General features: G+C 35.3%; 2 protein-coding genes across 3 annotated transcripts; one reads left to right on the top strand and one right to left on the bottom strand.

Moving 5' to 3' along the window:
- Positions 1-3,415: 3,415 nt before the first annotated feature.
- Positions 3,416-4,610, bottom strand: LOC131144093 (uncharacterized). The gene is made up of 2 exons (XM_058092479.1): positions 3,922-4,610; positions 3,416-3,812 (listed from the first exon to the last, which is right to left on the bottom strand). The coding sequence occupies exons 1-2, from the start codon at positions 4,390-4,392 to the stop codon at positions 3,663-3,665; spliced, it is 621 nt and encodes a 206-aa protein (XP_057948462.1). The 5' UTR covers positions 4,393-4,610; the 3' UTR covers positions 3,416-3,662.
- A 49,913-nt stretch (positions 4,611-54,523) lies between these two features.
- LOC131144092 (alpha,alpha-trehalose-phosphate synthase [UDP-forming] 1-like) lies at positions 54,524-133,877 on the top strand. Of its 2 annotated transcripts, none has more exons than XM_058092478.1 (18): positions 54,524-54,569; positions 55,831-56,233; positions 56,503-56,600; positions 57,011-57,399; positions 74,388-74,502; positions 74,642-74,743; positions 76,894-77,044; positions 82,519-82,607; positions 85,291-85,339; positions 91,122-91,222; positions 110,345-110,532; positions 111,826-111,943; positions 124,317-124,493; positions 124,567-124,689; positions 124,768-124,855; positions 124,963-125,093; positions 125,199-125,297; positions 133,170-133,877. In XM_058092478.1, exons 2-18 carry the CDS (start codon positions 55,846-55,848, stop codon positions 133,557-133,559), a joined length of 2,796 nt encoding a protein of 931 aa, XP_057948461.1. In that variant the 5' UTR covers positions 54,524-54,569; positions 55,831-55,845; the 3' UTR covers positions 133,560-133,877. The 2 variants fall into 2 exon arrangements, with proteins under 2 accessions (XP_057948461.1, XP_057948460.1); XM_058092477.1 differs by having other exon boundaries at positions 54,524-54,920.
- The last annotated feature ends 10,302 nt before the right edge of the window (positions 133,878-144,179 follow it).

Below are 144,179 nucleotides of genomic sequence, written 5' to 3'. Positions count from 1 at the left end.
AAATTTATTTTATGGTTCTAATTTTGATATTTCTCAAAAATAAATTTGACTTTTTAAAAATATTAGCTTCCCATCATACTCTTTTTCTAATATCAATATAAGCTCTAACTATTGGAGCTTTGCATCATTTTACAAATATGGCTAGTAGGATGTCTCACACATCCTTGGGTGTTTTTACATTCTTGATATGCTCTAACAGCTCCTCTTCTAACAAAAAATAACTCTATTTATCTATGGAAATAAATTAGGCATCCAATGCCTTTAACTTGGACTTGCAACAACACACTCACATCTAAACTCAACAAAACGAGTTAATACATAATAGGTAATTTGTGACTCGTTAATTTAAATTGGGTTTGAACTTAAAATATAGTATCTCATTTATATTTTGGTCAATTTGACTCAACCCATTTACTTAAATGCATTATACAAATTTGGTTCAAAATACTCGACAAATTACTTAACCCCCAATTTATATTTTTATTAAAAAAATTAACTGATATTTATTTCAAATATTAAAAGGAAAAAATAAATTTAAAATAGCCAAAATCAATGCTATTTTTGCAAATTTTAACTTTTTTTTTTTTTTTAAATCCACTTTTCTTTCATTTTTACTCTCATCATCTCTATTTTTCGTTTTTGCAGTTTCAAATGGAAGGTATTGTTACAATGAGCTTAAAGCTCTCCTAATCATCAAATCTTTGGATCCCCATAAAGTAAACCCCTACGTCCCAATTTTCTATTTTTTTTTTTTTTTTCTGATCTTTTAAAGGTTTTTTAGTGAATTTTTCTAGTGAGTTTTCTCGTGAACCAAACAAGGGACTGAGACTGACTAGGGTTGGACTATGGTTGGGTTAGATTAAGAGTCCAATTGGGCTTGGGTTTAAGCTTGAGTGAATCTGGGCCTTAGGATTTGATTTAATTCAGTTAGGCTAAGGCTATGTCACAGGCTTGGGCTAGGCCAAGCTGGGCCCTGGGTAATTTGAACCTAGGTGGATCACGTCTTATGGGCATAATTATGCTTTGGGCTGGTCTGATTTGGGCTGATGTAAAGGGTCAGTTAGGACTTGGGCTTTAGATTGGGTTGAGCCCAATTGAGCTTTGGATATTAGTCTTAGGTTTTAGGTCTATGTGGGTGTGGGTTTGGGTCAGGGTCTAAGGTTAAAGGACTCAGCTCAAAGTTGACCTAGGACTTGGGTAAATGGATCAGTTGACTTGGACATGGGTCAGTTGACCCAATCAAGTTGACTGGATCCCTGGGTTGGGTTTGGGGTATTCAAATTTGGGTTATCAGACCCGAATTTGGATATGGATACTCGAGTTTTGGATTAAAATTTCGAATCTGGATCAAGTACACAGTTCATCGTGTTAAGGATTTCTACAAAATTTTCATTCAAAATTTCAAAAATTCAGTTTGAATTTTTAATGTTTGAATCCATTCTTGATTTATTCTTGAACAATTTAATGGCAAACTTAAAACAAACACGAGGGTACTAACATTTTTACTCCTCTGTTTCTGAATCGTTAATACTCTACTATCATGGTGATGCATCAATATAGGGAAGGTAATAGTGCGACTAATTTTCTTATTAAAGAAGGAGAAATAGGAAACAATATAATATATAAAGAACAACACCTTCTACCACGTTATCTGAAAGGTATTCTTCGGATGGATAGGTGAGGTTTTGTTTCCGTTCGTCATTAGTTCAACTCTAAAGTTTCGTTTGATATATTTTATTTTGATTTTGATTGTATTTATGTTTTTATCTTCTTTGTTAGTTATGTTTAATTTTATTACCCTAATTTGGTTGGTTGTTGGTGTTGATTTTTTTTTTTTTTTAGGATTTTCTGTATTCTCCCTTTTATTTTATCTTATAATCACGGTATTCCTCCACCAAAAATAAGGATATATTAATAAATAAATGGAGGTGCCACCCTTTTTAATTATATTTAGAAGAGAAAAAAAACAACAACAACAACAACCTTTGCAACCTCAGTAATTTGAGCATTCTAATCTTCAACCTTTCTCAAACCTTTCACTATTTAGGCCTAAAGGAAAGCAACTCAATTAATTTGATTGATGAATCAAATTTAAATAGATTGTTTCATTTTTTTTTGTTTTAATTTTAACTATGATTTGCAATTACCAATCTGGCACACCAAACTTTCTTTTATTATTTTTTTTATTTTTCATATATTTTATTTGAAATTATACAAATAAATTTTTACAAGATAATAAAATAACAAGTCTAATTTTTGCTATACATACCTCCGGGACAAAATGGGGCGCCTACATTAATAAAACATAATTCAATTCTGAAATGAAAAAAGCGAACCATCTATTAATTTACATTAATATTAAAAATTAAAAAAAATAATTTAATTAAAAATATTATTTTAACATAAATTAATATAATACTCATATATTATAAGAACAAGATTAGTATTAATAAAAAAATAATATTATATTATTTTTACTTAAAAATATTTTAATATTAATTAAAATTAACAGTTAACATAATTATTAATTTAAACTTAACTATATACTATTTTATTATACATTATAACCTATTAATTATTAATAAAATATAATTAAATTTTGAAATGAATAAAAAAGACCATTTATAAATATAATTAACACTAAATGATAAAAATTTTAATTTAGTTATAAATACTTTTTTTAACATAACTCAATGTTGTAATCATATGTTATATATATACATTAATAGTAAGATTATTTTTAATTAATAAATAATATTATATTATTTCAGCCAATACAAAATATTAAATTTTAATTATAAACAACAAAACTAATTATTAATGAAATCATCAATTGAAAAATATTAATATTTTAATTTAAAACTATTTTAAAATCATATAATACCCTATAATAAAAATAAGTATCCAAATACCATTTATTTTATACACAACCAAATACCAATTATAACTTTCAATACTTTTCTAATTCAGCACTTAATATCAGTACTTGTTAAATTCAATATATTCAATACTTTTTTTCTGAAAAAATATTTTTAAATAAGTAATTCCAAACAATTCCTAAATATATTTGAAATAGATCTCCCTCTTTATAAATGTACAATATCAAAAAATTTTGTTAGAATCCCTAAAATTCAAATTCTTGATTCGAAATTCAAAAAATGACCCTGACAATTTAGAAACCAAAGAATAAAACTAGAAGGCATATAAAATTAGGCAATACAACAATTTAGAAATTATAAAATCACTTCAAAGGATTATGTTTACACATTTATGAGAACTTAAGTTTTTTCTAAAATTCTAAAATCAAACAATTGTAAGACCATAAAAAAGAAAAAAGTTCATTTAAAAGTAACATTACGAAAATTAAATAATGAAATTTAACTATATTATAAAAGTGATCTAGTGATAAAGTAAATTAATTCCAAATATTTAGATATTTAGAGATTCTTTGTATTGAATTAAAGTTAGAAAAATGAAAAAATAGTTCATGAATTTTTACTGTAACTCCCAAAAAAGCAAAAAAGACATCTACAAACAGGGTATCGAGAAATCAAAGAAAGAACAAAAAGAAGTAATAATCATGATCAATCAATCATATGTGCCTATTTTTTATATTAAAAAAAATCAATGTATCACCGTCCAATTTTGTTGTGTTTTTCTTCTCAAAGATCACGTTCATCGGCGGACATCTGGGACGCCAAATCCTTCAGCACTTGAATCAAACCCCTCAGGTCACTGCTCCCCAATTCAAGGCAGTCCCTCAGCAATCCACCCTCCACCACCTCCCTCTCCACCATCTCCCTCAGCGGCCCCTGCGCAAAACCGCCGCCGCCGCCGCCGCCATTAGCACACCCTCAAAGGAAAAAAAAAATCCGAAATATCCAAAGATCAATGCAAAATTTTTTTTCAAAAAGACATTACCGATTGCCGAAACGTGTTGAGGGATCTGCGAACCAGCGAATTCGAAACCCTAAGCACGGCTCGATAATTTCGCTGCAGCCACGCGGCTCGATCCACGTCCGAGTCTAGCTGAGTCAGCTCATTCAGAAACCTCAGCAACGCGTTTATGTCGTTGACGGTGCCGAACAGGTCCGTGGAGGCGACGTCTCGCCACGCGTAGTTCCTCAAGTAGTTCGAGCCCATGGACCACGCCACCTTCCAGAACCCTAACCCTAGCCCTCGCTCGAGCTTATCCGCCAGGAGCCTGGCCCTCTCCGACCCGGCCGAGTCGCCTCGCGAGGCTCGGAGGTTGGCGACGCGAGTCAGGAGTGAGTGGGCGAGTGAGAAGACGGTCCGCCATTGAAGAATGGAGATGGAGCGAGTGGGTGATGGTGTGGAGACGAGGAGGATGAGGAAGATGAGGGTTCCCACTGATCGGGTGTTTCTATTCATCGATTTGAGGCGTGAGGGGTTGGTAGGGTTATCGGACGACTGTGTGTGGGGGAGAATTTGGTAAGTTTGGGTTTGGGGCTGTGGTATGAAAAGCCCCGTTAAGGACTGCAATTTTGGAGTCTTTTCGAAAGTTTGTAATTAATTTATAACAATATATTAAATAATAATCAAGAAAATTATTTCCAACTTATAAATCTTTTTCTCTCTCTCTCACTGTAGCCCTACCTTCCTTCAACCTTTTGTGAGAGGAGAAGAAAATGTTTTAACTGAGCCTAATTGCTTACATGAGAAAGGAGGAGTAGGGTGAGCATTTCTAATTAAATAATGTAGTATCAGTCATCATAAACTAATTAATGCAGCTCTCTTATCATTTCAATGTCAACTCATATTTAATGTATCACCACTGCTTTCGCCGAGAAAGGAAAAAACTCAAATGCAAATGACAGTTGATGTTCGAATCAAATTTCCATACAAATCTCGCTAGTTAGGCTAGTGAATATTAATTAATTTGTCTTATATTTACGATAAGACATGAATATATGGTAACGATTTTTGAACATGTCTAAGCTTCAATGAACACGTCTAAGCTTCAATGAACACATGTATATAATGAATGAAAGTATAAACAAAATTCGATTTTTTTTATTTCTATCCAACAGAAGATACCAGCTCATAGCTACCCCAGTTAGACGATCCTGGAAGCAATGGTCATCGTGAGAATAAGTGGTCACTTTTCAACAATACATCTTCAAATGAGTATTTGGACGCTTTGATCAAAACATAAAGTTTAAATTTTTCATTATATTTTATTATTTAGAGTTGGTAATGAATCGCAGCAGCATCATCTAATCCAACAAGTCAACATTTTTCCACCGTAACAAGATAATCCCTCTATGGCATCTAGATACCTCAATTCCCAAATACTTCAATCCTAAATCTTTAGTCTAGAACTTTGTCAACAAAACTGCTTTAAATGGTGTATATATTATCACTATCTTTATATATGACTACACAATATCATCAACTTACATGACCAGTGAGAAATTACCAAATAGAATACTAAGTGATCTATCCATAATGTCTTAAAGTTCGAAAAAATTTACTCTAATTCAGGTGAGTTCAAAAGGAATTCAGGATTCAATTTCCCTATTGAAAATTTTGCCCCATGTCTTGGATGAATTGGCTAAAATTTTGGAAATTCAAAAGAATAATTGGAAAAAAGAGAAATTTTTGACATTTTAAGCTTTGCTTCTAAAAATGATTGCAATCATCGATTTTAATGTTTCAAAAAGTTTCATCTTATGATTTTAATGATTTGTTATAACTTTTTCATGTTCCTTTAGATTGAAATCAAAATTTCTATTGAAATTAAACTTGCAGTTTCTAGTTTTACTACACATCTTTGAAGAAAAAGCTCTATCTGTAACGCCTCAAACCTGAAAGTGGGATCCGGAGGGTTATTCTAAATAAATCTATGATACCATAATATAAAACAGTGGAATATCTCCATAATAAATTACCAGAGTAGTAGTTTATCCCAATACATTACAATATCCATCTCAATATGAACAATAAAGATTTAAACTCATCAAAACACAAATAGATAATAACAATAACAATTTTAGACAAGATCTTCTATCTCACCTAAGCTTCCACTGCGCACTTGGATTACTGCTATACTTCTCATGGCATCTAAAAAATGATATGATAATGATGGGGTGAGACACTTCTCAGTTATGATGGAATAAATTATCATCGTTCTGTGGCCAATGAGTTTAGTGTATACAAAATATAGCCATTTGTTAATCAACAACAACAATTGTTAATACATTTATAGACTAAACTCACATATAAATCATTATTTATAAGCAAGAGTTCCTGAGAATTGGGGAGATTACTAGTCCATAACATGTAACGCACCTTTGCTCTGATACCTTATGTAGTCTTACCTATTTAGTTTGGGCGTGGCTACAACTGATACCTATCAAAACACTCGCCTTACTTAGTAAACCCTTGGGCAGAGAGTTTACTTCGCCCTAATCACACGAAATGCCATAGTATAAAATACGTATAATACTTTACTAAAAATAACTTTCACCTGCAAATTACAACTCACACCTATATAAATACTATAAACTGTAAGCTATTAATACTTTTGCAACTATAAGTTGTATACTGTAAATACTATACTCTATGAATTGTAATCTCTACAATACTCTACTCTTTTATACTATGTTAAATATGCTCTGTTTTCATATACTCTACTCTGTTATACTTTGGTTAAATCTACAAATATGAATATAAAAACTCACCCTCTAAAGGATAAACGACATGCTTCCCTCTATGATGGGTTGCACGGCCCGTAGGCTGCACTTAGCCCTGGTTGGCCTACCACCAGGCTAAGTCAATTATACTGTATATCTGCTAGTACGAATGGTAATCCCATAGCTGGTCTAGACTCCAAGTGGGAACTCTACACTTCACTAGCCCACTCGACTATTCAATACCAACACTTTCCCCGAGATGTGTGGTTGCACTAAGCTCTTCATTATTGTAGCTGCGGTACCGAGCAATCTATGGTACATCAGAGTTCTTAAACCATACATTACAATTTAACAATACTCGTGGTCTATACGCCACCATAATTATTTACTATACATGCATTCTTTTCAACCATTCCAAAAAATAATATATTATCAACATATTTTTAGAATATCATTATATCAAACCATAAACTCATAACTTTAATTAAGCAATAAATTTTTTTCTCATGCCATACAATTTGAGTGTCTGTCATAATTATATGAACTACTTGAAATAGGTCATTTTATACCCAATATATAGCTGTGTCACTGAAAATATAGGTTTAATTATCTCCACCATTTATTTAACTCAAAATATGTATTTAAAGGAAAAATGTAGATAACTAACCCTACTCACTTTAATTCTTTACAAAATACGTATAATAAATCAAACCAATAATTTTAACCAGTCAAATCATTTAGAAAATCTTCTACAATAATCCAGAAATTAAATACTTTAATTCAATCGATTCAACTTTAAAATAACAATTATTATAAAATCTCTAGGCTCACAAACACCAATTTAATTAACTCATAATAATAATAATAATAATAATAATAATAATAATAATAATAATAATAATAATAATAATAATAATAATAATTATCCAAAATCCAATTTTCATATGCCAGAATATTCAGACAAACGTATATGCAATTCTTGTAATTTCATATTACAATTTAATCGATTAAATTATAAAAATTCTTAACAAAATTTATTTCCCTTACCTTAGCCTTGGAGTGGTGTTATTGACCTGATTGGTCATATCTCGTTTGATAATGACAAATACACTTGGTACTGATATTTGTACTAAGCTTGCATGCAAGTTCACTCTACGCATTGAATTGAAAAGAATGTTATATCATGATGGCGTATGATGACCTCACAGAAGATTGAATAATATTGTGCTTTACTTGTACTTTTATTTGTATATTCTTCATTCTCGATTGTAATTCATAATTAGACTGTAACGCTATATGGTCTGTAATAATCTGCATCATGCATGATAGGACTTTATGCTCAAATGACCTTAGTTTGACCTTAGGTTCCTACACCTAGTGCACAAGACCCCACTATAACTCATATGTTATTAGGGTTAAAATGAAAATTAAGTAATGAACCTTCGGTAAAAATCATAAGGACTTCGGGCGATCGAACCTGGCAAGTCAAATTGCCTCGGTCGACCGAACCGTTAACCGGTCAAAATGTTAAATTGGATTTTGGTGACCAAACTCAAATGACTTGAGTGTCCACGGTCGACTGAACTTGTACTCGGTACTTTTTCATCATCCCTGGGTGCCCGAACTTATAGTTCATTTTATCCTCAGGCGACCGAACTTGGAAGTTCGGTAAGTTGAACTCTGGTTTAGACGACCGAATGTCGGATAGAATGAAAAATCATTTTGGTCAGCAAACCAAACCCTCATACAAGCAGCCGAACTTCAAAAATTACTTTTTATGTTATGTTTGTTCAGGCGACCGAACCCATGGCTCAATCGACCGAAACTCTTGGGTTGGCCAAATTTTTACCACAATTAATTAGGGTAAAACAAGATTAATTTCTTAAACACATTTAAAATATTTTTAATAATTCCCTCTAAGTCCCAAACGGTTATAATTTTGGCCTCCTTTATATATATGGGTTCATTTGCATAAATTAGGGGAGATTAGCAATATCATTAAGCAAAAAATCCTCTCAATTTTCTAAGAGCATATTTTTCATACAAAGCCCAAACACTCTTTACTTATTATTCCTTTGAGAAATCCAACTTCCTAAGAGTGTTATTGAGTGATTCAAATTGCTAAAACTCTCCTTGTTATATATTGATTGTTGTTTTTATTAAGAGTTGTTAGCTAGGGTTTTTCCCCCGATTTAATCAATAAAACTTTGTGTGGAAAAACCCTTGTAGCTAGTGAGTCTTTGCATCTTTCTTGCAAGACTCATCAAGCTTGTGGTTTTTGATTTTCAAAATATTTTTCACAAGCTTACATATTTTTCAAATATCTCTTGAGTTATTATTTTGAGAAAATATTATTTGAGATATTTTGAATATTCTTCTTGGAACACTTTGAAACTTGCTATGATTGATTTACGTTGATACTTTGTTTCAAAGGTCATTTGGAAATACACTTTAGGACTTGATTACATATCTACATCATATTGAGTGTTTAGCACACGTGATTGGCACTGAGCATATTTACTATCATCTGTACTTGCATATTATCTGAATTGTATTGTGGTACATATTTGTTTGATTAGAAGCACTTCACTTGTACGCAAAAATATATTGATTATTGTATTCCAGGCGTGGGCCTGAAGAGGGAGACTTGCCCTGGTAAAAGTTTCGAACTTACTTTGACCCAGTTAGGAATATTAGGTGCATCATCTTGGTAAGTTGTAGTTGTAGGTTGAGGTCAACCCCGTTAATTGACGTGATTGTAATCGGTGCCGCTCCACCCGTGAAGTGAGCCTTAGTGGAATCTTTGTACTTGTGAGCTAAGGCGGGGACGTAGGCACTTTGGCCAAACCCCAATAATATATCGTGTGTGCAATTTACATTTCCGCAATTTATTTATCGCACATGTATGTTTTATCCTGAATGATTGGATTTATAATTACATAGACAAACCCTAGGTTGCGTAATACTATTGTTAGACTAGTTGACCTAGGAAGGAATTTTTAAATCTCCAATTCACCCCCCCTCTTGGGATTGCACGAAAGTCAACAATTGGTATTAGAGCCTTGTTACCTATACTTAACCATTAGTTTGTAAAAAGATCATGATGGCTCGTGTTGGTGCATCCCCTTCATGTGAGGGAAGGTTAGTCACGAACCCTCCAGTATTTTGCGGTGAGAATTTCGCTGTATGGAAATTTAGGATGACCGTATTTGTTAAGGCTTTAAATTGGAGGTTATGGAGAGTTATTGATCAAGGAGATACTATACTAGTAAAAGTCATTGATTGTGTTGATGTTCCTCAATCTGAATTTGAGCTGAATGAAAATGATAGGAACTTAATGCAAATAAATTTTAATGCCATGAATACCTTACTGCATGCTTTAGATTCTAACATTCTCTGTTAGGTTATGGCTTGCAATAGTGCTAAAAAGATATGAGAGGAAATTGAAAAGAAATATGGAGCAACTATACAAGAAAAGGTGATCACTCCTTCTGACTCAAGCTCTACGGATCTTGAAAGAGGTCAACGGTGCTTTATAGCTCTAACCGGCGATGAGGTAAAGTCGTGTCCTTCTACTTTATTAGATAAACTTGGTAATGATTCATGTGATAATTCTAATGATGCATTTAATACTGAATCGTGTGATAGTTATGGTAGTGAAAGCATGCCTACTTATGAAGAATTGCAAATTGAATATGTTAGAATTCATAAGTCACTTGTTAAAGCTAATAAAAGATATACTGCTTTGAAAAACAAGTATAAGGCATCTTTGAAAGAATGTGAGTCAAAAGTTATCATTGAAAGGGAAAATCATTTCAAAATTAAAAGTTAGTAAACAAGAATGAAAAATTAGAAAAAGAGTTGAATGCAGTAAGATCTCAAACTTCAAATAATAATAATAAACATCTTCTTATTGTAGAACTTGAATGTAAAGCAAACAACATGAAGAAACAATTCGTCAAATTACAGGATGTTTGCATAGGTCTAAAGAACTTAAAAAATGCAAAATGTGGAAAAGAAAGTAGAAGACCAAGCTAAGATCATCTATACGTTCACTAGAGGCAAAGACAACTTTAATAAGTTGTTAGGTTCACAAAAGATGACTTTAGATAAGGAAGGGATAGGATATAATGGAGTTGGAAATAGAAAGAGGAAGAATCTGTACATAGGGTACTTCGTGAGAGAGTTCGATCATTATGCTAGTACCTCCTCCAGTCCTTATACCCATACTGTATTGACTTGAAGGATAATGGTATTTAAATAATAATTAAGAGAGAAAAATATGGGAATAGAAAAAACAAAGGTGCAGCAAACTTCGTCGACGACGCAGTAATTGGGCTCGTCGACGAGGGTATGTCTTGTTGACAAGAAAATACCGAGGAGGGTTTTGGAAATTCTGAATTTCGTTGACGAGGGGTGAAGGTTCATCAACAAAACTCTTCAGGGACTCGACGAGGTGACGTGTCTCGTCGATAAATTCAGCTCTATAAATAGCTTAAAACTCATATTTAAACGCAGAAAAATCAGGAAAATTTCTCTCTCTCTCCTCCCTGCGGTTTCTCTCTCCTTTCTCTTCGATTTTGCCTCCGTCGTTTGCCAGATCAACGATCTGAGGCCACCACGACGCTTTTGGGGAAGTTCTCTCCAAATATGCCAGAGCGAATTGTTGGTGGAAGCGAGTTGAAATTCGTCCCTACTTTCAGGTAAAGCTTTTTAAGAGAAATTTGGTCTTTCCGTAGTTATAGGAAAGGTTATTCACGGAGAAATACTGAAGTTTCGTTATGGGAGTTGTTGGTTTTAGGGTGTTGCTCGAAGAACCTTGCGAGTGCAAGACCGGCATATTTTAGGGGGTTCTTTCCAGTAGTCAGGTAAAGGAATAAATTAAAGAAGTTATTTTCCACGCATATTATTATTATTTAACAACAATTAATTTTCAGGAAAGTGTGTATTATATTTGAATATTATTGAGAAAATGCATATTTGGGAAGATATTGCTGTTATACAGAAAATGTGATTTTAGAATGAAATGTACGAATTTTCTCAGTTTTGTGTGGCATGAATATTATTTTTCATGAAAAGTATTCTGATATGGCAATTTTATGAGTAAAGCATGTTTTCAGGGATTATGAAATAATATAATAGATTATGATTTTGAAAATACATGATAATTGATTTATTTATTCAAAATTATATGTATGAGATATTCGGTGCAAGGCCGTGATTGATAGTTAGCGCAAGGCCGTGTATGTTATATGCTTCCAACATAAGGCCATGTTTATGAAATGTTTGGCGCAAGGCCGTATTTACGAAATGTTTGACGCAAGGTCGTATTTATGATAGTATAGAAATGCTATCAATCCAAATATGTTAAATGTTATATTATCATGTACTATATATTATCAAAACCCAGATTTTAGTTTAATTCAATTTCAAGAGCACAGAACTGTAGCTATATAGATCAGATATCTATGTTCAGACTAGTGCTAACCACCCCACAAGGGGGTGGGAGATGAATAGTCGATGTAACTTTCAGTATAGAGTTGTAGATATCCACCTCGCAGTTCAGACCTGGCTGTGGCGGGCCTATCGTACTTACATTTTTGACTCGGGCTGCACAACCCGTTATGGGGGGTAATACATGACACCAGCTAGCTATTCATTCTGAGTATGTTTTCAGTATTATCAGCTATAACAGACATTTTATGAACGGTATGATTTATTAGAAAATACGAAAAAATATATGATTATTCAGTATGTTATAATGAATGTTTACAGATATATGAAATGTACTGTATATGTATAATTGCATTAAATGTTCATATTGTCACACAACTATATTTAGTTTATTTTCTCTTACTGAGAAGTGTCTCACCCCCGAACTTAAATAACTTTTCAAGAAACCCAGAAAGACCGGTGAATCGAGGCCGCTGTTGAGTCTGTTGAGTTACCCCACTAGGAGGGTAAGTTTGGACTAGGATCTGAAGTTTTTGGATGTGAGATCCTAAAGATATTTTTGCATTATTTTTTGAAAACACAGTGTTTTGGTTTATAGTTAACTCTGGGATTATTGATTTTGTGGTTATCAGAATGACGATTTATATTTACTACTGCCTAGGTTTCGCTGCGTATGACAGGTGCCCCAGTTACCCACGGGTTCGGGTTGACTATTTTATTTATTTTGATTTTATTATGTGAATATTTAAATAGGTCATTACAATTTGGTATCAGAGCCTAGGATACTAGGTTTTGTAGACTCTAGAATGCAGCAGTAATAATACCAAAGTATAGGATAAGAGAATTTGAGGTCAGGTTTTGTAGTCTAGACGCAGGACTTCCGTGGTGGTTTGTGTGATTTTCCTGGGGTGACGATTTCAAGAAAGTCATGGTAAACTATCGTCGGGTTGGGTATCTAAATTGCAGAATTGAACCTTGAATTAAGATTAGGAGAGATGAATTAATTGGGAGTATATACTATATTGGTTGGGTGATATGTATAGTGAAGGGGTTCTAAGTTAAGTTATATGTTTTTCAGGATGGACCCCGGTGGCAATAGTGCCCAAACCAGTGGAAATGAGGGTGTTGGACCCTTAGGCGCTGTGGGTGGTAATTCAAATGCAGTCTTACGCAGCGTAGCACAGCAAGTCATGGCCGAAATTGCCAAGAGCTCGAGGGAACAGGGTGGTCCATCGGTAGGCCATGGTAGCTCGTTCGAGAAATTCATTAAGATGAATCCTCTGGCTTTCTCAGGAAAAACTGATCTTGTAGTCACTAAAAACTGGGTGCAAGAGATAGAGAAAGTATTTGCAGTGCTGCAATGTACAGAGGAACAAAGGGTACTGTTTGCTACCTATAGACTAACTAGAGAGGCCGAGAGATGGTGGTTGGCGGTGAAACTTTTGAAGCAGCAGAAGATAGTACCTGTGGAGATGACATGGGAGTGGTTTAAGGAGACATTCTTCGACAGGTATTTTCCAGCCTTGTCTATGGAAGCTAAGATAGAGGATTTCCTGAATCTGAAGTAGGGACAGCTGACCGTACAGCAGTCTCCAACGAGGTTCATCGAATTATCTCACCTCGTCCCGCACATTATACCAGATGAAGCAAAGAAGGTGTGACAGTTTGAGAGAGGTCTGAGGAGATAAATATATAAGCAGGTGTCGATTCTGAAGTTGCAAGATTTTACTGAGCTGGTGGATAGAGCCACTATAGCGGAGATTGGGGAGTGGTTGGAGGCTGAGGAGCAGAGAAAGAAGAAAAGGTCCACACCTTCTGGTTTCCAGCAGGGAGTTGGACATAATTCGTGGAAGAGAGGTGGCTACTATAGAGATCAGAGGTAGGAGACAGGGACTATCATACGAAGACTGATCCTGAAGTGGATGTTCATGAAGATGGTAGGCAAGAGGATCATTCTACCATACGGAGGCATCCTAACTAAGATTTTTGTCAGAGAGATAGTCATCAGGACTCTGTATGCTGTGTTGAAGAAGATTAAGAGCACAGACACCTTCTCCTCCACTACCCTAAAATTGATGGGTTCCGAGCTGATTGGCAACATGTGGTTGCCTACCATACCCAAGAGAGGACCAGGGCCTCAGGAGGTTCCTCAGGAGCAGCCCCATATGCCGTCAAATGCTGAGATTATGGCTGCTATTACTGGTCTCACTGCGTATTTTGAGGAGTTTAAGACTTCCATCTAGAGCGAGATCAGGGAGCAGGCTTCCTCATCCCAGGTCAAGCATTTTGAGTTTTATGCCAAGTTCGCAGAGTTTCAGTCTATTGTGAAGGTGAACTTCCACATCCTCGATGAGCGCTTAAGGGAGATGAATAAGGAGGATGATGGCGAGGAGCAGATGGAGGTGAGCGGCGATGAGGACGAGCATGATGATGAGAAGACCTATAGGTGACCTTGGAAATCAGCCGCTCTTATATTTTATCTATCCTATCTTTTACTACATACATTTGGGGTTTATAATAACTAAACAGTTTTTACTTTTGCTTTTTGGTTATGCACTCTCATCACACACACACACAAAGATACTTATAGTTACTATTATGTGGTGATTGACTTTTTCTTATACTTATATATATGATGGTTTGATGACTTGCATGCTTTTATGTATACATATATATATATATATATATATATATATGTTTGCCTGATTGATGCCTCCTGCATGGCGGATGCAGTTGATGTGTATTGCCTGCTGGTAGATATGCTAGGTTCTCGCATGCTTAAAACTGGATGATATACTCTCTGCTTGAGTACCTTTTATGTAGGTTTATATGGGAAATGTCCTCTTTACAAATGACATGCTGCTGGATTTTCGCTTGACATTTTCCCAAAATTCTCAAAAGTTTTCTAAATGTTGATGGTTGTGCATGTGTTTAAATGTTTTGCAATAGGCAGGTATTCATGGGAAAAGTTGTATTTTTAGACGAAATTCTGCCAAAATTTTTCCAAATTCACTATACACACATCATATTTTTTTATAAAAACTGAATATTTTTTAACTTAGGTTGTGTTTCTAGAACATCATCATTTGTGCATTATGAATATTTTCAATATGATCTGTTCTAGTTTACTTAAATCTTTTGTTGGACTTAACTTCAATATTTTATGGCAAATTGTATCCCCAAAACAATAATTGGTATCAGATTTTTAAAAGGGGATTTCTTTTAAAGTCATATATGCATGAGCTAATTTTAAAAGGATAATCTTGTGTCATGCTGTGTATGTTTAAAACATTTGTGTCATATGCTCAAACTGTAAGATTAAAAAGAATGTACAATATGAGGGGGAGCCACTCCACTTAGAAATATATAGCTCTGAAATATTAAATGTATCTCACTTCAGTCATGACTAGAATTTATATCTTGTCAAATACATAAATCTCAACAATTGGTATCCTTCAATCATTTTGTACTGCATGATCATATTATCTCTTTGACTTGATGATTTGAGTGGATCAATACTGAACTGTTTGAGTTTATTATATGTAAATTGTTGTATATGATTGTTAAACTCAAAACAGGTCACTTAGGTACAGATTTATTTTGGGAAATGCTTTATTTTCAAACGGCATGCTGCCGAAATTTCCAAAATATTCCCAAATTATACCTTCTATCTAAATGATTATTTGCCCATATGCTATAATTCTTTATTCTTGGCCCTTTTTGTTGTTGCCAACAGGGGGAGAAGAGGCAAAATTAGGTACATTGGGTACATTAGTTGATTTAATTGAGTTTTTAATCATCGTTATGCATATAGTCAAGGGGAGTCTTTCTTGGTTATACCCACATTTGCATAAAGTATTTGTCATCATCAAAAAGGGGAAGATTGTTGACCTAATTGGTTATATCTCGTTTTGATAATGACAAATACATTTGGTACTGATGTTTATACTAAACTTGCATGCAGGTTCACTATACGCATTGAATTGAAAAGAATGCTATATCATGATGGCGTATGATGACCTCACAAAAGATTGAAGAATATTGTACTTTACTTGTACTTTTATTTGTATATTCTTCATTCTGGGTTGTAATTCATATTGAACTGTGACGCTATATGGTCTGTAATAATTTACATCATGCATGATAGGACTGTATGCTCAGATGGCCTTAGTTTGACCTTAGGTTCCTACACGTAGTGCACAAGACCCCACTATAATTCACATGTTTTCAGGGTTAAAATAAAAATTAAGTAATGGACCTTAGGTAAAAATCATAAGGACTTCAGGCGATCGAACTTGGCAAGTCAAATTACCTCGGTCGACCGAACCATTGACCGATCAAAAAGTTGACCTGGATTCGGGCGACCAAACCCAAATGACTTGAGTGTCCACGGTCAACCGAACTTGTACTCTGTACTTTTCCATTGTCCCCAAGCACCTGAACTTATAGTTCATTTTATCCTCGGGCGACCAAACTTGGAAGTTCGGCAAGTTGAACTCTGGTTTAGACAATCGAACCTCGAACAAAATGGAAAATCGTTTTGGTCAGCAAACCGAACCCTCATACAGGCACCCGAACTTCAAAAATTACTTTTTCTGTTGTTTCTATTCGGGCGATCAAACCCATGGCTCAGTCAACCGAAACTCTCGGGTTGGCCAAATTTTTACCATAGTTAATTAGGGTAAAATAGGGTTAATTTCTTAAACACATTTAAAACATTTTTAATAATTCCTTGTATGTCACAAACGGTTATAATTTTGGCCTCCTCTGTATATATGAGTTCATTTGCAAAAATTAGAGGAGATTAGCAATATCATTAAGCAAAAAATCCTCTCAATTTTCAAAGAGCATATTTTTCATACAAAGAGCTCAAACACTCTTTTCTTGTTATTCCTTTGAGAAATCCAACTTCCTAAGAGTGTTATTGAGTGATTCAAATTGCTAAAACTCTCATTGTTATATATTGATTGTTGTTTTTATTGAGAGTTGTTAGCTAGGGTTTTTCCTCCGATTCAATCGACAAATCTTTGTGTGGGAAAACCTTTGTAGCAAGTGAGTGTTTACATCTTTGTTGCAAGACTCATCAAGCTTGTGATTTTTGATTTTCAAAATATTTTTCACAAGCTTACATACTTTTTAAATATCTCTTGAGCTATTATTTTGAGAAAATCTCATTTGAGATATTTTGAATATTTTTGTTGGAACACTTTGAAACTTGCTATGATTGATTTATATTGATACTTTGTTTTAAAGGTTGTTTGGAAATACACTCTAGGACTTGATTGCATATCTATATCAGATTGAGTGTTTAGCACACGTGATTGACACCGAACATATTTACTATCATATGTGCTTGCATAATATCTGGACTATATTATGGTACATATCTGCTTGATTAGAAGCACTTCACTTGTACGCAAAAATATATTGATTATTGTATTCTAGGCGTGGGCCTAAAGAGGGAGATTTGCCCTGGTAAAAGTCCTGAACTGGCTTTGACCCGATTAGGAAAGTTAGATGCACCATCCTGGAAAGGTGTAATTGTAGGTTGAGGTCAGCCTCATTAATTGACCCCATTGTAATAGGTGCCGCTCCACCCGTGAAGTGAGCCTTAGTGAAATCCTTGAACTTGTGAGCCAAGGCAGGGACGTAGGCACTTTGGCCGAACCCCGATAACATATCATGTGTGCAATTTATATTTTTGTAATTTATTTACCGCACATGCATGTTTTATCATGAATGATTGGATTTATAATTGCATAGACATACCCTAGGTTGCCTAATAGTATTGTTAGACTGGTTGACCTAGGAAGGAATTTCTAAATCTCCAATTCACCTGCTCTTGGGATTGCACTGAAGTGAACAAGTGCTTAGGAAGCCCAAACCTAAAATATGCTCCGATTAACTTGCTAAGGATCGAAACCGGGACCTCGTGTTGGTGTTCATTTTTTTATTCGACTTACGTATGGAGAAAAAATGAAGAGAGAGAGTGGGAGAGCGTGAGGAGAGAGACAGCGTTGCATGAGAATGGGGGGGTCTTAGCTTCTTTATTACGAAATTAACATCTTCAAGGAAGCTTCCGTGTTAAGCTTTCATATATATATATATATATATATATATATATATATATATCTTTATGTATATAACTATATTATATTATATTATTCCTTTTACTTTTATCCTTATATATGAATACTTATATATCCATCATATTAATTATTTAATTTAATAATATTTAATTAATTAATTAATTAATAATTAATTATTATTATTTTTTTTGAGTTACTACATTCTCCTTTCCTTAAAAAATTTCGTCCTCGAAATTCGCTAACTGATCCTTTTACATAACCCTAAAATCACTTGACCATCATCATACCACAAATTCAATATACTCCACAGATATGCATAAATACGTTACTTAACATTCAAATCCTAAATTAAAAAAACATCAAACACTCAACTTGACTACAAACCATCAAATCACAACACCTAAATTACCAAGATTCTCTTTCAATGACTTTTCTCCACAAATCAACCAACCTATCCTTCAAGTTCAAATTTCAAGTTCCACTCTCTCTACTCGAAAACATCACCGTCGATTGATTTATCATGATTTTTTGAAACTCGCGACTAATTCAAAAATTCACATAAGACCATTAATGGGTTTCTACCTCCAGGCTGCAAAACAAAACTCAAAATTCCTACCAGTATCCTAGTCTACCATTTCCTATCCTCATCACCATTCATACCTATACCCTGATAATAATCCTACTAAAGTCTGCAGAATCTATTTCCTAAACTCTAATACCACTTGTAACACCCTGAACCCAAAAGTAGGGTCTAGAGGGTTATTCTAAATAAATCTTTGATACTATAATATAAAACAGCAGAAGATCTCCATAATAAATTACCAGAGTACTAGTTTATCCCAATGCATTACAATATCCATCTCAATATGAACAATAAAGATCTAAACTTGTCAAAACACAAATAGATAATAACAATAACAATTCTAGACAAGATCTTCTATCTCACACACGCTTCCACTGCGCACTCTGATTACTGCTATGCTTCTCATGGTATCTGAAAAATGATATGAAAATGATGGGGTGAGACACTTTTTAGTAAGGATGGAATAAATTATCATTAGTGTGTGGCCAATGAGTTTAGTGTATACAAAATATAACCATTTGTTAATCAATAACAACAACTGTTAATACATTTATAGACTATACTCACACATACATCATTATTATAAGCGAGCGTTGTAACGATCCCAAAAAATAATATGCATATAAGTGTAAAAAAATAAATTAAATTGAAAATTAAGAATTATTAATTAATTAATTAACTAGGTGATTAATTAAATAAGATATAAAATAAATAATATAATTCATATATGAGAATTAGAAGATATGAAATATATATATATATATAATACTAATATAAAAATATAATAATCATTATATGAAATGGATGCATTAAATGTAATGCAATTGAAATCCCATTTTGCAATTCTCCTTCTGGAATTTGCCCCAATTTCTCGGCAAATATTCGGTCTATCAAAAATTAAAAAATACCATTGGGCTCCATTTTCTGCCATCGATATTTTTACCAGAGCCGATTTGTCGTAGGAGCAACGTAGGCATATCCCTTGAGGTAAGGTAAATTCTCACTCTTACCTCAATTTTTCTTAAATCCTAAGTCAAATGGATTATTAGGAACCACCACAGGGTTCCTCGGAATATTCTCTACAACGTGGGCAAAGTAGAATTTTAGTTTGGGATTCCGGGGCACCATCCCAAAACTGAGGTAAGGGTGTTAAATATTGGTTTTTATGATTTATTTGGAGTATTTAGAGCCTAGAAAATACAGAATAATAATATTCTGGAGATTGAGTTGATTAATTTGGGGAAAAACATAATTTTATGGATTTGAATTTTGGATGCCGCAAGGGCGTAGATTTAGCATTTTTACGGGCTTCTTAGGAAACAGGTAAGGGAATAAATTAAGTCAGGTTTTTTAGGAAATTAAATGTTTATTTTTATTCAGTATATGTTTCAGAAATGATGTGTATGATATAATTAGTTTTGAGAAATACTGATGTTAAATTGAGAAAATCATGATTTTATAATTAATAATATTTTATTAGTAAATTATGTTTTCCAGGCCAGATAATATTATGTAGAATTACACACTCGTGTGGCATGAGTTTAAATTAAATGTATATACAATATGTCAGGGAATGATTATATTTCATGGAACAAACATGATTTTACAGTGATTTTAGAAAAATGATAATCAGTACAGAAACTCAGACATTTTTCAGTCTATTATGATATGATAGCCAGTGTAGATGTCAAGATATGATAACCGGCGCAGACGCCGAGATATGATAGTCGGCGCAGATGCTGAGATATAATAGCCGGCGCAGATGCCGTGAAAAGTATTATTATTATGATGATATGATTTAGAAAATATGAAATGACAAATTTTATTCAGAAATATGTAAAAGTTAGGTTCAATTATCGGAATATGAAAATGTTGTTTATGAACAGAAATATATATTATGTGAAATGTATTATATAGTATTAGAACTCAGTTGGTTACTTACATTAAGAGCACGGTACCGTAGCTAGCTAGTCAGGTCGGTGTAGTAGTATACCCACTGAGTGCCGATCCCAGTGGTTTTGACGATGTAGTAGGTTGGGCGGACCAGATTAGGTATAGCCGATAGTGCAACCACACTAGTAAGGAAGTGTGGGTCGGTGGCCGATTAGCCAAGAAGTGTGTCGGTGTAGTTGAATACCCACTGTGTTACTGACCCGCTAGAAGTGCGTAACAGTGTAGTAGGATGGGCAGACCAGGTTGGGTTGGCGATCGTGCATAGTATGTTAGGTTTGATTTAACCTTGTAGGCCAACCAGGTTAGGTCCAGCCTTTAGGCCGCACAACCCAGATCATGAGGGGAGTTATGATACACAGACCTCAAGGGTATAGTTTTAGTATTATACAAATTTAGCAGATGATTTAAATGTTACGTAAATACATTATGATTATATTACAAGTACAGATTTCCATACATTATTAGCTACAACTTAAGTTACTCTTCAGTTAAAATTATTTGCAGTATATATTTATTATATGACAAACTCATGTTGCCACACACTGATATTAGTCTATTTCCCTTATTGAGAGGTGTCTCACCCTAGCATTGCAAATATTTCAGGAAATCCCGATAGACGAGTGGAGCTTCCGTGACTGAGGAGTTCGTTGGTTTTACCCAGTAGTAGGGTAAGTAGATGAGTCGGGAACATGATGGATGTTCAGGATTTATATGTTTATATGTAGAAATAGAGTAACTGTAGTGATTGTATATAAGTTAAGTGTATTTTGGTTCCGTTGCTTAGGTAATATGTATGTATAAATGGGTAAATCCCTGGTACCCATGGGTCCGGGTTGACTTTGACTATAGATTATGATTTCAAAGTATAATCAGAGTAATATTATAATATGGAAAAAAATGATTCAAAAATCAAGGCGTTGCAAAAGTTCTCAAGAATTGGGGAGATTATAAGCCCATAACATGTAACACCCCTTTGCTCTGGTACCTTATGTAACCTTGCCCATTTAGCTTAGGCGTGGCTACAACTGATACCTATTAGGGCACTCACCTTACTCAACAAGCCCTCAGGTGGAGAGTTTACTTCGCCCCAATCACACGTAATGCCATAGAATAAAATACGTATAATACTTTACTAAAAAACCTCTCACATGCAAACTATAACTCACACCTATATAAATACTATAAACTATAAACTATTAATACTTTTGCAACTATAAGCTGTATAGTGTAAATATTTTGCGACTATACTTTGTGAATTGTAATCTCTGGAATACTTTACTATTTTATACTCTGTTAAATATGTTCTGTTTTCATACACTCTACTCTGTTATACTTTGGTTAAATTTATAAATATGAATATAAGAACTCACCCTTGAATGGATAAACGACATGCTTCCCCCCATGATGGGTTGTGCGGCTTGTAGGCTGGACTTAACCCTGGCTGACCTGCCACCAGGTTAAGTCAACTATATTGTATGTCTGCTAGTATGAATGGCCATCCCATAGCTAGTCTAGACTCCAAGTGGGAATTCTACACTTCACTGGCCCACTTGACTATTCAATACCAACACTCTTCTCTAGATGTGTGGTTGCACTCAGCTCTTTATTACTGTAGTTGCAGTACCGAGAAATCTATGGTCCATCGGAGTTCTTAAACCATACAGTGCAATTTAACAATACTCGTGGTCTATTCGCCACCATAATTATTTACTATACATGCATTCTTTTCAACCATTCCAGAAAATAATATGTTATCAACACATTTCTAAAATATCATTATATCAAACCATAAACTCATAACTTTAATTAAGCAATAATATTTTTTCTCATGTCACATGATTTGAGTGTTTCTCATAATTATATAAACTACTGGAAAATAGGTCACTTTATACTCAATATCTGTTTTACTGAAAATACAAGCTTAATAATCTCCACCATTTATTTAACTCAAAATATGTATTTAAAAGAAAAACAAAGACAACCAACCCTACTCACCTTAATTCTTTACAAAATACGTATAATAAATCAAACCAATAATTTTAATCGGTCAAACCATTCAGAAAATCTTCTACAATAATCCAAAAATCAATTACTTTAATTCAATCGGTTCAACTTTAAAATAACAATTATTATAAAATCCCTAGGCTCACAAACACCAATTTAATTAACTTCTAATAATAATAATAATCCAAAATCCAATTTCCATAAGAAAGAATATTCAGAAAAACATGTATACAATTCCTATAATCTCATATTACAATTTAATCGTGTTAATTATAAAAATTCCTAACGTAATTTATTCTCCTTACCTTAGCTTTGGAGTGATGGCGATCAACATGCCTTATGTATCCCTTTTACTGATATGATGACACATGGACGACCTCCCAATGTCCACTCCTTTGCTGACATGGTGACACGTGGACGACCTCTAGATGTCCACTATTGTTTATATCTATTTTGTAGGAACACATGAGATCAATTGAGGATCTTCTACTTCTTTGATGGAAGACTTTTTTTATGTGAAGACTTTGTTATTGTGTTAATTTATATTTTTCATGGATATGTTATTTCAAGATGATTAGGTGCTTGAAAACCATGCTTGAAGACCCAAGTGAAGTGTTGAAGCAAAGTCCAACTCAAAACCCATGTGGGCCCCACATGGCTTCTGGGCCCTACGTGGCTCTAATGGGTCCCACACAATTTTGGTCTTGCTTTTGGAATATGTTTGAATTTCAAATTTGAATTATAATAATGTAAGCCAACTAAGCTCGAGTTGTGTGCCTATGAGTTGGAATTCCTTGTTTTTTAGTAGTATTAATTGTGTTTGGTTGAGAGTTGTTGAAAGTTGTTAAGAGTTATTGGTAAAAGTTGTTGAAAGTTGTTGAGTGTTTAATGCTTTCTCCCAGGCTATGCCTATAAATGGTCTTCTCATTGTAAGAACAAAAATATGAAGTTGAAGCTAAATATTGAAGAAGCATTTCTTTACTTGAGCTTGTAAAACTTGTTCCTTTCCTTGTGAGTCAGTAGTGTGAGGCTACGGCATTCTCTTCGGAGATCAAGTGATAAAAGACCACTATCTATCCAACGACTCCATTTCCATCTCCTCCATCTCACAGCCTCCATCAACACCACACGACCACCACCAACATACACCCCACAACCACATTACCTACACTCCATAGCTACGTTTACGTTGGTGTTTCAAAGCTTGTAGGAAGGACCTACAGTGTGATCTAACTATGTGCGGAACAACGTCAAGTCATCCAAACCAATCTCTTGGTAACTTCAATACTTGTGTTTGAATCCTTTGCTAAATATTGTGAACCCTTGTTAGTAGATTAAAATCGCATTTTGAATAACCCATTTGATCCATCGATTGCAATATTTGTACTTACTAGTTAAAATCAACTGTAGGAATATTAGTTTGCTAACATAGAACTTATATTCTTGAATCTTTGAAATAACAACTTTTTAGCATATAATTTAATTCCTTTGTGAAAGAACCAATTAGAACTTAATTTCTGGACAAGTCATACACCTTTTCAAAATCCTTGATGTCAACACCCCAATTTTAACCAAGAGTTTGACTTTAAGTAATGCGTGATCCTGAATTTTAAAATTAAGACCCTAGGCCCCCGTAATGTCTAAATTTGAGTCATTTTGATGTCAACATGTGTTCTATAGTTTTCATTTGAGTCCTTGATAAAGTCTATTAAGTTGTTATATTTTTCAGAAAATTGAGTCTTCTTGAACCTTGGTTTCGTTATCCTAGTGTGAGTCCTTTTAGTTGCAAAATTAGTCTATGTCCTTAGTTAAGTCCTTGTAAATTCAAAGTTAATCTCCCTTAGGACTAGGTATTGTGGTTCAAGTCTTAAAAAAAACCAAAAAAAATAAAGTCCTTTTGAATTAGGGTTCTTCGACTATGTTTAATTTCAAAATTAGTTTTCAAAGTCAATTTTCTTTTATTAGGTTTTCCAATTGAACCCCCCATAATAATCGGTCTTTGTTAGAATAGGTTTCCTTAGTTAAATTCCAATTTAAATTCCATTTTATTTTCCTTATTAGGTTTTTAGATTTTAAGTCATGTAATCAAGTTTTTTTTTAGAACTCGAAGTTAGACTTTTTAGTTTTTCTAAAAGTTTTGTGGAGTCTAGTCAGGTAAAACCTCTAAATTAAGCTGGGGTTTTCAAAATTCTCAAGTCTTAAGTTTCGGGTTTTAATTTTTGAAATTGGGAATTTCAACAAGATTTGAAATCAATTTAGCAAAATCAAGAACTGTCCAAGCCACTAGGTCAACTCGTTAGTCAAAATTAAAATGCATCACAAATTTTATTCAATGACATGCACGTGCACAGTGAGGTGCGCACTACGGGATGTTACTTACAGAGGTATACAATAGGAAGGGTACAAAAGTAAATGACAGAATACAAAGAATGTACAAAGTAATGTTGCATAAAAGAAACCTAGGGGGTACATGCATAGAAACTATTACAAAGACAAAAAATAAAGCACAAGGAAAACTCTAAAAGCCTCCAATCCCTACCAACCATCTAGGAGTATCCCTCGAAACCCTCCAATCTCTTACCACCGACTGGTATGTTTGAGAGCTCCCACAAGCTTACCTGCGCACAGAAGAGAAGAATAGAGAGAGTTAGTTAACTAAAAATCAAAAATAAAATAAAATGCATTCACATGTGTGCACAAAGGGAATTGAAACCAGTTAAAAAAATATTCCCTGCCAGCACAGGGAATAAGTTGGAGAAATCTGTTATTAGTGGGAAAATTGGTGCAAGAGGCCACCCCAGCCCCCTATAAATAGGGTATTCCTGCACTGTAGCAAGGCACATAAAAAAAAATATAGAAGCACTCTGTAAAAAATGAGAAGGGAAAAGAAAAATGGAGAGCTAAAGAAACTCTACAAGAATTAAGAGAGATTCTGCCCAATTGCAGAACCTCAGAGAGGAACAGAGATTATAGACAAGCACAGTAGTAGACTAGTAGAGAAGCAGGACTCGTCTGTTCACCCAGCACAGACATACCAGACCAAATGTCTAGAACAGACACAGAAAGACAGGATGAGAGAGAGGAAGAGGGTAAAATTCGAAACCATCACTCATGTAATCATTCAATTCATTTGAATAGTGGTGTGTGAATGTGAGAGCAGGAATTATTTCTATTAGGTTTCATGCTCGTGTTTGAATTTGAACTCTAGGTCAGACCCGTACCCACTTCCCCATACCCAAATTTAAGTTCGGGTTCAAGCCCCTCAAACCAGAACCATAGATCCGTTTTGAAGTCACCCCCAAGCCCATTTTGTTTTAAAGATAACCGAGTCGAATCCTTTTCTTAAAATACCCCAGCCCAAGTTTTCTTTAAACACCCCTAGCCTTGTTCTCACTTTTAAACCTAAGCTCATTTGAAAACTCACCCTAGCCCATTTTTTTTAAGGATTTAACCGAGCCGAACCCTCTTTAACTAACCTAGCCCATGTGTTTTAAAATCTCCCCAGCCCAACTTCATTTTTTTTAAAACCCCTAAACCCATTTGAAAACTTGACCCTGGGCCATACTTGTTTTTAAAATCTAACCCGGGGTTGTATTTTTAACTAACCTAGCCCATCTATTTTAAAATCTCCCTGGCCCAACTTCATTTTTTTAAAAAAACCCCTAAACCCATTTGAAAATCTGACCCTGGGCTAGCCTTGTTTTTAAAATCTAACCCGAGGTTGTATTTTTATCTACCTCGACCCATCGATTTTAAACTAACCCCCCAAAGCCCATTCTTTTTAAACACTCAAGACCGTTTAACCAACAACCCAAAAAAAAAAAAAACCCCGCACGCGACAAAACCCACATATGACACCTACGTGACAAAGCCCACGTGGGTCACTCGAGTTCATTCAAGCTCACATAACCCAGCTGGGTTGACTTGCGCGAGTCAACCCTAGTTTGAATCACCCCAACTCGCTAAGCCAAACATGAGTTCACTCGTCTTCAACCCTAACCTTGTAACTAGATACCAAATTAGAGGCTTCGAATTTGAAGCCTTAACAAGCAGCCAATGTAGTGAACCAATGAATAATAATATTTTAATAATAAAAGGGAGAGAAAATAATACGAGGAAGGCCTTAAGGATTTCGTTGACGACCACAGGGCTTCGTCAACGAGAAAATACCGAGAGAGGGTCTAGGGCGGTCTGAATTTCGTCAACGAATACAGGGCTTTGTTGACGAAATTACTAAAGATTCGTCGACGAAGTGACGTGGCTCGTCGACGAATCTAACAATATAAAAGGAGGAAAATCGGGATTTTTATCAGTTCTCTCGCCGCTCTCTCTCTCTCCTCTCTCTCTCTCTCCTAAGACTCTCTCTCCCTTCTCTCTTCATTTTCGGCTCCACCAGTCGTCGGATCGATGATCCGAAACTACCACGATGCTCTTGGCGGAGTTCTCTACGCATCTACCAGAGCGGATCGTCGGGAAATCGGAGTTGGAAATCATCCCAAATTCAGGGTAAGACCTTTTAGTCTCCTTTTGGCCTTGTGGTAGTTATAGGAAATGATACAGGCAGAAAAATACTGATGTTTAGTTCTGGCAAATATTAGTTTCAGGGTGTTTTGTAGGAGGCCCTACGGGTATCGGGTTAGAGTGCAGTAGGGGTTTTTCAGAGATAAGGTAAGGGATATATGCTATGCTAGGAAATTTCTAAATATTATGCAGTGTATTTATTTATGAAAATTATGTACTCAAGTATGGTGTGGCTTGAGAATATGTATGTAGTATGGGAGTATGTTTTATGAATTGTAGTTTCATGATTTTATGTATTTCAGTGCTATGATTATGTGAATTATAGTACCATGATTTTGCGGATTTTAACACCATGATTATATGAATTACGGATACAGTATTATGATTGCGTAGTTCCAGTATTATGATTTACAGAGTTTAAAGCATGCCATGTTTTCTATTACCATAACATTCAAAGTATACAGACAGAGCATTTACAGAATATATAGACAGTTATACAGAGATAGCATCGAGATGCTACAGTTATAGTATGTACAGAACAGAAAGATAGCATTATGGTAATTTTGAAAACATGATGAAAACAGTGAAAGAGTATATATATAAATATGTATATAGTATCAGACCCTGTTGGACCATACAGTTTACAAAGCATGGTATCGTAGCTACATGCAGTATACAGTTTACAGAGTGCAACCGCCTATTCAGATAATAGGCTGTAGGTCGATCGTATAGTGTCCTTGACGTGGACAGGCTCCCCATTAGATATGGGTAGAGGTGGGCAGATCGATCGAGGGAGTATAGTGATTTACCTGGTTGGCCAGCCAGTGTAGATCCTGCCTACGGGCCGCACAACCCTGTCATGAGGGGTTAAATCATGACATACAGATATCCACAGGGGAAAGTTTACAGTTATTATTATGTATGTTCTACTTTACAGAGACAAGGGACTTACTTATGTATGTTAGAAGTATTTTGAATAGTAACTTAAATACAGATGTGTTAAATGACATGAAAATGGTAATGAATATTATGATTTGTACTCTATTTATAGATCCAGATATACATGATTATATGGAAACGAATTTTTATGATATGATGACTTATTTACCACACACTAGTAATAGCATATATCGTCTTACTGAGCGTTGGCTCATCCCAGTGTTGAAACCTTTTTCAGGTGATCCAAGTAGGCGAGCACATCAGGCTCACAGGTAGAGGGGCATTTGTAGTGCCCTGACAGCAAAGTGAGTACAGTGGAGGGTTTTTGTATTTGCCCTAGCTTGCTGAGGGCAATTTTGGGGATTTAGTAACACATGTATATATTCTTTTGGGAAACATGATAGCACTCCGGTATTGTACAGTATGGTATATCATTATGTATTAAAAAATCATGTTAATTAAGCAGGTCGTTACAGCCACACACCCCATCATCAACACACAAATCAATGCAGTACACATCACACACATCACCATTATGTTTCACAACAAAAATAAAAAACAAAAAAAATTGCAAGTAAAAGGAAGAGGGTGAAAAACTTATTTATTGAGCACCATAGTCTCTGAGGGTTCAGGTCTTTCGAGACTTGAAAGACCTTGGATCTCCTGGTTCATTCTTGGCCTAGAAAAGGGATTAGAGACTATCTTAAAGGATGGTCAAGGACTTTGGTTTTGTTTTGACATCAGGGATGATCATATATTGCTTCGGGCGTAGGCAAACAAAGGGAAGAGTTTGGGATTTCAGAAAAGAGTTTTGAATCACAAAGGAAAGAGATGGTTTCAGATAAATTAAGGCTTCAAAAGGAAGAATAGGAGAGCTAGGGCTTTTCGTTTGAGGAGGTCGCAGAGAAGGTCTAGACTAGGGTTTCACAAAGTGAAGGGGGGGGGGAAGAAGGAGAGCTTAGAGAGAGAGAGAGAGAGAGTTCTAAAGGGGAGAAAGTGAAAATGAAAAAGAAAAAAGGAAAAATTTTTGTTTAAATATGATAAGCCTCTGGTTCGCAGGATTGAAACACATGGCGTGTTTCGGTCCATTCGATTAAGCACTGAGCGAGGTGCCTCCTTAGCCGTTGGGTCTTGGATCAACATCAACGGCTAAGATGGCTCGTGTCAGCTACAATGATGTGCGTCTGCTCCTTCGTTCATGGCACGATACCTGGCTTCTTCTCATCCGTTGGATCAAAAGGATTGAAGTGGCCATATCTGGACCACTCATAATGCATCTCCCTAAACAGCCAGGATTTCCCCATGTCAAGCACCCCTTCGAGTCTCATGCCCCTCTTGTGTGCTTTGCGACACATGTTTGCCTTGTTCCCTGGGAAATCATTGCTAGGAGGCGCTTTTTTTCTCGGTTATTGGATCTGGCACCCCATCAATGACTGAGATCCCTTTGTATCAACAATAATGACAACACCTGCTGCTTCACTCGCCACGTGGCACCAGCGTCCCCTCTCCGTTAATGCCTGCTGCAGACCACTCCTTAGCCCTTGGATCCGCGCCCCTCATGGACAATCAGGATCATGCCACGTGATCAATCTAAACACTCCCCCCCGAGTGCCATTCGCCGAGCAACACGTGGATGTCATTCCCAGGCGCACGAGAGTCGTTCGATTGCTTCTCCAAATCAACGGCCATGGTTCGTCCACTCGTCGGATTCTAGTCAGATGCCTCCACTCGTCCGGTTGCTGCCACGTGTCTTGATCTTGACCAAAACCTAAAACTAGTTGACCCCCCCCTCCTTTGGACTAGTTCTTCTCAAACCGGTTCGGGTCTTTTGAGCTGATATGGAATCGGTTTAATTTTGTATTTTTATTTAAACTTAATAATTCACCTAAAATTCAACAAAAATCACATAAAATTACAAAAAAAAAATGTAAAAAAAATCCAAAAAATATTTTAAGAGTTAGAAAATCATTTTGGCACTTGAAAAATCACAAAAATTAGAAATGACCACCAAAAATTCAAAAAAAAATCTTTAGGTTGGAAAATCGCTTTTTGAACTTGGAAAAATCCTAAATTTTTCTATAAAAAATCATAAAATTTTATAAAAAACACAAGAAAAAGTTTTGGAGATAATTGATTTTCCCGCATTTTTCTTAATTGTATTTGCGTTATTTAAAATTTGGGAAAAATTACAAAAAAATCATAAAAATGAATTTTGAGGCTTGAAAAAATGTTTTGTACTTATAAAAATCACCAAAAATCCAGAAAAATCAGAAAAAATATTTTTGAGGTCTAGAAAATCGTTTTCATCCTGAATGAATCCAAAAACCTCCCAAAATTAGTATTTTCATACTTAGAAAAATCTTATGAGATTTCCAAAATTTGGGAGTGTATTTTGTAAATTATTTTCTTGATTTTCCAATCTCGATGATTGCAGATGGGAGGCATTGAGATCTTCGGAGTATGGTATGCCTTGGCTCTGAGGGAATACTTATATAGTATTTTATTTTGTGCATTTCTTTATAGTTTTTGATAAGGAGTAGTTTTCTAAGGCTTATTAAATTTATTTTGGGATAATTTTTGATTAATTAGGTACCGTTTGTAAGAACGAGCATGTAGTGGGTGCTAATACATTCCCCTCGCATAACCAAACTCCTGAACCAGACTCTGGTAATGCAGACCAATTATACCCTTAATTGGGTAGTAATCAAGTGTTCTAACCACACTTCAAAAGGTTAGTAGTGACTCCATACACATTTTTTTCCACGAAAATCACATTTTCAAAACCCACACACCTCAATTCATTTTTTAGTCGTCCCAAGTTTGAGTCTGAGAACGTCGTGACAGTTTGGCAACTCCGTTGGGAAGATTGAGAGTTGAGCCAATGATTAATTGTTAATTATCCCAAAATTCAAAATTAATGATTCCTCTGAATTACTCCCTTTCATTTTGTGAATAATTTAGTAAAGCATGTGATTAAAAATTCGTTTGAATAAGCATGAGATCAATTGTGAATACTTTGCTGTGAATATGTTGTTTGAATAAATAATACATGGATGAATGTGGGGTAAATGGTTTAGACAGGAAAGATGATTTCATACACTCTCATGCTCTATACCCGGGCCTTTCCCTGCTATGATTAGAAAGGAGTGTAATAGTGTCAGTCCCTATGTGGCAGAGCTTATAGGGACCCGCGAACCACTCTGCTCAGTACGAGCTTTGTCCAGACCTCTGTGAGGGAGGATGGAGTCTCAATCTGGGGACCTTTTGTCGCTAGGGATTAGAGCCTAACCACACATGTTGGATCCCAAATCCTTTAATAGGGCCTCAGAGAATCTTGTACATACCTCCCCCGGGGTCAGGATAGAAGCCACATCCTTCTCCTCATGTTGTAATCCATGTCTGTTGTATATACGTCTTGAAATGCATTGTGTTGTGTTGTATGTGTTGCATCCATTTAGGCATCCATATCACTTGGCCAATATTTCGAAAAGAGCCCAATCCATTTTTGAAAAAGTCATATTTTATTTCCCAAAGTACCCTGCAAAGGGGGAAATGGATCATTCCTGAGATTGTTAACAGATAGAGTTTCTCCTGAAACTATGGCCAAATGATTATTTAGGCTGCATTACATGCATCTATGCATAATCCATGCAAGAGATTCCTCCTCCAATAGGCCGGTAATCTCATTCCATCCTCCTATAAAATTAGGCCAAACTAAAGCCTAAAATTCCAACATTGAGCCCACCTCTACCCACCCTTACAACACCAGAAGAAAACGCAGATCATGTGGAATCAGTTGGAAAGCCGTATAAAGCTCTTGAGTAGAGTTAGGAGAAGATCTATCAAGAAATTCAAGAGATTAAGGATTAAATGATCAAATTAACGACCTCTTCGTACAAGACTGTGCAACCCCCAAGACAGGCTGTTGAAAGCAAGCCCGTGCTCCCACCACAATCTATACCTATTAGAGAAAGCCTTTTATCACAGTCGGCGGAGTTGCTAGCTGGCTTGGGCCCTAGCTTGCACAATTTGTCCTGATGACCCAAGACTTGGGTTCCTAACCAAAGAGAAATGTCCATGCGCTGCCAATCACTAATGTTGACACCATAGAAGAAAAAGTAGTTGAAGAAGCAAGCAAAAGACAAACCCCCATCTCAGGAATAAGTCATGAAAATGGAACACAGAGAGAGAGAGAGAGAGAGAGAGAGAGAGAGAGATAGATAGATAGAGAGAGAGAGAGAGAGAGAGAGAGAGAGCAGCTGCTAGCTTTGGAGGGAGCGAACTTTTTTGATCCATCAGACACTGGTAACCTTGGTTTGGTGCCAGAGTTGATTCTTCCCCTGAAGATTAACATCCCGGACTTTGAGAAGTTTAGTGGGTCCGAATGCCCCTTAGCTCACCTAGGGATGTATTTCTAGAAGATGGCGGCACATGCTGACAACGATGATTTGCTCACCTATTGTTTCAAATATAGTTTGATTGAGGATGCTTTAAGCTGGTATAGCCGAGTAAAAATTCACACATGGAAGGATTTAGCTCGCACTTTTATTGCTCATTACAGCCATAATACAACTTTAACTCCAAAGAACATGGAGGAGAAGACAAGCAAGTGCTCTTGTCAAAGTAAAGACATGACCATGCCAGCCCATTCAAATCTACAAGTGCGCGCAGGGAACATCCCCAAAAACTTCCGAAGGATGGATCCTATACCTATAACCTATGCCGAGTTGTTGGAAAGAGGAATGATATATGCTATTCCTGAGATTCCTGTCACTAACCCTCCCCGTGGTGGTATGATCCATAGGCCCATTGTGAGTACCACGCTAACTCTCTCGGTCACACCATCGACTGGTGTTGGGCCTTCAAGTATAAAGTACAAACACTAAGGGATGCAGGGTGGTTGCATTTTGATGATAAACAATTTGGAATTCAAAATGATCCTCTACCCTAATCATGGGGAAGGAAGTGGTTAACATGCTGTGAGAAGGTCTGGAAGTCGAGAATGGGCAGAGAAGCATGCCGATGACGGAGATTCCACCAATAGCCTGAACAAATAGACTTGCCTTTTGACTGCAAGGGTGGAGATACCAAAAATGGCAAACTTTTGGCTATTCAACTTCATGTGATGCTTTGGTTATCTTTATTTTTCTTGTGATCCTTGGACATTTTCGTTCAATGAAATTATGCATTTTCATCATGAGTTCAAGTGCCAAGAATTTGTTAGCTCGTGTTTCATGCGGGAATAGAGAAAACAACAATATCAGTATTCATGAGCCAAAAAATGATATTAACTTTTGAAAATTCAAGTCAGGAAAGGGAGGATAAAAAAGATGAAACAACTTTCCTCATCCTATGAATTCAAGCGTCAAAAAGCATGAAATGGTATGGTTTGTTCCATAAGTTTATGTTGCTCATCACTTTTGATCAAATGACAGATGACCATCCTTGGCCAACTAGTTTTCCCACAAGAAGAACCAAACACTGATTTATCACTTGTTACACCATTCGAGCATGAATGTTAAACCATTTCTTCTAAAATGTTATTTTCCAAAATTAAGCTGGGTTCAGAATTTCACGGGTCTAACAAATTATATGAGACAACAATTGGTTATCTAAAATGATGGCATGACATTTTTGTCCTACCAAGAAAAAAGATCAAGAAATAAAAACCTCCTGTTAACCCCATTGAGCTTAAAATATTCAATTCTTGGGTTACCCCGTTAAAGGATCACACCCCACTCTGGGGCAATTTTAAAAGGATCTGGTCGCAAATGAAGTTCAAGCTAAATAGGGCTAAACATTCTTCCATAAAAGATGATGAAAGGTGCAATAAAAAAAGAAGATGCAAAAGAGAGAGAAAAAGAAAGAAAGATAAAGAAAAATCGAGGGCATACATCACATATGATCCTTAACCAATGACTACCCCTGATAACATCAACAAAATTTGCGCCTTATTATGTCTCTTTCTTCTTTGACCTTTATCCCTTGAGCCTACATTACGGTCCTATCAAAAGACCAAACCAAATTGGTATGCCTATATATATCACAACTCAACTCAATATTTTCATTTTACTCATGCCACACCATTTCAGTAATACGCATAATTATATCATTTGAAATAACAAAAGCCAACTTATGTTCATCATCCGTTTTACTGAAGGTACACATCAAATTATCCCCACAATTTTCAGAAAATACATTACTTTAATCATTCCATTTTCACAAATAATAACTATAGTCGTAGGCTCAAAAACCATAGTTCAAACGATTATCTTTTCTTTTAAAACTCACATGTTAATCATATATATTTATAAACACATAAAATTTCCATTTTAATCGGTGAATTCACAAAAACTACTGGCTTAATCTATTCCCCTTACCTAATTTCCTGAATTACGGTCGTAGGGACCCCGAAACAATGCCTACGATGCTTAGCCTAACCTTGATTCAATAACCCTAGTTCAATCAAATCAACCCTAAATAAAATACTATTTTAACATTTTCTACGCCCATAAATTCCAAAAAAACAATTAAACTCTCAAAAATAACCAATTTTCTTAATTTCCTAAATCTCACCCTCGCTTTGAAGTGGTGCCTCGGACCCCCAAATTGAAAATTTGCTCCAGCCAAAATGACGACGATTGAGACTAAGACCCCATGGTGGTGCCCGATCATTAATTTAACTGAATATTTAAGGAGAAATTGAGGAAAGAGAGGGAGTATACCTTACCTTAGGAGTGGTGCTTATGTCGCTCCTGCAACAAATCCACTTTGGTAGAAATGTCGGTGGCGGAGATAGGAACCCAGTGATATATTCTGTTTTCCGATCGACCGAATATTTGCCGAGAACATGAGGAGAGAGAGAGAAAAAGAGAGAGAGAGAGAGAGAGAGAGAGAGAGAGAGAGAGAGAGAGAGAGAGAGAAAGAAAGAGAGAAGGTGGAGGAGAGAGACGGAGAGTGTGAATGGGGTGTGAGCTCTCTAGTTGCATATTTCAATTGTAATTGCAACTAAATGTTTCCAAGTGATTATATATATATATATACATATATATATATGTATATATATGTATGTATACTTGTATATCCATCATGTTATTTATTTAATAAATTCAATTTAATAATAATTAATTAATTAATAATTTAATTTTTTTTCGGGTTACTACAATAATTACTCCTCTCTGGACCAAAGAATTGGTCGCATTGAACAACATATAGCCGGATCTTCATGTGGCAAGGCTCTATTGGAGATCAGTTCTAATGATGCTGGCAATAATAAAGAAGAAACTGGAGAAGATGAAAAAGAAGAAAGGGAAGATAAAGAAGAAGCAACAAATGAAGATGACACTACAGATGTTTAATTACTTGATTTTGATTCCAAAAAACTTTAGTTGAAATTTGTACCTCAGATTTTTTTTAATGTTTCTCATGCTATTTTTGGAATTCTTGCTTAAAGCATGATGACTATATTTATTTGTTTTGTGTTGCTCCATGCCTCAGATTGTGTTTGTGTTTATTGTTAACCCTCTCTTTTTGATTGATGTTAAAAGGGGGAGAAATTTTTTTGGGCAAAACTGAGCATGCATGACACATAAAAGCATGAACAATGAATATTGCTTAACTATGAATGAATTGCTGAATATTGGCTCAACTAGAATTTAAAAATTTGAGCATGATATTGAAATTGATCTTTGAATTCTGACATGATGTGATATTGAGCATGATATTGAAATTAATCTTTGAAATGGACATTGAGTTAGTATGCATTCATGATATAAAGTGGTATCAGAGAGCCAGTCGCTGATATTCAGAGTAAAATCCAGGCGAAAAGATCAACATGGCAGATATGTTTGCCCAAGGTCAATCCGTGAACCGCCCTCCCAAGTTTTGTGGGATTAACTACCCAACATGGAAGGATCGAATGTCCATCTTCATCTAGGCCTATGACTACCGTATGTGGAATGTCATCACTGAAGGAGACTACACCTTCAAAAATGAAGACGGCGATGACATACCCATTGGGAAACTTCCCGAGGCAGATGCAAGGCTGGCACAGCTCAACTTTTAAACCAAGAATTTCCTATACTGCCCCGTAAGTGATGAAGAATTCAACCAGATATGTGGTTGCAACACGGCCAAGGAAATGTGGGAAAAACTTCAGGTAACATATGAGGGAACTACTCAGGTAAAGAGATCTAAAATTTATATGCTTGTAAAAGAATATGAAATATTCAAAATGGAAGAAGGCGAAACAATCACAGCTATGTTCACACGATTCACACACATCACTAATGGACTAAAAGCTCTCGGTAGAGAGTACTCTGTTGACCTTATAGGTCACACCCTGGTTTTGATAATGACAAATACAATTGTATTTAATAAATATCTAGTTCATGTGCAGGTTTATACTAGCATATATTCAAGGGCACGTGAAAGCTTGAAGACAATTTCATATTTCAAATTGTAATATCTCTAAGTGAATTTTGTCTGTAATAGTAACTAGGCTGTCTGTAATAGTAATTAGGGTTTTTGTTTGTAATAAGCACACACATCACATGCATGATTTATTTTGTAAGCTCGAACCAAACCCTGAATGAAAGAGTACTGTAGAGAGACCTTAGGATACACCTTCGGTCGACCAACACCGAACTTTTTCGGTATTTCCAAAACTGGACCTTAAGTGACCTTAGGACACACACATATGCACATATGTTTATTAGACACTTGAAATAAACCTTTCTGGGTCAATTCGGGACCGAAATGCACACTTGGTGCACTTTCGGTCGACCGGCCAATTCAGTTCAAATTGGCCCGGTCGACCGAAACCGGTCCGAGTCAACTATTTGACCCAGTCCCGGTCGACCGACCCCTTACAGGTCATTTGACCTCGATCGACCGAACCCCCTGAGAGTCAACAGTTTGACCCCCCGGTCGATCGACCAAAATTGTACTGCAACTACCTGGTCGACCGAAGGGTTTTGGGAGGATTCCCAAAGGTCCGGTCGACCGAGCCACGCAGTTCAAAAAGGTCTCGGTCGACCGAACCGCGGTATTTTTGAGAATCGCCCTTGTCCGGTCGACCGACCACTCAGTTCAAAATGTTCCCGGTCGACCGAGCTACTTGAGTCCTGGTCGACCGAACCACTTTTGGTCGACCGGACCTCTCGGGTTGCTCTTATTTTTTACCGAGGTTAAATTTTTTAAACAGGGTTAAAGTTTCTTAAGTGTCATTAATCTTTTCTGAAAATCCCTAATAAGTCCCCAACGGTCAAAATTTTTAGTATGTCTATATATACTCCTTCATTTGGTGATTTAAGCATTGATTAGCAAAAAGGATTAGGAAAATCTCTCTCAAGCAAAAATACCTCCTTGTGATTCCTACTTGCTCAAATCTTTCCCAAAAGCACTTTAGCTCATTTATTCAAATCATTTGTAAGTGCTTTGAGTGTATATTCAAACAGGTTTTGCTCTCATTGTTTAAGAGTGTTTAAATAGATTTTTCTCTCGAGAGCATAACCTAAGTTTTCTTAGGAGGCTTTGCTAATAAGCCTATTCTAAGAAAACTTGTGGTAAACTTCTGAGTGTTGCATTATCATTGCAACATCTTTGGAAGTGTGTATTTGTTTTGATTTGCAAAAACATATTTCAAGCTTACTCAAATATCTTGTGGAACTTATTGAACAATTTGTGAAAAGGTATTTGTGCTTGTTACACTAATCTTTGTGGTATTATTTATACAAGTAATATAGCATTTACCGAAAACAATGATTATCTATTTTGCCATTCAAGCATATACATATTCGTATGATTGACTCATTCTATTGATTGATTATGTTGAGGCTTGTTTGATACTCTGTGTGAATACGCTTGATTGAATATTTTAAAGTACACGGATTATTATTGACACTCTCACGTACGTACTACACTGATAGAAAACATAGTTGAGAGTTGACATATTCAGACCACACAGAGCTTACATTTTAAATCACTTGTGGTGTTTGTGTTTGTGCGCATTTGTGGTACAAATCTGCTTTACGTGAAAGCACTCCTGCATTGTACCTTGTGATTGTATATCTGAGAGATTCCAGGCGTGGCCTGAGGGGGCGGTAATCCAGCCCGGTAAGGATTGGTGTAAAGGTTGAGGTCAGCCCTATGGTAATTTGACCTGGTTTGTATAGGTGCCGCTCCACCCGTTTAAGTGAGCAAGGTATTGTGATAATCCTTGTGCTGGTTAGCCAAGGCGGGGACGTAGGCAGTTGGCCGAACCTCGATAACATATCTGCGTGTCATCTTTCCTTTACTGCTTTCTGACGCTTATATGATTGTTTAAACTGCTTTATTTAATTTCTGGTATATTTACATTATTTGCACTAGATTGACCCTAGGATTGTGAACATACTGCTGCTAGGAGAAATACCTAGAAGATAAAATTTAAAAATACCAATTCACCCCCCCTCTTGGGATCACGGTAAAGCTAACATACTCTATGGAATATAATACGCAGAAGGTTCTTCGTTCTCTACCAACATCTTGGCACACAAAGTCCACAGCTATTGAAGAAGCCAAGGACCTCTCAAAGGTCACACTTGACGAACTAATTGGATCTCTTATGACCTACGAAATCAAGAAGAAAAATGTTGTTACTGAAGCTTAAGCACCCAAGAAAGCTACCGGAATTGCTCTGAAAGCTGGAAAGCAGAAAGAGATCATAGAAGAAGAGGAGAATGATGATGACGACGAAGTTGCCTTACTAACTAGAAGATTCAGAAACTTTCTAATAAACAAACGAAATGCCAAACCAAAGGAGAAAGGAGAATCAAGCATCAGATGCTACAATTGCAAAAAGATCGGGCACCGCATGGCCGATTGCCTCCTCTTCAAAAACAAAAACAACAATCAACAAGGAGACAAGAAGAGATTCAAAGCAATGAACGCAACTGAATGGGATGAACTAGATGGAACCTCAACCGACGAAGAAGTCGAAGAAGAAGTCGCTCATTTCTGCCTCATGGCGGGTGAACTAAGTGAGGTAAGTTCCGATGATGAATATCTCCCTTCATATGAGGAATTAGAAGAAAACTGTAGAAAACTTTATGTTGAACTAAGAGCATCTAAAAGGAAAATCAAACTTTTAGAAGAAAACTATTCAAAATGCAAACAAAAACAGATTTGCTCATGTGATACCTTGAAAACTGAAAATGCATCTTCTAATCTTGAAAAAGAAAAGCTTTCTAAAAAATACTCAAAATACAAAAAGTCCTCTCAAAGAGAAATTGAAAGCTTGAAAAGTCAAGTAATTGAATTTCTTCAAGAAAACTCTTTATTGAAAAAGAAAGTGGAGGATCAAAGCAATACCATAAATAAATTTACAAATGGAAAGGAAAATTTCGATAGATTACTTGGAGCCCAAAGATTTGGAATTTTCAAAGAAGGTTTAGGATACGACCTATCATCTTCCGAGTCAATAGGATTTGCAAACCTCTATGCTAAAAGGAGCTCCGTATTAAAGAAAGGTTTTGCACCTAAACTAAATCCCTCACACACAAATAAAGTCTGTTTATATTGTCAAAAAAAGGGACATGTTCGATTTACTTGCCCCTTCAGGGGAAATAAAGGAAAAAATATGAACTACAAATGGGTGATTAAGAACACTAACCCAATAGGACCCAAGAAAATATGGGTACCAAAACAAGTTACTTGATGTTATGTGCAGGTGTGCTTAAAGAGCAACTCCGTAAAGAACAAATGGTTCTAGACAATGGATGCTCAAGACACATGACGGGAGACGCAAGCAAATTCCTCTCCCTCTCATACAAAAAGGAAGGCTAGTCACATTTGGAGATAACGCCAAAGGAAGAATCATTGGTAAAGGTAAAATAGGTAATTCTTCCCTAGCTATTGAAAATGTTGCTCTAGTTGATACTCTCAAACATAATCTGCTAAGTGTTAGTCAACTTTGTGATAAAGGGTTGAATATCATTTTCCAATCCACAAAGTGCTTAATAAATTATTTAAATGGAAATACAATTCTCATAGGAAAACGTGAGTCCAACATATATACAATTGAATTTGAAGAAATCACAAGTTGTAACATTAAATGCCTAACAGTCACAAATGAAAATTGTTGGCTATGGCATAGGAGACTAGGTCATGCAAGCATGGATCTTCTTCATAATCTTTCATCCAAGGTTCTAGTAAACGGTCTACCAAAAGACAACTATGTGAAAGACAAAATATGTGATGCACATATGGAAAACAAGTTAAGTCCTCCTTCAAAATTAAGAAAGTAATCTCTACATCAAGACCCCTAGAGTTAATCCATCTTGATCTATTTGGACCTAATGACATTGCTAGCATTAGTGGAAAATTGTATGCATTTGTTATTGTTGATGACTTTTCTAGATTTGCATGGGTAATTTTTCTTGCCAATAAAAGTGATACATGTAATGCATTTATTCATTTTTGCGGAAAAATCCAAAATGAGAAGGGGATGTCAATTGTACATATTAGAAGCGATAGAGGAAGAGAGTTTAGAAATAAAGAACTTGAGGACTTTTGCAACGAAAATGGATATTCACATAACTTCTTTGAACCAAAAACCCCCACAACAAAAAGGAGTAATTGAAAGAAATAATCGAACACTCCAAGAAATGGCTAGAACAATGCTCAACGAACATAATTTGCCAAAAGACTTCTGGGCAGAAGCCGTTAGCACAACATGCTATATTAGTAACCAAGTCACTATTAGATCCAAAATAGGAAAAACCCGATATGAAATATGGAAGGGTAGAAAACCTAACATATCACATTTTAAGGTTTTTGGATGCAAGTGCTTCATATTAAACGATAGAGATCATTTAGCTAAATTTGATTCAAAGTCCGATGAGGGGATCTTCATAGGATACGCCATGAATAGTAAAGCATACAGGGTATTCAACAAGAGGATTCAAACTGTTCAAGAGTCAACCCATGACGTTTTTGATGAAGCAAATCCTTACACATCCAAAACCCCTGTTGAGATAAATGAAGAAAACCAAGTCACTACCTTTAGAATTGAAAGAGAATTAGAACAACTCAAGATAAATAATGATCAAGACACAAATTATCAAGATACAAATGTAGATCATCTAGGATCTTCTCCTCAAGAACCTAACCAACCAGAAGAGAAAGAAGATCATGAATTACCCAAAGCATGGAAGTTTGTAAAAAATCATCCAACTAATCTCATCATAGGAAGTCCCTCTCAAGGAGTCAACACCCGATCTCACCTTTGAAGTGGATGTAATCATATTGCCTTTATATTTCACCTAGAACCTAAAAACTTTGAAGAAGCTGAAAATGATGCAGATTGGATAAATGCCATGCAAGAAGAATTAGATCAATTCGAAAGAAACAAAGTATGGCACTTAGTTCCTAAACCCAAAAATACCATAATAATTGGCACTAAATGGGTATTTAGGAATAAGAAAGATGAAGATGGAAACATTGTCAGAAATAAAGCTAGACTTGTAGCCCAAGGATACAACCAACAAGAGGGTATTGACTATGATGAAACTTATGCTCTTGTAGCTAGACTGGAGGCTATCAGAATGCTCCTTGCCTTTGCTTGTTACAAAAACTTCAAATTGTTTCAAATGGATGTTAAAAGCGCCTTTTTAAATGGATACATAAATGAAGAAATTTTTGTCAAACAACCTCTTGGCTTTGAGAGCCACTCACATCCCGATCACGTATATAAACTCTCAAAAGCTCTTTACGGACTTAAGCAAGCACCAAAAGCTTGGTATGAACGCTTAAGCAAATTTCTTCTTGAAAATGGATTCACAAGAGGAAAATTCGATACCACTCTTTTCTTAAAACATAAAGAGAATGATATGCTAGTTATACAAATCTATGTAGACGATATTATCTTCGGGGCCACAAATGAGACCTTATGTCAAGACTTTGCTCAAACTATGCAGGAAACATTTGAGATGAGCATGATGGGTGAGCTAACCTTTTTCTAAGGATTACAAATCAAGCAAATGAAGCACGGAATCTTCATAAATTAGGCCAAATACGTTAGGGACATGTTAAAGAAATTTAACCTTGAAATGGGAAAATCTAAGGCAACTCCTATAAGTATCACAACTAAGCTTGACGTAGATGAAAAAGGAAAAAACATTGACCAAAAACTCTATCGTGGTATGATAGGTAGCTTACTATATCTCACCTCCAGCAGGCCTGACATAATGTTCAGCGTTTTTCTTTGTGCTAGATTTCAATCTTGTCCTAAAGAATCTCATCTTCATGCGGTTAAACGAATCTTTAGATACTTAGCAGGCACTCTTGACTTAGGACTCTTCTTTCCTAAAAATGCTCCCTTTAACCTCACATGCTTCTCTGATGCTGACTACGGTGGTTGTAAAACCAATAGAAAAAGCACTAGTGGAACATGTCACTTCCTTGGACACTCCCTTGTTTCTTGGTTTTTCAAAAAACAAACCTCCGTAGCTCTTTCCACCACTAACGCTGAGTACATAGCAGCTAGCAGCTGCTGTGCTCAAGCATTATACATGAAACAACAACTTGATGATTTTCGAATCTTAGTTAAAAGTACTCCAATTCATTGTGACAATACTAGTACCATCAACATTTCAAAAAATCCGTGTCTCCACTCTAGAACCAAGAACATTGAAATTAGGCACCACTTCATTCGAGACCATGTCCAAAAAGGAGACGTTGAGTTGGTTTATGTTCCCACCGAAAACCAACTTGCCGACATTCTCACTAAGCCTCTCAATGAAGAAAGATTTCACAAAATTCGGCACGCCCTAGGAATGTGCACTCCTTCAGACATACTATAGGATCCTACCCCCACTCTTACTTTCCCTACTCTTCCACTTTAATGTTTATTTCTTTTCTCCAGGTTCTCGTCGACGAACATAGGGTCTTCGTCGCTGAGAAACCCTCATACTTCGTCGACGAATACAGGGCGTTCGTCGCCAAAAAATTTGATATTTCGTCGACGAACACCGGGTTCTCGTCGACGAAATTTCCGGGGTACTTATTTCTTCAAGTTAAAACAACACAAACCCTAGCCCTTTTCCGCACCTCTCCCTCTCTCGACTCTGTGCTGTTCCTTCGCCCACCTTGCGCCACCACCTCCCTCCCCCATCTTCACCCTCAACTTGTATCCTCCCCCACGCTACCAGCTGCTCCTCCCTCAACTGTCTTCTCCCTCAAGCCCCCAGCTCTTCCATCTCGGCCATGCTTTTCTCCCCGTCCCTTTATGGCTCCTCGCCCCAAATGCAGGCATATTCAAACTGAAGCCGGCGAGGGATCCTCTCGCCCTGCCTCTGGTCCCCCTACCCCTGCTCTGAGTAACCTCGACCCCCGCTTCATCTCCTCTGAAGCCGCCCACCGCTAGCAAATCGACATTGTCAAGCAACATGTCGTATATGGCAAAATAGTACCCTCTAAATTTTTACAGCTTCATTTTCCTGCTCTTCTCAGCAAGATTCAAGCCCTTGGATGGGATGCTCTTTTCAATCTCGATGACCTAGTTTATGAAGATCTTGTTTGCGAATTTTACGCGAATTTTGTCCCTTCCTATCGCGGCATTGCCGCTTACTCCACCGTTCGAGGCACCGTCATTCAACTTTTCGACGCTACATTCTCCGCGGTGCTGGGTTGCAATTCTTATCCTCTTCGTGGCATCCCCAATTCCTCCTGGCCGACCCTCTTCGACTGCTTCGACTCCCACACGGCACTCAAGCTTATTACCGGTAACCCTCATATCTCCGCACTCGCTCACCCAAAATCCAAGGACCTCACTGTGGAATTTCGGGTCCTCCATCACATCATCACATATAACTTATGTCCTCGAACTGGTGGCCGAGATTGGGTTACCCTCGGTGACATTTTTTGCATGTATTGTATATAGGTTGGCTGGGGTATATATCTCCCCTCCATCATCGTTCAAAACATGGAAGAAGACCTCAAGCGGCAATGCGGCTGTCTTCCATACGCTCGTCTCCTCACAACCTTCTTCGATCACTTCGACCTCATTCGCGCCAGCCTTCCTTGTATTCGTCCTACGCCCGAAGATATTTACACTGAGGCGACTCTTCGTCGCATGCACTTCAAAAAGGACGAAGCCACTAACACGTGGGTCAAAGCCCATGAGCAGGGCCCTATTCCTGTCGATGAGGTTGAGGCTGCCCTGGAAGTCGAAGCCGAAGAAGGCGAGCATGAGGACCCCGTTTATGGTCAGATACTGACACGCTTGGACGAGCTTCAGATACTATAACGCAGTCCGAGCTTCGACACCGCCATCGATTTAACTCTATTGATGCATCTCTTGCTCGGCTAGAAAGTGCTAACCGCGCTCGTTTCGACACTCTCGACGCATCTTTTGCTGCCCTGTTTGATCGACTGGGTCGCCCTCCCGAGTAGCATGTTGTCTCGCTAACCCCCCAATTTTGATTATGGCAAAGGGGGAGAAGTAGTTTTAGATTCATTTTTCAGATGTATGCAGATGTAATTAGAAAACAATTCTAGTTGATACTATTAGCTTTAAAACACTCGTTGTAAGCACGGCATATAATTAGTAATGGAATAATCATTGCATCCTTTTAAGTGTAAATGCTCTATTTGCGTACTTGATTGATTGATATACTGAACTGTCATGGTTTATGCAGGATTAAATGGAAACGATCACATTCATAAACAACATGCTGCCAAAATTTAAATAAAATACTCTTTTATAAAATGCAAACATTAAGGGGGAGAATTTTATTTAAACTCTAAACCATTCTATTTAGTAAGGGGGAGCACTTATTATTTTAAGATACACTAATGGATTGCCATCATCAAAAAAGGGGAGAATGTTAGACCAAATAGTTAAAGGTCTTTTATTCCTACTATGTTTTGATGTTATCAACCCGTTAGCTGCTCTTAAGGTCACTAACGTTTCTCTAAGATATGTTTTAGGTATAAAGAATGGCATCTGAACCAACAAACAGTCAAAGCAACTCATGTCATGACCAGAAGCACAAGTCTCTCAAAGCATTCATGAACAATACAAAAAATGTACAAAGTCATCTGAAAAATGAGTGTGTAAAATAAGAGAGATATCATCTTGTAAATATCTTGTACATAGAGTGAAACTCAATACTAAGAGCAAGAAAGGGGCGTATCACACACACACACTAGTAAAGTCATTTAAAAGTGTATAAAGAAACCCCCAAACTGACAAGAACCTTCTTAGAAACTTAAAGGGACAAAAATTTAAGAAGGAGGATCTCGTCGACGAACACAGGACTTCGTTGACGAGTTTAGCACAAACTTCGTCGACAAACACAGGGTTCTCATCGACAAAAAGATACCGAGGGCATCTGAATTCAGAGACACAACTCGTCGATGAATACAGGGCGTTGTCGACGAATTACATGAAGGACTCGTTGACAAACACAGGTTCTCGTTGACGAAAATATACCGAGAGGTACCTGAATTCAGAACCAGCAACTCGTCGATGAACACAGGGCTTCATCGACGAAGTTACTGAAGAGCTCGTCGACGAACACAAGGCTTTGTCAACGAACGTCGGGCAGCAGCGAACATTAAATGCTGCGAACGACTATTTTGGAATTTTGTCTTACATTTATAAATGCCCAACGGCTCTCCAGTGTTACACTCGCCTATTTAATGTATAAATAGGAGTAAATAGCATTTACTTCCTACCTAGAGAAATCATATTGTAAGAAGATCATTCATTGGTGTTGTCATCTCTAGGGTTTGCTCACAAACTCACTTGCTCTCTTCTTGCTACTCTTAGTCATGCATTTACTCTATTGACAGAGGATATTGAGTAAGGAGTTTATTGGTTTAACTAGCTCAATTGAGTATTCTAGCTTACATTTAATTTTCATCTACCTTTTGTAAACAAGGGCTTTTTGTGAGCTGTTTTTGGGTGTCTCTAAGTGAGCACCTTGTTGAAGCTCTTTGTGAGCTGGTGTGTATTGGCTTCTCCGCCCGAAGGAGGATTTTAGTGGATTTTGGGAATCCTTGAGTTGCTTTCAAGGCATGGACGTAGGCGGGGTGCCGAACCATGTAAATATCAATGTGTTAAGCTTTTCCTCTCTTTTATCTCGTTTATATTATTATCATGATTTTCTACATTTCCTTTTACACGACAATTTTATGCACTTGCTCTTGGTAAGATTTTTGTGTTTGTAGAAAGTGAGCACATCACGGAATAAAGTCTATTCACCCCCCCTTTAGACATACTACTAGGCCAACAATGTTTATATGAATACTAACATACCTTTCAAATATTGTTAAGTTGATACTTATTATAAGGGGAAACCTTATTATCGCTTACTCATTTTTACTCATTATTTGTCATCATCAAAAAGTGAAAGATTGTTGGCCTAACAAGTTTTAAAATCTTATTTTAATGATAACAAATTAAAGGAACTTAACATATTTGGTTAAGTGAAGTTTCAGGATTTAAGTGTGTTGATAAAAGATCAAGATTAAGTGATTGAAAAGTCTATTGAAAGCTTGTACTTAAAATTAGAAGATCTGATGAAGTTAAAGACTATTGAAGCAAGAAGTCAAGTCAAGCATAAAGAATGGAAGCAAAATGAAGACTTAGTGATTAGAAAGTCATAATCCTTAAGAAGTCTCATGTAAGTACTTCACGATTTCAATATAAATGTTTGAAACTTTTAGGAACTATTATTGACTTAGAGACTTATTTTTGAAAACTATGGAAAATACTTTTTAAAAGTCTCATTTCAATATTCCAAGTTTAAAAACTAAAGAGTTTTGGAAACAAATTTCTTAAAAGCATATGAGTTGCAAGGACTGGTGACTGATAAAACACCATCAGGTAACTAACATAATTATGCTGATAAAATTGAGTAAACATAATCGAGATAGAATCTAGATAGGTGACTGACCCCATTCTATGTTTGAAAAATATGCTGAACTTAAAAGGCACAGGTGACTGACCTTAGTGTCACAGGTGACTAATATTCATATTTTCAAATTTAAAACAGCTAAGAAAAGTTTCCAAAATTGATTGCTTGGCCCCCAAACTTTAAGAAAACTTGAGAAACAATGTAAGTAACTTGGGGAATATGAAAATATACTTTTTAACTCTATAAATACAAGTTAATTTCAAGAATTACATACACTAACAACAATTAGCAATCAAGCCTACTCACACGTTCAAAGCTCTATTGTTGAAAAACCTTTTGCTGAAGTTTTTGCTGTATTCTTGCTAATCAAAACTCACGGTTCTCTGATCTTTCTACAGAGATTTTCAAATCAAGATAGAACCACGATGATATAATTCTGAGTTTCAATCTTTATATGTTTATATTGCTGAAGTATCTTGTTCTTAATTTGTACAAATCTGCTTTAACAGAAAGATTATCTTGTATGACACAAAGTTTGTTTATTTTTGTTGTTTGACAATTCAGGGGTATTGGATTGTTGCCTAGAAAGAATGGGTATTCTTGTTAGAGAGGGATCTCCACCTAAGAAGGAAAGAGGTTGTAACTTAGCCTATTAAAGAAAGTTGGAAAGGAAAATCCTCAAAGTGGTTGCTTGGGGTAAGGATGTAGGCTGCTGGTTGAACCCAATAAAAAATCTGGTTCTCAGCTTTTCTCTTTATTCTCTTTAATTTTATGCAAGAATATAATATGCGTGTATGATCTTTAACACTTGCTGAATTTTGGGAATTGCTGGAATTTTGATTTTGAATATCACAACTGAAAAGTATTTTGCTAAAGTTGCAAGTTTTATCAAATCTCTGAAATTATATTATTCATTGTCAAGGAATAAAACCTGAGTTTTTAATTTTAAAAGATTGTGAGATTTGTCTCTAACAATCCTAAATTGAAACTTAGAATTTATCAGCTGAGCTTTAACATCGAAGACTTAAACTTAGATAGAATATTGACTATACTTGGTTGGTTATCAATATTATATTTGAGTGATTGTTGAAAATTGACTGATTACTGAAAGAAAAATTTTGCTGAAGTTAAAAACTCAACTAAGGAATTTGTATTACAACGAAGCAAAGAAATTTTAAAATTCCAATTCACCCCCCCCTCTTGGGAGTATATTTAGATTCTCACTTCTCACTTAAAGTTGCTCTATATATTTAAAATTCAAATTTCTTGATTTCAATTTTAATGTCATGTTTGAATAAAAAATTCAAGCTTCAAATTTTTAAGGATATGTTACTTTGTACAAAACACAATATACATTATACTACATCAATTTGTACAAATTCACACAATTTTAAACTTATGTTCAATCTATATATTCCTAAACTCAACTCAATATACATTGTGATTAATCTCAATTTGCTTCTGATGATCTAATGATTTCTTACCTATTAATAGATAGATTTCTAAGGGGCCATTTAATCTGCGGTATTAAAAATATTTGTTGACTTTGGTGTGATCCTAAGAAGGGGGGGGGGTGAATTGGGTTTTAAAAACTTTTCGGCTAATTAAGCATTTTGTCGATTCACCACTAATCATATCTCATTCATAACGCAAACGTGTATGTAAAATAATAGAACTATGAGTGCAGACATACACGTGTGCAGCATATCTCATTTAAAATAAAGGTGTGCATGCAACTAATATATCAGTAAATAAATAAGCATACACATACTGAATTTAAAGTGCAGGAATTAAAAGAGATAGGGAGAGAGTAACACAAGATATTTGTTATCGAATTTTGGTCAAATCAACCTACGTCCCCGCCTTGGGCATACCACCTAAGGATTCCACTAAACCTGCTCATTTAACCAGACGGAGTAGAAGCCGTTTACATCCTCTCCTTACGAGATGAGGAAAACCCCAGCTCAATTATTAGGTTGAGCCGAACTTGTCTCACTTACGGGGTTGAGACTTCCCAGTTCAATTTTTGAATTGAACCGAACCGGTTTCACTTATGGGGTTGAGATTCCCTAGTTCAATTAATGGGCTGAACCCAACCAATACATGAAAAATATTTTTGCACATGAAAATGCTCTTAAAACATATGAGTAGAAATGTACACAACAAAGCTCAAATATACATACTCCAATGATATGAAATATGCGGAGTAAGGGTCTATAAATATTTTTAAACCTTAATAAGAAATTTTCTCCAAAAAATATTTTTCAAGAATAAACCGAAGAACCTAGGATTTTGGTTTCAAATGATTTTGCACAAGACAAAAATATATGCATTTGAAAATCTATGTGCAAATAAAAACAAGTAAAAGCCCAAATAAAATATATGCTCTCTTCCTAAATAAAAAATAGTTAAGATTGATGTTAACTACTATTTTTAATTATCATTTTAATATTTTCTTGTTAAAATTTTAATTATTCCCTAATTGATAATTAATTAATTTTTAATTATAACTTTATAATTAATATTTTAATGTATATTGTAATTAAAATGGTTAATATGTATGCTAATTTAAAATTTTTACTTTTAGTTTATCAGTAATTTATTACTTAAAATCTAATAATATAGTATGATTATATTATAGGGGTATTAATGCCCAAAACACAAAATAATACGAAATTTTCATAAAACATACCCATAGAAAAGGTGGGAATAAAATAACCTTACATTTATCAATATATCCATCACCCAAATTTTTATTCTCAAACAAACATGGAAATGAGATGTGATACTCATCTCATTCTCAAGAATCTCAATAGGAGTGTGAATAAACCGTTATTATATATATATATATATATATATATATAAGGTATGTATCACTGAGACAGCCACTCACCACCGGCAATTCCAAATTTCGCCTTGGAAAAACTTCAGTCCCGATCTTCAATCTCCTTTGGGAGTCGAAAGATGAACCACTGAAGCCAAATTTGGGTTCTCAAGAAGTAAAAATTCTTACTTTTGAACTCAAATTTTGTATTTCCTTAGGACCTGTTTGGTATCATTATTGAAAAAAAATTATAGGAATAAAAATTGTAAATGAAAATTAAAAATTAAAAATAAAATTTAAAAATTAGAAACTAACAACCTATTTTGTTTATATATATTTATAACTAAAACAAAATTTAAAAATAATTAATTAATACTCATTTTTGCTTTTAAATAAAATGATAATATAAAAATATAATTAAAATAATAAAATTGCCGAATAAAACACATTAAAAAAATAAATTATTATAATTATTTTACTTAATTGTTATGCTTTCAAAATTTACTTTACAATAAAAGTTTTATTGGGCATACAATTGAAAAATATTCAACATATTTTGTAATTGTCTTTATTATTTTTTTAAAAATTATTTATGTTTTAATTTTAATTATATTTAAATTTATATGATCATTAATTTTAATTTTAATTTAAAATCTAAAACAATTAAAAATTGTAAAGTATAATTTTTCAGTTTTTTCACAAACTAATGAAAACTGATAATAGAAATAGAAAAGTGACAATATAAATAAATACATTTTTATAATCTATTTTTTCGATATGCAGAAATAGAAATAGAAAATGGAAAACAATAATAATACCAAATAGTCCCTTAATTTTTTTTCTTTTTGTGGTCAAGAAGACACACGTAGACAAAGGTATTATTATATATAATATTTTCTAATTTGTATTCTTTCCTATTTTTGTTCTTCTAATCATACTTTTAATTATTATTTGTTGTTAGGAAAAAAAATGTATTTAATCAGTTTTAAAATTTTGTAAACATTAATTAAAAATATATATATATATTTTCATTGTAATAATTAATTCTCATTGTTATTTTCATATAATTTATAATAACGGTAACAAAATTAAAAGGTACGAATTAAAAGATGAGAAAATATGTCATACTGGAAGTACACACTTAGTTGGCACACCGTTGGCATGCTCATTATCATATGACGAACAGTAGAGCCAAATTACAAATTTGTCATTTTGTTCTTTTTTAAACTTACAAAGGAAACGTTTGCAGAGTAAAGAGACTAAAGCGGGTTTTTCTAAGAAAAAAATAAACATGTCTTTCGTTAGTTTTAAAATTTTGTAAACATTAATTATATATATATTTCATTGTAATAATTAATTCTCATTGTTATTTTCATATAATTTATAATAACGGTAACAAAATTAGAAGGTATGAATTAAAAGTTGAGAAAATATGTCATACAGGAAGTACACACTTAGTTAGTTGGCACACTATTGGCATGCACATTGTCGGATGAATAACAATAGAGCCAAATTACAAATTTGTCGTTTTGTTTTTTGTTTTTATACTTACAAAAGAAACGTCTACAGAACAAAGAGATTAAAGCGGGTTTTTATAAGAAAAAAGTAAACATGTCTTTCGTTAGTTTTTAAATTTTTTAAATATTAATAAAAGCTTATATTTTCATTTTAATAATTAATTCTAATTATTACTTTCATATAATTTATAATAACAATAAAAAACATTAGAAGGTGTGAATTAAAAGTTGAGAAAATATGCCATATAGGAAGTACGCACTTAGCCAGTTGGCACACTGTTAGCATGCACATTGTCAGATGAAGAACAGTAGAGCCAACTTACAAATTTGTGGTTTTGTTCTTTTTTAAACTTACAAAAGAAACGTCTGCAAAGCAAAGAGATTAAAGCGGGGTTTTCTAAGAAAAAAGTAAACATGTCTTTTGTTAGTTTTTAAATTTTGTAAATATTGATAAAAGCTTATATTTTCATTTTTAATAATTAATTCTAATTATTACTTTCATAATAATAACAATAAAAAATATTAGAAGGTGTGAATTAAAAGTTGAGAAAATATGTCATACAGGAAGTACACACTTAACCAGTTGGCACACTGTTGGCATGCGCATTGTTAGATGAAGAACAATAGAGCCAAATTACAAATTTGTCATTTTGTTTTTTTTATGCTTACAAAAGAAACGTCTGCAGAACAAAGAGACTAAAGCGGGTTTATTAATAAAAGCTTATATTTTCATTTTAATAATTAATTCTAATTATTACTTTCATATAATTTATAATAACAGTAAAAAATATGTCATACAAGAAGTACGCACTTAGCCAATTGGCACACTGTTGGCATGCACATTGTCAGATGAAGAACAGTAGAACCAAATTGCAAATTTGTGGTTTTGTTCTTTTTTAAACTTACAAAAGAAATGTCTGCAGAGCAAAGAGACTAAAGCGGGGTTTTCTAAGAAAAAAGTAAACATGTCTTTTGTTAGTTTTTAAATTTTGTAAATATTAATAAAGTTTATATTTTCATTTTTAATAATTAATTCAAATTATTACTTCCATATAATTTATAGTAACAGTAAAAAATATTAGAAGGTATGAATTAAAAGTTGAGAAAATATGCCATACAGGAAGTACACACTTAGCCAGTTGGCACAGTGTTGGCATGCGCATTATCAGATGAAGAACAGTAAAGCCAAATTAAAAATTTGTTGTTTTGTTCTTTTTTAAACTTACAAAAGAAACGTCTGCAGTGCAAAGAGACTAAAGTGAGTTTTTCTGAGAAAAAAGTAAACATGTTTTTTGTTAGTTTTTAAATTTTGTAAATATTAATAAAAGCTTATATTTTCATTTTAATAATTAATTATAATTATTACTTTTATAAAAGCTTATATTTTCATTTTAATAATTAATTCTAATTATTATTTTCATATAATTTATAATAACAGTAAAAAACATTAAAAGATATGAATTAAAAGTTGAGAAAATATGTCACACAGGAAGTACGCACTTAGCTTGTTGGCACACCGTTGGCATGCACATTGTTAGATGAAGAACAGTAGAGCCAAATTATAAATTTGTCATTTTGCTCTTTTTTAAACTTACAAAAGAATCGTCTGCAGAGCCAAGAGACTAAAACGGGTTTTTCTAAGAAAAAAGTAAACATGCCTTTTGTTAGTTTTTAAATTTTGTACATATTAATAAAAGCTTATATTTTCATTTTAATAATTAATTCTGATTATTACTTTCATATAATTTATAATAATAGTAAAAAACATTAGAAGATATGAATTAAAAGTTTAGAAAATATGCCATACAAAAAATATACACTTAGTCAGTTGATACACAGTTGATAAGCACATTGTCAGACAAGGGAGTAGTAGAGTCAAATTAAGATTTTGTCGTTTTGTTCAAACTTTAAACTTATAAATGAAACGTTTGTAGAGCACAGAGATTAAAGAGGGTTTTTGTAAATATTAATTAAATTTCATTTTTAGAATTAATTCTAATTATTACTTTCGTACAATTTTTAATAATGGTAAAAAAACATAAAAAGATATGAATTAAAAATTGAGGAAACATGTCATACAGGAAACATGCACTCAGTTAGTTGGCACACTATTTTCATGCGCATTGTTAGAGGAACAAAAGATCCAAATTATGAATTTGTCGTTTTCTTTAACTTCAAACCTGACAAAAGAAACGTGTGCATAATAAAGAGATTAAAGAGGGTTTCCCTTCTATTTATATAACAAGAAAATAAAAAGAGAAAACTTTTACTTCAAATGAATATTAGAAAACAAAAGACTTTAATCACTTTTGAGTGTTAGTAAATAAATGCGTTTTATAATTTGAAAAATCTTATAAATTATCGTTAACATTTAATGTCCGTAATAGTCGCATTTCTTTCAGGAAATTTTAGAATTGTAAGAAGAAGATCACATCTTTTTTCAAATTTTGAGATTGGTAGCCAAAAAATACAAAAGAAAGGCAAGAGGTTTGTATGTGATACATATTATAGGTATAATGTTACAATTATTGTAAAATATTACAATTAAATAATATTTTATTGATATTAGAAAATCTCCATTTAACATTACAACATTTTTAAACTTATTAATATGTTCACACCATTTATTTTTCATAAGGTTGAATGACTTGTTATGTGACTTACAACTAATATGATGATTTGAGTATTTGAAAGTAAAATGATTAATTAAGGACTTTATTAATATTTTGCCTATTATTGTCAATGGTTTAGTATAAAAAGGATTCATGTCAATTACTAATGTAATTAATTTTATTTATGAACTATTATCATATTATTCATAATAAATTTATTGACAACATTTAATTTTTATTCGGTCCGTCAAAGAATCGAGTCCTTGAAAACCGACTTTAAAGTTTTTTTTTTTTAAATTAAAACACTTTATATCTACAAAAGGGTCTTTCCATGCATATATATATATATATATATATTCTAATCCCATGGAATCCTCTTTGAAAGTATAAGAAAGCTAAATTATATTAATTATTAACAAAGGGGGATTGCTTATGTTGATTAATGGTGATCAAAAAGAAGGAAGGTGGGGGAGGGGTATGAACGTCTAATGGTGGCAGTCTGGCATGGCTAGGTGGGTTGCGCAGTAATAAATGCATATTTTGAATTTAGCCTTGGTGTCGCCTGCATGGCTCAAAGCTGTGCCCTGTGCTCTCTGCAAACCTTCCCACAAGGATTTCCTCCTCTTGCCATATTGGATTTGGATGGATAATCTTCTTCTCTGTTGAGATTTTTCGTTTTTCTCTTTCCCTCCTGACCACAGCCCCCAAAAAATATCGCTTCTGCCAACTTGGTCTTCGTCTCTATATGGACAGTCCCTCGTTTCTTCTTGAAAGCTTGTTCGGGAGCAGTATAAATAGTCGTGTCACGATTGGGGATGAACCTAAAATCATCTGAGTAGATCTACATTTTGCAAAATCATTTGGTGAGACCCCTTTCCTCGCCCTGCTTTTCTTTTCCCTTCTTTTTTTTTTTTTTTTAAAAAATCTTCGACAATTCTTCTTGCTTCATTCTTGGCACGAGGTTCTGTGGTTGTTCTTGATTTTTTATTTTTATATTTTCATCTGGGCTTTTGATACAACTGTCTTCTTGGTTGAATTTTTATTATTATTATTATTATTATTATTATTATTATTGGGTTTTAATGATGCCTACGATTCCCAGTTTTAGTTTTATATTTACTTTTAGCTTTTTCATGAACGCGTGCCATTGATATGTTAATGGTCATTTTTATACCCGATTCTTTTATTTCCCATTTTTAATTTTCTTTGTTTTTTCTGTTTTGGGTAAAGATGTGTTATTGTGTTAATGGTCATCTTATGTTAGTTTTCTTTGCCTTCTGGTTGAATTTTGATGTACCATACAAGAATGAGACCCAGATATTTATTTCCACTTTCAAAACTGGATCAGAGTTTTATCCCCTCAATTATTTCTTTGATTCTGAGCTTTCTTTTTGACTTTAGTTTTTTTCTTTTCCCATGCCATTCTTTTTTCCCTTTCTATTCATGCCTTTCTTTGGTTAAAATGATAAAAAGTGAATGCCTTTTCATTTCCAAGTTCTTTACATTTTTTTTTATTGCAATTGAAACGGTAATGATTCGATTACATGATAAGTTTATGGAAGTGTTGGAGTCGGGGCATGTACAGCGAAAGAGCTTCGGTCTATTACAATTGGTCTGCTGGTTCTTAGAATTTTGAGGTCTTAAATGTATGAGGAATTCATTCAGAGTTTTTGTAAAAAGACAGTCAGTTTGCCATCTGGATGAGTGCCTGTATCTTCTTTTTATGAGCTTGAGTGATGTGCTTATTACTTAATTGTGCTCTGCAAATTGCAGGCTGAGGTACAATCCATGCGTATGCCTGGGAACAAGTATAACTTCCCTGCCACCACCCCAAGTAGATTGGAAAGGCTCTTGAGGGAAAGAGAGCTACGAAAATTCAACAGGTCTCTCCAGCCAAATGAGGATTTCAGAAATGGTAACACAGAGGTTGAGCTCTCTGGGAATGATCTGTTTTTAACCGAGGGTGATGGTCGGGGGCTTACCAATGAAGAAGAATTTTTGGAAGGGTTTGCAGTGGCAAGAGTGCTTGGTGATGCACGTGAAAGGAAAGATGGCTGGCCTCCAAAACAACGTTTGTTAGTTGTAGCTAACAGGCTGCCGGTTTCTGCAGTTAGGAAGGGCGAGAACTCATGGCAACTGGAGATAAGTGTAGGGGGGCTAGTCAGTGCACTATTGGGTAAGCGCTTCTTAAAATTTTATTTGAAGTTTGAAGTTTGAACTAATGATTTTGAATTCCTCTTGGCTGTTGTATTTTCCATTTTATGCTTTTTTTGTTTATGTATCTTGATTTTCTTTATGTTTATATGTTCATGTGTATTTATATGTTCTATTTTTTTTTTTCCACAATTTTTGTGCTCATAATATTACCAATACTTTGTCTTATGCATGTTAAGATTTTTCCTTCTCCAAAATTAATGCTAATTATTCTGACTTGCATCCTTAAAGGTGTGAAGGAGTTTGAGGCACGATGGATTGGGTGGGCTGGAGTAAATGTGCCTGATGAAATTGGAAAGGAAGCACTCACTAAAGCTCTCGCTGAAAAGGTTAGAAAATGTTGGCTCCTTTCACTGAAATTTACATTGGTCTAACATCTTATAAATTCATCTCCTTTAATCATTAGTTATGGTAATCTTGCTCTGCAACTGAACTACAGTATTTATGAAACCAATCTTCTCGTGAAGCACAGAAATGTTAGTGTTCAGATTTTGACTTTGATTGCAATATTGATTGTTAATCTTTACTTTGAGATGTTATAATCTCTCCCTGTGTGTGGGAGCTCACACGTGGTTCCATTTGTAGTTCCCATTGATACTGAGTGCAATTTGTCATCTACAATATCAAAATACAATATTGATGCTTAATTTTGCTTCATGTCTACCTTGCCACTCTCTTCACTAGCATTTCTGCTTGCATTTTATTTCCTCTCCTTCTTAAGTTTGCTTTTGGACTGCAGAGGTGCATACCGGTTTTCCTTGATGAAGAGATAGTTCATCAATATTATAATGGCTATTGTAACAACATATTGTGGCCTCTTTTCCATTATCTTGGTCTTCCACAAGAAGACCGCCTTGCAACTACTCGCAGCTTCCAATCTCAATTTGATGCATATAAGAAGGCAAATCAAATGTTTGCTGATGTGGTAAACAAGCATTATGAGGAGGGTGATGTCGTTTGGTGCCATGATTACCACTTAATGTTTCTTCCAAAATGCTTAAAAGAACATAACAGCAAGATGAAAGTTGGTTGGTTTCTCCATACACCTTTTCCTTCTTCAGAAATACATAGAACACTCCCATCCCGATCAGAGCTCCTCAGATCCGTTCTTGCTGCTGATTTAGTTGGGTATGTCTTTTATTTTACATCATTGAGTTGTTAATTACACCATTTTTTTTGTGTCTCATATATTTTACATGCTAGAAGGATTTTAATTGCGGTGGGAACATAACAACAGCAAAAAAATCAAGTGAATTGTTTGAAGGAGGAAACTATTAAGGTATATAGATGTCATAAGCTCATGTTAGTAAAATAGTCTAGTTGATCCTACAAATTTTATGTAGCGGCAGTTGTGAAAAGGATATAATGGACATAATTTGAACAACAAAGTGATAAAAAATGTTTTTATTGTCATAAGAACATGGAATGAAAAAATACTTAACATAGTGAAATTTTTGTTTAATTTTAATACAAGCAAGGATTTGCAAACACATATTCAAGTTTTTTCTCTATAGAAGAAGTTGCATCCCATTCAACATGTACGTCACTGCAGCTTGTGGTGTCCCATCCAAGGTTTATCCTCCATCTTCTGTTATCTGCCTTGTGAGTTTGGATTCTATTTTCATCAACCATGCAAATATTTTTGATAGACTTGGTTGAAAAATCAAATTGTGAAAACATTTCAAATAAATGTCTTCTATGAAAATTTGAAAAATCAGATGGTTAAATATTTGAATAATGGTGTTTGGTGTTGCCATGCAGAACATCGAATGAAAGCTTGTATGCAATTCAAAAAAGTGATGTCCGCAATTGGACATTGCTGAATATTGCTCCTTAGCTTAAAAAATAAATGGTTAATAATGACATCTTAGGACTTTTTATGGAGTTAGATATTTACCTTGTCTATAATTGCTCCCTTTTTTTTTGGATTGCCAATTGTTGCTCTGTTCTCAGGAATCAGTAACAACAGCAGCAATGGTGATAAAAGAATGGCATTGACATGATGCTAAGCGAGTAATTATCACAATCCATTGAAGTCTTCTAATGTTTATAGGGAATGGGGATTGGGTTCTATTGCCCTAATCATTTCAGTCTTTAGTCCACACCATTTCCTTTTTCTTGAGCATGAGATTAAGGTAGGTGAGTGAAGGGACTCAGATTATCAGCATTTGCTGTAGCGACTAAATGGGAATTGACTCGAGTTATTTGAACTCTTGGAACAAGGATTGATTTTATTTTTCTGTCTGGGTGACTTCATAATAGAATGGCCCTACCCAAAGTGATATCGTGCCTGTCTATGGCTTTACGTTTGACTATTGCTAAACTATGAAAGGGTCTCATAAATAGATAATGATGGGTTTGAGATTGAAAGACTTGCAAAATGGTTGATCAATGGTCTGATTTTTGAAGCATGTGCATGCAACACTCTTGGGATTAGTATGGCCCCCTTCTGGTTAATGAAAAGGAACTCTTGAAAAGGAATTATGAAAAAGAGCTAAATCAGGTTGTCATAAAAGTTGATTGGCGCCCCATGTGAAAAAGGAGCTGTTTGAAAGAAAAATATGATCCTAAGAGTTTAGTAGAAGAGTTGTGAGGTGCTTGAAATATTTAAAATGAACAAAATGTATATGTTGTTTTAGGAAAAACATAATTAATACATAGACAATTTTGTAAAATTTGAGGAAAACTATACATAGACAATTTTGTAATATTTGAGGAAAACTAAGTACACTCTTGGAATAGTATAATCTGTTTGAAAAAAAAAGAAGCTAGCTTTTAGCTTTTAAAAGATCCAACTTCGTGATTTTTATAAGTTCCCCAAAATGCTAAAAACTAGCTTTTTAAAAGTTGGCAAGGTGGAGAGAGTGAGCAGAAGGTTAGAGGGGTGGAAGTGGGCTTATTTATACTTAGGGGGCCATTCTATGCTCACTATTGCTGTCCTTTCTAATCTCTCTATTTATTTTCTTTCTTTTTTTAGAGTCTTTGTGAGTGTGGTGGCTGTTTTCGAGAGTTTATGCGAAACTTTTTGTGGTTCGGTGTGGGTGATAAGAAGAGAGATCACCTTGTTAGTTTGGACATGATTAGGAGACCTAAATCTGAAGGGGGCCGGGCCTTGGTAATGTGGTGTCTGAAAAAAAAGGGACCCTCATTAGTTGGGAAATGGTTATGGAGATGGCGGTTCCCCTTGGAGATTAACACTTTGTGGCACAAGGTTATTAGAAGTAAGAATGGGATGCATTAAAGTGGTTGGGATACTAGAGAAAATTGATTGTTTCTCAAGCAAGCCTAAGAACTTTTTTTCTCATCTTGCTAGTTTCTTCCATCCTCTAACTTGATTCAGAGTTTGTAATGAGAATCTCTTTTGGTTTTGGGAGGATATTTGAATGGATGTGGCTTCGTTGGAGTGGTTGAATCCTTGTCATTTTAGAGCATCTTTCATGCATAATGCCTCAATTAATTCCTTTTATTCTTGGGGGGGTGGGGAGAAGGGCTCTCTTTCTTGAGATTTTCATTTTTTTTTTTCAAGATCTCTATGAAAGAGAGGTTGTTGAGCTTACTATTTTGTTGAGAGCTTTGATTTCTTTTGTTTCTCAAACGAGGGATGATTTGGGGATTTGGATCGGGGATGCTTTTGGTTCTTTTACTAGAAAATCTTTTTTCAATCATATGTTGAAATGTTCTTGCCCCCATTCTTTCCTTTGATTAATATATGTTACGTGGAATGCTAAGAATCTTTTTTTTTTGTATTTTTTTTTTCGGACAACAAAAATAGATTCATTAATAAAGGAATAAAGAAAAATTACAGTATAAAGAGGATAAAGCATCTTTTAAAAAAATGAAAAAAAATTACATCAAAGCTGCCAATCTCAGAAAGTGAAAGACCCCCCAAAACCTCAAAAGAATGCTAGGCTCTTTTAAGCCACAACTTCCATATGGACTCTGGCTCTCAATAGGATTATTACTAATGATTTGTTGCAGGCTCTATGAGGTTTTATTTTTTATTTTTTTATTTTTAGGCTCTATGAGGTTGCAAGCCTGGATATTTGCATTATTTATTCTGAATCTGGTTTCACCCATAAGCATCTTTTCTCCATCATAGGGTGGCTAAGCAGCTCTAGGACAACTTTTTTTTCTATTTTTGGTGAGGTGAGGGCTTTTTTCATATATTTTCGGAGCTTTTTTTTACAATATGGTTATGGGATTGTGGAGGATTAAGAAAGATATTGTGTAATGGAATTGTGCATTTTTTGCTCTTTTTTGGATTTTGTGGCTTGAGAGAAATGCTAGGACTTTAGTGGCAAATTAATAACTTCACATTTACTATGGGATAGGGTTGTCTTCCTTGCTTCTTTTTGGGCGCATTTTTTAAAAGGAATTTTGTTGATTGACCAAGAGAGATTGGAGGGGGGCTTTATTATAATTGGTTGTCTGGTTGCTTTTAGGAGGATGTTTTTTAGTCTGTGATATTTGTATTCTATTCCTTTGTTCCTATCCAAAAAAAAGTTGAAAAAGTGGTTTGCCACATGTGTTATACCATGCTTTTACTTTTTTAAAAGGAGAAGTTTGTCCAAAAAGAGAGGCCAAACTCATCCATGGTACCCATCCAACCAGTGTCTCCCCCTTTGGATGATGATGTTTAGCTTCAACTTCTCTTCTCTTTATGTGGGTTCCTCCTTCTATGCAGTTGCTCCCTTTTCATGATACTTCTATGCTATGGTCTCACATTTGTAGACTGCACTCTCATTTAAGGTGGGCAGATCCTAGAGAGAGGTCTGCATTCCCTAAAATTACTGCCAATCCCCTTCTAAATTGGCTATAGCAATTGCAAATTGCCATTGGTATGTTTTCACTGTCCCCATGATAAGTTTGTCATGTTAACCCCAAGTAAAGTGCTTTAATTAGGCTTGGATGAAAGCTTTTAATCGATAATTGTTCTATATGGTTCAATATCTGTATATATATAATAGCTTCCCTGTTTTGTTGTGTTTCTTTGACTGGTTTATGAAGATTGGATGACAATGGTTTATCATTTTTTCCCTCTTGTTGGGGGCAACTTGTCCTTTTGACTTTACACTTTCATCTTTTTTGTTGATATAATTCTTTTCACCATCTAAAAAAAATTCAGTTTGTATTATAAGAGTATAATTTGAAACTACAAGGTTCAACAATACATCAAAAAATAATTCCAGTGTACTGAGATAAATGGCATAAGTGCCAATTGCCAAATGCCTAAATTTTGTTTAGATGCTTCACATCTTGGCATATGGAGTTTGAAGCTGGAGGCCATATCTGAACTAAGTTACTAATGCGCTTAATAACAGAAACAACAACAAGAACCAAGCCTTAAGTCCCATTAGGTGGACTTCATGAATCAACTTCTGCCATTCCTGAAAGTCGGAGCACTGCTAAATCCTGACTTGCTATCTCAGTCCAAGTTATTCTAGGTTTACCTGTCCCTCTCCAATTGCTACTAACATAAACTAATTCACTCTTCACTGGTGCATCATTTCTTCTACATTGCAAGTGCCCAAATCATAATTATTGTCCTTATCTTCTGCAGATACTACCCTTAATTTACCACATATGTGTTCATATCTTAATCTATCTTTTAGAGTATACTCATTATCTAACCTCGCGTGCTCATTTCAACTACTTTTAGTTTTTGGGTTTGCTGCTTCTTAGCTGTTGTATATTTTGATCCATAGCATAGCTGGTCTTATAGCCATTCTATAGAACTTTCCTTTCAACGTTAACAATTTTCTATGATCACATAAGATGCCCAAAATCTACTCTACCCTACTTGCCTTAACTCTACGTATTACATCTTCTTCAATCTATCCTGCAACTTGCCTTGGTATTGAAGTCTACTAGTACAAATTTCTTAACCATCAAATTTAATATTTTCTCCAATATTTCTCCTAAAACAACTAAAACTACATTTTGTGTATTCTATCTAATTTCTACTTAAAAACCTTTAGATTCTAAAGCTTCTCCCTATTATCCAAGTTACATTTTACCACACCTTTAGTTCATCCGGGATATCATGTGCAAGAAACACACACAATGGAGACTTATTTTGGATATTCCTAGTAAGTTCATTTGTAAAGCCAAAAATGTACACATACTGTGATTGAGATGTACTCCTATTGTGATTGGAAACTCCCTAGATTCTCCACCTGTAGTCCTAAATTTACTCATTAATCCATTGTATATGTCCTTAATGACATCTATATACCTATTTTGTACTCCCTTTTTCGTTTTTAACCTAGAATTCATCATAGAACTTCCCTAGGTACCCTATTATAGGCTTTCTGTATGTCGCTGAAACCTTGTGTAAGCCCCTCTTCTTTCATTCTATTGATCTTCTTAATAAACATATAACTTCTGTAGTTGATACCCCAAGCATAGCCACATCTTTTGAAAGCCTTGTTTCTAACATTAGTTGCTATTCAATCATCCTTTTCCAACATTCCAATGCCTAAATCATAAGTTTAATTTCACGATAATTATTACAATTTTAAATATCTCCTTTATTTTTGTATAAATGTATTGAAATGCTTTTCCTTCATTCATCTGACATTTTTTTTTAGTCCTTATAATTTTGTTAAACAAGCTAGTACACTATATTATTGTGTTATCTTCAAAGAATTTTTTGAGTTCAATTGAGGTATCATTGGTCCTACAACTATTCCATTTTCATCTTCTTTAATGCATGCTTAATTTAATTGACTCCAAGTTTAAAGAGAAATTTCAAATTTTTAGCCTTTCTCATTTGTTAATAAAGTTTTAAATCCTTCTATTTGGTTTTCATTAAATAGTTTATTATTTGCCATTTTCTTTTGTCTCTTCTTCCTTAACTAAAACACTATTATATATGCCTCTTTCTTTCTCTAGCTCTAGCAAGCAAGTAGTTTATGTTGAGAATTCCACTTATGAGTTTGTCCCACATTGGAAAAATTGAGTGGATGATGGGTGCTTACATACATGGTTGGACCCAAGACCCAATAGCTTTAAGCTTTTGGGTCAAGTTGGTGCTCACCCATGTGTATCAAGCCCACCTATGGACTCCTCCGGTGCCAACAAGTGGTATCAGAGCCAACGGTTCATAACCCTGGACATCGTAAAAGTCAAGACGTGAAGCTAATTCTCTTGACATGCTAATAGTTGGAGGACCAAGTGTGTGACCGAGGCCAATAAGGATCATCTAGGCCTGGGATGGATCCAAATAGGGTCAAGATGTGGGAGGTAAGATTGGTTTGGAGGCACGTGGAATGCAATTCGAGGCACGTAAGGTGTCAGTGGTAAGGCCTACTTGAGCAACTGTTGGGGAATTGGGCTTACTCCCATAAGGGAGATGGTTTTCGTTTAAGGGGGAGCAATTGGAACTCACAAGTGAGGGGGAGATTATTGAGACTTCCACTTGTGAGTTTGTCCTACATTGGAAAAATTGAGTAGATGATGGGTGCTTATATACATGGTTGGGCCTGAGATCCAATAGATTTAAGCTTTTGGGTCAAGTTGGTGCTCACCCATGTGTATCAAGTCCACCCATGAACTCCTCCGGTGCTAACAGTCTAGATATAAATCACTGTATGATCTACATTAGCTTCACAAACAGATATATTTTTTTTTTTGCATTTTTTTTTGCTCCAATGGTAAGGTTGCTCCTTTTTTTTTTTTCTTCTTGCATTTTTCTAATTTTGAAAATTTTAGTTTAATATTTTTATTATTCTTATTTTTTACATTTTTAGCATGTCTTAAACTACATTTTTTTTGTCTCAACTACTTTTTGGATATCTTGTTCCCGCCACTAACTTTCTTCACTAGTCATGCATCTTCCCTTTGATTCACCTAAAACTTTCATTGGTATCTCTTTAATAGGACCAACCATCCTATTCCGAAGAATGCTTATGTCTATGTTAACTCCTATTCTGCTGTTGCTTTATTTTATTCATTTTACCTTTAACTTTTTGTTGTGTTTTCTTAGATCAAGTTCCATGATCAAAGTCTCTTACATTGATCCATGTTTCCTCTTCTTTTCCATTTTTATTGAAAATATCTAATGCTAATGCTCTATGTTGTGTTATTAAGCACTTAACATTCCCATGACTTTAGATTCCTCACACGATAAATGATCTACCCTCTTTGTCAAGAAAGAATCTATTTGACTTTGCTTTTGTCTACTCGTGAAAGTTCTTAATTGCTCTTTGTTTTTAATGGGAAGAAGGCCTCATGGTTTTTAGTTTGGGATAATATTTGATATCTGGCTTTTTGATGGACTATTGCTGTAAGTTGTTTCAAGGGGGGCAGTGTTTTGAGGATGTTCAGCATGATTGATTGGCTGTTTTTATTGACTGTGACCTTTTTAGTTTTTTCTGTTTTTTCTTAATGGGATTCCTTATTCTGCTTCTTTGTACATTCTTTCTTTCCTGATAATATTTCTTCCTTTTCAATAAAAATAAAAATAAAAATTTAGGCTTCAAACCAGCAAGACTTTGGAACAACTAGCTGCCCTCGTTTTTGCATCTCCTTCACATCAGCAGAAACAGGAAGCACTTTGCACAAAAGCAAAGCAAAATGCTCGATGTCAGTTTTATCATCTTGTTGCAACTGAGTATTGAAGAGATAAATCATGCGTTCAAATCAAATTACTTGAATACAGCAGCCTAACATGTTTCTAAACAACTGGACATGTATCAATATGCATAGTTTGCATACACATATAAGCTACATAGGGTTCTACAGATTTGAACAAGAAAATAAGCATTTGGGCATTTTCTTGTGTGTACTCAACAAGCATATTGTCAGCATCTGCAGGAGCACCACAAGTAGGGCGATGTTGACCTTGACCAGCCAAATAAACTTTCACTGCCTTAGACATCTGCACATAATTACCACTATTTAGCTTACTGGTAGTAATTTGTGGAGGCTACAAAGGATACAATTGTTTAGATATGCACCAAACAGAAAAATTATCTACAAAATATTATCAGCTACTGGAGGAACAGAAAATTATAGCTGCCTGCTGCTAGACAGTTGCACAGACAGTTACAATGAACTACAACCATCTACCAAAAAGATCAATCTGTCCAGAATCCAGATAATTAAACAACCAAACAATTGTACAGACAGACCACCAACTGCTTAAAAACCACACAAGTAAAAAGGGAACTCATCAAACATTGCAGATGATTAACAGAAACAGTATAGAAGTCTACCTTTTACTGATAAAACACAACAAATATGAACCATTTAAATTGTCACTTGATTAAGCTATTTGGTTGTGGACTAACATTCTTTATCAAGCCTTACCATTCCCCTCGCACATGCACCCTAATTGCATGTGGTAGGTAAACTAGAACGATGGATAACACCCATGATGGGGAATAAGAAATTTTATTAAGCTAGTGATTTTTTTTTTGATAGAAGAAATTCATTGATAGATTAAGAATGTTAAAACATGAGGATAAGACATCTCCATACCAACCTCTAGTTAACCCCAGAAAAAGCAAAAAGGAAAAACTAAAGAGCACGAGATTAGAGCCCTGTCTACAAATAGGAGTGGCTAGTAGGATTGAGAGAATCATGAGAGATTTCTTTTGGTCAAGGATGAGGGGTGTTAGGGATCATTTGATGAGGTGGGAGGTGGTCTGTAGGTCGAATGGGAGGGTGGCTTGGGTCTTGGTAATTTGGTGTCTAAAAATATGACTGTCTTGCTCACATGGCTTTCGCGGTTCCCTTCCGAGGCTTTTTCCCTGTGGCATAAAGTTATAAAAAGAAAATTTGGACTTGATGGGAATGGGTGGAATATTAATTTGGGTCTTAGAGATGTTCTTCAGAATGTCTGTGGAAACCCATCTCTTTGATTTATTCCCTCTTCATTCCCTATACTAAATTTTTTTTGCGTAGGGGCTGCAATATTCGCTTTTGGAAAGACATTTGGTTGGGGAATGTTGTTTTGCCCACCTCTTTTTCTTGCCTATTTAATTTGAGCTCAGGACAGGATGAATCTATTTATTCTTTTATTATGGAGCCAGGTGGTCCTTTACCTTCTTGGGATTTTCACTTTACGAGACCCTTGAATGATAAGGAGATGGAGGAGTTATCCTCCTTGTTAGTCTTGTTGATGTTGTGCCGGGCACCCCACTTGTGCCAAACACCAATACTACAACTAATGCTATTGAATATATAAAAATCAAAGCTGTAGAAACTAATAATAAAAGACAGTAAAAAGAATAAGACAAGAATTTAACAAGGTTCAGTAAAAAATTACCTACGTCTTCGGGTGCCGATGATCAATCCACAACTTCTTGACAATGTACAACTTTGAGGCGTGATTTACAAGTGGAGAGGTGAGCTCTTTATATAGCTTTAACCTCAAGTCCAAAAAACACTTCCACCAATGTGGGACAAACAAAAAAAGTTCAACACAACTTTTCTACCAATGTGGGATAAACAAAAACCAACAAATCTCCACCTTGACGATAAATTTAACAAATTTTTCAGTCACCAACATTTTCTAGAGTTCCACATCATCGGCACCTTCCATAAATATTCAGACTTGCAGGATATTGATCAAGTCCAAACAATGTTTGAACTTGATTGTTGTTACAATCTTGGTTAACATATCTGCGGGATTCTCAGCTGTAGCAATCTTCTAAAGAAGCATCTTGCCTCCATCAATAATATCCCGCATAAAATGAAACCAAATTTCAATGTGCTTTGTTTGTGCAAGGTAGATTTGGTTCTTTGCCAAATGAATAACACTCTAGCTATCATAGAACACAACAATGTGCTTCTGAACAACTCCCAAATTTTCAAGTAAACCTTGCAATCAACTAGCTTCCTTAACAGCCTCTGAAGCTGCCATGTACTATGCTTCTGTTGTAGACAAGGCAATGGTAGACTGTAAGGTAGACCTCAAACTCACTGGATCATTAGCAAATGTAAAAACATATCCAGTAGTTAATCGACGTTTATCCAGATCACCCGCAAAATCAAAATCCACAAATCCAACAACACGTTGATTAATAGTATTATTTTTCTCAAATACTATACCAACATCAATCGTATTCATTATATATCTCAAAATCCATTTCACAGTCTGCCAATGTTCTTTACCCGGATCATGCATATACCTGCTCACCAAACTAACAACTTGTGAAATATCAGGTGTAGTACAAACTATCTGCCAACAACACTTGCATAAGGAACCTTTGACATATACTTACGTTCCTCATCTGATTTAGGAGATAAAGCTGCACTAAGTTTGAAGTGAGGAGCAAGAGGAGTGCTGACTGGTTTTGACTGTTTAGACATGCCAAAACTTTTAATTACCTTCCTAAAATACTGTTTTTGAGTTAAACTGACTCTTCCTCTCATTCTGTCTTTGCATATCTTCATGCCAAGTATCTTCTTTGCTTCACCAAGATCTTTCATCTCAAACTCTTGATTTAATTGACTTCTCAGCTTGTTGATTTCTTCCCTGTTCTTTGAAGCTATCAATATATCGTCAACATACAAGAGTAAATATATAAAAGATCAATTTTGTAGTTTGCGAAAATAAACACAACGATCATGTATATTTTTGATGTGCTTGTGACCCATCATAAATTGATGAAAGCTTTTGTACCACTGTCTTGGAGACTGTTTTAAACCATACAACGATTTACCCGGTTCACGTACCCAATTTTATTTTCTAGCAACCTGAAATCCATCTGGCTGAGTCATATAGATTTCCTCTTCCAAATCACCATGTAAAAATGGAGGTGAACTAGTTCAAGATCAAATTGTGCCACCAAAGCCAACAAAATTCGAATGGAAGAATGTTTAACAACTCGAGAAAATACCTCATTATAATCAATGCCTTCCTTTTGTGCGTAGACCTTAGCTATCAATCTAGCTTTGAAGCGAACATTATTTGCATATGGAAATCCTTCTTTCTTTAGATAAACCCATTTGCAACCAATTGCTTTCTTACCCTTGGGCAGCTGGGCTAGCTCCCAAGTTTGATTCTGATGAAGAGACAGCATTTCTTCATTCATCGCTCTTTTCTACTTGTCTGATTTAGAGTTCCTCATTGCTTCTTTGAGAGTACAAGGAACATCATCTTATACAACTGGAAGTGTATAGGCCACCATATTAGTATACCGAGTAGGTTTTCTAATTTCTCGTCTTGGCCTCTGAGAAACAATTGATTCTTGTTGCTGTGAAGATTCTCGGATTGAAATCTCCTCTTCTTGTACACTATTCACCACCGTAACTGGAGAGTTACATTGTGTAGTCTCATTTCTCATTGGGTTTCCCAAAATTGTCTCAACCTCCACCTGTTGTTGAGTACCACTGGTCTTTTCTTCAATTGGCGACTCCTTGCATATTATTTTTTTCATCATCGCAAGTTCATAAAAAGTCACATCCTTCCTTAAATCATTTTTTTCGTCTCTAGACACCAAAGACGGTATCCTTTGAATTCTGCACTAATCCCCAAGAATATTGCTTTCTTAGCTCTTGGATCCAACTTAGATTCTTTAACATGATAATAAGCCATAGTACCAAATACATGTAAAGAATCATAATCACTAGCATGCTTTCTAGACCATACCTCATAGGGTGTTTTCCCCCTATTGCAGATGATGGTAGACGGTTGATGAGATGACACGCAAATCTAACAACCTCAGGCCAATACCTTTTGTCCAACCCAACATTAGACAACATACATTGAACTTTCTCCAGCAAAGTCCGATTCATGCGCTCTGCCACCCCATTCTGCTGTGGTGTATCTCTAACTGTGAAGTGTCAAGCAATACCTTCATCCTGACATACCTTCATAAACGTGTCACTCGTGTATTCACCACCACTATCTAATCTAAGCCGTTTAATCTTTTTGCTAGTTTGAGTTTCAACTAATTTTTTCCACTTAAGGAAAATATCACACACTTCATTTTTATGCTTCATAAAATACACCCAAATTCTTTTGGAAAAATCATCAACGAAAGTGACAAAATAATGCATACCACCCAATGAAGTAGTTTTAGTAGGTCCCCATACATCTGTATGGACGTAGTCTAAAAATACCTTCAATTTGGTGGATTACAGTGCCAAATTTCACTCTAGTATGTTTTCCCAGAATACAATGCTCACAAAATTCAAGTTTGCACACCTTTGCACCCTTCAACAAACCTCGCTTAGCCAATTGTTGCAAAGATTTTTCTCCTGCATGTGCCAATTGCATATGCCATGACCTGGTTGTATCTGAACCTGCATTTTTTTTAGAAACAACAGCTGCTGAGCCAATAACTGTACTACCTTGTAAATAATACAAGTTATTTTTCCTTATTCCTTTCATCACCACCAGCGCACCTGATTTAATATTTAAGGTTCCATCTTTCATAGTGATAGTAAACACTTTAGATTCTAAGGCACCCAATGAAATCAGATTTTTCTTTAGGCTTGGAACATACCTAACATTAGTCAAGGTTTTAATAGTTCTATTTTGATATTTCAACTATATTGATCCTATTCCAGTTGTTTTACAGGTAGTATCATTTCCCATAAAAACAATCCCACCATCTAATTCTTCAAAATTAGAAAACCATTTCCTATTGGGACACATGTGATAGGAACAACCAGAATCCAAAATCCACTCACCAAAACAATGTGGCGAAGATGTTCCAACAAGGGAAAATCTGACTCACTTCCATCATCATTGGCTATATTGGCATTAGAATGTGCTTTGCCCTTATTCTTTTGCTACAATTTAGGGCAATCTTTCTTTCAATATCCTTTCTCATGATAAAAGGCACATTCATCTTTAGCAGGTCTCCCATGAGATTTACTCCTCCTTTCAGGTTTACGACTCTGAGAACGTCCTCTTATTGTTAGTGCTTCTGCTGTTTTCTTATGGACCCTTTGATCCTTCTTTCTACATTCAGTACTAATCAAAGCGGTACAAACAACTTCAAAAGTAACTTTATCTTTCCCATACAATAAAGTGGTGGTCAAATGTTCATACTCATCAGGGAGAGAATTCAATAACAAAAAGGCTTTATCCTCATCTTTCACCATTTCATCCAAATTTAACAAATCAGCCAAAATTTTTTTGAAAACATTTATGTGGTTATTAATCGAAATACCTAGTTGATACTGGAAGCGAAACAATTTCTTTTTCAAATAGAGCCGATTTTCCAGACTCTTGGTCATAAATGTATCTTCCAATGTCTTTCAAATTTTTTTTTGCAAATGTCTCCCTCACAACACAATATTTATGATTTTTAGCGAGACACAGACGAATTGTACCACATGCCCGATGATTGATCTTTTCCCAATCTCTGTCATCCATATCCACTGGTTTATCATCCAAAGCAATATCTAATTCTTGCTAATATAGGATGTCCATCACCTCACATTGCCACATACCAAAATTATTAGTACTATCAAATTTCTCCACCTCAAACTGAGCATTAGCTATTGTCTTTGACGATGATGTCGAAGTCGTTGGGGTTGGAGTTCGTGTGGACAAAATTTCTCTTACTACTGCACTAGTTTTTGCCATCTTCTATATATTCAATAGCAACCAACAAAGCAAAAGGCCTAAGATGAATAGTACGCACTAATTGTGTCTACTATGTTTATCCTATGAAATTCTACTTTGACTAGGCCGACCTCCAAGGAGCAACTGAGCCGCTATGGTCTCTGAGCACTCGCTAAGATAAGGTCTTTCTTATGCATCAAACGTGGAATCAAGGATCCTAACAGAGGAACACTTTCGTATCATCACTATTCAACCTAGCTTTGATACCAATTGTTGTGCCGGGCACCCCACTTGTGCTAAACACCAATACTACAACTAATGCTATTGAATATATAAAAACTAAAGTAATGTAGAAATTAATAATAAAAGAAAGTAAAAAGAACAAGATAAGAATTTAATGAGGTTCGGTACAAAATTACCTACGTCCTCGGGCGCCGACGATCAATCCACTACTTTTTGACAAAGTACAACTTTGGCGAGTTCTTGACTAGCTCTGGTTTTTCTTTTCTTCTCTATAAAATTATTTGGAAGGCCAAAGTCCCTCCTGAAATTGAAGCTTTTCTTTGGCTTGTTGTGCTTAATAGGATCAACTCCAATAACTTGTTACAGATTAGAAGAATGTTAAAGACTCTCTGTCCAGATGGATATGTGCTTCATTTTAATTGCTCTGAAACTGCTCCCCATCTTTTCTTACATTGTGACTTGGCTTGGATGATTTGGAACAAGCTATTTAATTATTTTGGGAAATGTTGGGTTTGTCCAAAGACATACGAGGAGTTTTTGACAATTCATTCTGTCAGTTTTGGCAGGAAAAAAGGAGGTAAATAGTTATGGAATTGTGTTCTATTTGCTGTATTTTGGTGTTTGTGGATGGAACAAACTGCACATATTTTTTCAGAGAACAAGTTGTCATTTTTGTTGGTTTGTGAGAAGATTCATTATTTGGCTTCTCATTGGTTTGTGGGTAGTGGGAACTAAAGGGGGATGCACTTTTCGGATATTCAGCATGATTGGCTTTCCTTGTTGATTTGACAAGGCAAGCTGATTATTTTGGGTTGTTTGACTTGTTTCTAGTGTTTTTTTTTTTTTTTTGGTTTTCCCTTTTTACCTATTCTGGGGTAGCCCAGCGTTTTGAAAGGAAATGTCTTATTCTCCTGATTGTACCTTCCTACTCGATCAATGAATTTCATTTGCTATAAAAAAAAAAAAAGAAAAAAAATAGAGCCCAGGCAACTAGTTAATGAGAAACACAAGCAACAATATTAGAGCCCAGAATGTCCTTGCAACCATAGCCTTGGTACCATGTTACTTGGCAGAAAAAAGGAAGGGAGGGGGGGGGGGGGGAGAAAGTTCTACATAAAAGAGAGTGAGAAAGAACCAGCACAGCACATTAGGGTCGACTCTTTGTTTTTTTATTATAAACTATAAGTATTCAAATGACTAGTATACAAAGACATCACTTAACATTCATAAAAGAAAGTCTAAAAATACACGCATCACAGATTTTCAGTATTTGTGCTGCATTTTGGGTTGATTATGAGAATTTGTCCACACTGTACATACTATTAGTTTTATTTTTTGAAGTTTGAGTGGGATGACATTGCTGCATTACGGAGAATGTTGTGTCAAAGTATTTAAGTGTTTGATATTTCTATAACGGGAAGCATATTGAGAGGTGAGCATCTACTTTATTCATTTCCAGTGGCTAGGCAGCTTTGGAGTAAGCTTTTCTCCTTTGCTGGTGAGATTTGGGTGACTTCTCATGCGCTAGATGATTTTATGTTGATGAAGTTCTTTGGGTTTGGAAGAAGTAATAAAGGAAAGTGCTGTGGAATTTGTGCTTGGTATGCCATTCTTTGGCGCTTATGGATGGAAAGGATTGCAAGGATATTCAAACATCAACCATTGCCTTTTACTTGTTATGTGATAGAGTGGTTTTTCTAACTTCCTTTTGTGCTTTGGCTTCTGGGGTTTTTTGGGTTGTGCCTTTTGATGATTTGAAAAGAGGTTGGTGGCAACTCTTTTGTAATTGTTACTTTATTTATACTGGTTGGAGGACATCTTGTGCCTTTTATTCTTTCTTAATAAATTTATTTTCCTATTTAAAAAAAAAAAGGAGATTCCTGGGACACTTATTCTTGAGGTGCCATGGAAATGCTAATGCTCAATAAAGGGTTGTCTTGCATACTTGAGCTCAGATATGGTACTTTTTTGTTTTAGTTATTTATTTATTTGATTTCAAATCTTTTGGAACTGTGTTAATTTATCGATTGAAGGCTGGCAGTATAGCCAACACAAGAGTGGAAATTGATTCATGTTACATCAAAGGCTTTTCAGCCATCTGAGCAACTTGTCATGTTACATTGTAGTTATTATTTATTTACTAAATCTTCACAACTTCACCAGTGCAACAATAATGCACTCTATAAATTAGAATGTCTTTGGAGTTGTTGAAATTTGAAGATTTAGATACAGAGAGGAGTCATGAATTCCTAAATTGTCAGAATGGTTTTGGTGATAAGATTTGAAGATTTAGCTTCTGGCAAATAAGAATTGAGAGAGGAAGAGATATTGATGAGGATTTTAGGCTGTAGAGTATGATCAATTATTTAAACAACATCTTTGGTCGCTGTACAATTTTAGGCTGACAAAATCTGATGCAGAAAGCAATGAATAAAAATTTGAAAAGAAAATATTACAAACTAGTACCTATGATTGTACAAAATATTCGATTTGAGTGCTTGATGTATATGATGTGGTAAAATATCTTTTTCATTTGTAAGTGACTGGCCCATCATACTACTCAATAAATTTTGGATACTAGGTATGGTCTTGTTCTACAAACGTTTATGTCTAGTATAAACTTAGCATCACTTGACCTTGCCATTGTAGCCTTTTTTTTTCAGGTTATTTAGTCAACCTAGAAAAATATTGAAAACAAGGCATATTATGGGAAAAATAATAAATTTCTATCTTGAAATTAGTTTTTTCATCCAGTCAGCTTTGTTGTTATTTGGGGATATGAAATATTATGCAAGAAAAATAATATATTTCTATTTCAAATTAAATTAACTAGTTTTGGGGTAAGGAAAGTTTACTGTTGCACTTTAGAGCTCTAAACAAATTGCTTCATCATGCTCTAGAATTCATATCATGATAAAACAATGTTTTTATCATGATCATAAAAATTCTCATCTGGTAGATGAAGTTAACTCCTCCAAGTTGTTGCTTTCTGCTTAATGTTTATATTGGCCTAAAAACCCTGATCATGTGCTACTGAGATTTATTTCAAAGTGCTGCTGCTACTCAGCATCAGTTGGCATTTAGACTGTTCATCTATGTCATTTTTGGCCCTGTATGTCGTATACAAGACTGAATAAGATGGACCATTACCCTATAGATAAACCTTTCATTTGCCCATGTTTACATTATTATGAACTCATAACGTAATTTATTGTAGAAATATATAATTTTATCTATTTTAATCATTGCATTATTATGTTGTAAAATTTGTATCTTTCTACTGGAATATCTTGATGTGCTCAAGGTTTGTAGTGTTTTGATTTTGGAATTCATTACATTTCAGTTTTCACACATATGATTATGCAAGGCATTTTGTTAGTGCTTGTACTCGTATTCTTGGGCTTGAGGGTACACCTGAAGGAGTAGAGGATCAAGGAAAGTTAACTCGTGTGGCTGCGGTATATATTAGCTATAACCAGTCTTTCTTTTCTATCAATACTTTGTGGGTTTGTCAGAATCAAATGTGGTAACAGTATATATCCCTGGAAATTTTCTCATAATGCCAACTTTTTATTCTCTGTGAGCTTGAAACTGCAGTTTCCAATTGGTATAGATTCTGATCGCTTCATTCGAGCACTTGAACTCCCTCAAGTCCAGGTTCACATGCAGGAACTGAAAGAAAGGTTTGCAGGCCGGAAGGTAGGTTTGGCTTGATTAAGGTGCATTCTTTACTCAAGATAATATTTATAGAAAGTTATATTAGATTCTTCAAGGGTGAAGTTTGTATCTTCTCAAATTTTCCTCAACATATTTTCTTCTTTTGTTTTGCTTGCTTTTCACTTCTTTGTGTAGACAGGTGCTTATGATTGAAAATTATGTCACACTGATTTTTCATTCTCTAATATATATATTGGACTTGTTCTTTTTTTTTTTTTTTCCTGTTACACATTGTAGTTAATTGTGTTGAATTTTGTTAGCACACAACTGAGCTTTTAGGTAAACTGGTAATCAAACATGGCATTGGAGCATGGTTGCCAAGAGGTCCTGGATTCTAATCTTGTTGTCCTTGTTTATTTTACGATTGCTAAAAATTATCTTATTCCATATAACGTGTGTGATTCATCATTTGTTCATCTCTCCTTGCATATTCAGGCTGCAATTGCGAGAGAGTGCAAAGGATTGGTGTACATTGTTAGCCCACAACCTAATAGCTTAAGTTTTAGATAAAGTAGCAGCCTAACATAATTTTTATTACAACAACAACAACAACAACAAAACCAAGCCTTAGTCCCACTAAGTGGGGTTGGCTATATGAATCCTTTTCCGCCAATTTATGCGATCATGGACCATTTCTTTTGATAGATTCAAGGATATTAAATCCTTACTCACTATCTCCTCCCAAGTTATTTTAGGTCTACCCATATCCCTTCTACTGCCCCCCACAGTAACTAAGTCACTCTTCCTCACAGGTGTACTATGTGGCCTACGTTGCAAGTGTCCATATCATTTGAGTTGTCCCTCCCTTATTTTATCTTCTATAGGAGCTACACCTAACTTACTATGAATATATTCATTCATTAATTTGTCTTTGAATGTTATACCATTCAACCATCTAAGTATTCTCATCTTAGCAACTTTTACTTTTTGGATATTATGTTTCTTCATCGCCCAACATTCCGATCCATATAGCATAGCTGTTCTTATAGCTGTCCTATAAAACTTCCCTTTCAATTTTAAGGGTATTCTACGATCACATAGCACACTTGAAACACTTCTCCATTTTACCCAACCTGCTTTAACTCTATGCATTACATCATCTTCAATTTCTCCTTCAGCTTGCATAATAGATTCAAGGTATCGAAATCTACAAGTGCTATTTATTTCTTCATCATCAAGTTTATTACAATTAAAAAAAAAAAAGCAGTAGCAGATTTTTCCTGAATTCCCATTGTCAACAACTTTGTCCCACGTTTCAGCTGTGCCTGGCGTAGCTATTGGGTTTTGGTATGTTTTTCCATTATAATTCAAAACATCCAGAAATTATTTCCTACTTATGTGAATATTAGGGACTGGCAGTTGTTCTTCAAGAAAGCCAAGGGCTTATTTAGTTTTAGAAAACAATTTCATTTTCCATTTTTAATTTTCCAAAAAATTAAAAAAGAATTATCTTATTTTTCAATTTTCCAAGATCTATATTAAAAAAGTGAACAACAAAAGGTTATTTTAGTTGCGAAAAGCAGTTTTCATTTTCTATTTCTAGATTTCCATATAATTAGAAAAATTACACCTTGTTTTTTTTTTTTAAAAAAATTATCCAAAAGTTATATATGGAATCTAAAATCTAGAAAACAGTAAAAAGATGTTTTCCAACTTTCGTATACTAATTTTTAGAAAACTGGAAAACAGGGTGGGTTTTTTTTTTTTTTTTAATTATTTGAAAATTTTGAAATGGGAATAAAACTGTTTTCCCCAAATGAATAGTGTCAAAACCTTCAATTTTTTTCCAGTTTTTATACAAATGTTGCAAAACTGAAAATAAGCTATAATGATGTGAAATTGACTTGCTGAAGGAGTGTGATCATGTCTGCAATGCAACCTGCTACCACTGTTTCTACTTTGCAAAGCTCAATTCCTAAATAATTAGCATTTTTAGATTCCTACTATTCATTAAACTAACCTCGTATAATTATAATTCCAATATAAAGAGTATCCCAAGAAAACCTTTTTTTTTTTTTTTTTAATGTTCTTTGCGTTGGGTTTACAAGATAAGATGAATTGTCTTCTTGCTGGATGAACTGACATATTTTCAATTTTTTAATTGCTTATTGTTACTGCTTGGCTATGGGCAGGTCATGTTAGGTGTTGATCGTCTTGATATGATCAAGGGAATTCCGCAAAAGATACTGGCATTTGAAAAGTTCCTTGAGGAAAATCCAGATTGGCGTGATAAAGTTGTTTTGCTTCAAATTGCTGTGCCAACAAGGACAGATGTTCCTGAATGTACACTCTTTCTTATACATGTTTTTTTTGCTGTACATAAAGTAACAGAAGTGGAAAAAATCATCAGAAGGAATTTTCCTGTTATGATTTCTAAAAGCCACCTTTTAGTTTATCATAAATGTGTAAAAATAAACTTCAAAATGGATGAGTTCAAAGGACCAACATGGTAACATGTTTAGATGAAGAGTAAATTATATGACATTTACAGGGATCACCCCTGAGTTTTTCAAAATTACACTGCACCCCATTTGCTTGAATTCTGGTATTAGAAACTTCCTTGCGTTTAGTCAACTATCATTAGCATTGATAAATATGGTGAGTTCAAAATATATTTCCTTTTAAAATTGCTATTTTACCACTTAATGATTCATTGACACCTGCACTTGAACATACACAAGGAAACCCAATGAGTTTGATCAAAGCTAGGGCAGTCTAATTCTAGAGAACTTAGGGTAGGTCTGTAAGGTAAAATTTCAGGCAGTCAACATAATCTACCCGATAATAAATTATTACTTATCACATTATCATTTCTCCATTTCCTAATGATGTTGATGAAATGATTTTCTTCAATAATGTTAATATGAATTATGAAGTACCACAACAATAACAACCCTTAAGTCCCACTAAGTGGGGTCAGCTATTTGAATCTTTTTCTTCAAATTTATGTGAACAACGGCACTTTCCTCTACTAGCTGAAAAGCTGTTAAATCCTTCCTTACAACCTCATTCCAAATTATTTTTAGGTCTACTCCTACCTCTTCTAGTACCATCAACATTAACTAGCTCACTCCTCATTGGTGCACTTCTTGGCCTATGTTCCAAATGCCCAAACCATCTTAGCTGCCTCTCCCCTATCTTGTCTTCCACAGGTGCTATACCTGGCTTGTCGCAAATTTTTTCATTCCTTAATTTATCTTTTAATGTTTTACCACATCCATCTTAGCATTTGCATTTCAGTGAATTATACTTTTGAATATGTTGTTTCTTAGCCGCCCAACATTTTAAGTTGTAGAGCATGTTTGGTCCTATAGTCATTTTATAGAACCTTCCTTTTAATTTTAGTGGTATCCTACAATTACACAACACTCTCGAAGAACTCCATTTTACCCAACTTGCTTTACCTCTATGTATTATATCCTTTTCAATTTCTTTTTCTACTTTCATAATAGATCCTAGATATTGAAAACTATTATGGTGTTGATTTCTTGATTATCAAGTCTATCTTATCTTCAATATTCCTTTGGCTGAAATTACATTTCATATATCTAGTTTTGTTTCTACTTATCCTAAAACCTCTAGAATCGAAAGGTTGTTTTCCAGAGTTCTAGCTTAGATTCTACCCCATTCCTACTTGCATCAATTAAAACAATATCATTTGTGAACGACAACACTAAGGGATCTCATCTTTGGAAATTCCTAGCAAGTTCATCAATCACTAAAGCTTTTATAGATAAGGGCTCAAAGTAGAACCTTGGTGTACACATATTGTGATTGGAAATTCTCTAGAATCTCCACTTGCATTCCTAACAGTAGTCGTTACTCTATCATACATGCCCTTAATGACATTGGTATACCTATTGCAAACTCCCTTCTTTTCTAGGACCCACCAAAGCACTTCTCTAGGTACTTTATCTTAAGCTTTCTCGAAGTCGATAAAAATCATATGTAAGTGCCTCTTCTTTTCCATGAACTTTTCCATTAACCTTCTTAGAAGATAGATAGCTTCTATTGTCGATCTCCTAGGCATAAAACCAAATTAATTTTCCGAGACCCTCGTCTCTATTCTTATTCTTTGTTCAATTATCGTTTCCCATAGTTTCATTGTGTGATTCATAAGTTTAATTTAATAGTTATTACAATTTTGAATATCACCTTTGTTTTTATATATAGGTACTAACGTGTTTTTCCTCCATTCATCCAACATTTTCTTGGTTTTTATAGTAGACATTTCCAAGCTTCAATAGGGATGTTATTTGGTCGTATAGATTTCCCACCTTTCATCTTTTTTAAAGCCATCTTAACTTCAATGACTAATTTGCAAATAAACCTCAGATTTTTAGTTTTTTCCTCCTTTGTCAATTGCAGTTTTAGGCTTTCAACTTGGTTTTCATTAAACAATTTATTAACGTATCTTCGCCACCTCTCTTTTGTATCTACTTCTTTATCCAAAACATTATCATTTTCATCTTTTATACATTTTACATTGCCTAAATCCTTGCACTTTGTTTCTCTAGCTTTGGCTAGTTTTTATATATATATATTTCCCCTTATTTTGTATCAAATAGGGGTTACCTTGGCTATAAGGGCTCCCCGCTTTGTGAGGGTAGGGGGAGGGTCATCACAATGTTGGCAGCTTTACCCCTGCTTTTATGCAGAAAGGCTGTTTCCTTGGACTTGAACCCATGACTATCAGGTCACAAAGGAGCAATCTTACTGTTTATCATAAGCTCTATTTTTAGCTTCACTAATGGTCTTTTTTCCTCTTTTTTTGCCACTTTATATTTTCAAATTTTTATATATTTCTACAATTTTGCCATGTTTTATTATAGGTTTTTTTGTCTTTATGGTTTTTTGGACATCTTTTTTCCACCATTAGCTTTTTTGCCAACCGAGAATCTTGCCTCGTCTTTGCCTAAAATCTCTTTTGCTATCTTTTTAATACTATTAGCCATTTTATTCCACAGAGTGCTCGTATCTTCGTTGTTCCCTATTATCTGCTCACCCTCTTTGATCTTTCTATCCTCAAATTTTACTATATTTTCTCTCTTCAGACTCCACCATTTAATCCTCTTGCATTTATTTATGTTACTCTTTCTCTCTCTCTTTTTTTTTTCTTTTTTTTTTTAAATTTATAAATATCTAATGCCGACACTCTATGCTTTCACGTGGGATAACTATACAATCCTTACAATATGAATTATGAAGTGATTTTCAAAATTTGAACATGCATAATCACCGTTGAATGTCACCATTCCGATTCTCAATGCACATCTAATGACTTTGAATTTGGAAATCTTGGAAACATTTGGCTATTTATAGTTTGTTGTTTACTATGATTTGGTTGCTTTATAAAGGAAGAAAGTGGACGTTTTATATATATATATTTGAAAAAATTATGCTTTTGGTGGTAGACAAATGGGAGGACCTAGTTCTTTCTTAATGCCTTTTTGATGTTCTTGTTTCAAGATTGCTCATGGAGTTTGTGTTGCAGATGTCTAGAAGGCATGGTCTTCATTACAATTGAAATAAATTTTTTTTTTTATTTGAGCAACAAACCCTTCTTCCTTTTTTTATTTGTTTTTCCCTGTTTGTTGTTCTCGTTGAATAATATATTTTTTTTATTTGAGCAGCAAACCCTTCTTCCTTTTTTATTTGTTTTTCCCTATTTGTTGTTCTCGTTAAATATCTTTTCTTATGAAGGTTGGCCTCAGGCACAAATCAAGAATAGATATGTGTGTTTTGCCAAGATTTAATATAAGATGTGAGTCAAAAAAGCACAACCATCTATTACTTATTTAGGTGCCCCCTTTGGTGGTAATCCCAATGCGGACTCTTTCTGAGACCCTGTTTTTGAGAGAGTGGCTAGGGGATTGGATGAGTGGAAAGGAGCTTCTTAACTTTAGGGGGTCTTATTACCACTTTTTTATCTTCTATCTTGTTGTATTACCTTTCTCTTTTTAGAATCCCTGTGAGATTAGCAAGGAGGCTTGAGAAATTAATGAAGGATTTCTTATGGTCTAGTGGGGTAGAGGGTAGTAGAAATCATCTTGTAGGTTGGAAGATTGTTTGTAGGCCTAAAGGGAGGGAGGCTTGGGTCTTGGTAACTTGGTGTTCAAAAACATCTCTTTGGTGGGGAAATGGTTATGGCGCTTTCCTTTAGAACCTAGTTCTCTTTGTTGTAAGGTAATTCACAGTAATTTGGAATGCTACAAATTGGGTGGGATGCTAAAATGGAATTAACATTACTTAATCGAGTTCGTGGAAGTTTGTATCTCAGATTCATGATTATTTCCTTCTTTAAGTACATTATACAATGGGTAATGGGGTGCATATTTGCTTTTGGGAGGGTCATTGGGTAGGGGAGATGCCTTTGGCTAGTACTTCCCCTCGTATTTTTTGTTTATCAAATTTTCATGACACCCCGATTTCTGCTTTCCTTCTTTTGCATGAAGATGGGCATTCTTGGAACTTCCAATTTGGAAGAAATCTAAATGAGACTGAGATTAATGAGATGGTTCTTTTGACTGAGTTGCTTGATTCTTTCCATGTTCATCTGGGGAGTGATAGGGTTTGGAGTTTAGATCCTTCTGGGGAGTTCTCTTGTAAATCTATTTTCACCTACTCGATTTGTGATTCTGCTGTGAACCTTTTGCTTTTTATCCTTTTATTTGGAAAGCTAAAGCTCTATAAAAAATAAAAGCTTTCATTTGATCTGGGATACTTAAAAGAATTAATATCAATGCTTTGCTTTAGAAGAGAAGACCTAATAAGGCCTTGTCCCCCAACATTTGTGTCCTTTGCATGAGGAGTGAAGAGACTTGTGCACATCTCTTTCATCATTGCCCTTTCACATTGGCTATTTGGAATAAGTTATTTGGTATATTTGGTGAAAATTGGGTCTGTCCATACACTTTTGAATGCCTTTTATGCCACCACTTTTAGGGGTTTTGGCAAAGGAAATGATAGGAAAGCTCTATGGCGTTGCACCTTTATGACCATTATTTGGTGTGTTTGATTGGAAAGGAACACTAGAATATTCAAAGGGGTGGCTACTACTAACAATTTGCTTTGGAGTAGAGTGGTATATCTTGCGTTGCTGTGGGCGTCAGCAAATAGTTTTTTTCGTCATTTTCTCTGGAAGACTTGCAGTGGGAATGGTTGGCCCTGTTACATTGAGTTTAGTTCTCTGTTTAGGTTGCATTCTTTGTATGCTAGTTTTTATTGATATAAAGGGAGAATTTCTTATTCTCCCTGTTTTCTTTTTTCTTTTCCTTTCTCTTTCTAATTTTCTGATGTACATTCTGCTCTCTTTTAATATAATTCTTTGTTTATAAAAAAAAATATAAGATGTGGGCATGGATATTATTCGCTTTGATAATTACTTAAAACTTTTGGGTTATGTTGATTTGCATTAAAATTTTCTTCATTAAAATTTTCTCTTGTAATTCTGATACTGGAGTCATCATCATCATCATCAACTAAATATTGATACACACACACACACACACACACACACACATTTTTTTCCTTGGCTTGATTTTTCTTCTTTCAATTTTTATTTCATGTCCTTAGTTTTCTTATGGTTACTTTTCCAATGTAAGACCCTTCTTAATTTCACATCATAATGCCTTTCAGGATCTTTGAGTTGTATGTTATGAAAGAAATCCTTCCTAACCAGGATATCTGTATTGATTCTGTTCCTTACGAGAAAATTCTAAATCCTTACCAATTTTATTTCGCTTTGTTTCTTACAGATCAAAAGCTTACCAGCCAGGTTCATGAAATTGTTGGGCGCATCAATGGAAAATTTGGAACTCTAACTGCTGTTCCAATACATCATTTGGTCTGTCAATAGCTTAATCACTTGAATTTTTCTAAATAATAGTTCACAATGATATAGGAGGAACCAAAATGCTTTTCTCCATGAATTCTTATAATGTGCAAATCATACACATCCTTGGCTTGTTCTCTTCATTTTCTGATGTATACAATTGATGTTATTACTTAAAAATCACTGGTCTTGGATAGTTTCAAAAGATACTGGAATTTATTATAATTAAAAAATATAAGAGGTTTCTTTTAGCCAACTGTTGAGGGGGCAAAAAGGATCCTTGAGCCCGCCATGTGTGAAAGCCTTTCTACTTGAAGAGCCTAGTGGAGCTGCATTCTTTTGGTGGGGGGTTGCGGTATGGTACTGTATTTTTTGAGCCAGGGTGTAGCGTCTCTATATTGTTGCATGAGGGACATTTTAGGGTTTTCACATGAGGGCTATATATACATGCTTGTGGCCTAGGGTTGAAGCCCTAAGGCAGTTTTTATTGATGAGATAGTGGAATTTATGCAGTGGTTCTGTGGATGCACATGCACTGCTGAACCAAGTAAATCATTGTTTTGTTCCGTTTCTCTTTTGATTTGCTCTGTATGTGTGCAAAACCCTAGGGCACATTTTCCCTACATTCCCAAATGTAATATATATAAGACAACATTTAGAGCATAGGCTATGTTAGTGTTAGTGGCTACCTTGCTTAAAAGCTTAAGGTGTTTAGTTGTGGACCAACAATGTACATCAAGCCTTAACACTGTTGCACGTGTAATCCAATTACACATAAAAATGAACAAAATGCGACACTCAATAAGGGGAATAAGATAATATTTAACAAATTGATGATAAACGTGGGAGCTAGAATACAAGTATACAACTTAGAACCTCCTGCCAACCCTGGCTCTGATACCCTGTTAATTCACTCTTCAGCTAAAAGCTTAAGCTATTAGGTTGGGCCAACAGTGTATATCAAGCCTTGACAGTACGTAAATCCCATAATGTGATAGAATAGTCAGTATTCTATATAGTTGACAATGTTGACACTTCTATGACTGTACCATGTCGATGTCATGCCTCTGTCATGTTTGTATCAGGCACCAACACTCTTCAGACACTGTTGTCACACATATCTGACACTTCATAAATGTCTTCACAATGTTAGAATGTATTTTTAATGTCAAGCACATCTAGGAGACCTCAGAGAAATTTACCATGCTTAAGAAATCCATGTTGTCTCTTCTCCTATATTCTCCCCATGTTTGTGTCATATCTTATCCATGTCTCATGTCCATCTCCATCCTTCAGAGGCAGAATTAAAGTTATACTTGCATAATAACAGTAATGCTATCTTGTTGATAAAAATATAGTGCTCTCCCTACTTTCTAAAAAGAAAATTGCCACTTCAAATGTTGATAATGACTTCCATCTCTGCATTTAGGTTGCCATTTTAAAACAGCTTCATTGAGCTTATCTAATAAATTCTTAAATAGAATAATATAGCTTAGTAGTTTTACAATGTAGCTCAGCACTTTGCAATATGAAGGATGCACGACCTCATCTGTTGGCACAAGCACATTCATTTTTCTCACTCTTTACTACTAAAACAAAGGGAGCTTAAATTAATGAGGTTTTCATAAAGCATTTAACCTATTTCCCTACCTTTTTTAGTCTAACATCTGTTATTGTTGTTGAAAAGAGCTAGATTAAGCCTATGATATAAAGAACAACAGAGTTGTGATTTAGATTGTGAAGAAATGTTATTGCTCTCCAAATAGGCTTTCCATTGGCCTCATCCAGTGGTGGAGATGGTGGATTAGCTTCTGGGTCACTGTGAGCACCAAATTCTTCTATATCTTACCATGAATAGGCTATACAACTTGAGGCTTTATTGTCACTAGAATGATGACTCTTCAGATCTCTTGTTGGAAGTCACTTGGTAGAAATTCATAATAAAGCTTTTATGTGCTAGAATTTAGGGCATTTAATGATCAGTTTTTGTACTAATGTAGGGAAAGACATGCACGTGTTTGCATGGTAACTGTAAGCAGGTTTTTCGTAGATTTTAAAGTAACAGACAGCTCAGATAGCCCATTCTTCACCTAAAATAGCCCATTCTTCACCTAAAACAGGGCCTTCTTTTCTTTCGACCCCCTTGCTTGTTCTCTTTTTTTTTTTTAAATTTATATTTCCTTTTGTGTCTAATTTTTGGTTGGTTTTGAGTTTATTTTCTGATCTGAATGGAAAAATCAGATAAAAGGGATCCTATCCAATTACCTGCATCAGATAAATTTTAGAACCTGATTTATTATGTTATTTTTCAGTTAATGGTCTGTCCCCCAATATCAAGAGTGCTGAACAGAAAAATCATGTTCTATTATTTAGAAGAAATTATTGAGCGTCTTTGGAATAAATTGTCAGTCTAGAACCCCATAGCTTCATATTTATTGGAGCCTTTTGCTTTAATTTCCTTGCAGTCGTTTTTAGATGTAGAATGGCAAAGGTGAAGTATAGGAAATTGCATTAAGATAACCATAATGCATGCCTCATTGTTTGTTTATCATGCTTGTAGTTAAGTTTCCAGCTAATGTCTTCTCAGTTCCTCACTTTCCTTCTATTTTCTTGTTATCATCTATAGCTTCTTATTTGAGCTCTAATATTGTTCTCTTATATGAAAATTTCTCAAGCATATTATTTCTGTTTACAGGATCGATCTCTTGACTTTCATGCATTATGTGCACTGTACGCAGTCACTGGTACTCTTTTTTAAGCATAATGCTCAGTGTCATTAATTGTTATTGTTTTTTTTTGATTAATATTGTCTAAAATATCTTGATTTATGGAAAATAATTAGTGGACTAGATGTTAGTGTAAAAATAGGATGATGGATTGGTCTTGGAGTGTTAGGGTTGGTTGAAGAAAGAGAATTGAAGAGAATGAGTTTGTGCCCTTGTAAAGTTTTCACATCCCTATTTATGTTATGCGTTTGGCTGTGACTCCATCCAAAATATGATGGAGGCACTAGGCCTAGGAAAGAAATAGTTTTGCAAAAATCATCGTTCAAGGACAAGTAATAAGTCAGAGAAAGAGCATTTTCTAAGAACACAATTCCATTATGCACTGAAAAGAAGATTTACATGCACCAGGCTCTTTACATCACACTTTACTCATTTTATACACATTAGTTCCACAAATCAAACAAGTCCTATTCCTCACTTCTTGGACCAAACATGATCACCAACAAAAACAATTAAACCTGGAATTGCGTTGAGGTGAGCAACCTCGAGCTCAGTAGAGATCCTTAACCTGATGCAGTGCTGCTGCAGTGAAGCATTTACCTAATATTTTCTGTAATTGTTGTGGTTGACAGCATAACAGCATGCAAAAGACATCTGACACTACTCGTGTGTCACATCTATTTTTCTGAGTGATTGTGAGATTTCATGGCTTGCCGAAGACAATATAAGATAGAGATTCAAAATCCTAATTTTGGATAAGCACTTTCAACTTCCAGTCATTTGGAAAGGAAAGCCTGACCTTGGGAAGTCCTAGATAAGCAAATAATGCAGAGTTATACCAAGATGTGTGAACCTCTATAATTGGCAACTCACATAGAGGCGAGCTTCATCTAACAAGGGGGGGATGTTGCAGTGCTGTTGCATGTAGCATTAGTAAATATTTTTCAGAATACAATCCATTCTTTGCTTTGTTAGTAGCAGTTATAGTTATTAATTATTGTCATCTAGGAGTCATTATTATAGTCTGGTCAAAGCTTGTCATTCCCTAAATCCAGCTTCATTTATGAATTATGAGTCGAGTTCCAAAGTTCATTTATAAGGTCTTTTGAGTCTAGAGAAGTCAAACTAGTTGTAGTAAAGAATAGTCATCTTCCTAGGCATATTTAATGAGCAAGGCTGTCATTACTTGTATTTATATACATGCTAGTCTAGATAATGAAGGAGAGTACATAATTTGCCCTTTCCATTTTGCCTAACAATTCTAATCTGCTATGGATTTTCATTGAGATCTGGAAGTGTGGATTCACCTAGTGGCCCCTTCCATAGCCTCCATTGCTGTGTTTCCACATGAGAGGATCTCTCTTTTGCTACTATATCACCCTTTAATTATTCCCAATCTGTCAGAATTCTAATCCGACAGATCCTAACAGTCTTTCCACCTTGCACACTGCACAAAAAAAATTCATCACTTTAAGATGTGATCTTTTATATGCATGCAAATCCCATCACCATGAACACATTCCCTATTATTCCAAGTAGTCTCTTTATCTAGAGTTACCATCACAAGCAATCCAAGTGCCTCACATTTTCACCTATTTCAACACAGCAATACTATATCTCAAAGAAGTGCCAATTTTTAGCTTGCCCAAATAATAAAAGAAAAGATAAGAAAAAGAAAAAGTAGTGCCGATTTCCAACTTGACTAATCCCTGCATAAGCGGAAATATCCAGACGTTTAAGGCCATTCACACAAAGGAGTCACAATCACTACTTGCTCAAATTCCCCAATATCACAAGCACAAACAACACATAATGCTATAGCCCATCCATCTATTTCTTATGACAAGAATTCAATAGATGCACAGACACATGCAATAGCAAACAAACAGTTGTCTTCCTCACAGACGAATAGCCATAGCAGATAAACTTCCCAATAACTTAAAAAATAATACACAGCTATGAAAAACAAGAAGAACACATGTGCTACTATATAACTAATCAACAAATAAACAAACTTACAAATCCTTCTCTATTAGGATTCTGTTACATACTTACCCTTTTCCTTTGTAATTCCATTTTTACCCAAAATCCCTATATAAATAAATGAATATTTAGGTCACATACTTGATTATCGGCTCCCCCAATTTATTTTGATGCTCCTCTATTATTATTATTATTAATTTTTTTTTTGTATTTATATTGATTTGCCTTGAATGTACCCTAATTTTTATTTATTTTCTACAAAATTTTCTCCCTCCTCCTTCCTCTCTTTCTCTCTCTCTCTCTCTCTCACACACACACACACACACACACACACACTCCAGGATTTACAGAAAATGGTGAGAGGCATACTATGTTATTGTGACTTGGTGGTATTGCTATAGCAGGAAGCAGTAAAACAGGACAGCAGCTGCTTGTTGCTTGGGGGCTCTGAAGTATGCTGCTAGGTGTCTTCCACGTGTCTCTTCCTGGATTCAGCTGTTTCCACTCTTGGTTTCTATATTCACTCTCATTGTTTTGTTTCATCCAAGTCCCTCCGGCCACCAATAACTTACAATATATTGTTGTATCTATTAGCTTAAAAGAGTACTCAATGATCTCAGTACATAAAATGATAACTATAACAATCTCAGTCCAACTCTGGTGAGGTATTGTTCGCTTTGGCTAGTCTCACATTTTTGTCCTATAAAAGGTGCTTCAGATGGTTGGGGCCTGAATCAACCTCATAAGTCCAAGATCTCCCTAATACACATCCGTTGTGGGTCCATGACATGCTTTCCTGTGCATCAGAGTGGCACACCTCTACTCCTAGGGTGGCTTTGATACCAAATGTGATGGTCTCAGTCCAACTCTGTTGAGGTACTGTCCACTTTGGCCCACTGTCCTCATGATTTTGTCCTTTAAAAGGTGCCTCATGTAGTTGGAGCCTGAACGAATCTTATTAAGCTTAAGACACCCTAGCACTCATCTGATGTGGGAGTGATATTAAGCAAGAATTCATTCAACACTAAAATGGAAATGCAACAGCCATGCAATTTATGAAATTAATTAAAATATACCACGAATTAAGGGCATGATTATCATGGAGATGCATCATAGTTTAAAATTAAATTGTTTCCCTTGCTAACAATACTTGACACTGCTCCAAAGCTGGAGCCTTGAGACTGCTTGTTACAAAGACATGTAGCTTTAGTGAAGATATCTCCCGATCCCCTCAATTGACATGAACAGTTACAGTTTGATTCTTTATAATTAGATCTCTGACAGAGCGATGGTTTACCTCTGTATGTTTAGTCTGTTCATGAGATCAGGATTAAAAGCACACATGAATGAGATAGTGTGCATCTGTGTGGTTATATATGAATATAGAACTTTCTAGTGAACAATCTTGTCTGCCTTGTTGCATGATACCTCTTTTTTTTTGGAGAATCTACTTAAGAAAGGGTTAAATAGAAAACCCGTCCTAAAAAGTTCAAAGTCCTTAAGTCTCATATTATTAGACCTAGCACTCAAATGCACTTACTTCTCACTACCAAAGTTTTTTAAGTTTTTGCGCTCAAGAATTGTTTACTTATCTTGCCTTTGCACAATAATAATCATAATGAATAACTAATATATAAAACTAAATGTTATTAAAACTTTACTGTTTTTAATGCCTTCAAAAAAAATTTCTCTGAATCTCTAGCATAGAGGACTGCTTTTTATAGATATCTCGAACTATATATCGGCATGAATGTAGTGTCACTTTTTCTGTTGGATAGTGCTGCAGTGAAGCTGGGGGAATCCACTAAGGGAAATTTGTTGAAGATGAAATTGCAATTGCCCTCATCTCTGCTATGAAATTTATATTCCATGGCTTTAGTTTTCCTAGGTGCTTTTTAATAGCCAAGTTTAATGGGCATGGACCCTATTCTGTGAATGGATTGAAGTTAAGAAATTAGATTAAGGCTTAAATCCTTAAATTTTAATCTCTTTAAATGACCTGTATACATTAATAACACCAGTGGAAGCAATTGGCAGGCTGTAATTTTAGAAAGTCCCTGTCTACACAAGAACTGAATCAACCCTTGCAAAATTTTTGTTAGTCACTGCCATTATATATCCTTAAATAGGATCCAAATTTTTGGGTTTCTATTACCCAAACCTTACTGGGACTAGGCTGACTAAAACATCCTGTGCTTAGCTCAACTACTTCTGGAAAAATATGATTTTACTAGAATTTAGCACAATGAATCAGCAGGGACTTAAATAAAAAATAAAATGAAAAAGAAATTACAAGGGAAATAATTAAATAAAAAATCATTTACAGTAGTAGAGTTGCAGGCTGAACCATAGTACTCTGTTGTCTTAAAACTTAATTTGCCAACAGTAAGGTGCAGGAGGTGCTCAATGTCTGGTCACCAGGATTCAACTGCTTCTAGCGACTGCTAAGCTGCACATTTAACCAGCAGCTTATGAACAGAACCAATCTCAGCTTAAGTAAGGAAAGGAAATAAGAAAAAGGAAATGAAGTGAAGAGGAAAGAGGGAGAGTATGCAAGGAAGTAGCTCTGCAATGTATAAAAGAAATACAGGGGAGCTAGCGTATCTCTCCCAAAGCTCACCCCGTTGTATACGTGCTGCAGGATTGATTTCAGAGTTAAATTCTGAAAACCAATAATTTAAATATGCAAATTACTCTGGCTCCGGATTTGAATAGCCAAAAACTGATGGCTTTAATCTAGAAAAAAAGACCACAAGTTCAGTTCCAGACCTATTGGTTTCAGAAGCAGGAAAGTATTTGTCAGCAAAAACTGTTACAAGAATCTTATAAAAGTATGGATGTTGCTGGAATAAAAATTTGAAAACAGACACAAAAATTAAAGCCTGAAATAAAAATGTTACTCAAGACCCATGCATTGGGGGATTATGGGTTAGCCCTAGGCCCACTCTACATCACCTCTAGAAGATATGTAGTTTTGTTTGAAGTCAAATATAAATGGACGAAAAACTCTTCACACAACCAATATGGGACAAGAGGCTCAATTCAATTTGAAGCATTCCCATGCACACAACTCCAACAGCTATTGACTTCCAAAAGCTTTTTCAGCATTGTACTGTTTACCTGGTGTGTTGAGTATCCAGAGTAAAACATCTAGGTTTGAAGAACACTGTCTATTTTTATAGCAATGAGAAGTCTACGAGTGAAGCCCTGGTAAGGTTTGAAGAACATATACTCTTGCGCATATCATTATTCATCCATAGCTACTAACTCTATTAACATCACCATGCAGACAGCAAATGGAGAGAATTAGTAAAGAGGAATATCCATTGAGATGCTTCTGATGAAGTACATTAGAATTATACCCTTGCTTCTAAGAAGAGACAGCTTTGAAAAAGGTTTGGGAATTGGGTGCTGCACAAAAGTATTAGTACAAATGTGCACGTTCTATCGTCCTAGTGCTGTAGGATAAGAGTCTGGAAATTGGATGGATAAATGCAAACCTTCTTGGAAGTTGATTCTGAAGAATACATCAAGGTCTCGTTGGATCTTGAGCCCAATAGTGTTAGGCTTAATTAATCAGTCATGGTTAGTTTGGGGGTTATTTAATTAGGGAGGTTTGGTTGTAATCTTCATAAATTTAATTTATTATAAATAGTATTTTGCAATAGGGCTGTTCGGGTTGGATATTTTTAGTTAAATTGCAGTAAAATTTTCCCAATATCCTTCCCTGCCTCTCGAATAATAACTGTATGTGCAGATGTAGCATTTGTTAAACTTTTGGTTTATATTCTTATTTTCTTATAAAATGCTTGTGTAGATGTGGCACTTGTTACATCATTAAGGGATGGAATGAATCTTGTTAGCTATGAGTTCGTGGCCTGCCAAGCTTCAAAGAAAGGAGTTCTCATTCTAAGTGAGGTAATTAAAGTTTACTATTTTGAGTTCCTCTCTGGATTATCTTGTTGTGCCGAGCATCCCACTTGTGACAAACACCAATACTACAACTATTTCTATTGAACATATAATCAAAACTAAAGCAATGCAGAAACTAATAATAAAAGACAGTAATAAAGAACAAGACAAGAATTTATGAGGTTCAGTACAAAATTACCTACGTCCTCGGGTGCCGACGATCAATCCACTACTTCTAGAAAAATTATTTCTTGGGAAAATTTCGGATTACTAATAGTAATTAGAAATACCCTAAAGTACAAATACTATTTGTAACTCTACAAATTTGAGGTGTGATTACAAATTGTAAGGGAAGCTATTTATATAGCTTCAACCTCAAGTTCAAAAAACATTTCCCACCAATGTGGGACAAAAATCAACAATTCTCCACATTGATGATAAATTCAACAAATTTTTCAGTCACCAGCACTCTCTGGAGTTCCACATCATCGGTGCCTTCTAAAAAAAATTCAGACTTGTAGGATATTGATCGAGTCCAAACAATGTTTGAACTTGATTGTTGTCACAATCTTGGTAAACATATCTGCGGGATTCTCAGCTATAGCAATCTTCTGAAGAAGTATTTTGCCTTCATCAATTATATCCCGCATAAAGTGAAAACGAACGTCGATGTGTTTCGTTCGTGCATGGTAGACTTGGTTCTTTGCCAAATGAATAGCACTCTGGCTATCATAGAACACAACAATGTGCTTCTGAACAGGTCTCAAATTTTCAAGTAAACCCTGCAACCAAATAGTTTCTTTAACAGCCTTTGAAGCTGCCATGTACTCTACTTCTGTTGTAGACAAAGCAATGGTAAACTATAAGGTAGACCTCCAACTCATTGAACCATTAGCAAATGTAAATACATATCCAATAGATGATCGACATTTATCCAGTTCACCTGGAAAATCAAAATCCATATATCCAACAACACATTGATCAATAGTATTATTTTTCTCAAATACTATACCAACATCAATAATACTCATAATGTATCGTAAATTCCATTTCACAGCTTGTCCAGATAATGCATATACCAGATAATGCATATACCTGCTCACCATACTAACATCTTATGAAATATCAGGTCTTGTACAAACCATTGCATACATTATACTACCAACTGCACTTGCATAAGGAACTTGTGACATATACTTACATTTCTCATCTGAATTAGGAGATAAAAATGCACTAAGTTTGAAGTGAGGAGCAAGTGGAGTGTTAATTGGTTTTGACCGCTCAGACATACCAAAACTTCGTATTACCTTCTTCAAATACTGTTTTTGAGTGAAACTAACTCTTTCTCTCATTCTGTCTCTGCATATCTCCATGCCAATTATCTTCTTGGCTTGACCAAGATCTTTCATCTTAAATTCTTGATTTAGCTGACTTTTTAGTTCGTTGATTTCTTCTCTGTTCTTTCAAGCTATCAACATATCATCAACATACAATAGTAAATATATAAAAGATTCATTTTGTAGCCTGCGAAAATAAACACAATGATCATGTTTATGTTTAATGTACTTGTGACCAATTATAAATTGATGAAATTGTTTGTACCAGTGTCTTGGAGACTGTTTTAAACCATACAATGATTTTCCCAGTTTGCATATCCAATTTTCTTTTTCAGCAACCTTAAATTCATCTGGCTGAGTTATATAGATTTTCTCTTCCAAATCACTATGTAAAAATGCAGTTTTTACATCAAGCTGAATTATTTCAAGATCAAATTGTGCTACCAAAGCCAAAAAAATTCGAATGGAAGAATGTTTAAGAACTGGAGAAAATACCTCATTATAATCAACACCTTCCTTCTATGTGTAGCCCTTAGCTACCAATCTAGATTTGAAGTGAACATTATTTGCATTTGTAAATCCTTCTTTATTTACATAAACTCATTTGCAACCAATTCCTTTCTTACCCTTGGGCAGCTGGGCTAGCTCCCAAGTCTGATTCTGATGAAGAGACTGCATTTCTTCATTCATTGCTCTTTTCCACTTGTCTAATTCAGAGTTCCTCATTGCTGCTTTGAAAGTGTAAGGAACATCATCATCTACAACTGGAAGTGCATAGGCCACCATGTCAGTATACCGAGCAGGTTTTCGAATTTCTTGTCTTGGTCTCTGAGAAACAATTGATTCTTGTTGCTGTGAAGATTCTCGGATTGAAATCTCCTCTTCTTGTACACCGTTCCCCACCGTAATTGGAGAGTTACATTGTGTAGCCTCATTTCTCACTGGGTTTCCTAAAATTGTCTCAACCTCCACCTGTTGTTGAGTACCACTGGTCTTTTCTTCAATTGGTGACTCCTTGCGTATTGTTTTCTTCATTATCGCAAGTTCATTAAAAGTCACATCCTTGCTTAGAATCATTTTTTTCGTCTCTAGACACCAAAGACAGTATCCTTTGACTCCTGCACTAATCCCCAAGAATATTGCTTTCTTGGCTCTAGAATCCAACTTAGATTCTTTAACATGATAATAAGTAACAGAACCAAATACATTTAAAGAATCATAATCATTAGCAGGCTCTCCAGACCATACCTCATAGGGTGTTTTTCCCCGAATAGCAGATGATGGTAGGCGGTTGACAAGATGACACGCATACCTAATAGTCTCAGCCCAAAACCTTTTGTCCAACCCAACATTAGACAACATACATCGAACTTTCACTAACAATGTCCGATTATTGTGCTTTGCCACCCCATTCTGTTATGGTGTATTTCTAATTGTAAAGTGTAGTGCAATACCTTCATTTTGACATACCTTCATAAACAGATAACTTGTGTATTCACCACCATTATCTGATCTGAACCGTTTGATCTTTTTTCCAGTTTGAGTCTCAACCAATTTTTTCCACTCAAGGAAAATATCACACTTCTTTTTTATTCTTCATAGCATACACGCAAACTTTTTTGGAAAAATCATCACCAAAAGTTACAAAATAATGCATACCACCCAATGAAGCAGTTCTGGTAGCCCCCATACATTTGTGTGGATGTAGTCTAAAATACCTTCTGTCCAGTGGGTTGCAGTGCCAAATTTCACTCTTGCCTATTTTCTCAGAACTTGGTTGTATCTGAACCTGCATCTTTCTCAGAAATAACAGCTACTGAGCCAATAACTGTACTACCTTGAAAATAATACAAGTTATTTTTCCTAGTACCTTTCATCACCACAAGCACACCTGATTTAACCTGTAAGGTTCCATCTTTCAAAGTAATAGTGAACCCTTTAGATTCAAAGGCACCCAATGAGATCTGATTTTTCTTTAGGCTTGGAACATATCTTATATCAGTCAAGGTTTTAATAGTTCCATCTTGATATTTCAACTATATTGAATCTATTCTAGTAGTTTTATAGGTGTTATCATTTCCTATAAAAACAACCTCACCATCTAATTTTTCAAAATTAGAAAACCATTCCCTATTGGGAGACATGTGATAGGAATGACCAAAATCCAAAATCCACTCACCATAGTAATGTGCCTTAGATATTCCAACAAGAGAAAAATCTGACTCACTATAAGCATACTTGGCTATATTGGCATTAGAATGTGCTTTGCCCTTATTCTTTTGCTACAATTTAGGGCAATCTTCTTCCAATGTCCTCTCTCATGACAAAAGGCGCATTCATCTTTAGCAGGTCTCCCTCGAGATTTATTCCTTCTTCTAGGTTTACAACTCTGAGAACGTCCCCTTATTGTCAGTGCTTCTGCTACTGTTCCTTATAGACCCTCTGATCATTTTTTCTGCATTCAGTATTAATCAATTCAATACAAACAATATCAAAAGTAACTTTATCCTTCCCATATAATAAAGTGGTGGTGAGATGCTCATAATCATCAGAGAGAGAATTCAGTAACAATAAGGCCTTGTCCTCATTTTTGAATTTTTCATCCAAATTCAATAAATCAGCCAAAATTTTATTGAAAGCATTTATGTGGTCATTTATAGAAATTCTTGGTTGATATTGGAAGTGAAACAATTTCTTTTTAAGATAGAGCCGATTTTCCAGAATCTTGATCATAAATGTATCTTCCAATGCCCTCCACACTTTCTTTGCAGATGTCTCCCACATAACACAATATTCTGATTTTTAGCAAGACAAACGAATTGTACCACATGCCTGGCAATTGATTTTTTCCCAATCTTTGTCGCCCATACCCTCTGGTTTATCATCCAAAGCAATATCTAATTCCTGCTGGTACTGGATGTCCATCACCTCACATTGCCATATACCAAAATTATTGGTACCATCAAATTTCTCCACCTCAAACCGAGTATTAGCTATCGCATTTGAAGATGATGACGAAGTTGTTGGGATTGTAGTTTGTGCCATCTTTCAAAACTATATATCCAATAGCAAACCAACATAACAGAAGGCCTAGGATGATGAATAGTACCGCACTTATCCCAACTGTGTCTACTCTGTATATCCTATGAATTTCCACTTTGACCAGGCCGACCTTTAGGGAGCAACTGAGTCGCAATGGTCTCTGAGCATTCGCTTAGACAAAGTTTTTCTTAGACATCAAAAATGGAATCAAGGATCCTTACAAAAAAACAACTCCATATTGGCACTATTCAACTTGGCTTTGATACTAATTGTTGCACTAGAGGAGTCCATAGGTGTGCTTGATACACATGGGTGAACACCAACTTGACCCAAAAGCTTAAACCTATTGGGTCTTGAGCTCAACCATGTATATAAGCACCTATCATCCACTCACTTTTTCCAATGTGGCACAAACTCATAAGTGGAATTCTCAACATATATTTCTTTAGATTATGCTAGATGCAAGTGATTTTCATAATGACTAATTGAAGTTGACCTTAGAAAGGTATTTTGGCTACAAAATTTCTTTGGCTACAGATCTTTTCATCATTTTTTTTTTTTGGGTGGAGTTGGAAAGTGGGTCAGGTTTGTTGAAAAATAAACTCATGCACAGTTGCCTCTCTAGATGGGCCCTCCAATTTTCCTTTTAATGCTTTAATGCCATTAGTTGTCTGTGCAACAACATAAGTAAGATGAAGAAGTTCTGTTTTTTGGAGAAGGAACATATGGTAAAATCTTGTCCTCTCTCTCTCTCTCTCTCTCTCTAACCATAAGAGAGATTATTATGTGAAAAAATTTTCAGTGGCTTAAAACCAAAATATAACTGGCATGAGAATCCCTAAGTAACATTTTGTTTGAGTTGGTCAGTACAGAAATATTGAGACTCCCTTCTAGAAAATGGTTAGTTTGATTTTGACAGATACACTGATTTGAGTCTTCAAAGATGAAATTTGGCTGTCTCAACACATAGCAGCTGCATAGTTGTCGGATGCAGTTGTGATAAGAATTTGGTCACTAGTCATTTGATGATGCCTTTTCTTACATCGATTACTCACCAAATAGAGGACTGCATCGTATGGGGATAGGACTTGACACATATCTACATAGTCAAATTGGTTCTCTATAAAATTCTCCATTCTTTCTTTGCATGTCCTTTCTGGCATTTTTTGATGTAACATTGTTAGTTGTATGCAAATTTACATCTCTGGGCATGAGGAACCTTATTTAAATTGATAGGCATACCTCATCACATAAACTTCTTAAGAAACTTCATATTTTTCTATAGCAGAGTATTTTTTTTTTTCGGATATAATAAGAAGATAGAAAAAGAGATTACAATCTACAAGAGGGCAAGGAATCCTCCCAAAAAAAAAAAAAAAAAAACCAACATAAGAAGAGAAAAGGGTAGAAAAGATCTAATGGAACTAAAGAAAACCCATTTTAAATCCCTCCCATCATAATTGAGAAAACACTGCAAATTTGCTAATTTATGCCTGGGGTTTCTTCCCCTTTCTTTTACCCCTGTCCAACCACACTTCTTTTCTTGAGGATCAGACAGCCGCAGGCCCATCTTGTCCATCAGCTGTTGAGCTTCTATATCCTTCCCATTAATTTCCTATGCTGGCATTGGCAAAATCCCATCCCTATACTCCAGCTCTAACCTTCATTGGAGGTGGCGGCACATATCCTCAAGTAAATCAGATGAATAAGAAGCATATCCATATTGTTCCTGAACCTCATCCAATAATAGACCATCATCACTAGCAAATGTGCTAGTGCCACACTCATCATCCAATGCATGAGTCACAAGACCCCGATTATCACCTTTACTAACATTCTCATTTGAATTGAACTTCTTAACAGTTGAAGATTCTAGAATACACAAATTCTTCTCATCATTTTTATTGTCCAATTATAATTACCTTGTTTCTACTCAATTTTTATGTCTCATTTTAGTACTCGCTTGCACCCACCATTTGATGAGAATAACATTACTCCTTCCAGTCTTATCACATCTATTAGCCTTACCACTAACCTCTTTCCCTGACCTATAATTTTTTTGCCCTTAATATCTTCCACTCAAAACTCTTGATCTGTAAAAGGATCTCTCCACCTTCCCAACATCCCCCCTCCTCCCTTCCCCTGGGAAGTAGTCATCAACCGCTGAAGGGTGCTTGCTTTCCTCCTATCACCATGGTATACCTGTTCCACTAATGACCCTGGAGCAGCAATTGCCTTGTTAGAGTGACATGTACTGCTGAATGCTGACATCCTTTACCCTTCTGGACATGGAAGCCCTTGTGCAATCATAATGCAATAAGAGGCCATCTCTGAAGAGGGAGAATAAAAATGACGAGGCTTTTCTCATGGCATAGGCTTTTTATTTGCCAATCAGCCCAAGATTCACCTTTCACTGAAAATATGCTGCATTGCAGAAGCTTGCCTCTCTCTGAAACCCCAGTTAATCATGAACCATTTAGGATGAGTTTTATAGTCCTTATCTGGCCAAAAGGTGAATCTCCAATAGGTGGCTTCATTAACAGCTATTGAGTGTGGATAAAATTTCCAGTTTTTTAAGCATTTTGTCCAACAGCTACCTCTTGCATGTTGGATAACATGAATTTATCCAAGTATTACTTAACCCATCAGCTTAAGTGGGCAATAGGCCAAGGATGCCCGTCAATGCTCCTGCACATAAGGTGAGGTACGTGTACAGATATTAGAAGATCTATATGGTAAAAAAATTTGAATAGACATCGATAAAATTAGAGTTTTCATACCTTGTGAAATTGCCTCTTGATCCCCAAAACTTCAAATGTTCAAGAATGCACTAGGAATATATATTTGGCTCACAAGGTTAAGTCATCACTCATTTATGGCTTCAAAGAGTATGCTGCAAAGAAATAAATAAAGATAATGTTGACTTGTGCTCATATTTAGAGGGTGGTCTACTTGAAGTTTGTAAGAGGAGGAGGTTTAACATGAATGATGAGAGGCTTGAGGGTCCTTGAGTGATGAAAGCCCCAAAATTGTGTTGAGGGCTGTGGGGACTAAGGGAATGAATGATGTAGTTTCATATGTTGATCACATTGTAATGTCCATATATTGTTAGATGATGGTATTTTTAAGTTTTCATATGCGGACTATTTATATTTGTAGCCAAAGTTGAAAACCTAAGGCATTTGTCATTTTACATTATTTTTTTTGCCGGGCCTTGTGGATGTTAGAATGGTCAAACCACATAAAACTGTTTTTGTTTTCTCTCTTTTATGTGTGTGTGTGTGTGTGTGTGTATATCTATTCCCCTTAACACAGTAGACAATACCTTCGCATATCTTTCACTTCGGTCTTCCTTGCTCTTTTCCTTCTTACCCGTATTAACAACTTCTCTCTTCCTTTCACAATTAATTTTGATTTATTTTATTTTTGAAATTTTTTAGGAGAATTTTATTATGAGAAGTGGAGGATCTTTCATTGGTGAGAGAGAGAGAGATTGATTGAGTGGGTCACAATACAACGTACAACCGCCACCACTTAATGCCACAACCATGGATTGTCATCAGCAACTTAGTTGCTGTTGTCAAGTCTTTATCCCTAACATCCACTTGTTCTTCTTCTTCCTTCTTAACACTTGGTCATCAAATAAAGTCACCTCATGGACATTTCCATCGATGATATTTGTTTCTATGGCCTTTTGAGCTACAGTAATTGCTTTGCGCTCAAAGACCTGGTAGCGGAGTTTGTATGTGTGGGAGGGAAGACTTGTATCGTTAATGGAGGTCACTAACAGTGATTTGAGTGATGATAGTTGTCGGCATTGGTTCCTTCAATCTCCTTCTCTCTCTCTCTTTCTCTCTCTCTCTAGAGTGTTGCATGAAGACCTAAAAGAATACAACAAGGGAGTGTTTTTAATTTGGGCAGCGCATGCAAAAGTTGGGCGATTATTAAATCCTTCTTTCCTACCTTAACACAAGCTTTGCTAGGTTTACCATCCTTTTAATATTGCTTCTAACCTTGTTTAAGTCATTTTTTCTCATTAATGAACTATCTAATCTACACTATAAAGCCCAAACCATCATGAGCGCCTTCCTTTTTCTTTTATTAACTTCATTTCTAATGTGTGAGTATGCATTTACTTCTTATTTTATCTTTGAAATTATACCATTAGTCCATCTTAACGTTCTCATACCAACCACAATTACCTTTTGCATGTGGTTTCTTTTAGTATCCTAACATGGTTGTTGGCCTTACAAGGCTTAAAATCTTGTTTTGATGATAACAAATAAGATGAACTTAATATATTTGGTTAAGTGATGACATTTCAGGACTCAAGTATGAGAATACAAGGTTAAATGCTCATAAGGATCATTCAAAGCTTATACTTCAAAGAAAGATGATCAAATGAAGCTTAGAGAGTCAAGGCATGGATTCATAGATGTCCTAATAAAGTTTGAAGATTATGAGAGTATGGATGTTAAAGAGGACTTGTTTAAAAGTTTAAAGTATATTAAAACTTGAAGACAAGATGGGGCAAAAGGAAGACAAAGCAAGAGAGCTCAAAGAAAGACAAGCATGAAGACTTAAGTGTTTAGAATGTCAAAAGTCATAAGAAGTCTTTATGTAAGTATTTCGTATTTAAATATCTTGTGAAATATGTTGAAAGCTCCTCCAGGGTTAGTTATGGACTTAGAGACCTTATTTCAAACCCTGGAAAATGTTTTATAAGAAATCAAAGCAAGAGAGCAAAAAGGATTTTTGAAGACAAAAATGAAAAATCTGAATTTGGTCTGCCTAGGCGATTGAGGAGTATCCTCAAACGACTGAAGAATTACTTCAAAAGACTGAAGAATAAGTTCATTCTACTAAAGAATTTTTTGGAAAAATCCTGAAGAGGCAGTACACCCTCAAAAGACTGAACGCTCAGTTTAGTCGTTTGAGTTGGGACTTTAGAAGTCTAAACCTATAGTTCAGTCGTCTGACCCTATGTCCAGTTCAAATTTTTCAGTGTATTAAAGAACATCAGAAGACTGAACCCAATACTTTAGTCGTCTGAACACTGTTAACGGCTAAATTTTTTTAAATGTTTTTAAATTCAAATATTGGTTTCTTGTGTCCCAACTTTTCTAAAAATTTGGAAGACACTCCAAGTAATCTTGGGCAACACGAAATCACTTTTAGAAGCCTATAAATACATGGTTTTGCAAATCAAATCACACCAAGAATTGAAAAATCTGCTAAAAGCCATCTTGCTATCAAAGCTCTCTCTTGCTCAAATCTTTACTCAACTGATGTGCTGACTTTTTGAAGTGCTGGTCATCAAACTACTAAGTTCTGAGATGCTAATTCTCATCTATAAGGAACTTGATGAATTCTTACTTGAGCTTCAATTGTATTTCAATTTGATATTTAGATATTGAAGTATCTAGTGCTTGAATTTGTACTAATATGCTCTTTGTGAGAGTATTATTGTACGCAAATATTGTTTCTTGTTTCTTGACGATTCCAGGTTGTTGGATCATTGACCGAGTGTGGGGTATCACTTGGAGAGACATTGCTCTAGCCTATTGAAGGAGTGACCCGAGTGTGCGGTATCACTTGGAGAGGCGTTGCTCTAGCCTACTTTAGGAGTGTTTAAGCATTGGGTATCGCTTGTAAAAGGTTTGTTCCGTCCGGAAAGGAACGGCATAGTGGAATCCTTTGGTGGTATTGGCCAAAGGAGAGGACGTAGGCTGGGGATAAGCCGAACCTTATAAAAAACGTGGTGTCACTCTCTTTCCTTACTCTCTTTAATTTCTAGCGTATATTAATTGCGTGGTTGTGTTTTAATTTTGATCATAAACACTACGTGGATTGGATATTAAATAAACTAAAGATTAATTTGATTTTGGGATTTGCGGAAACTGAAAGGAAGTACATTAGTTGATCAATACAAATTGCGGAAATCGTAAGGGAGTACGTTGATTGGTTAACACCCTAACTAAAAGTTTATCTAAAGTCTAAATTCTTGGAAAGAGTGTTGGATTACATATTGAGCCTCATATTGAGAAATCAAATCAATTAACCATAGGGCTTACATATATTCACAGGGCTACAATCAAATACCTTGAGCAGAAAATTGCTAAAGTGCTGCAGATTATATTTTGTGATTGATTACTTTAAGTTGTTGATTGGTTGGATGTTTGTTTAAGTTTTGGTTTACTTGTGTTGTGTTGAAGTATTGGTTTGAGAATTTATTAAAGTAATTAAGTTCTTGCTGTGTATTTGATAAATTAACAAGAGGTCAAAGAATTCATAAAAAGATTTAAAAGAAATTTTAGTAATCCAATTCACCCCCCCCTCTTGGGACAACTCCTTAACTTTTAATGGTGGTTCACTTTGTATAACTGGTCCTTCTAACAGTTACATAAAACATTCCTTTTAATTTTTTGGGTACTTGATGTTCACAGTGCATGCGAGATACACTTCTCCATGTGATCAAATTGGTTTCATATCATGCATGACATCTTTAATAAACCCATATGCTTGAAAATTTGACCCAAGATAACAAAGTATACTAGTTTTAGAAATTTGTTAACAAATGATATTAACTTGTTTGTTATCCCCTATAAAATAGCTAAAATTGCTTTTGTGTTCTATCTTACTTCTAAGTATTATTGGAATTGGTGTGATCCCAAGAGGAGGGGGGTGAATTGAGTTTTAAAACTTTTCGGCTAATTTAAACATTTTTCCGATTCACCACATGTCATATCCCATTTTAATTATGGTCGTGTATGTAAAATGTATAAGCTATAAGTGTGAGCATACACGTGCAACATATTTCATTTAAATAAAGTTGTGCATGCAAATAATTAGAACTATGAATAATCAAGCATACACGTGTGGAAATTAAAGTACAGTAATTAAATGAGATAGAGAGAGAGCGAAACAATATTTGTTATTAAGGTTCGGCCAAACTAGCCTACGTCCCCGCCTTGGGCATACCCCCCAAGGATTACACTATCCCTGCTCACTTAAACGGGCGGGGTAGAAGCCGTTACAACCTCTCCTTATAGGGCGAGTTAAACCTCAGCTCAATTACAAGGCTGAGTCCAACTTGTCTCACTTACGGAGCTGAGACTCCCCAGTTCAATTTTCGGACTGAACCGAACCGGTCTCACTTACGGGGCTGAGACTCCATAGTTCAATTAATGGGATGAACCCAACTGTTACAATAAAAACCATTTTTGTACATGATAAAATGCTTCTAAATACAAGCAGAGATATACACATTAAAGCTCAAAATATATGTACTCTAATATGATATGCATTATGCTCAGTAGAGTAAGGGTGCTATCAAATAATTTTGCGCAAATAAAATATATATGAAAAGTGAGTATTGTTGTTCTCCTATAAATATTTTTGCAAATAAAAAATATTTGGAGAATCTAGAAATTTAAGTTCAAGAAAATATTTGTGCAATAAATAACTTTCTCCCAAAAATATTTATCAAGGAAACAAGTGGGAGAAACCAAAGCTATACTCTCAAAAATATTTTCAAATATAAATAATAAGTAAGAGTAAGAATGTAAAAATAAATGCCCAAAAGTAAATATACTCTCTTCAAGAGTAATTTTTGAAATGAAAGAGTGGAAAAGAGTTAGAGAGTTTTGCTTAAAAGATTTTGCCCCAAAGAATAGATTTTAGTAATAAAAATTGGTTTGGGGGAACTTTGATTAACAAAGGTTTAGAGAGAATTTTATAGTTAATCAAAGTTGCTAATTAGGAGTTATGAGGGGATATTTATAGATTTTCCGAAAATTATGACCGTTGGGGACACACTTGGTATTTTGGAAAAGTTTAATTAAAAGTTAATGACGTTTTAGCACTTTTAAAAAATTCTAACCCGAGAGTTTCGGTTGACTATATTTTAAGTTCGGTCGATCTAATTGCCAAGTTCAGTCGACCGAGAAGATTTTGAACTAAAAGTTTGGTCGACTGACACAGAGCGATTTCCGAACCCTTCGAGGTTCGGTCAACTATATCTGAACTTTGGTCTGCTATTCTTATGGTTTGGTCGACTCAATAAAAAATGCACTGGAAGTTCGGTCGACTGAGTTGTTGAGGAGCAGACACGTGTGAGTTCGGTCAACTGAGAAAAATACGTTCAAAAAGATTTAGCCGACCGAGTGAAGTCGAAATGTTGACTTCCACCCAGTTCGGTCGACTGAGGCATTTCACATTGCCAGGATTCGGTCGACCGAATTAGTCCACAACTTATTTTTGGCCCAAATAAAGACCTAAGTTAAATCCCTATTAAAGCGAGTTATGAGCCTATTTACTTGAGGGATTCCTATAGTCATTCTATGGTCTTTTTGAGTTAACCCCAAAAATCCGACGTCGGTTGACCGAAGATGATCCCTAAGGTCAATCTATGGCGTTTGGTTCCCTATGGTCAGTCTACGGTTCTGTCTGCACATTCAATTCATATTATGCAAGATGCATGCATTATTACAGACTAAATAATAAAAAATTAAATGCAGTACAAATTAAAATTAAATGTCGTCTTCTTCTTCTTCTTCTTCATTGCTCTTCTTTCAATGGAATGCGCCAATTGAAGTAAGCTTTAAGTCTTCTGGCTTCCATTTCCCTTTTGCCTTATGTGTGTGTTGAATAGTAAACCTGTTCAAGCACTTAAAAACACACATAAGAAACTGGTGCTTTGTTAGCATCAAAACAGGGATCGGACTCAAAAAGTCAACAAGTATTTTGAGTCTCTTGCTTGTAAAACCTTCCTCCATAGTTCCAAGATTCTACTCAGTTTCATCTATCAAAGATGATTTAATTTGCAAACTACATACACCATGGAGCCTTATAGTGTATGGAAACACATAGTTTTCCTTGTGTAGTCCTAATGCTCATTGTATAAGTTCTTGATAGCATTTATATACTTACTATCTACTCCATGTCCATCGTAATAATTCCCAAATATCTTTTCTAAAGTTTTCCCCAAGTTACAAGGAAAAAACTGTGTAAATTCATTTTTTTCTTACCTAAATTTTCATTAATATTCTGGGATCTCTCTAGTCCAACAAAATTAATTTTCTTAACCTAATTTCATGATATAATCTTTTGTTCAATTACTATTTCCTAAAGTTTTATTGCAGTGGTATTCTTTTTATTCAGAGCTATAAAATTAATTTTCCTCCATTAATTTGGAATTGAGTTGGTCATTACAATTTTGTCAAATAAAACTGGCTAGCACATTGTCCCTAATCTAGTAAAGATTTCGAAAACATCAATACCAAATCCATACCATCTAGTTCTATATACGTGTATTGAATGCTTATTTAACAAAATCTATTTTACCTATTTTTTGAAAATCTTAGAAATTTTAGACTACTTTTTCTTTGTAGTTAATTTTGTATTTCTGTTTTTTTTTCCTCTTTTCTTTTCCATAGCTTATCTAACCCCCCCCCCCCTCCAAAAAAAAATATAGTGAAAAATTCTGAAATAAAGGGAAACAAAAATGTACAAATTTGGGCTTTTGGGGGGGTGGGGGGTGGTGAGGTGTCCATTTTCGTGGTAAAGTGCATTTGTGGTGTCAAATGTGATCTTGAGGTAGTTTGAATGTTAGAAGGCTAGGAAATTGTAGAAAAAAGGCTTGATTAGGAATTAGTGTCTACACACTACTTATATTTTGCTTTTGCTAAGGAACAAAGTAGAAAGTGTAAATAGGGGTATTATTAGGGAGATATGGACGGGGAGAGGTAAAGATTGGGCTATTCTATCTTCAAGAGGGGCATCTGGAGGTATTGTGGTGTTGTTGTGAATGAACTCGGATATGCACAGCGAAAATTAAACGCAACAACTAATGAAGAACAAATATGCAACACACACACACAGAGTATATCTGAAAGTAAGAACAAGCACGCAAAGATTTACATGGTTTGGCAATGCCTACAACCATGGGAGCAATTGGCAAAGTTTTCACTATATGTGTCAAAGAACATACAATACAATCCCTCTTACAATAATCTTCCTCTCTCAGAATATACCCAGAATGGTATATTTATAAACACTTCGGAGGTTTCCCTCCAGTCACCCAACCACACTAACATTCAAATTCAAAATTTAAAATCAGCCTCGCTACCCCGACCCAAACCGTCGACGGTTTCAAGCAAACCATGAAACAGTTGACGGTTTCTGATAGAATAGAAATACTGCCCCTGCTGCACTCTGATTTTCTTCATGCTTTCCCTTAGAATGTGAGCCACAATTCACATCAAACTCCACCTTGGCGAGCATACGCCCCTTAGGAGAAATCAAAAAACATGAACCTGTTGCTCCACCTTGAACTTGGAACGTTAGGTTGGGACCGTCTCCCTTCTTGCGTGTGGAGACACGAAGTAAGTCCAAGCAATGCTTGTAATTTTCAGTAGTAACCGGTTTTATCAAAAAGTCTGCTGCGTTTGGTTCTAGCATGGTATACTTGATTCTTTGCCAAGTAGATAGTGCTTTGACTGTCACAACGTAGCACAACCCCGCATTGCTGTATACCTAGCTCTTTGACCAAATTGGTAAGCCATAAGACTTCCTTTGCAACGTTAGCAACTGTCATATATTCGGATTTATTTGTATACAATGCCACCAAGGATTGTACCATGGACCTTCAACATATAGGTCCTCCTACAAGGGTGTATACATAACCCGTTGTAGACCTTTTGTCATCCATATCACCTGCATAATCAACATCAACAAACCCCACAGCTGATGGACTATCCTATTGCTTACCGAACATGATGGCATAACTAGAAGTGCCCCATAAGTCTATGAAAATCCATTTGACGGATTTCTAGTGCTGTCTATTTCGTTTAGAGAGAAACTTACTCACCACACTTACTGCATGTGCCAAGTTTGATCTTGTACACACCATGACATACATTAAACTCCCCATGGTGCTAGCATAGGGGACCAACATAAGTTTAAGATTCCCAAGAATGTGATGCTCGTGTTTGTTTTGGAACCAGAAAGCAACATCACAGTAATCTCACATTACCTTGAAATGAAGAATTCCCATGCTCACCCATTGGTATCTAACATTCTTGTGGGTGTCCTATTTTATGAATAAATTGTTCCCCACATTCAATTGGTTGGACCTAAATGCTCTCCATATTATATTATTATAACATGTTATTTAATTTTTAATAATTAATTATTATAATATTAAATAGAAAGCAACAAAAATAGTAAGTATTATTATTATGTAATATTAATTTAGCATCAAATTATATTATAACTTATTTTTATTATTATGTAATTTTTTCTATCATATTTGTAAAATGATATAATAATGTACTCCCCCCTTTAAAATATTGTTGCTACACACTATTATGATATTTGCTTTAATAAAATATTAAAATACAAAAATATAGAAAATATTATATTATGTTATAATAATATAATATTAGATCAAAATATGATAATATAAATGATTATATTATCATATAATATTATACACTATAGTATATGATACAGTAAAATAATGTTATATTAAAATAAATATCTTCATATATATGAAAATATGACCATTCTTTATACCTTGTTACATATCTAGGTCATGGGCATCTAATGTGTGTTAGTAGCGGAAGAGCCCAAGGGTGGGCTTGATACACATGGGTGAACTCGAACTTGACTCAAAAGCTTAAGCCTAATGGGTCTTGGGCCTAACCATGTATATAAGCACCCATCATCCACTCAAATTTTCCAATATGGGACAAACTCACAAGTGGAATTCTCAACAATCTCCCACTCACTTGTGAGTTCCAACTGCTCCTCCTTGAACGGAAACCGTTTCCCTTATGGGAGCAAGCCCAATTCCCCAACAGTTGCTCAAGTGGGCTTTACCACAGGAGTCTTACGTACCTCGGATTACATTCCACGTGCCTCCGAACCAATCCTACCTCCCACATCTTGACCCTATTCGGATCCATCCCAGGCCTAGATGATTCTTATTGGCCTCGGTCACACACTTGGTCCTCCAACTGTTAACACGTCAGGAGAATTAGCTTCACATCTCTTCTTTTACGATGTCGCTCACCTAGAGTTTCAAACCGTCGGCTTTGATACCATTTGTTAGCACTGGAAGGGCCCATGGGTGGGCTTGATACACATGGGTGAACACCAACTTGACCCAAAAGCTTAAGCCTATTAGATTTTGGGCCCAAAAATGTATGTAAGTACCCATCACCCACTCAAAATTTCCAATGTGGGACAAACTCACAAGTCGAATTCTCAACAATGTGCATTCTAGAGAATCATGACACAAAGCAAACAAAAATATTCTCATAAGACAAGCATCCATTCACATAAATGTGATTCTAGAGAGGATTCCTAGGTCATTCTAGGGTGCACTTTAGATCCTGCGAATAAAAGGTATCTTAGTCTTAGAAAATGACTAACAAGAGGGAGTGAGGGCTTGTCTACAAGAGAGATGGCCATGGGAAAAAATTATTTATTTATTGCCAATTAATTGTGTTAGAGTGAAATTTTCTTTTACATATAAGGCCACATCATCCCTTTTTTCCGGCAGAGTTGAAAATCAACTGATGGAAAGGAGGTAAGTGATCTAATCAATAAAGACAGAAGGAAGATAGATTACTTTTGAAACATATCTGAGGTCCCTCAAATTATCAATGAAGTAGAGAGTGTAGCTTTCTGTTAAAAATTTGGATCCTACTTTCTGATTGGCTGCACATGACCAACCCACACCGAGGTAGATTTCTTCTACTGAATGAAAATTTTGCTACAATATCCTTCTCTGTGTTCTCTGATAAATAATGAAACCTAGATAACAAAAATTGTCATTTTAGGCTGTCCCATGGCTACTGATCTCAATCGCTTCCTTTTATCTACTCCTAAAGATAAAGTTCCATTTTATAGATCATTTTAGTTGTGTTCATCTTAAAACATGTTGTTTCTAATGGATATTGCTGCTATTCTGATTGGCATGTGCTGCTATTTCATCAATTAAAACTATTTCTTTATTAATAGCTATGATTTGGATTACTAAGTATTTCATTTCAAGCTCATTTATACCTTGCGGGCTTTACGTCACTGTGGTGATAGTGTTGCTGTATCTCTGCCTGAGCCCTTTTCCTTTCAATATATTGTCCTCCTTTAGGTATTTATTTATTAATTACATTTTCTGTTACAAATGATAAGAAGTAATGAGAAAATGCAGCTAGAAGGAAATTTCTTTTCAGAAAGCAGTAGTTGCATTGTGAGTTGGAAATGTATTGAACTTTGTTGCCTGAGCATACATTCTTTCAGGGACAATGCTATAAGAAATGATGAGAAAATGCACTTAGTAGCAAATGACATATCTTACGAAGTTGTAGTTGCATTAAGAGAACCTCTTGGCTGAGCGTACATGCTTTCAGGGACACTGCTAAACTGTTGGAGAGGGGCTCTTGAACGATGCTGAGAAATCACAGAACATTGTTTTTATGTAATGGTACCTCCAACAGCCCATCTGGTTTCTGGCAATTGAAATCATTGGCTTCCTTTTCACGTTTTTCGATATCACTTGAGAGAAGCTTCTTTTCATGACTAAAAATTTTCATTTACAGTCGTGTCTTTTTCATACACAGTCAATACTGGCAGGAAATTGATTAGGTAACATGCTATTAAAAAACAATATTTTGTCCTAAGGTGACAATAACATTAGCTGCTTTGTTAACCTTTGTATGGGAATGTGCAATTGTGTACCACTGAAAATTGCTCAAAAACATTTGAACATTCTTAATCACAGTCTGTAGCTTTGTCAGGGCTCTTTGTTTTCCTTAAATACAGTCAAAAATCAATTGGCAGTCTCCTTCATTGTGCACCATCATGTATGTATGTATGTATATGTGTGTATCAAAAACTTATCTTTACTTGCGTTTCAAGTTTTAGTTCACTGATGTTAGTTCGCAGAGGACAATAATTACATTGGTTTTATTAATGAAGAAATTTCTTGGTAATCTCTTAGGTTGTTGGTGAACAATGTATATCTAGCCCTAATGCTCCCTCATATGTGAAACATGATTGAATGGGGAAATGGGAATAAGTATGAATTAACTTGCATCATGAAGAGTAAGATATTTTTTAACAAACACATTATAAATGCAAGCAGCAAGGAATTGATCCCAGGACCCTTGACAGTTAATGCTCTGATATCATGTTATGTCACTGCAGGGCCTAAATGCTTGAGCTGTTAGATTATGGACCAATAATGTCCATTAAGCCTCGATAAAGCCCATATTTTGAAAAGATCATTATCTAAAATTCATTATTGTTTTGGTTATTTGTTAGGAATATTAGATGAATCTGTGGACTTATTTTGTTGTTTCTTGATTTTGATCGTCAATATTAAACTTTTGTTTTGGTATTGATTTTGATTAAAAAGAGGGAGACAAGGCAGAGACAGATTTGAAATTATTTTCTTTCAAAGGGGATGGGATTTCTATTTGAAAGCCTCTTCCAGAGTTTGGGTGGGGAACAAGGTGGTTCTTTAGGAGAGGTTAGGGATGGGGGTGCCCTAGCCCAAGTGCTTTCCATTCCCATTCCCAAGTTTGATTTCTGCAAATGTCTTAGTTTTTGAGAAATGCATAAGATAATGCAATTTGGGTTTGCATTTGAAATATCATGTGCCAAACTAAGCTCCACCATTAGGTGTTAATGGTCATATTTGAGTAAGAGTGTACCATTAAATTTTTTGAGGTGTTTCTAGTTTGCAGGTGCAGCACAGTCACTTGGTGCTGGAGCTATTTTGGTAAACCCATGGAATGTTACAGAAGTAGCAGCTTCAATTGGTTATGCCTTGAATATGCCAGCTGATGAAAGAGAGAAACGGCACCGGCATAACTTTATGCATGTGACTACTCACACATCTCAAGAGTGGGCAGAAACCTTTGTGAGGTTAGCTGATGCCATGCTTTCTAAATTTGCTTCTGTTAAATTACTCTTCCATCTATTTTTTCACAATTATGGATCACAAACATGTCATGTGTTTGGTCGTCATATTGGCAGTAATTACTTCCAGGTTTTTTTTTGTTTAAATATATTCAACACAGATATTAAAAAGAAAAGAGCACCTGTACAAGATAAGACAAGGGAGAGGCAGCTGAAATGGTTGGGTATTGAATAAGAATTCAAAAGCCCTCCATTTTCAGAGGATAATGCCCAAGATTGAGCAAATTAGCAAAAAATGATTCATGTAGCCGACCCAATGTAGTGGGACTTGAGGCTTGGTTATTTTAGATATGAAAAATGAAAATTGAGAGTTTATGCTTTTCTCCTAATTAAACATGAGATGTCACCATGTATTTTGATCATGCTAATAAAGAACATGAGGTGAGAACAAATTTTGTTCCATTAGTAATAATTGACTCTCTTCTTTTCAAAAATATATTCATTACCATGTTTTTGCATATATCTAACCTCAAGCTATCCTGGAAAATTCTTAGTCATCCAGTATGGTAATTTTGTCATTTATATGGAGGAATGAGTCTCTGTAAATTTTAATTCTATGCACGGATTTATGGCTGAGGGACACTGTTGGAGACAAAGGTTCCACTTTTCTGCCAGTTCTATAATTCAGTAAGGATTTTCTTTAATTCCCAAACCAAATCATAATCAGCTTGGATGGCGAACATGTAAATTGCTTTCCATTCCAGGTTTTTGCTAAAAAAAAAAACAGTTTAAAACAGGAGCATTCAGAGTTTTCCATAATCTTTCATGTTATCAAAGTAGGAAACAAAATCGAGATGAGTGGCGATGAACTGAAAATGACCCTGCACACAAACCATATAGGCAATACATTGTGTGTCTTGGAAAGATATTATAGCTAAAATTGTTATTATTTTTTTTAACATAAAAAATTTGAAGCCTGACTATTTTTCATCAACTGTTTAATTAACCGATGGATTGTCTCTATTCTGATTTTCCAGTAAGAACTGGAGTGTTAATGCCTAAAAATTTTCAATTTACTATATATATATATATATATATATATATATATATGCAACTTTTTGTGATGAGAATGGTTTTGAAATATTACACTTGAAACAGAGGCTTGGTGGCCAATGTAGGCCTTTAATTGTCTTATTTATTTGATGAGCCGGATGAATTTCATTGCATATTTAATTTTTTTTTTTTTCTGTGGTATTTGTACAGTTCGAAATTTTATTTTAATTTTTTTGTTCTATGCAGTGAACTCAATGATACCATTGTTGAAGCTCAATTGAGGACAAGACAAATTCCACCTTTACTTCCGAAAAAAATTGCAATTGAACGTTATTTGCTAGCAAATAATCGATTGCTTATACTGGTGCGTTTTTTGTTTACTTTTACAAATGGGAAAATTAACCATTATGGTAAATTTCTATGGTTTTATTTACCCCTTGGGAAGTTCTTCCTTGCATGTGAATGACTGCTTAATTTCTAAGAATGATGGGGTTTAAGAAATTTGTTGGAATCATATCAAGGTGGTTGGTGTTTTGGTGTAAAAAGTTACAAACTTGTGTTGGGTATAGCTTTTTTTTTTTCTCCTCACAGGGCTTGTCTGCCCTTGTAGTTTCAATTCTTTCCCCTCTTGGTGACCTTTTTTTTGCTTAATCATTGAAGTGTTTACTCTATTGTCCATAATTGGGATTTAGCGTATCTGTATTTTTATGGTGTTATAATGCTATTATTTTTGGGGGGAGCCCACATCAGATGAACCCCTAAACCAATCAAAATGTATGTCTGGGAGATGTTGGTAATTTTATGTGTTTGTGAATTTAGATAGGAGATTCATATATGAGCTGACAAGTGAAGAACTTGTTGATTTAAAGAATCCAATGGTTGCTTTTAGAGTTCAGAGGAGTCTTCATAGGGCCTTGATATACATGGATGAACGCTAACATGATCCAAAAGCTTAAGTCTATTGGGTCTTGGGCCCAGCCATGTATATAAGCACCTATCTTCCACTTTATTTTTCCAATGTCGGACAAACTTTCAAGGGGAATTCTAAACAATCTCCCTCACTTGTGAGTTCTAGTCACTCCCCCTTGAATGGAAGCCATTACTTGTCATGCAAACAACTAGGAGTCATTACTCAACTGTGGGAAATGGTATGAAATCATGGGACTCCACCCATCATTGCTCTTTTTTCAGGTATCTACATTCACAGGAACACATGCATGAACACTCAAGCTTAATTTGTATTCTCCTTTTAGAGTGAAAATCGTCTTCCTTGAGGGAGCAAGCCTAATTCTCCAACAGTTGCTTGAGTGGGCCTTACCCCTACACCTTACGTGCCTTGATTGCATTCCATGTGTCTCCAAAACAATCCCACCTCTCACTTATTGATACTATTCGGATCCATTTACTAGACCTAGATGATCCTTATTGGCCTTGGTCACACACTTAGTCCTCCAATTGTTAGCGCATCAGGAGAATTAGCTTCGTACCTAAACTTTTTACGATGTTGCTTGCTCAAAGTTAGGATTCGTTGGCTCTGATACCATTTGTTAACACCAGGAGAGTCCATGGGTAGACTTGATATACACTGGTAAGCACCAACTTGACCTAAAACTTAAGCCTATTAGGTGTTGGGCCTAACCATCTATATAAACAACCACCATCTACTTAGGTTTTCCAATGTGAGACAAACTCACAAGTGAAATTCTCAACAATCTCTCCCTCACTTGTGAGTTCCAAACCCTCCCCCTTGAAGCAAAACCATTATTTATCATGCAACCAGCTAGGAGTTATTACTTAACCATGGGAAATGGCATGAATCCATGGAATTCCGCTCCTCACTACTCCTCATCCACATATCTAGATTTGCAGGAACACAAGTACAAACACTCAAGCCCAATTCGAACTCTCCTTTGGGCTGAAATTGTCTCCTTTATGGGAGCAAGCTTAACTCTTCAACAATTGATCAATTGGGCCTTACCCCCCACGCCTTACGTGCCTTAGATTACATTCCATGCGCCTCCAAATCAATCCTACCTCCTGCATCTTGACCCCATTCAAATCCATCTATGAGACCTAAATGATCCTTATTGGCCTCGGTCACACAATTGGTCCTCCAATTGTTATAAGTAGAGGGGCAAATTGAAGTCTAGATCAAGGGCCAAGAATGTTGATTGCTTCAAGTGCTAATAGAAGGGGCACTATAAGCAGGATTACCCTCTTTGGAAGAAAGATGAAGACAAGAAAGATTGACCTTCAAGCTCTGCAAATGTAATGGTAGATTGTTTAGACGATGAAGAGCTTTAGCTGGTTGCTTCAGGTAACAATTATTTTTAGGATACTTGGACTATGGGTTTTGGTTGCTCCCTTCATTATTGTTCATATAGGGAGTGGTTTGATACTTGCAAACAATGTGATGGTGGATCAGTAGTTCTTGTGGATGATCATCCATGTCCTGTAATTGACATTGGTATTGTGAAAGTTAAAATTTTTGGATGGCATTGTTAGAACATCACAAAATGTTACACTTGTTCCAGAATTAAACAAAAACCTTCTTTCACTAGGTTACTAAGAAAAGACTTTGCATGGGCTTTTAGCACTCTTGGAAGTGGAATCCTAAATGTGTCAAAGGGTTCTATGATTGTTATGAAGGGTAAATGAGTTGATAACAATCTGTATCGGCTAATAGATAGTATAATTGTGGGTAGTATAGCAACTGCTTCATCAGATACTGACATAGTTGACACTAAGCTCTATGCGCCTCAGACATATGAATGAGCAGGGTATATGATGGAATTTCGTAAAAGAAAATTGCAGAAGGGTTAAAGCAAAAAAGGATGTTCCCTCCCTGACGCGCCCTCTTTCGCAACAGCGAGAATAGTGAACACCACTGAACATCTTTCTCCCATATTTTCTGGCTTGAAGCCAAATATCTCTCCTAACCTAGACCTGAAATCGAATCGAAGACCCAACACCACAAATTTTGAACCCTATATCCTCTAGTTAGACTTGTTGTTCCCTTGTGCAATCCCTTGTGATGTGTGCGGCAAGTCATCCTTGGCTTTAGGGTTCCCTTAACTCCACTAGCGATAGAGAGTGATCGATCAATTCTTAACCTAGCCGACTAACTAGTTAACAAAGATTGACCATTTAACAAAGACAAATCTTCCTCAACAATCTTATTCTTCGAGATCCCTTGTTTGACCGTCAGGAGAATCTTGCTCCTAGAAATTGATCTTAGCATAGTCATTGCAAATGAGCATACAAGCAGATTACCCCTTTGGCAAATCATCTTTGGCTTCTTGGGGCGATCGGTGTACCCTCTTTCAACCTGCAGAGAACTCTCAAGTCTCATTTGTGATTTTGATTCTCAAGAGTGGTGGACAAGTATAGTTAATTGATTATTTCAAATCGGTTACATTGGATTTTTTATTTTAAAGAATGGGGGGACTAGTGGCTTGTCAAGTAAGAAGCTATTTGGCTGGGGAGGTCATACATCAGTGCAGCTTGAATGCAAAACCTTCTGTGCTAATCATCTCGAGCCCTCATTTTTTTCAAATTTCAGAGTTTTTAGGGAGAAAGTTTTTATGTATTATTCTAAAGAAATAGGAATTTTTTGGATAGAAAAGATATTTTGGGAGGGGTAATATGTCAAGGAAAACAAGGAGTAGGCGAGGCTTATACTTAAAAGGTGAAGGAGCTTGGGCCTCAATTACATTGCAATTCAATGAAAAAAAGGTGATTTCTTCGTATAGAGAAGGGGAGTGTAGAAGGAAAACACAAGATTTTATGTGTTCTTGAGAGTAAGAACAGTGAAGGCTAGAGAAATCTTTTTGAAGCACTTATGTAGCTTTCTTGCAATCATAACAAGATTATTGCCTTTAGATGTTCAAATTGTGATTCCTTAAACATGATAAGAAATGAAAGGTTGATGATGGAGCAGATCTGGAGCTCAAAATCATAGAAGCACATTCGCAGAAGTCGTTAGCGATGTGTCAGCGAGGGGAAAGATCGATTCATGAAAGAATGATGAGGACGTCTGTGATTTCCGGAAAGATTTTTTAACTTCTCCATCAAGCCCAAATTTTAATATTGCTTCCAAATTAAAATTGGGTCCAGGAAAGGGAAATTTGGACTTGCAACTAGTGGGCCTCTTATCGCCACTAAATGGGTTTAGGAAAAGAGGGTAGTGGGCCAAACCTTATCCAAAAAGATTACTAGAGGACAAGATGCTTATACCTAGTCCCAACATAACACTAAAAAGAAAAGTGAGGAAGTCAGTGAGGGCAAAACTAAGGTAGAAATTAAAGAAGTAAGCTTAGAGGTAGAAAGGTTCAGTGAGCATACTCAAATGATTTCAATATCTATGGATAAGATTAAGCGACATATAGACACGATGACGGAATTAGGGGGGAGAAGGGTTTAGCTAAAGGGGAGGTAGAGTTTTCAGACGATATACTTTTGCAAAGGGACAATTTAGAGGATCATATACAAAAATTAGTGTAGCAAAAACAAGGCAGTACTTTTTTCGAAACTGATCCAAGCTGCAGTAAGGGATCGTTTTCTATTGAATATGATGATACTCAAATAGATGATGATGATGAGAGGTGTTCAAAAGCAGATGATGATCATAGCAACTTTTGTGATTTTGATTCGGGCTTATTGTTCTTGGATAAGATATTGATTAGTTGAGAAGTGCGACAAATATGGGAGGATAAAACAATTGAGAAGAACTTGATGGGGATTTGTGCTTTAATGAAAGAACGGAAGAGATATTATAGAGTAAGAAACATTTACTTACACCTTAGCTTACACAGGCAGAGAGGCTTTTATTGTTCTTTGATATTAGGCAAGGGATAGAAAGTTATGTTAAGCATAGTTCTAATTAGAGTAAAAATTTGATTGCTGAGGGGCTTTTGCACCTTGTGCTTGAGCCTATTCTTGGAAAGGTGGTCGTTGGTGGTAGCCCTCCAGGTGTTGGGAGAGGTAGTGAGGAGGAGACAGTGGATATAGTGGCTAATCTGTTCCTCAGAATCTGAAAAAAGTATTCTTCCTATTTCTATTAAGTTTTTTTTTTTCCCTGCTAAGTCTTTATGCCAAAATTAATGGTGGGGAGTGACTTTGGTGTTGGTCGAGGGGCTAGTAAGAGGGACTACAGAGACCCAAACGAGCTCTTATATGATATGGGGTTGAAGTTAGAGAATCCTGTAGATGTTGAGGTCAAGTTGGAATTGAGTCCAAAAACTTATGGGAGGCAAAAAAAGAGGGTGGAAAAAGAATTAAAATATCTGGTTTCTTGCATTAATTATGCGGGGAAGGAACGGGATGGGGAAAGGGGGTAAGCATGTTAGATTATGAAGATTATTAGTTGGAATGTTAGAGGTTTAGGGTATGCTAGGCAAAGGTGTTTGATTAGGGAGGTTTTACGTAGGAAATCTCCTGATATTGTTTTAATTCATTAGACTAAGCTTGAGTTAGTAGACATGAGGTCATTAGATGGATTTGGAAAGGGCGGTGTAAGGATTGGATTCTTGTACCCTCTTGGGGTGCGGCGGGCAGCATTCTAGTGTTATTAGGGGTCAATGGTAGATTTCCTTTGTGTACGGTCCTTCTAGGCCTATTCTTAGGGATTGTTTATGGGATGAGCTTTACTTTGTTTCTATTTTTTGCTCACCGAGGTGGATTGTGGGTGATGATTTTAATGTAGTCAGGTTCCTTTAGGAAAAGAAGGGGGATGGTGGGGTTAATGCATCTATGCAAAAGTTTGATTTGGTTGTTAGGGAGTGTGGAGGGATCTTCCCTTGGGTAATGCCAATTGTACGTGGTCAGTGGGTGGGGCTAGGGAGGTGGCTAGTAGAATTGATAGGTTCTTGTTTTCTAATGACTAGGAGGAGGAGTTCCCTAATCTATCTCAAGTAGTATTATCTAGACCCATGTTTGATCATTCCTATAATATTGGAATTGAGAAAAGTGCCTTGGGGTCCTACCCATTTTATGTTTGAGGATATGTGTTTAGATCATGGCTCTTTTCCATCCTTGGTTAGGGATTTGTGGAGTGATGATGTGGAAAGGAATTGGGAGGAGTTTAGGTTTCTAGGGAAGTTGAAGAGGTTGGGAAAAAAAAAAAAAAAAACTAGAAGTATGGAATAGGGAGGTGTTCAGAATTATTAGGGTTAAAAAGTCTACTATTCTACGAAATTTGGAAGATTTAGAAAGGAAGGAATGGCCCTTTTGAGGGAAGAAGAAGCTAAAAGGATTTCTTTGAGAAATGAATTGGAAGAGCTGATCTTTAAGGAAATGAGAAGCTAGAGGCAAAAGACGAAGTTTAAGTGGGTTATAGATGGAGATTGCAGTTCTAAATTTTTTCATAGGATGGCTAATGAAAAAATAAGAAAGATTTTGATTAGGGAGATGGAGGTGGAAAGGAGAGCTATTATCACAAGCTCTAATAGAATTGCTTTGGAGATCACAAATTTTTATTATAATGTATATTCTGAGGAGGATGAGAGTAGATCGATGGTGGAAGGATTATAGTGGGATCCTTTGCTTGTTGATAAATAGACTAGTTAGAGAGAGCTTTTGAGGAAGAGGAAGTTAGGGCTATAGCTTTTAGTATGGAGAGTGATAAAGCTCTTGGGCCGGATGGTTTTAATTTTATCAAGATTGTTTGATAGTGGTGAAGAATGACCTTATGAAAGTTTTTAATGAATTTTATTGGAATGAGGCTCCTAGCAAGAGTATTCATTCTATTTTTATCGCTTTGGTGCCTAAGAAAATAGGTCCATCAAATTTTTTTATTATTGATTGATTAGCTTAGTTTCAAGTGTTTATAAAATAGTCACTAAAGTGCTAGCTAATGGGTTATGTGTGGTGCTTGATAAGACTATTTCTAAGGTCCATAGTGTATTTGTGGGAGGAAGACAGATTATGGATGTAATTCTGATTGCGAATGAAATTGTTAAGGATATTAGGAGAAGGAAGAAGATGGGGCTTGTTTTTAAGTTGAATTTTGAAAAAAGCATATGATAGAGTGAGTTGGAATTTTTTGCATAAGATTTTAGTGAGGAACGTTTGGAGAAAGATGGTGTAAATGGATGAAAGGTTGTATGTCTAATGTGAATATTGCGATGATAGTGAATGGTGAGCCTAAATCTTGGTTTAGGGCCACGAGGGGGATTAGACAAGGGGATCTTATTTTTCCATTTTTGTTTGTTTTAGTGGTAGATGTTTTGAGTTGGCTGATAAAGTGTTGAATAGAGGTTTAGTGAAAGGAGATTATGGTGTCACACCTTCAGTTTGTGAATGAGACTATCTTTTCCCTGGAGGACCATAAGTCTTTTGTTCTAAATATAGTGGGGATTTTTCGAATTTTCTAAAGGGTATTGGGGTTGAAGATTAATATGGAAAAGAGTTGAATTATGACTATTAACGTGCTTGTAGAGAGTGTTAGGGAATTGTCCTTGGAAGTTGGGTGTGCTAAGTTGGGGTGGCCGATGTCGTGTTTTGGGGTTACTTTGGGGAGCAATCCTAGAGTAGCTAGTTTTTGGGATTCGGTGGTGGAGAGAGTGTCTAAGTGGTTAGACGGGTGGATGGCAGCCTTTTTTTCTCTCGGAGGGAGATTACTGTAATTCAGGTTTGTCTTTCTAGTATTCCGTTATCCTCTATTTTTAAAACTCAAATGGGAGTCACTAGTATGATCGGGAGAATTATGAGAGATTTTTTTGTGGTTAAGGGTAGGGGGGTTTTAAGGATCACTTTGTGTATTGGGAAGTGGTGTGTAGGACTAAGAGAGAGGGTGGTTGGGGTCTTGGAAATTTGATGTCCAAGAACACGACTCTTTTGGCTAAATGGCTTTGGGGGTTGCCACTAGAGGTTTCCTCCTTGTGGCATAATGTTATTAAAAGTAAATTTGAACTTGATGGGATGGGTGGATACTAATATAGGTTCTAGATGTTCTTTGAAAAGCCCATGGAATGCTATTTCCGAGAATTACCTTCTCTTTATTCCCCACACCAAATTGGTGATGTGTAAGGGATGCAACATTCATTTTTGGAAAGATATATAGTTGGGGATTGTTGTTTTGGCCACATATTTTTCTCGCTTATTTCATTTGAGCTCAAGGCAAAATGATCCTATTTCTTCTTTTATTGTAGATTCGGGTGGTTCTCAACCTTCTTGAGATTTTCATTTTAGGAGAGCCTTGAATAATAGGGAAGCTATGAATTATCTTCTTTGTTGGTTTTGTTGAACAATTGAAGGATGTCTTCCAAGGATGATAGTTGATTTGGTTATTGGATTTCTCATTACTTCCCACTTTACAAAGTAATCTGGAAGGTCAAAATCCTCCGTCAAATCAAAGCGTTTCTTTGGCTGGTTGTGCTTAATAGAATAAATACTAATGACTTGCTACAAATGAGGAGACCTTCAAATGCTCTACCCCCTGATATATGTATGCTTTGTTTTGATTGTTCAAAATTTGTTTCTTATCTTTTCTTGCATTGCGATCTTGCATGGAAGGTTTGGAATAAGCTATTTAATTTCCTTGGAGAAAGCTATGTTTGTCTGAGAACAATGGAGGAGTTTTTGGAAATATCTTTTGCGGGGTTTGGAAGGAGGAAGGAGGGTATTGATTTATGCAATTGTGCTTTATTTGTAGTGCTTCAGGACTTGTGGAAGGAACGTAATCTATGTATTTTTCCAGGGAATAAGATTCCATATTGGTTGGTGCAGGAGAAAGTGGCTTTTATGGGTTCTTTGTGGTGTGTGGGCAATGGTTTGTTCAGTTGGATCGGAAGTCCCTTCTAAGGGCGTGCTGATTTGAGTTCGCTTGGTTTTTTTTTTTTTTAAATCTTTCATTTTTTGTTTTGTTTTCTAAGGATTCCAAATTTTTTTTAAGGAGATGTCTTCTCTCTTGATTGTACATTCATTCTTTATCTAAGAAAATCCTTTTTCTATCAAAAAAATAAAAATTGAAAGGGTTAAAGGAGTGCAGAGTTGATTTTATCTTCCCAAAATAGAAGAGACATTCTAGATTATGTTTATAGTGATGTGTGGGGGCCTCCAAGGGTATTAGCTAGGAATGGAGCTCAATATTTTTTTAGCTCCATTGATGATTACTCTAGGAAACTTTGGGTTTACTTCATGAAGGAAAAGTTAAAGGTATTCTCCAAATTCAAGCAGTGGAAGGTAGAGGTTGAGAAACAAACTAGAAAGTCAGTGAAGTGTCTCAGGTAAGATAAAGGGCTAGAGTACAAGTTTGAAGAGTTTTTGAACTTCTATAGGTTTGAGGGAATTACCAAACATTCCACAGTTTGTTGGACTCCACAGTAGAATGGGGTGGATGAAAGGACGAACAAAACCGTGCTTGAGAAAGCTAGGAGTATGAGACTACATGCAAAACTACATAAGAATTTTTAGGTAGATGCAGTCAGCACAATCTATTATATTATTAATAGGTCAACTTCTGCAAGAGGTTGACTGCTCCTCATTGAGGATCTTTGGTTTTCTAGTGTATGCTCTCATTCCTAGTGAGCTTCGATCCAAACTAGACCCTAAATCCAAGAGGTGCATTTTCATTGGCTATAAAAGAGGGTTAAAGGGTTCAAGTTGTGGGGTCTAGAGGATAAAAAGTTATTTATGAGCGGAGATATGTTGATGAGGCATCAATGTTGAGGTAGAAAGAAGATGGATAAGGCAATAAAATTGACAAGGAGCTAGAGGTGGAAGTGGAACTTGGTAAACTTCGGGTCCAGCAACCAAAGGTGTCCTTAATAAGCAGCATGATCAGCAACAATCAGATGATCACGATGTAGCTGCAAACAGACCCAGATGCATTACTTGTGCACCATAGAGATTTGGTTTTGAGGATATGGTCTCCTTTGCTTTAGTTTTGGCAGTGGAGATCCATATTCTTTCTAGGATGTAGTTTTTGGCCTAGAAAGAAATAGATGGATGGGAGCTATGGTGGAAGAGGTGAAGTCTTTGCATAAAAATTAGACTTAGGAGTTGGTATAACTTCCTAAGGGAAGAAAAGCAATGGGATGCAAATGGGTGTTTAGGAGTAAAGATTCAAGGCTAGACTAGTGGCAAAAGAGTACTCTTAGAGAAAAGGGATAGACTATGATCAGGTATTTTCTCCAATTGTCCAATATACCTTCATTTTTGTTTTATTGGCCATGATAGCTTGGTATGATTTGGAGTTAGAGAATAAGGATGTTAAAACAACATTTTTTTCGTGGCGACTTAAAAAAGCAAATTTATATGGAGCAGCTGAAAGGTTTCATGAACCTGGGGAGGAGAATTATGTTTGTAGGTTGGGGAAGCCTCAAGCAATCGCCAAGGAAGTTGTACAAGCGCTTTGATTCATACATGATGAGTCCCATATATACCCGCTATGAGTATGAATGTTGTGCTTACTTTAGAATTCTATTTGATGGTTCATCTATAATTCTAATATTATATGTTAATGATATGTTGATTGCTGGAAAGAATATTCGTCTCATCAACAGTTTGAAATCCTTATTGAGTAAGGAATTTGAGATGAAGGATCTTGGTGTTGCAAATAAGATCCTCAGGATGGAAATATGGAGGGACAGGAAAGGTCAGAAGCTTTGGGTCTCTCAAAAGGCTTACATAGCGAAGGTTTTGAAGAGATTTAGCATGAGCAATGCTAAGCCAGTATCTACCCCACTAGCAAACCATTTCAAGCTATCTTCAACACAGTGACCACAATTAGAGGAGGATGTGGAGATGTCAAGGGCACCATACGTCAATGCAGTGGGTTGCTTGATGTATTCTATGTTTTGTACTCGTCTAGATCTTGCACATGCAATTAATATGATGAGTAACTTTATGGCAAATCCAGGCAAGGAACATTGGAGAGCTTTGAAGTGGTTCCTTAGGTACTTGAAAGGCACTACAAATTTTGGCCTTGAGTTTGGTACATGACAAGATTTAGCTTTAGTATAAGGATTCGTTGATGTGGGTTATGCAGGAGATTTGGATGATATGGGATCCACCACATGTTATAAATTCACTATGGCTGGTAGACCTATTTGTTAGAAATTCATGTTACACTCAGTCGTTGCATTATCTACCATAGAGGCTGCAAAGGAGACTATGTGGTTGAAGGGATTTGTAATTGAACTTGGCATAGAGAAAAAAAAATTCATTTGCGTTGTGACAATTAGAGTGCTATTTACTTAGCGATAAATCAATTCTATCAAGTTAGAACAAAGCACATTGCAATTAGATATCACAAGATGCGAGAGTTGATTGGTACTAATGAGATTCAATTGGTTGAGGAGGCTACATAAGAAAATGTAGCTGACATATTGACAAAGGTTGTTTCTATGGAGAAGTTCTTGCATTGCTTGAATTTACTCCATATAGCTAGTTGCTGAATCAATGATGTGCAACTTTAGGTGCAGGCACAGGTTTGAAAGCTCCAAGGGGGTGAATATTTGCCAAGGTGGACATTGTTGAGTTATGACTCATATTCAAAGGGGTTATCCACTTGAAGTTTGTTACAAATGGAAAGGATCAGGGCACCATAGTATGGTATAGTATGTTTGAGTTGGGGTGAAATGTGATTATATTATCATATGAGGATATTTTGGGGTTTTCATATGGGGCTATATATATTGTCATTGAGGTCTAAAATCCTAGAACAGTTTTTGTTGATGATAGTGGAAATTGTGCAGGGGCTCCGTGGACCTCAGCACATTGCCAAACCACGTAAATTCGTTATTCTTCTTCTCTCTTTTGATTTTCTCTAAATTTCATGTTTGTTGTGTTTGTGTGTGCTCATAACCTTAGGGCATGATTTCACAATAGTTATGCTACAATCTATATTAGAAAGTCTTTTTCTGCTAGTATCTTCAGTGAATTTCGTATCAAATTGGATAATGCTCAGTTCTTTTCCTCTTTACTTGAAGGAGAGGAGGCTTAAAGGGTTGAAAAATCAATTCTCAACGGAGGCAAGAAAATTGCTAACAATTTCTTTTAATTCTTAGAGTGCAATAGTTAAACATGTGTGTGTCTATGTGTACTACTCATTTTCCATCACATGCCTAGCATGTGATTGATTGCAAATGGGTCAGATTAGTATTATAAATAACTGAGGTTATTACATTTTTATTTTAGATCCTATGAATAAAAATCAAGATGTATCAGTTTGTGTATTTTTTATAATAATTAAGAAGCATCTAAACTCAACAATTTTTGAATGCGTTGTGCATATGAATGTATATTACCATAGAAAGTAATTCTAATATAAAATAGTGAACGCAATATTAAATTAATTAAAAATATTGACATATAAATTCAATTAATTAATTAAAAGCACTTAATGTTACAAAGACAAAACAGTGTTTAAGATAAACTTGCAAGGAAAATAGTAATAGGAAATAGTTAAATTATTTTGTGGACAAAATTATCTGTCTTTTAAAAATATGACAATAATTAGGCATCATTTTTATCCACAAAATAATTAAAAACCTTTAAACCTATAAAATGATGCCTGCTTCTAATGTAGGGAGCTGTATGTTTTGATTTCACGGATGTGCTCAATCACTTCTTACAAGAGTATGGTTGAATATCATTTTAATTAGAACTGCAGTTCTTTTGTTGGAATGCTGTTTGTAATATGCAGGATGGAAACCTAGTGTTTAGTTATATATTGTTAATCTGTTGTTTTCAGTTTCATCATGCGAGAAAATCATTGCGCTTCTAAATTACAGGGGTTCAATGGAACATTAACTGAACCAGTGAATGTACCAGGGAGAAGAGGTGGTCTAATAAAAGAAATGGAGCTTAAGCTACACCCAGATTTAAAAGAACCTCTGAAAAGGCTATGTGAAGATCCAAAGACTACAATTGTTGTTCTCAGTGGAAGTGACAGAAGTGTCCTGGATGATGTACTCTAGTTTCACCTGTGATCCTTGTTTCTGTCGTTTGCATATACTGTTGGACTAATAACTGCTTTTACAGAACTTTGCTAGCTATAAAATGTGGTTGGCGGCAGAAAATGGTATGTTTTTACGTCTTACAAAGGGAGATTGGATGACAACAATGCCAGAAAATTTGAATATGGATTGGGTTGATAGTGTAAAGGTGCATAAATGTGACATTCAGCATCTTAGCATGCAATTCTATTAACTATAATCTTCTAATACTTGTTACAATTTTCAGCATGTATTTGAGTATTTCACTGAAAGAACACCACGGTCTCATTTTGAGCTTCGTGAGACTTCACTTGTATGGAATTACAAGTATGCAGGTATGATATCAAAATGTTGATTTGATCTTATCTTTCCTTGTTTTATTTCCATATAATTTATTATTTTTAATATTTTAGTCCCTTATAATTTCATGTATTAAATTTAGATATTGAGTTTGGAAGGCTTCAGGCAAGGGATATGTTGCAGCATCTGTGGACAGGCCCAATATCTAATGCATCTGTTGATGTTGTCCAAGGTGCTCGCTCTGTTGAGGTCCGCGCAGTTGGCGTTTCAAAGGTGCATATTGATTGTTTATTTTCCTACTGTTGTTTATCTCTTCTATAATGTTTCAGAAGTACATATTTTTTGCGTAGCTTATTTGAAAGCTACATGTTCAAACAGGGTGCTGCAATTGATCGTATCTTAGGAGAAATAGTTCATAACGAAGGCATGAAGTCACCCATTGATTATGTCCTGTGTATAGGGCACTTTCTTGGGAAGGTCTGTTTTCCTGTACTCATAACCATTATATAGGCTTTCTTTCATCCAAAATATTCATATAAATTTGTACTTGTTTTAATGAATCTATAATTGTAGTTTTGATCGTAATGCATTTTTCACACACCTTAAAAGTGATGACAATTTTTAATATTGGAGCGATTAAAGTAGCATCATATCTATTGTTAAAGGGCATCATAAATATGTTGGGTTTTCTGAATGTATGCGGCCAGATTTTGATAAATTTATTGTTGATTGTAGAAATACAGCATACCTTTTTTTTTTTTTTTTTTGGGAAAATTAAGCTTCAATTTTGTTTCACAGAAGGGGAAGATACAAGAAGACTTGCATTAAGATGCAAGATGATATACAATATCAAAATTGCTAGAAGATTTATGTTGGGGATGTAGGGTGAATACAATAGTAAAATTACATATTGACAAACAAAATTTTTAGCTTTTTTAAAGTCATAGTGTTTTGTCCTTCACATCCACACAAATTTTGTTTGCTATGATCTCTGGATGCGGTTTTGTTTTCTCATATAGCAGGCTGTTTCTTGCCTTCCAAGTGTGGTAAATGGGAGCCACCCAAGCAAGTTTGTTTAGTTGCTCATTGGGAGATTTTCCAGACATCGAGTCTTTTCAAGTTCTCCCATCTTGGGTGAAATTGCTGGATGTTGAGAAACTTCATATTGGTGGAGTAGATCTGGTATGTAGTGGTGCATTTGAAGAAGAGATGTTCTCTAGTTTCAAGACGATAACCCAAGAATTCGCAGCTTGCATCATCTGACTGTCCAGTGTGTTCAATCTATGCAGAATAGCAAGCCATGCTATGGAAGTTTTCTTAGGGATATAGAACTTATTCTATAAAAGATTTGCCCAATTGATAGAGTCTGCTTCTCCTTAGTTGATTCCGAGGCTGAAAGGGAGGAGAAGGTGCCTGAATGCCTTGGTGTCCAATAGTTGTAATACTAAGATAGGAAAATACTGTAGATTAGAAAATGCTTCAAGGCACGTTACAATGCCGTTTTCCTTAAAACGTTATTTGTCCTCACTAGATCGGTGTGTATCGAGTCAGCAAATACGTTTCTAGGATACAATGAAGCCCATAATTTAATCTGATATCAGCTTGCATTATACTCAAACGAAAACTGATCACAAACACCCTTAAAATAATCTAAATAAATTTTTTGTAATTCTATTTTTATAGAAAACATAACCTAGATTTGAAAAAGATATAATTTGTGGAAGCTTTATGTAAGAAAGAGGAGAGAATGGAGAATTTTCTGTATATTTCGTGGAGTTAATTATGTCTTTAAATATACAGAATTATGCCTTTTCCGAAAGGTTGCATCTGTTCAAATAACGAAGCAGATCCAACCTGGTCGCACCTGGCATTGACCTGGTCGCGCCCTAGTCGAGACATTCTGGAAAATCAATTATTCATTCATGTTCAGTCGATGGTGCCTTCGACCAAGTCGTACCTAGTCTCTTGGTTGCGCCACTTAATCTCCTGGTCACATTACTTGATCTTAAAAAATATAAGATTAATTTTAAGCCATCCGATCATGATCAACGGTCATGATCTCGAAATGATGCAAGCGTGCAAAGTGCTAAGTGCTTGTGCGTCAACTGAATGCTCCACTAGCGCCCTACAGTCCACGCCACGTGCGTGTGAGTGTGTGCGCGTGTGCGGACAGTGCGAAGCACTGTCCTAGGGTGCACTAGAGTACACACTAGCACTTTCTCTTAACCAACTTTAAGAGATTATTCCACCTTACAATTTATTAATGAGTTTTCCTTTTCCACTCTTTCCAATGTGGGACAAACCCACATAGCTTTACATGCTTATTTTAGAAAATATTTCAACATTCCCCCACCATTTTCAAAATATAGATGAAAAACAATTTATTTAGATAAAGGAAAATTTATGCATAAATGAAGGTGGCTTTAGAACTTGAACCTTCACTTAGTAAATACATATCAAAGTTAATCAAAATTACATAGTAGACGAACTTTGAACTAGCAATCCTCTTTTGATTAACCGGATAAATATCACACACAAATTATCAAATCTTTGGGTGTTGCCAAAAGCCGATGCGTGGATTGGCCTTGCATCTATATCCCAATTTAATAAGTGCTCTAGAGATAAATCTATTTGTCATAGGAAGCAGCACCACTTCCGACACTCATATAGGTAGGTTTATCAAAAGTACCCCTGTAATTAAAGTACCTCACAGGATCAGTTATAATCCTATTATAAGCTTAAGCTCAACCGTCACCTTTTTCATATTATCGGTACAAAGCACTATTTTCCTTGGGATGGATTATGTGAAACATATACATTTTAGTGCTTCCAATCACTACATATGATGTACTTTGCTCATTGAACTCAAGAACTTGAAAATTTCAAGTGTTGAGTCGAGTTTCCATCATTGGTGACTATGGGTTATGGATTTAAGTTCCATCCCCTTTGATGTTTTCCAGACCATGTCTCTTGCAAGTCTTTTTGTTAATGGATCAGCCAAATTTTGGCTTGATTTCACAAAATCTATGGTAATTATACCATTAGTAATTGACTGCCTCAAATAACTATGTCTTAGGCCAATATGTTTGGATTTACCATTATATATATTACTATATGCCCGTGACAAAGTTGCCTCACTGTCACAATGCAAAGATATAGGTGGCATAGGCTTTGGCCAAAATGAAATTTCTAATAGCAAATTCCTAAGCCATTCTGCCTTTTTGCTACAAGAAGCTGAAGTCACAAATTCTGATGCCATAGTGGAATCTGTTATAAGACTTTGCTTCTTTGAACCCCTGGAGATAGCTCCTCCACCAAGGGTGAACATCCACCCACTGGTTGATGTATGATCATTACGATCAGTGCTCCAACTGGCATCTGTGAATCTTTCTAAAACAGTAGAATATCCTTCATAATGTATGCCATAATCCATAGTATTTTTCAAATACTTTAACATTGTATATATCATGCCAATGAATATCACTAGGATTGCTAGTATATCTATTAAGTTTGCCTACAAAAAATGCAATATCAAGTCTAGTAGAAGTCATAGCATACATCAAGCAACCAATAATTCTAGCATATTCTAACTGATTTACTGCTCTATCAGTGTTAGGATATAATTTCAAATTTGCATCAAAAGGTGTGCTAACAGATATGCAGTCATAGTGATTAAACTTTTTTAGTATCTTTTTAATATAGTGTGATTGGGTGAGAATCAATATATCATTGTTTCTAACTATTCTAATACCCAGAATCAGTATCTTTTCAATATAGTGTGATTGCCTCTGCAGTACCCATATCCTTTATATCAAAATTAGATGACAACAGTTTCTTAGCACTTTCAACACTTTCAATATCTATACCAAAAATTAACATATCATCAACATATAAGCAAATAATTGCACCTTTATTTTTATTGAACTTGCTATATACACATTTATCAGATTCATGTATTTTAAAACCATTAGAAAGAATAACTTGGTTAAATTTTTCATGCCACTGTTTTGGGGCTTGTTTAAGTCCATAAAGAGACTTAACTAATTTACATACTTTAGATTCATTTCCTGGCATAATAAAGCCTTCAGGTTGTTCCATGTAAATTTCTTCATCCGATTCTCCATTCAAGAATGTAGTTTTTACATCTATTTCATGGATTTCATATTTGTAGATGGAAGCTAAGGCAAGCAAGACTCTTATAGTTGCAATTCTAGCAACTGGAGCATAAGTATCAAAATAGTCTATGGCTTCCTTTTGTGTAAAGCCTTTAACTACTTACTTTGCTTTGAATTTGTCAATTGTTCCATCTACCTTCATTTTCTTTTTGAAGAACCATTTACAACCTATTGGTTTTGAACCAGGAGGTAAGTCAGCCAATTTTCAGGTTTTATTACCCATGATAGAATCCATTTCATCCTTTATAGCTTCTTTCCAAAATGCAGAGTCTTGAGACTTCATTGCCTCTTCATAAGTAAGAGGATCTGATTCCACACTTGTTGAAATTATAGTTTGTCTAGAGTGTGATTCTCTAGTTCCTTCAACTAGGTAGATTATGAAGTCTGATCCAAAAGACTTTGTTGTTCTCCTCCTCTTACTCCTCCTAGGTTCACTAGGTTTAGAAGATTCACCACTAATCCAAAGAGGTTTCAAAGTCTCCACTAATATATTTTGATCACTAACCTTTTGCATGGAAGTGAACTTATTTTCATAGAATTTTGCATCTCTGGATTTTATCACTGAATTAACTCCTATAGAATCATTTGGCTCAATTACCAAGAATCTGTAAGCTTTGCTATGTTCAGCATAGCCAAGGAATACACATTCTATTCCTCGCTTACCTAATTTCCTTATTTTAGGTTCAAGAAGCCTTACAATTGCTCTACAGCCCCAAATCTTAAGATATTTTAAATTAGGCTTCCTTTTCTTCCATAAATCATATGGAGAAGTCTTAGTCCTCTTAAAAGGAACTTTATTAAGTATATGACAAGCAGTTAGTAAGACTTCACCCCAATAACCACTACTTAGTCCTGAATTTGACATCATGGCATTGATCATTTCAACCAATGTTCGGTTTTTCCTTTTTGCCACTCCATTTTTTTGTGGAGTATATGCGGCAGAAGTTTCATGTATCACACCTATAGATTCATAATAACTGGTGAAGTGATATTCACCTCCTCTATCTGATCTACGACACTTTATATTAGTGTCACATTGGTTTTCAACTTCTGCCTTATAAACCTTAAATTTATCAATTACTTCATCTTTAGTATGCATAAGATAAACATAACAAAATCTAGAAAAATCATTTATAAATGTTACAAAATATTTTTTGCCTCCTGTGCTAGGTGTACCATGCAAGTCATATACATCACTATGCACTAATTGGAGTAAAGAAGAAATTCTAGTAGTTTTGTTAGGAATTTTTTTTTTAGTTATTTTGGTTTTAATACATACACTGCACTTATCATCCATGTCATTTACATATCTATGAATTAATTCCATATTAGCCATATCATGCAATTTTGTAGTATTAATATGTCCTAAATGATTATGCCATAAAGAAAGTGAATCAACAATATAAACAAAAATATTCACTTTATTGATATTAAGCTTAAACATACCCTCATACATATAGTATTTTCCCACAAAGACTCCACTCTTGGAGAGTACAAATTTGTCAGATTCAAACGCTAAATTAAAGCCAAACTTATTAAGTAGGCTTCCAGAAACTAAATTCTTCCTAATTTTTTGGTACATGGTATACATCACTGAGAGTTAAACTTTTTCCAGAAGTAAATTCAAAAGTAACATCTCCTTTGCCTTTGACTATAGCAGTGGATGAATTTCCCTTGTAGAGAACATTGCCATTTTCCACCTGTTTATACTTTAAGAATGAACTTTTGTCTTTGCAAATATGCCTTGTTGCACTTGAGTCAATCCACCATGCACAGTCATCTTCAACAACATTGATTTCAGAAACCATAACCACGAACTTGTTAGAGTTTGTTCCATCTTGCTTTTTCTTAAGAAGACGACACTCATTTTTGTAGTGTTTAGGTTTTCCACAATGGAAGCATGAACCTTTCTTTTTCTTATTTTGATTCTTAACAGAATTGAACTTCCTCTTTAGATTCCCTTTCTTGGGATGTTGGGACTGTTTAGAGCTGCCTCCTTCTTCCATAATATGCACTTTGCAAGTATGCTCTTCTACACTTTTCTAGTTCTGCCTAAACACTTCCTCAATTTAGAAATGTTCGCCCAATTGTTCAAGAGACATATCATACTTCCTGTGTTTCAAAGATTTTCTAACATCTTTCCAGGATGGAGGTAACTTATCAATAATAGACAAAACAAAAATGCATTCATACATTTTCATATTATGTTGATTTAACTGGTTAAGGATATGCCTAATTTCATGAAACTATTCTACAACGGGCCTACTATCAATCATGGTATAATTGAAAATTTTTCCAGTTAGAAATTTCTTACTAGTCGCATCATTCGTGAAATACTTAGCCTCAAGTGCATCCCACAACTCTTTCGCAGTAGCCATATTCTAATACAGATCAAACAGTTTGTTTGAAATTGAATTGCAAATGTGACCTTTGCATATATAATCATCTTGTTCCTATTTTAGTCTTGGATGTTCTTGAGCCAAAGTCTCATTTTCATTCACAGTAGGTTTGGGGGTGGTTAGAACATACGCCACTTTGAGACCCGCAAGAAGAAAAAGCATCTTTTTTTTGCCAGTGCCAGAAATTGCTTCCATCGAATCGTTCAAGTTTGACAAAATTCGCAGCGACTTCCCTCAAGGTTGAAGAACCAACCATTTCAATATAACGTTTTAATATTGTAAGACTAAGATAGGAAAATACTGTAGATTAGAAAATGCTTCAAGGCACGTTACAATGTCGTTTTCCTTAAAATGTTATTTGCCCCCACCAGATCGATGTGTATTAAGTCAGCAAATACGTTTTCAGGATACAATGAAGCCCATAATTTAATCTGATATCAGTTTGCGTTATACACAAACGAAAACTGATCACAAATACCCTTAGAATAATCTGAATAAATTTTCTGTAATTCTATTTCGGTAGAAAACAAAACCCAGATTTGAAAAAGATATAATTTGTGGAAGCTTTATGTAAGAAAGAGAAGGAGAGAATGATGAATTTTCTGTATATTTCGTGGAGTTAATTCTGTCTTTAAATAGACAGAATTATGTCTTTTTCTGAAAGGTTGTATTTGTTCAAATTGCGAAACGAATTCGACCTGGTCACACCAGGCGTCGACCTGGTCGCACCTGACATTGATTTGGTTGCGCTCTGGTCGAGACATTATGGAAAATCAATTATTCATTCTTGTTCAGTCGATGGTGCCTTCGACCAAGTTGCACCTGGTCTCCTGGTCATGCCACTTAATCTCTTGGTCGCGTCACTTGATCTTAAAAAATATAAGATTAATTTTAAGCCATCTGATCATGATCAACGGTCACGATCTCGCAACGACGCAAGCGTGCAAAGTGTTAAGTGCTTATGCGCTAACTAAATGTGCCACTAGTGCCCTATAGTCCACGCCACGAGTGTGCCCAATTCAGTGTGGAAATGGTGGCCATAGCGTTCAATGAGGGGATTACGTGGGTGGCAGTAATAACGAAAGATGGAATTGATTTCCCATTACCAAAACTGTACTTGACTAGGGGTTAGTAGGATTAGTTCTAGCTTTCAGAATTCTGTTCCCGGACCACCAAATGCTGTCCTTTTCTAGCCCTAGTAAATTCAGAAAACTAAAGTTGAATACATTTTGTTGAAATGAAAAACAAATTTTCTATTTGCGTCCTATAAACTCATTAATACTGGAAGGCTAAGAACGAGAGAATTAAACTAAGGAGATACATTATCTTCTGCTGACAGAGCCGCTACTGTTGAAAGATGCTATCTTGCCATTTTTTTTTTGAAAGAAGAAGCACTACAGGGATGGTCAAATGTGAGCTTAATGAGGCAATTTCAGTCATAATATATGGTTTTTGGGAAAGCCCATCTTTGGCATGCAACTCAAAGTTGGATAGCACTACTTATAATTAATACTGTATGCATTAAATGACTTTAGTACTTTTAAGCTACCAAATCGGTACAGAATAATGAAAAAAGGAAAAAAAAAAACTAAGATTCATGATTTATAATAAAAGTTTATATGTGAAATTTCTAGTTAGATACAAAAGCGTTTTTCACCATGATTAGGAATTAGTAAAGGGTTTATTGAAGCGTGCACAGAGACTTCCATTCTCGTAAAATGTCCAATATACTTGGTCAATGACATAAAATAATGCATTTTGGTTTGCTGCTTCAGGATGAAGACATCTATACATTTTTTGAGCCAGAGCTTCCTTCTGAAACCCCAGCAGCAGCAAGATCAAAGGTTCCAGATCCTGTCAAACCATCTTCACCAAAGCTTCCGGCCAGCAAAAGTGGTTTGAAAGCACCTCGTATTAAGAATCCATCGCCATTGTCGACTTTACAGAAGAGAGCAAGCAATCAAGGAAGTGGGCTTGGTTTATGGTCTGCAACACGTGATAGAATGTCATTGTACGAGGGTTCCTCAGTCCTCGATCTCAAGGGAGATAATTACTTCTCATGTGCTGTAGGAAGGAAGCGATCAACAGGCCGGTATCTACTTGGATCTTCTGAGGATGTTGTAACACTTTTGAAGGAGCTGGCAGAGTTTTCAGTATCGAGTTGATCATATTATGCCTTCCTTTTTTACCTTTCATTCTGAAGATCAGGGATGTTGGAGGAGAACGAAGAAAGCATGGCATGGTGATGGCTTGGTTGCTGCCAGATTCTTCATTTCTAGATCAACCTCTTCTGTAAAATTCAAACCTTTTTCTCCAAGCAAGATGGATCATGTTAGTGTAGAATTTTAGTTACACTGAGCTGGCATTAGCTGTAGCAACAACAGATGAACTTTGTATAGCATTCAGATTATCTCAACTCTTAAGTAGTTGGGATCGAAGCATAGTTGAATTGATTATGATAAAATTGAATCATGTTCTTGAAACTGTTCATAGAAAACAGAAGAATCTCATTATATACCAATTTAAGTTTTACAAACACGCTCTCTTCTCTGAAGTTTCTAATGCACCAAGTTTGCAGGAGAAGGCATGAAATTGACAGAATGAAGCAGGGAAAAGAGTTGGTTTGCTTTTCACTGACAACTCAACCTGAACAAAACAAAAGGTACTGGCCCTTTACCATGAGGAGTTGTAGTTGTTCAATTCAACTTTAAGAGGTAAGACTGCATGATAGCATCACAGATGGTGTGATTGAATAGAAGTGATAAAATAACGTACTTGGCAGTCGAGAAAAGACAATTTGTGCTACGAGAGATTGGGGGAGACCCCAATCTACCTCAATCTACATTTATTTTAAGGAGAAATACTTACGTGCCTCCGTCTAATAAAATGATATCCTATAAATAATATGATTTGGCAAGAGTTTATGCCACACCATTATACCCTAGAGCAAGAAAGGTTCTATTTAGCCTCCACCGGCATGGCGTGGTGAAAAGACATTAGCATGTAAGGAGCATTGGGGGTTTAATTCTAGGGGGTCCGAAGGGCTTGTTGGTTGCTGGAGTTCCTATGTAATCTAAAAAAAAAAGAAAAAAGAAAGGTCCTATTTAATTATAGAAATTTATTCATATTTTTAGCTTCTTTTTTTTTTTTTTTAATTTTTTTATTTAAGAATTAAAAAATTTTAGTTTAATTTTTTGTTTTGCAAATAAAAATCTTTGACATTATTCATTTGTGGAAGATGGTTCTATTTTTCAGTTACTTAAGAAAAAAAGTCTCTAGTTTTATTTTTCTATCTCAACATTATTTTCTAGTTTTTTAAATTTGTATAGGGAGGTTGAAAAACATTGTTCTTGAACTTTTGATATTTTGTATAAATTTTTTTTTAAGAGAGAAAACAATGTGTGATTTTGAATTTGGAATCTGAGAACGAAAAATGAAGTGTTTTTTTTTTTTTTTTTTGTAATTAAAAAATTCCCTTAATTTCTAATTTTTGTAATACAAAACTTGGGAAACTAAAAAATAATTGACTTTTCTTATAATTCTTTGGGAAGTTAAAAATAAAAATTGAGAAAATTTTCTAGTGCCAAATGAGTCCTAATTTATTTATTTATTTTCTCTTTCTAAGTTTTCTCTCGTTAAACACAAAAGAAACACTTGATGGACTAAAGCGCCAATAAATCTAGTCATATAGTTAATATGAGGTATCATTGCATATAGTTAATATGAAGTATCATCTATTTTAATTTGTAGGATTCATGCTTTTGTTTTTAAAAGGTTTTTCTCATGAACAAAATGATTCTAGTAATTAATGCGAGACATAATGATATTATTCATATTAATTTATGAAATTTATGATTGTATTTTTAAAAGGCATCTTCACTAGAAGGAATGAAATTTACAAAACCAAATTTCTATTTACCATATGAAATTTCCACTCCTTCCATCTAGGGGAAAATCCCAAACACTTGTGAAACTCTTGAGGGAAAAAAGTTGAAGTGTGCATAATGCTCCAAATTTGTTCTATAAGTTATAAGTGAATGGGGGAGCAGAGAAGGGTGAAGGTGAGAAAGCATGTCGCCTAGAAACTGCTGGCTGCTTTAAGGTGTTTTATTTTATTTTTCTTGTTTTTTGAGTGAAATTTTAACCATATGAGACCATTATTTTGTAAATTTATGGTGATTTAAATTAGATAATCCGTAGTAGATGATGAATGATCCATCATTTTCGTTTTGAGTAAAATGTGTTTTATCATCGCATGAACAAGTTATTTCATAACATAATAATGATTAGATAAATTGTTAAGCATTTAATAACTGATGGTAAAAGTGAAAATTTATATTACCTTGTAATTGTGGCAGACCATTAAACATTTGATAAACAATTTTTATAGAATTTTTTAGATCATGAATTTAGGGCATTTGTTACAATTATAAGAAATGGGCATTTATGCTTGAGATTGAGTAGGAGCATGAGGCAAATCTAGAGGTGTATTTTGTAGTGTGGGAATTGAGAGTGGGATTGGACAAATGACTAGGTTGATGCTTGATGATCATGGGCATGTGAAATTATTTATGCATCTGAGCATTAATCGTTAAGGTTGATGGATGTTCATGGGAAGTGATTGTCAAGATAATTTGGGTAAATTTTAGAGAGAGAAATAGAAAGTCACTTAACAATTGATAATACGAACTAGAAAGTCATGAAAGCAATTCAAAATTTGTTGAATATGCTTTGAAAATTATGAGAACAATACAAAAATAATTGAGTAGGCGAATTTATAAGACTTATACCTAACCCACTTAACAATTGATAATGACAGTATATTAACTTTATTGAAGGAGATAGTAAAAATGGATTCATGAAAGTCTTGACATATTTTGTTGTTTGCTTAAATCCATATGATTGAACAATAATCACCTCAACAAATTGATAAGATTATATATATATATATATAGAGAGAGAGAGAGAGAGAGAGAGAGAGAGAGAATCAAAATTTGATTAGTATGCCATAGAAATTTGAGATTGATGCCTAATCCTCTTAACACCTGATGATGATAGAAGAAGTTGATCATAAATGAAAAAGAGTGAAAATCAATTCATGGAATTTGATAAAAAAAAAATTGATTATTGTCATATGAATTAGCGAGAGGCCTCAAAGGAAATGTTTAATATCATGAATATCAGTTAATAAAGGACATCATAGGGAGGAATTATCTCCTCATCAATATTTGAGATTATTTAGGTGTAACCCCTTCAACTTATCAACATGGAGAATTTAACTCCTTGGAAAAGCCTATAAAAGATAAGCTGTAGTCATTCAATGTAGGCCATACCATAAGGCCTTAATATAGTCCATGTAATATAGGCCATAGGCAATATCAGTAAGCATTTTCTATTCAATATCTATGAGCAAGCTTTATCTTATTCCCTTAGTTCCAACGCTGACTTAAACATTGGAGAAGACACCATGCAATATAAGCCATAGGCAACACAAGGAAGTATTTTCTATTGAATATCTATAAGCAAGCTTTATCTTATTCCCTTAGTTCCAACGCTGACTTAAACATTAGAGAAGACACCATGCAATATAAGCCATAGGCAACACAAGGAAGTATTTTCTATTGAATATCTATAAGCAAGCTTTATCTTATTCCCTTAGTTCCAACGCTGACTTAAACATTAGAGAAGACACCATGCAATATAAGCCATAGGCAAACACAAGGAAGTATTTTCTATTGAATATCTATAAGCAAGCTTTATCTTATTCCCTTAGTTCCAACGCTGACTTAAACATTAGAGAAGACACCATGCAATATAAGCCATAGGCAACACCAGGAAGTATTTTCTATTCAATATCTATATGCAAGCTTTATCATATTCCCTTAGTTCCAACGCTGACTTAAACATTGGAGAAGACATCTAAAAGCCACTTGGGAGTTTTAGGAGACTTTCCCTTCACTTGGTTGCAAGTCATTGCAAATGAGATTTGGACATACAAATTGAGGGACAATTTTTTAAAATCATAGTGATCCATGCAACATAGCTATTGACTTGTTAATTGATAAAAAAAAAAAAAAAAAAATATGCACATAGAAGAATTGCTGAGTGACAAAAAAAAGAAAAAGAAAAAAAAAAGAGCTTTGCTATCATCTCGCCCTTGAACCATTATAAATGAATATTTTTGTAGTGATTCCTAAAAAAAAATTAATTAATTAATTAATATAATATCATAATATATTTACATAATATAATATAATATTATAATATACATATATATAAAGGAATCCTGAAGCTGGATTCAATTTCAATTGAAATTGAAAGAGAACCCCCCATGACCGTACTGCATGCTCTCTCTCTCTCTCTCTCTCTCTCTCTCTCCATTTTCCTGTCAAATTGAAAAACGAACACCATTTCTAGGTCCTACTTTCGCTCCTAAATATTTTAATTGGAGTGATTTCGTCATTTGAACGTCATAAATACCCCCATAGGGTTAAGGTAAGAGGAATAAATTATGTGAGATTTATTTTAAAATATTTTTGATTTAAATTTGAGTATGTGAATTTAATTAGATTTATGTTAATTAAAATATGCCTGGTTTAAATTGAGTATGTGAAATTAATTATATCAATGTTCAGATTTTATTTTAAAAATATGTTTGAGTTAAATTAAAGTGCAATGATTTGATTATATCAGATTTTGGGAATATTTTGGAATTAAATTAAACTGTAGGGATTTGATTATATCAAATTTTTGAGAATATTTTGGAATTAAATCATGCTACAGGGATTTGATTATATCGGGGTTTTTTTTTTTCGGTTTGGAATATAAACGAATTAAATTAAATAGGTGAAATTGATCATACCCGCGTTTTTATTTAAATTTACCGAATATATGTTTGTGAAAATTTCTTAGGTACTTTATGAAATTATAATTATTATATAAATTGTGTAGCATGAGAATGGTATACTTGTTTTTATTGTATAATTAAACCTGTTGGAATTTTTATGGTATTATATGGCAAGAGTTGTGGTATTATACTGATTTTTGGAATTTTTGGGAATAAGGCGGATATTGTGAATTTGACGGTTTAATACCGATCATGTGGAGGGTTGGAAAATTTTGGAAAGATTATTGTGAATTATATGTTGAGAATTATGATCATGCTATTAATTTTATTATGAAATTGCAATATATGGTTTAAACACCCTGAAGGACCAGTTGTATAGAAAGTTTGGTACCATAGCTAGTGAATCAGTTAGTGCATTCACACTGTTATGAGACTGTTGGTGTTGGATAGTCGATTTGGCCTGAGAAGGATAGTGCCCACCTGTTTTCGAACCAGGATGGGGAGGCAAATCGTACTTACAGACGCGTTAATTTGACTTAGCATTGGTGGTAGGCCAGCCAAGGCTAAGTCCAGTGTTCGGACCACACAACCCGATCATGTGGGTTATACATGATGTTAGTCCATTCAGGGGCAGGGGTGTTTCTATGCATATATGTGGATTTATGTAACAGGGCTATTGTGCCGAATTATGTTCTGAAAAGAAATATGTATTTTTAACTGTATAGGTGTGAGTACAGTTTTTTTTTTTTTTTCTTATAATGCCATTTTCAGTTAAAGTTAAATTAATGAATGTGTTTTGATTACACTAAAACTCATGTTGCCACACACTGATAATAATCTATTTCGTCATACTGAGAAGTGTCTCATCCCAATAATTTTAACATTTCAGGAAATATAAGGAGCCGAACTTTGCGAGCTTCAGGAGGGGGCTTAGTTATTATAACTTAGAGTAAGTGCTTGTGAGACATTGATATCTATATAGATATATTTTTGTCTATTTGGGATGTAGTATGAATGCTTGAAGGTACATGTGTAATTATGGTGCTATTAGAACTTTGGTATAAATTTGAGGTTTTAAATATTTTCCACTGCATGACTTTAAATTGAGTTATGGACAGGTGTACTTGGTACCCCACTTTGGGTTCGGGTCGTTATAATTTTGGTATCAGAGATTATATGGATTTATTTATGAAAAGTGGCACTCTGGACCCACATCGGGTTTGGGGCGCTACACTTGTGGTTATAGAGCCTAGGTTTTTAGGTTCTGTAAACTTTAGCGGATAATAATACTAGAGTATAGCTATAAATTATGATTAGGGTAGGAATAAGTAGATTAGTATTTTAGTAAGTCATTATTGGAGGGTAAATTGGAATTTTGGGTTTTGTCTCACATCCTGGAGGCAGAAATCCCTTGACGGTCTTCTGTGATTTTCCTAAGATGATGGTTTTAGGAAAGTCATGGCAAACCATCGACGATTTTGTTTCTGAGTGGTGAGACTGAACCTTAGATTGGAAATATGGATGTTAGATTGGTTTGTTTATGCGAGGGAAGTTCCTAAGGTAGCCTAAATATTTTAGTATGAGGATAGAGTGCATTTTATAGTTTCTTAGTCAAATGGTAGTATCAAGAGTGTTACGATATTAGGATTCTAAGATTAGTTTATGCCCTATCTTCAGAATGGATCCTAGCGATAGCAACATGGGGACTTCCAGCGAGGACGACTATGATTCTAATCCAATGCTGCGTGGTATAGCCCAGCAGGTCATGACAGAGATTGCACGAAACTCTAGGGGACGAAACTGCCCACTTGCTAACCAGCACAATCGAGCAATTTATCGGTATGAATCCCCCAATGGTTGTAGAAGGAGCTGACCCAATGGTTATAGAGAATTGGGTTTAGGAGATTAAGGAAATACTGGCGGTCCTTTGCTGCACTGATAAGCAAAATGTCCTTTATGCCACCTTTAAAATGATTGGGGAGGCAAAGCATTGGCAGAGATCTGTGAAACTACTAGAAGATCAAAGGCCAGGACCCACAACTCTAACCTGAAACCATTTTAAAGAAATCTTCTTCGATTGATACTTCCCTGCTACCACCAGAGATGCTAAGGCGGAAGAGTTTTTGAACTTGACCTAGGGGCACTTGGCAGTCCAACATGATGCAGCTAAATCTGTTAAGTTGTCCCGCTTCGCCCCATATATGGTTCCAAATGAGCCGAAGAAGGCATGGAGGTTTGAGAAAGGCATGAGAGAGGGGATTTACGAGCAGGTGGTGGCTTTTCAGGTTCAGAATTTCTCAGAGTTGGTGGATAAAGTCACATTGGTGAAGATGAGTCTACAGAGAAGTGCAGAGGCACAGAATCAGAGGAAGAGGCCTACGCCTTCTAGTTTTCAAGCAGGTACCAGTCAAGACCCATGGAGAAGAAATAACAATAGTGTAGGCTAGAGACTAGGAATGGGGAATCGAGTTGATTAGGGTAATCCATCACCCCCTCTTTGTCTTAGGTGTCATAAGTGGCATTGGGCGGGATGCCGGGTTAGAGCGATGATCTGTTATCGATGTGGTAGACTCGGCCACATTGCATGAGACTATTGTGCTCCACCAAGTAATGCGCTCGCTCTTAGTCAATTTCGGGGAAACAATCAGGCACCCCGAGGCAACTATCAGAGAAACACCGCTCAGGCACGAGTTTATTCTCTTACTCTAGGGGATGCAGAGAATGCTGGTGACATGATGACATGTACTATTTTTATGTTTTCAAATAAAACTGTCGTGTTATTTGATTTAGGAGCAATGTATTCTTTCATATCTCTGGGGTATATCAAATTGTGTGGGATAGAAACTCAGCTATTAGATGCCGAATTATATATAGTCACATCGATAGGAACAGTAGTGATACATAAAAAAAAGTGTTTAGAGACTATCCGATTTGTATTCAGTGAAAGATGTTACCCGCCAATTTAGTAGTGTTTGACATGCATAGATTTGATGTGATTCTGGGAATGGAATGACTAATTTCCACTTATTCCATTATTGATTGTTACAAGAAAAAGGAAGTATTCAAACCTCGTGAAGAGTAGGAGTACAAGTTTGTTGGGACGTGCGTATGCTCCTTACCACAAATACTATCAGCTATTCATAAAAAAAGGTTACTCTTAGATGGATGTTAGGGGTGCCTATTTTGTGTAAAGGAAGCACTAGAGGGAGAATTAAACTTTGAAAATATCCTAGTAGTGAGGGAATTCTATGATGTATTTCTAGAGGACTTACCTAGGTTGCTTGCTGACCGTGAAATCGAGTTTGCCATTGACCAACTTCAAAGAACACATGTCTTCTCCAAGATTGATCTTTGATCTGGGTATGATCAGGTGAAAGTCAAATCAGAGGATGTTCTAAAGACTTCTTTCTGAACTAGGTATGACCACTATGAGTTCTTGGTTATGCCTTTGGGACTGACTAATGCTCCTACTGCATTTATGGACCTTATGAACAGGGTCTTCAATAAATATTTGGATCAGTTTGTGGTGGTGTTTATCGATGATATTTTGATTTATTCCAGGAGTCCCGACGAGTATGAAATTCATCTGAGATTGGTACTTCAGGTGCTAAGAGAAAGTGTTGACTTTTTGAGTCCGATCCTTGGTTTTTATAATGACAAATCGTATGTTACTAATGCGCATGCCTAAGTACTTGAACATTTTAATCTTTCAAAACACACAGATGAAGGTGAAGTGGATGCCAGAATGACCTTTAAGAGCACATACTCCTGACATATTCAATGCGAAAATGAAGAGTAAAAGAAGAAGACATGTTGTGCTTCATTGTAATTGCATTCAGTTTATTTGGGTCTGTAATGTTTTTTTATATTATGGTCTGTAATAATTGTATCTCATGCATGATAAGTATTAAATGCTCAAGACCATAGACAAACTTTAGGGCAGACTTGGTCGACTGATCTTGGGTTTTGATACCCTTTAACTAAATTTCCGCAAGCTTATTCACATAGGGTTGAAAAAGCACAGGGGGCTAAATAAGACTTAAATGCACATTTTTAATAGCCTCAAGTAACTGAACCTTGGCATTATAAAGGCCTCGGTCGACCGAACCAGCCTAAAGTCAAACTATTGACTAAGGGTCAGGCAATCGAACCATATTTGAACATACTGTCCATGGTCGACCGAAATTTTAGTTTAAAATCATCCTGGGTGACCGAATTGTGACGTTAGGTAAACCAAACCACTCACTAGGTGAGCGAAAGCAGGAACGATTGGAAAATTGCCTTGGCTTGGCCAATTGGTACTGTGCTCAGCCAATAGAACCCAGAATCAGCTTTGTGTCTGTTCGAGCGACTGACCTTAAGACGGGGCGACCGAACCTCTTAGGTTCACTTAAAATAACCGCAGTAATTAGGGTAAGAATGGTAATTAAACTTTTATAAAAATTCCTTTTGAATCCCAACGGTTATTTTTTGAGGAGAAACTATATATACCACTCCATTTGCTCTAATTAGCAGAGAGATTAACAAAAATTGATTTAGAGAATTCTCTCAAATTTTTCCTACTCCCATTTATTATACTCCATATTTTCCAAGCATATTTGTTCATACTCTCTCATTTGCTCACTAGATAAAATCATTTTCAAAAGAAAGGGAGTATAATTTCCTTATACTCCTCTCTTGCAAATTTAATTGCAAGATTGAAGAGCAATCTTTATATTACTGTGTGTATTTCCATACACTACTTTTAAGCTTATACTCTAAATTTTTATACTAATTTGAAAAATCCTTTTTGAGAGTTTGCTTGGTAATTTCCCACATTATTTTCTGATTGATTTGCATTAATTGGGAAAATCATTTTATTTTCTTTCGAGTCTTTGCATATTGACTGCAAGACTTGAAAGCTTGCTTCCTATATTTGATAAAACTTTTGCAAGCTTAAACCCTGAACATCTATTGTGCTTCATTTTTGAGATATATTATTGAGATATTCAGTTTAGTGTTATTAAGTTTCTTTGATTAATCATATTGTGAATATATATTTTCTAAAATCAAAGATCTTACTTTCTCATATATATATATATATAGATACGCATCTTGGTGTGAGCTGATATTCTTGTTTAACCAAATCTCACTTGAGCATTAACTCCTTATCATACGTGAGTGTATTTCTGAGTATATTGGTATATATCTGCTCAAAGTAAGAAGCATCTGTTTGTACGAAAAAAATTTATTTGAGTATCTGTTGTATTCCCGATAGGTTGTCGGAAGGGGGAGACTAACCCTGTAAAATAGTCTCGGACTTGCTCAAACCCAGTTAGGAGGGCACCAGATTGGTTCAGACTTGGTTAGGAGAACTAGGTGCACCAACCTGGTAAGTTGTTGTAAACGGTGTTGCTCCACCTACAAGTGAGCAACTTGCTTGTGAGCTTGAGGCGGGGACGTAGGTAGTATTGGTCGAACCTCGATAACATATCGTGTGTGCACTTTATATTTCCATAATTTATTTTCTGCCCTTTCATTTTCAGCACATGTATGTTTTATGTTTGATTCATTATATATTGTACATGTGTTTAATTGTTTAAATATTCAATTGGGTTTATGACTATATAGAAAAACCTAGGTTTGTGTAATACTGTTTGTGGAATCAGTATCTAACCTAGGTAGAAACTGTTAATTACCCAATTTACCCCCCTCTTGAGAATACACCAATTCCAACTGAAAGGAAGCTTTATGCTAAATTCAGGAAATGTAAATTCTGACTAGGAAAAGTTGCATTCCTAGGGCACATGATTTTTGGAGGTGGTATTTCTGTGGACCCGAGTAAGATAGATGCGGTAGTAGATTAGGCAAGACCGAAGAATGTTCACGAGGTTAGGAGTTTCTTGGGTTTGGCAAGGTATTATCGCTAGTTCGTGGAAGGGTTTTCTAAACTATCAGG

The sequence above is a fragment of the Malania oleifera genome, chromosome 12 (genome assembly GCF_029873635.1).
Source record: "Malania oleifera isolate guangnan ecotype guangnan chromosome 12, ASM2987363v1, whole genome shotgun sequence".
NCBI classification, from domain to species: Eukaryota; Viridiplantae; Streptophyta; class Magnoliopsida; order Santalales; family Ximeniaceae; genus Malania; species Malania oleifera.
This window is presented reverse-complemented; position numbering and strand designations above follow the sequence as displayed.

Coding starts and splice junctions, on each gene's coding strand:
- LOC131144093 (XM_058092479.1), bottom strand. CDS start 4,392: ATGAATAGAAACACCCGATCAGTGGGAACCCTCATCTTCCTCATCCTC. Junction 3,813..3,921: donor TCAACACGTTTCGGCAATCG/GTAATGTCTTTT, acceptor GGTTTTGCGCAG/GGGCCGCTGAGGGAGATGGT.
- LOC131144092 (XM_058092478.1), top strand. CDS start 55,846: ATGCGTATGCCTGGGAACAAGTATAACTTCCCTGCCACCACCCCAAGT. Junction 56,234..56,502: donor GCTAGTCAGTGCACTATTGG/GTAAGCGCTTCT, acceptor GCATCCTTAAAG/GTGTGAAGGAGTTTGAGGCA. Junction 85,340..91,121: donor TGCACTGTACGCAGTCACTG/GTACTCTTTTTT, acceptor ATGCTTGTGTAG/ATGTGGCACTTGTTACATCA.